We start from the raw sequence: 143,009 nt of genomic DNA, 5'->3' as shown, positions 1-143,009 counted from the left end.
CTTGCACAACCTTAGACTTCAGGGAGCAGCCAGGAGGCTCAGGGCCCGTCAGGTTGTGGGTGGCAGAGTAGGCACCAGACCGGAGAAAGGCCCGGCAGTAGTAGATCGGCGGGGGATTTCGCCAAAGGCTGGCAGGACCCCGCGGGTCTTGGTCTTTTTACGAGGAACCAGCGGGGAGGCACCCAATAACTTGCTGAAGGAACTGGATTTCTTCAAGCCGCGGGTCAGTTCCTGGAACATGGGGTCCTCGGTGAGGACGCCTAGAAACGCGCTGGTGGTGGAACTGAGGATGGTGGCGGCCACCTGGACCGGGCGCCGGGCCGCAAAGCTGCCGCTGGCCCCGCCGGTGGCCTCGGCCTCGGGGCTGCGCAGGCCGGGGTCGCCGAGGAGGAGGCGCAGCGCGTACGAGGCGCCGGGCGGCAGGTACTGGTAGGCTCGGCGGCCGCTGTGGTCGCGCACGCGCACCTGCGCGCCCAGGTGCTTCACCAGCAGCACGGCCGCCTCCTCGTGGCCGTGCTGCGCCGCCAGGTGCAGCGGCGTGTAGCCGCCGTGGGAGCGCGCGTTCACGTCCACGCGCGCGCCGCCGCGCCGCGCCACCTCCACCAGCTGCAGCGCCATCTCGCGGTCGCCGCTCTTGGCGGCCCAGTGCAGGGCGGTGAAGCCGGAGATGAAGTCGCGCTTGGCCGCCAGGCCGCTGTCGCGCAGCAGCAGCCCGTGCAGCTGGTGGGACCAGCGGCCGCCGGCCACGCGCACCAGCCACTCGTGCTCGGCCGGCTCCAGGGGCACGGCGGCCGGCGGCGGCGCGGCGGGCGCGTCGTCCGCGTCGGGACTCAGCAGCCGCGGGCCGGCGCGCGACGGGCGCCTCAAATGCGGGGAGCGGCCGGGGCCGAGCCCCAGGCCCAGCCCCAGCCCCGGCTCCTCTACAGATAGCCGCCGGAGCAGCAGCGGGGAGGCGCGCGGGCTCGGCTCCTCCGACATCTGCCGGCGCAGGCCCTGCTCCTCGGCCCGGATGCGCGTTGTCGCGGGGCCGGGCACGCAGCGCACCGGCAGCATGCAGGGTTTCGGGGGCGGCGGCGCGCGGGCGGGCGCGGGGGGCGGCTTCCTGGAGGTCCCAGCTCCGGGTTCTGGGGCCTGCGGGTTCACGTCAGACGAGGTCGCCTCCGACGCTGCCCGCCGAGACGGTGGGGCCGCGTCCGCAGACTCTCCGGGGCACGGCTGGGCTAGGTGCGAGGGTCCCCCAGACTGCAGCGCCGGCCCCGACAGCTCTGCAGTTGGCTGGTCACGCTGGGAGGCAGCGGGCCCGGGGGTGTCCATTGGCTCTGTGGGCGAGGCGAGACCCCCAGGCCCAGACCGCGGCGGCGAGGCCAAGGCTGGAGCCTCCCCGGCAGCGTTGGCTCCAGGGGGGTCGGAGGTAACCTTCGACGGCGAGGTGGGTTCCTCCAGGCAGCTGGGGTCGCCCGGGGGCTGAGGCTGGGGCCCCGCGCCCTCCCAGGGCCACAACTTCTTCTTCAGCACCACGAACTTGACGCCGTCGAGCTCCTGCACCACCGCCACGGCATTGACGAACTGCTTGAAGCGGTCCTTGCGGGCGGCGCGACCGCGCGGGTCGCCGGCCTCCAGCAGCGGCTTGAAGCGGCTCTTAAGCTCGGAGCTGCGCACCTGGCCCCCGTGCTCCAGCAGGAAGCCCAGCACCGCCGCCTGGCTCACCCCGGCGGCCGCAGCAGCGGCGGCGGCGGCCAGCGCCATGGCTCGGCCGCCGGGACAGGTGGCACGCCCGCCTTCCGCCCAGACTAACCTGATCGCTCGCACCCGGCAGCAGCGGGCGTGGCCCCCAGGCTGGACCTCGATCACCCCGCGCCGCCCGAGCGTCTGGGCGAGAAAGGCGCCGGGGGCCGCGGCGCGCGGCCACCGCCGGGCCCCCAGGCTCCGGGGTAGGTTTCTGCCGTTCTCCTCTATCCAATGGGCGCCGGGCTCCATCCCCCGCACGCGGTGCTCGCCTTACAGGTGACAGATGCCACCAGCGCCGCGGACGGGGTGGGGGAGCGGAAATTCTCCATAGCGCTCCCCCCGCACCAGCCCGGGAATGGGAATTAAAGGCGCTGCGCCACGCTCCAGCTCCGCTCCCGGTTGCTAGGTGGGTGTGTTCCCCAGGGATGCCGCGGTCGCGGTCGGCTGCAGCAGAGGATTTTTATTTCTGTAAGAAATATTGAACCACCATGAAATACCGGGCGATTATTTTTTAAAGCAGTCATTTATTTAAAGGCCATCCGCACACACCTTTCCAAATGCGGGTTGCGTTTCCTGTAAGAAAAAAGGACTGCAAGCGATTTGCAGTAAAGACAATTCGGTGTGCATGGCAATGTATTAATTAGAGGCTTAGAAGAGACATATTTAAGAAGCAAATTTCTTATGATAAAATGATCATTTTTTGAAAAACATGGGGAATGTGGATCATCTAAGAAAGCAAATGGGGGGAAATCACCTGAAATTAGCATTAATATTTTAAAATATTTTCCTCTCCTCCCAACCCATGTACATGTATATGCTTGAAGGGGAAGCAGGATGGGAACCGTGTCACGCTTAAGGTTTAATTGCTGGAGAGAGAGAGCTCAGAGGGTTGGGTCCAGGTTATAAATTTAATCCCCAGCACTTCATGGTCTCCAGAGAACCTGGGGGAGAACCCCTGGATCCAGAGAGCTACAACTAGCCTGGAGCAGAAGGTGTGGCCCAAGAACCAAAAGGAAGTGGGCAGAAGGGTTTTTTTTACTCACAAATATTTGTTGAGTACCTAGTACCTAGATTGTGGTAGGGAGTTTTCTTCCCGAGATACATTAATTGGCAAAACAATTAAAAGGAAAGGATCCTGACCTAGTAGCTCTCATATGTTGTCCCCCACAGAACAGAAGTGGCATGGTGAGGGACTGGAGAGATAATCTAGGGGAAGAGATTGCCTGGCCCCTAGTTGACCTGAGCTTGATCCCTGGCATAACATACGGGTCCCTGAGTCCTTCCAGGAGTGATCCTTGGGCACAGAACCTTGAGTAGGCCTTGCCAGATGTGACCACAAAACAATAACAACAGGAATAACTTGGTGAATCTAAAAATTGTATGAAATGTAAAATTAGTGGAGTTGGGAATGTGACCCAGTGGTCAAACACTTGCCTTGCATATGTGAACCCCTGGGTCCTATCACTGGCAGAGAGGGGAAAAACAAAGCTAGATAACATGTCGGAAATCAAACAAGGTGAAACAGGATGGGACAGGGTGCAATTTAGAAGCCTGTGGTCAGGGTTAGACTCATTTCCAAGGTCACAACTGAGCAAGGACTTGAAGACATCTAAGGTTGTGGGTTATTTTGCTATGAGAGAAAAGCTTTTTCAGCTGAGGGAACCACCAGAGCAAAGGTGGGATCAGTTTCTTATTACAGATATAGAGCCAGAGACAGTACAATTAATAAGAGAGCCAGACACTGGAATCAAAATTCCTCACTTTGATTCTTTTGATCTACTATGGAATCCTTGCTTGGCCTCTGGGTGTCTCAGTTTTCTTATCTGTAAAAAGGGATGCTAGTAGCAATGCTCACCCTGTCAGGTGGTTGTGATGATTAAGTGAGAAAATAAGCACAAATAAGAATGATGATTGGCCCACAGTAAGCAAATTATTGGGATAGACACTACCATTATTATAACACATTGAAAAAGATGCTAGCAAAATGCAAAGATCCCTTTTTACCTGGTTTCATTCCCCAGTGACAATTTCTATGGCTAGTTCTGTTTCCAGAAGACATAATTTAACCTCCACCATCCTCTTCACCTTATATGATGCTGGAATTATTTCACCTTATGATACAACCTTTGTTTAAAAAAAAATAAGTGATTTGAGGCCTGGAGAAATGGCATATGAGTTAAGGCATTTGTCTTGCATGCAGTCAACCCTGATTTGGTCCCTGACACTGCATATGATTCCCAAAGCACTGCTAGGAATGACCCTTGAGCACAAAGCCAGGAGTATCCCTTGAGTACTGCCAGGTGTGATCAAACATTCCCACCATCAATGTAATTATGTGATTTAGGGGCCAGGGCTGTGGCTCAGTGCTAGATTGTGTATTTAGTGAGAGGCACTAGGTACAACTCCCAATACCATACACACAAGAACTAGTTTTAGTAACATCAAGTAAACCGAGTTTTATTTTCTTCCTGATTATTGACAATGAGATACATCATAGGACACTTCTACCCATTTTCCACAATCACCACACCATATTTGATGGGGTTCAGACAGGCAAAAAATCATAGACGGAAATATATATTTATATGCCTTTTGGAGAGCCCGACAAGCTACTGAGAGTATCTCGTCTGCACAGCAGAGCCTGGCAAGCTACCTGTGCTGTACTCAATATGCCAAAAACAGTAACAATGACGGGTCTCATTCCCCTGACCCTTAAAGAGCCTCCAATACAGCAGCATTGGGAAAGACAAGCAAGAGAGGCTGCTAAAATCTCAGGGCTAGGACGAATGGAGATGTTGCTGGCGCCAACTCGAGTAAATTGATGAACAACGGGATGACAATGATACAGTCATTGACAGTATATATTATATTAGTACCGACTATTATTTTCAATTTATATAATTTCATTTGGGCTGGAGCACAGCGGGTAGGGCGTTTGCCTTCCACGTGACTGACCAGGCCAACCCAAGTTCGATTCCTCTGCCCTTCTTGGAGAGCCCAGCAAGCTACCAAGAGTATCTCACCCTCATGGCAAAGCCTGGCAAGCTACCCGTGATGTATTTGATATGCAAAACACAGTAACAACAAGTCTCACAATGTTACTGGGCCCGCTTGAGCAAATCAATGAACAATGGGAGGACAGTGTCAGTGACAGTGATATTTTCATTTGGGGGACATACTCAACAGTGCTCAAGGGCTCTTCCTGGCTCTGTGCCTAGTCAGGAGTGACCCCTGGTGGTACCCAGCAGGCCATTTAGGGTACTGGTATTGAACCAGGGTTGCTGCCACATGACTGGGTGCAACACAAGTGTCTTGCCTCCTGTACTATCTCTTCAGCCGTGCTTATAGCACTTAATGCTTATTCATTAAAATTTGTCCATGTCTTAATTCCTTGGGATAGAATCCTACAAGTAAAATTATTAGGTTCCCTTTGTTGTTGTGATGCTCAGAGATCACACATGCTGGTCATGGTGTTCACACACTTGACCGAGCTGCCTGATGGCGCTTGCAGACTTTTACTTTTGGATCCTGCCTGATCATGTCCACGGAGCAGTCCCAGCAGTGCTGAGGGGACCAGGTGCTACCAGGAATTGAACCCTGGCCACCCCCATGCTTGAGCTCTCTCCCCAGCCCTTTGGATCCTTCTTTAAGCTGTAGTGCTTGCACATGTGTTCAAGGGAATCACACTCATCTAGCTGTGGTGATCACACCTCCTCCTGTTTGTAGTGCCTTCTGCGGGTCACTGGGCTCAATACAGGCTCATTGGGGTCGCATGCTTTAGATGTGGCCCTCACACAGACCTGGCTGTGTGCTGGAGCCTGCAGGCTCTCCCGGAACTGGGGTTCCAGGCAGCAGGGCTGGGACTGGCTTGGCACACGTGAGCATGGGGAGCCATGCTTGCAAGAAGCCTTTAGCCCCTGAGCTGTCCCCAAGCCCTTCAAAGGGAATTAATTATTTTTAAGATTATTAAAAGTCTTAAATTGCTTATTGCTTTATTACTATACTGTTTTCCATAAATTAACCCCATGAGAATACTCTGTACTTTGCCTCATTAGCATTGAATAGTACCTATTTTTTGTACCATACCTGGTGGTGCTCAGGACTTACTCCTGACTCTGTGCTCAGGGATCACTTCTGGGAGGGTTTGGGGGACCATATGGAGTGCTGGCGATTGAACTGGGTCAGTCCCTATGTGGGGCAAGCACCCTACCTCCTGTACTATCTCTCTCTGACTCAAGCAGTATCTTAATTTGTCAATTTGAAATGGCAATATATATATACTCTAATTTCCATTATCCTACAAATATATATATATATATATACATTGATAATATTGACATATACATGGTAAATATTTTCCTTATTTGTCCTTTAGTGTGGGTTCAAAAAGTGTGGGACATGTGACACATGTATTCGGTGGTCAAGAACCGCCCCCGCAGGCCTGCCAAACAGCACCAGACTAACGAAGGACCAGGGAACTGGGAACAGAGGAACAGGGCCACAGGCTGGTTTCAGTGACCGTTTATTTCATTCTCATCCTCATCCTTACAGCTTTGTTTTTCCTACTTCTCTCTTACAGCATACTTATTTCTCCCTTCTCCTTCCTTACAGCTTCATTATACAGAAATCATGAAGGGTGGGGGTACACATAGGTGGGGTTGGACATTATCATAACAATACACAGATGTAAAGCCCCTCCTTCAAGGGAAGTTCTAGGATATTAACTCAAGGACAAAATCCCACCTGAGGGCTCAGCACTCTAGATTACTAGGAGATGCACTCAAGAGTCTCATCTAGGGTGTATTACTTCTCCTTTCCTTAGGTAGTAATCCATTTAAATGAGCATAGTAAATTTATGCTTTAAAAGTAGCACTGTAGGGACCAGAGCGATAATAAAAAATAAAAGTAGCACTGTAACACTGTCCTCCCACTGTTCATCGATTTGCTCAAGTGGGCACCAGTAACATCTCTATCCTGGGACTTGTTACTGTTTTTGGCATATGGAATATGCCACGGGGCTCTTGCCGGGCTCTGCCATGAGGGCAGATACTCTCGGTAGCTTGCCAGGTTCTCCAAGAGGGACGGAGGACTTTAAAAGAATTTTTACTAGTATTTCTAGTCATTTTGTATGAACACAGTAAGAGATACATTAAGCTTAAAGAGTGGCTCTTCCTGGAGACATCTTGCTATATATTCCATACTATTCCTGATCAGTTACTTCTTTTTGGGTTATGACAGAGTTTGTTCTATGATTGTGCTTTTAACATATACTTCTTTATTTTATTTTATTTTATTTTATTTTGCTTTTTGGGTCACACCTGGTGATGTACAGGAGTTACTCCTGGCTTTGCACTCATGAGTTACTTCTGGCAGTTCTCAGGGGCCCTTATGGGATGCTGGGAATCGAACCCAGGTCGACCGTGTGCAAGGCAAACGCCCTACCCACTATGCTATCTCTCCAGCCCTAACATATACTTCTTATGGTGTTTAGCTTGTCCCTTTCTGATGCCAGGGGAGCTTACAACTTGCCCTAGTCCCTCCTTGTCCTTCACTGGGACCCTTCTTTTGGGTGTGTTAGGAAGTAAGGGCAACTTAAGTCATGTCAATATGATAGATGCCCAGGGGTTAATATTATGGGAGTCAATTAACTCCCATGTCACAAAAGCATAGCATCAACTGTCTTCCTGTGTCTATATAAAAAGAACATTAAACGATGCAAAGGACATAAAGGAAAGAGAAAAGCAATATAGGATTAAGTGTGCCTGATGGAATTGGGTGTGCCTCAGGAGTAGATGGGAGTAACTCAATAAACCTAAGTTCCCTGCGGGAGGAGCAAGGGCAAACCAATGTTATCCAACACTTAATACTTTGTTCTGATGATGCTTTCATTTCCAAAAACTTATATTTGAGGGTGTTTGTTTTGTTTGTTTGTAGTTGTGGTAGTGCCAGGGACTGAACTCGGGAAATCGCATACAGTGAGGACTGTTCCCTGCTCCTGAGCCACTTCCCTAGCTGATAATTATTTTTTTTTTTTTGGCTACTTCTGGCAGTGCTCAGAGACCACAGCTGGCAGTTCTCGGTGCTCATTGCTCAGGGAGACCATATGAAGCTCCAGGATTCTCTTGCATGCAAGGCAAGTCAGTACCTTAACCTGTGTGCTCTCTGGCCCCTCTTTCTAAACACTGTGTAAACACTGTGATCTTTTAGCTTGTCAGAGCTGGGGACAGAGAAGTTGCCCAAAGGGATAGAGTGATTTCTGAGCAAGGCCTGACTTCAGTCCACAGCACTGGGACCCTCAGCACTGCCAGCCCAAGCAGCTCCACATTACTGGGTCTGAGCCCCGCATTGGCAGAAGACCCACACCACTGGCCCCACATAGCTGAGTGACCTGGCTGTCCTCCAAGGAGAAGCCCTAGAAAGAAAATTAAACTCAAGACCAGAAATTTTATCTTCTATTTGTGTATATCTGGAGGTGGGGAATGACAGGGATCAAACCCAGGGCCTCATATATGAGAAACATCTGCTCTAGGAAGAGCTACGCCCCTAGCTCCACATCTTTTATTTGAAGGAGACCTTTTAGGATCAACTGAGCATATATTATTCAGCAATCTATCTTGGACTTGGAATAATCTTTGTTTTTGAGTATACAAGGATACTGTGATCAGCTATTGTTCAGTATCACCCTTCTTTGAAGTAGTTCAGATCCCACCTGGTCAAGGTCTATGGCAACTGAGGGGCTGGGGTGCTGGGAGTGCATCCTCTGTGCAGCTCCTGGAACTTATTTCAGGGACCATCGATGAGCCTGGGATGTAGGCACCGAGCTGGGGTGCCAGAGATTAGACACAGCCTACCCTGGAGAATCACTGCTTGGCAGAGGCAAGGAAAACACGATGAATTATGTTCCATATCCAACTGACATCAGTGCTCATGAATTTCTGGGAGTGGGCAGATTCTCCCCCCATCCTCCAAGACTTTATGTAAGAGAAGGGAAGCAAGGAAAAGGAATGCAGGGAAGCTCCCAGATCAAGGGAGGGGTCTCTGAAAGGGTTGCTGCTTCTCAGGTAGGCAGATTCTCAGGGCACTGTGGTGGCTTTGGGCCTGAGAGGGGAGCCGCAGGGCTGGGCAGGTGGCCTGGGAAGGAGAAATGCAGGCAAACAGTGCACTGGGTGTTCCTGATGGAGCTGTGTGTCAGACACACACAGATAACGCTGTACGCTAATCTGGGGTCATGGGTGGAGGACCTTAAGTGTTAGTTTGGACTTTATCCTGTTTGTAGTAGAGTGCCTTTGAAAGATTGCTTTGTTTCATTTTAAAAAACTAGTTTTTGAAGTAAAGAAACAAATGAGAAAATGAATCAGCAACAACAAAAGTAGCACTTCAGGTTAGGAAGATAGCATGAGTGGTAGAGCTCTGATGTATGCACAAGGCCTGAGTTTGATCACTGGGACCTCACAACCCTGGTCGCTGCTGGGCGTGGCCCTGGTGGCTCCAGAATTCACTGAGCAGTCAGGCCCCCACCTCTGGGTTCTGTAACATGGGAAGTGGTTCCCCTATCCCAGGACCACTGAAAATACCCCTCTTAAATATAGTTTTAAGGGAGATAGTACCGGGCTTGTCTTGCACATGGCCAAACCTGACTTGATTCTTGGCACTGCATATGGTTCCTTGAGCGCAGAGAGAGCCAGGAATAGTTTCTGAGTACCATGGGTGTGGCACTCAAACCAAATAAATATTCATATATATAATATTTATTATATATATACACACATATGCATACACTCACATATAAATTTTTTATATTTTTTTCCCTTTATTTTATTTTATTTTTTTTAAAGTTGTAGATTTACAATTTTTTGTGCTTTGGTTTCAATTATACAATGATCAGATACCCATCCCTCCACCAGTGCCCATTTTCCACCACCATGGATAATATCCCTCCCACCCCCATCCCCCCATCCCCCCTGTCTCTGTGGCAGGGCAATCCCCTGTGTTCTCTCTCTCCTTTTGGGTGTTGTGGTCTGCAAAAGAGGCATTGACACTCACATATAAATTTAAGGGCAGAATGATCACACAGGGCTTAAGGCACTTGCCTTGCATGCAGTCAACCCTTGTTTGATGCCCAGTACCACCCAGCACCACCTCTGGGAGTGATCCCTGAGCACAGAGCTAAGAGTAACCCTGAGGCATGCTGGGGATGACCCAACTCTCCACAATATTTAAAGTATTGTTAATTATTTATTGATTATGAATTTAATAATGATGTTTTCCAAATTCAACTGTTTCCAAATGTAAAAAATCAGAAGATTCACTATTTGAGAGGCATTCTTCCTATCGCATGGTAAATTGTCTGTCTGCCTGTCTGTCTCTCTCTCTCTCTAAGTTTTTGAACCATACCTGGCGATAATCAGGGCTTACTCTTGGTTCTGTGCTCAGGCATTACTCCTGGAAGTGCTTGGGGGACCCTATGCGGTGCCAGGGATCGAACTTGGGTCAGTCACTTGCAAGGCAAGCACTCCAGATGCTGCACTATAGTTCTGACCTCTCTGTGAGTTTTTCTGTTCTGCATTGGTAGGTACATGCATAATCATAGCTGCAGGTTTACCCAGATGGGCTCAGCTTACACTGCCCATGATCCACTGTGCTATGTGCCTGCTGGCTGGAGTGTGGCCAATGGGTGCGGGGAGCTCCTGGGGGTGATGCCATGATCATTGAACCTGGGTGGTAGGGACAGATGGACATGATGAATACCAGGCATGGTTCAGAGCAGGGTTATAACATGCCACCTGTTTTCATTTAAATGTTCATTATTTTGGGATCATACCCAGCAGTACTCAGGAGACCATTGCGGTGCTAGGGATGAACATAAACCAAGGCCTTAAGCCCTATAGGATCTCTAAGGCCCCTTTAAAATTTTTTATAGGGGGCCACACCCAGTGTAACTGGGGGACCTGAGGCCCCTTCTGGAAATGCTCAGCTCAGTGATGTACTTCATACAGTTTGGGACCTGGGGCCAGTGACACAGGACTGCTTGGACCAGCAGTTCTCACTGACCACCAGGACCACCCAGGTGCTGGGGATCGGATTCGGGGCCTCACCTGTGTATGTATTATATTCCTAACCCCTATTTTAATTGTTTTGATTTTTGGCCTACACCTAGTAGTATTCAGGCTTACTCCTGGCTCTGTGCTCAGGAGTCACTCCTTGAAGTGTTGGGGGACAGTGGCAGGGATCAAAGCTGGGTCAGCCACGTGCAAGGCAGGCAGCTTACCTGCTGTACTCTTATTTTTTGTCTATTTTGGAGCCACACCCAGCAGTGCTCAGGGCTTACTCCTAGCTCTGTACTCAGGAAACATTCCTGGTGGTGCTTAGGGGACCATGAGCAGTGCCAAGGATTGAACTGGACTTGGGTGCATGCAAGTCAAGTGCTTTAACCTGTGTTCTATCTCTGGCCCCTCATGATCACGATCACAATCATCCTGTTGTTCGTCGATTGCCTCGAGCAGGCACCAGTAATGTCTCCTTCGTCCTAGCCCTGAGATTTTAAAGTGCCATATTCAAGACCCTTTCAGGGTTAGGAGAATGAGACCCATCATTGTCACTGGTATTTGGCATATTGGGTATGCCACGGGGAGTTTGCCAGATTCTGCCGTGTGGGCAGGTTACATTTGGTAGCCTGCCAGGTTGTCCAAAGTAAGAATGAGATAAGATGTCGCACGGCCGCAAGTGCCGGTACCTCTGCCTCTACCTCCAGAACAGCCACAACCATGCTGAGACCACTCTCCACATGCATGAAGGTACCGGCAGAGGAACAAAGGCATGCGGGTCCTGGGACTGAGATCTCCAAGCCTGCTCGGATCGGGGTTGAGCATCCTTCACCCAGATCCTCCATCTTCCAGTAGGCAGAGGTCATACCCACCAACACACACACACACACACACACACACACACACACACGCTGTGTAATCCCATCAACGGCCAAGACTCAAGAGACTATAAAACCCAGCTCCTGGAAGAGAACAGCGCAGTCTCCTGCCCCTGCGCCTGCTGTCTTCACCGGGGCCCCTTGGAGGGAGGCGGGTTGAGTTTCCCTCCCTGCCTCGAGCAGAGCTCCAGCAGCCGAAGACCTCTGGCCCCTCAGTTTTGTTTATTTTTCAGCTTTTCAGGTCACACCCAGAGATGCTCAGGGATTACTCCTGGCTCTGCACTCAGGAATCACTCCTGGCAGTGCTTGGAGGACCATATGGGATGCCCCAGGGATCAAACCTGGGTTGGCCACTGCCCTACCCACTGTACTATCACTCCGGCCCCTGTGGCCCCCTCAGTTTTAAAATAGCGTTCCTTTTGTTGCAATTTTCATTTCAATAGCTGCTTTTTATATTTTATTTTATTATCTTAGCCTAGGGCTGGAGCGATAGCAAGGGTTGGAGTGATAGCACAGTGGATAAGGTGTTTGCCTTGCATGCAGCCAACATGGCCAACTCAGGTTGGATTCCTCCACCCCTCTTGGAGAGCCCTGCAAGTTACCAAGAGTATCTTGCATGCATGGTAAAACCTGGCAAGCTCCCCATGACATATTCAATATGCCAAAAACAGTAACAACAAGTCTCACAATTTGTTGTGAGATGTTACTGGTGCCCACTTGAGCAAATAGATGAACAATAGGAGGACAGTGCTACAGTGCTATCTTAGCCTATTTAGGTAAAATCACCAGATTCCTTGAAATATTATTTCCATTATTTCATAGGCACTGGAGCCATAATCAACTCCTAAATTTGTTATTACCCAATCTCTCTCCAAAGGAAGGAGGAAGAAGAAAAAGATCCCTTTTTGTTTTGTTTTGGGGTCACACCCAACAGTGCTTGGGGCTTACTCCTGGCAGTGCTTGGGGGACCAGGGTTCAAATCTTCTTCAGCCACATGCAAGGCAAACGCCCACCCACTGTGCTATAGCTAGGGCTCCAGATTCCTTTGTTAAAGATCACTATTGATTATTATGTGGTTTGAACTCATTCTGTCTGTGATTGCTAATGGGAAGCAAGGGATTAAATGCTGATTGAAAATAAATGGTTGGTACAGCAAAATTAACTGACAGTACTTAACAGGCTTCAGACCCAGACTATACAAAGCATCTGACCCATGGTTAATCATTGGCTTGGCCCAAATGCAACCCCTAGGCTATCTAATTCCAAAGCTTATTCTCATTTGCTTTGCAAAATGACATCACTTAATTACTTAAAAATCAATGCTCTGATTGTTTAATAAAGTAGGGCACAACTCAAGGAACAATCTAACTGTACTTTATGTTATACATTATATTTGTGTTTTGGTGCATGCTCTAACATTTTAAGTGATTATAGTTCAAGTAAACATTGAAGACTGCCAGTTACATCCAGTTCCCCAGACTGCTTTTAAGTCTTGGTGCCCTACTGCTAGGGAAAGTATGGAATCAATTCTTCCAGTGACCCAGCAGTTTGCACATAAACAATAGGAAGATCAAATATAAAATGTGTATTTATAGCAAGGGTCGACTTCTTTAATGTGACCTCAACGTAGCAGAAAACCACAAGAAGGCGTTGTGTTCCCATCTCAGTATATTATATTAAGAGCAAGGGAGGGTGGAAGGTGTTTTGTATATTTCAAAGCCACATTTAAAGAAATATAAAATTTTAAACCCTCCACGCCTATATTAGACTATACGTTGTGTCATATTGCTTGACTTATCGCAGCCCACACTGCCCTCTGAAGCACATGCCTGGACCCCACAGTGCCAGCCTGGCTCTGGATGTGTATGGGCCTCTTTCCTGTCTGGGCTCATGGTTGGTGTTAGGCATTAGGCTGGGTTCACAGCTCTCCCTCCTCTGCCCCCTGGTGTTTCACCCAGGCATTGTCAGCCTCGGGAAAGAAGAAGGGTATTTGGAACTCCAGGAGGAGCTTGAGGGGAATGGGCTCCCCTGAGTGGCCCTAAAAGGACTCTGTCCAGAGATAAAGTGTTTGTATCACAACTACCTAAAAAATGTGTTTTGTTTTTAACTGAGAGAATCAAGAGAAGCTTCTTTTGGGGGAGCCTCTGACTTGTACAGCCTAGCTCTCTCCCAAGACTTTCATTATTTCTGAATCTTAATGACAAATGTAAGATCTTTTGCCTTTGTTGTAAACTGCATTTTTGTTTATGGGATTCATTGTTCAGGCCACTCAGCTGAGACTTTAGGCTATTGCTTGATTGCTATCTAGGGACCCAGTAAGCCTGGTCCACAGAGACTTGGAGAGCTGCATCCTGCTAGATGAGTCGTGAGTAATTGTTGCCCTTTGCTATCTTTAGTTTTCCCTTCTTGGCCTGTTTCAATCATATGGATGAGGCTTGTCTGTATGTGGTTGAGGCTCCAGGGCTGCACATAATAGCGCTCGGGGGAGCCACATGGTTCCAGGAATTGGACTCAGGGTTGTGAGTATGCCAGGCCTGTGCTTCAGCCTCTTGGGTTCTCCTTTACCCCTCATAGGTGAGTTTTGATGGAAAAGATTTGTTTTCTGGGGCAGGAGTGATAGTAGAGTGGATAGAGCATATCCAGGTTCAATCCCTGGCACATTTTGTTCCCCAACCCCACCAGGAATGATTCCTAAACTCAGAGTCAGAAATAAGCCCTGAGACTGCTGGGTGTGCTCCCCGCCTTAAAAAAAAACAACAAAAAACAAACACTATTTTTTTTGTTTTATTCCAGGGGGATATTTGGGGGCTTCATATCCCTTTGACCTGTAGTTTGAGAGACCTGCAAAATTCTATTTTAACTATTTTCTTATGTGTAAAGTGGACTCCCAACTTGAGTTTTGTGGCCTACTCAGCAGCTCAGAGGCCAGACTGCCAATCCATTATGGTTATCCATGGACACCAACATGTAGATAAATGACATTGTTTGGAAATGTAAGACTTACCACCAACATCTGGCTTTCAAGATGGACACAAGGAAGACTAGAAAGATGGTTCAAGCAGTAGAGTGCATACATAGCATGTGAGGTTGTGGATTTGATTGTAACACCCTACAGGTCCCCATGGGCTGGAGCGATAGCACAGTGGTAGGGCATTTGCCTTGCACGCAGCCAACATGGCCGACCCGAGTTCGGTTCCTCTGCCCCTCTCGGAGAGCCCGGCAAGCTACTGAGAGTATCTCGCCCTCACAGCAGAGCTTGGCAAGCTCCTCATGTTGTATTCGATATGCCAAACACAGTAACAACAAAGTCTCCAATGGAGACGTTACTAGGCCTGCTCGAGCAAATCGAACCGATGAACAACGGGAGGACAGTGACAGGTCCCCAGGCACCATATACATATATATACACGTATATGTACATATACATATATATACACACACATGCTTACACATATAGACATATATATGTATCATATCTCTATATATAAACCGAGGGCTATCTCGCAGGGCTAATCACACACTTGGTATTTGAAAGTTCTGGTTTCACTCCCCATTACAATATGACCCCCTGAGCATCACTGGAAATGACTCCTGAGCATTACCAGGTATGACCCCAACTACCCACCTCCAACAACACAACAAAAGACAGGCTAAGAAACTCAACTCTCGGGGCTGGAGTGATAGCACAGCAGGTACGGCGTTTGCCTTGCACGCGGCCGACCAGGGTTCAATTCCCAGCATCCCATATGGTCCCCTGAGCACCGCCAGGAGTAACTCCTGAGTGCAGTGCCAGGAGTAACCCCTTGCATCGCCAGGTGTGACCCCCCCACCAAAAAAAGAAAAAAAAAACTCAACTCTCCCCTAAACTTTCGTTGTGCCTGTATACTTTGTTTAACTTGCTCCCTAGGTAGCAACTTGGGACAAGATCAGAAGAATTAGGGGTTGGAGCAATAGCACAGTGGGTCGGGTGTTTGGAAATGTAAGACCTACCACCATGCACGCGGCCAACCCGGGTTCGATTCCCAGCATCCCATATGGTCCCCTGAGCACTTCCAGGGATAATTCCTGAGTACAGAGCCAGGAGTAACCCCTGTACATCACCGGGTGTGACCCAAAAAGCAAAAAAAAAAAAATTGGAAGAATCCTCAGGCATCAACTTACAATTTACGCATCTTATTGTTCATGGGTTCTAAGAGCTCTTTGGCAATCTTGAAAACAAAACAATTTGATGGAGATTACCATAAAATCTGAAAAGCAGGGTCAGAGAAAGTATTCAAAGGGCTAGAGTGCACACTTTGCAGGTAGGATCTGGGAACACCATCACTGCAGAATCCCCCAAGGAGTGACATGGAGTGACCTCTGAGTAGCAATGGGTGTGGCTCCCAAACCAAATTGAACCAAAACCCTTTGAAAGTTATGTGTGGAGGGAATGTCTGGCTCTTGGTTTCACTCTGGAGGGAATATCTTGGTTTGAGTTGGGCTGAGGTTTGTGCCATTGAGGGAGCATGGCATGAGATGGGAGGTGAGCCAAAGGGCAGAATCCAGGTTCTCGGACCCGCGTGCTTGCTGTTTTAAGACCACCAGCTAAGTAAGGATCAAGCAGTTTTATTAACAGTCCTCAGGGCAATCATTTGTGACAATGAACGAAGAGCCAGATGAAGATAAATTCCACCTCTGAGACTGTGTGGTCAGAGGAAAGAGTCATTAGCAAGACTGGTTTGCTCATCTGCGTTCCAATCAGAATGGGCAGCACTGAAAGAAGGCAAAGGTAGGAAAGACCTCTTTAGCCCCCTTAGTCCCAAGGTGACCAAAGTTTCCAGGAGGCAGCTGCCATTTCTTCATCAGTAGGGATAACGTGAACTGTTCCATAAATAATGATCATGGGGCAAAGACCTCACGTGTCACATAATGGTAATTTTCGTTCTTTTTCAGTATGGGGCCCAAGGGCATCTCCTACACTAACCCTGAGCACTTACTCAATAATGTTGAATGTCTAAATTCTCAGTACTCAATACAATGATAAAGTTGTCAGTCATAGTGAAGTTCATACTTCTGATTTATAGTCCTGATTGTTCCTTCTCAAAATGGGGTCAGCAGTCACTGCTTACGTGCTTGATGGTCAAGTTCAACAGATGACTGTGGTCTTAAGGTCCCCTAAGGTCAGGAGGTAAGAGAAGAGGTCATGGAGATTGGGCTGGAGCTATAACATAGCAGGTAAGAAGCGTGCACTGCATGAGGCTGACCAAATCTCCAGTATCCCATATGGTCCCCAGAAATGATCCCTGAGCACAAAGCCAGGAGTAAGCCTGAGGACCACTGGGTGTGGACCCCCAAACAAACAAACAAAAAGTTGTGGGGAGTCGTGGAGAGGGTTGCTGTCCTGAACCTAAACTTTGGTGATCTCCTCAGATATTGATCAAAGGGACACAAATGTAACATAGTCACACAGATATCTATGTGGGGCAGGATTTCAGCTCCAAAAAGAATGAGTGGTTGTAGTCAAAGCAAAGAACCAAAATACAGAGCATGTGGCAAGAGGGAAGGTTCCACTTCCTCACCTGGTCTCTAAAACCCTCAACCCTCCCCCACCTCCCCCCCCCCCACACCTTCTTGTGTTTTTGTGCCACACCTAGTAATGCTCAGAGCTTCCTCCTGTCTCTGTGCTCAGGGAACACTCCTGGCAGGCTTCGGGGACCACCTATGGGAACCCCAGCATAGAGCGAGGGATCAAGCCAGGGTCTGCATCATGAAAGGTGAATGCCTTACCTGTTACCATCCTTCTCTTTATTTTCTGGTTTTGGGTGGCTGCACCAGTGACTAGGTGGCGCCAGGAAGCAGGTTGGGAGCTTCTGCAGGCCAGATGTGGGCTGCATACCCCCTCCCCCCTGCAGTGACTTCCCCCTGCTGTGCCTGCCGGAGGCTGAGGCAGGGCTCTGAGCGCTGAGCACATGTTCCTTCCTCTCCTCTTCCTTCTCCACTCTCCCTTCTTTAGCAGTGAGGCTAGAATTTCCTGAGCAAAAGAATCCTTTCTTTTTTTACTGGAAAATTTTGGCCAACTGTCACACTGTTTTACTGTCCTCAGAGCTCCACATAGTGGGCCTCAGAGGCTTTCCAGGAGCTGGACAATAAGCCCACAGTCTGTGCAGAGCCTTCTGTGTGACTGTGACCGCAGAGACCAAACAATGATGCTAATGTCGTGGTGGCCCAGGCGCTGTCCCCCACCCCCTGCTGCTCCTTCATGGCAGTTTTTCACTATTCAGTCTAAATTTTTTAAGAACATTGTTTATGTCTCCATTAAGAGAAGTTGTTTGGGCCTCAAAAGTTAACCAATTCTATGCCTTATTTATTATTTTCCCTGCAAACTTGTAAGTGGATTGAATGATGAAACTGCCCCTCTACCCCTGGGGGTCCCCAAAATTGTAAATGTGTCCTTATTTGGAAGGAAGGGTCTTTACATATGTATTAAGTTAAGGGTCAAGATAAAAACATCCTGAATTATCTGGTGGCTGACCTGAGTTCGATCCCTGGCATCCCATATGGTCCCCCAAGCTCACTAGGAGTGATCTCTGAGCCCAGAGCCAGGAGTAAAGCCCTGAGCACAGCAAAAAATAAAGTGAAACAAATAAACAAACAAACAAACAAAACTAAATCCAATGATGAGTGTCCTCAGAGGCAGAAGGGGGACAGAGATGTGGACTCATGCTGGGTTCCATCCCCAGAACCAGAAGAAAAGAAAGAAACAAAAGAGCAAAGACCCAGGAGAGAAAGCTTGTGAGGACAGAGGGGGTTTGCTGCGCTTGTGTTGATCAGAGCAGAAATTCCCCAGGAGGCTCAAGCCCTCAAATGAAGTTGCTTCCTCTTGTGAGGTCCTTCATATGGTAAAACCACAGCCTACAGAGCCATTAATAAGAGTCCATTAATAAGAGTCTCCCTAATGGGCTCAGGGGGCAACCTTGTTCCAACCCACATCCTCTCACTGCCTGTCTCTCAAATTCACCTGCAGTGTGACACCGTGTCAGATGGTGACAGTGGATGAGCAGAAGAGGTCATTTCCTATTTGTGCTGTCGGCCGTCGCCATGAAGAGGAGAGAGGTGTTTCTCAGATCTGGAATGGGAAGCAAGGCCTGGTGGGGAGCACCATGCTCAGCACCGGACAGAGAGCCCTGAGGAAGGAGCACTTCCCTTAGAGAGCACCTCTGAGAAGACAGGCCCCAATAGGAAGGCTTGCAGGCTGAGATCGGAAGAGAGGAAAGGCGCCCCAGGCAGTTCGAAGAGACAGGCGTGAAGGTAGGGGTGAAGGCGGGAGGTGCAGAGACCAAGGCGTGACTCACCTCTCATGACTCAGATGTGGTCACACCAAACCAGCTACCTGCTCCTCAAGGCCTCCTCCACTAGGGTTCCTTGGTTCATAAAGGTCCCCTCCCCAGGGGCTCCTGATGGCGGCAGGGCCCTCCTAGGCCTGGCCTGGCTCTGACAGGTCTCTGTGCCCCGGTTTTCCCTCCACAGAACCTCCTGTGACTGGTCATGGTCCTGGTTTCCCTGGGGTTTCTTCCATTTCTCCTGACTTTTCTTGATGGATCCATGTTGAATGGCATAGTAAAGAAACTGTATCGTAAATAAAGGCTTCCATGGTTCTCTTCCCTTTTGCTGTCCTATGGCCAAGCTCTTTCTGTCTTTCCTCAGGTGTGTTCTGGAACCTCCTAACACACCCTTACACCATCCTTTCTACCTTCAGTGTGGAGGATGTGTGTAGCCCCAGTCAGATGGGCATACAGGCACCGTGCCCCCCTTTGGCCCTCTGCCTCAGGCCGTGGAGTGACGCTTATAGGCCATTTAACCAGAGTGAAATCTCCCAGAAATTTTCTCCCTTGACTCTGAAAGGCAAGGCCAATTTTACAGAGGGAATGTTCACTCCATAGCCACGAAAACCTGCCTCTGGCTATGGAGTGAAGGTTCCCTCTGTGTGGGCTTAGCATGGAGCTGCCTTCTCCATCTGCTTCTTTGTTCTTCTGGGAACGTTGTTGCCTTTTCCTTAGGTGGTGTATGTGCAGGCTGGGGTGGACAAACTGCACACTGGCAGTGCTCAGGGGCTAGTCCCAGCTCTGTGCTGGGACAGAGAGCTCCCCAGCGGTGCTCAGGGAACTGTTCTGTGCCGGGGCTTGAACCCAGGACTCCCACGTGCAGAGGCTCAAGCTCAGTCTTCTGAGCCATCTCTCTCTCCGCCCCCCCCTTCACCTCTTCTTTTCACACGTTTTCCCAGGCCACCATGTACTGTATGTTGCCAGGCCTCTTCTGCCTGAGTCCCTCCCCAGCCCTCACCTCCTGCTGGCCTGGGTTTCTAGTCACTGCCTGGTACCCTGCTCTCCCTCACTTCCCTTCACTCCTTCCCTCACTGGACACACTGTTTCTGAATTTGAGAACAGTGTCTTTCTCTTGGTAAAGGCTGAAATAAACTAGCCAACTACTTCCTAAGATAAGATGCACAGAGAGTAACTTTTTAAACTCCTTTTTTGTTACAGAAAACTTCAAAATAAAAAAAAAAGGAAAGAATATTATGATAAACCCTGAAACGCACATTAACCAACTCCAGTATTTATCCTCATAATCAATCTTATTTTAGGTATGTTCCTAGCCATTTTTAATCCCCAGAGTTTTCTTAAGCAAATTCCAGATGGCACCTATAAATATTTATATGTGTGTCTCCAAAAAGGTGAAAGATCTTTTGTTTTTCACCTATTTTTTTTCATTTTGTTGAGCTTTTTAGGTCACGCCGATGGTACTCAGGGGTTACTCTTGACTCTGAACTCAGGAATTACTCCTGGCTGCCTTGGGGGACCATATGGGATAGGATGCCGGGGATTAGAACCTGGGTCAGCTGCATGCAAGGAAAAAACAGCCCTATCCAGTGCACTCTGGCCCCAGAAATTCATTTTTGTTTTGTTTTGTTTTTTAAAGGAGGCTGCTCCCAGCTACAATCTGGGGGTAATGTGAATGCTGAGGATAGAGCGCAGGACCTTGGATATGTCAGGCATGTGCTCTACCACGTAAGTTACATCCCAGGCCCCAAAGGGTCTTTTAAAATACACAATTCCTGTCAGGGAGCTAACTCAAAGAGTTAGAGTGTCTGCTTTGCATGCGGGAGCCATGGGTTCTATCCTCTGCAGTACAGGGGTCCCTGAGCACTACTGGAAATTGTCTGCAAGCATAGAGCAGGGAGTAGGCTCAGACATTGCTGAGTGTGATCCCCAAACCTTAAACTAACAGCTGAACAAAAAAAACAAAAGCCCTTCATAATTACTATTCATTATATTCCTAAAAATTAATGATTATGACTTAGTATCATCAAATAGCCAATCAGTATTCAGATTTTCCTGTTTGTATAGGTGTTTGTTGGAATTAGATCTCACTGAAGTTGTTTTAAGTGTCTGAGTCTCTTTTAATTTAATTTATTTTTTTGTTTTGGGGCCACAGTTGGCAGTGCTCAAGTTTTATTCCTAGATCTGTGCTCAGAGATCACTCCTGGCGGTACTCAGGGGACTGTATGAGGTGCCAGGAATTGAATTGAGGAATTGAGGTGCCCCTGTTGGCTATGTGCAAGACTTACCTGCTGTACTATCTTTCTCACCCTGTGAGTTCCTCTTGACTTTTACATTTTTTAATATTTTGTCTTTTTTGGGGGACACCTGGCAGTGCTCAGGGCTTAACTCAGGGATCACTCCTGGAAATGTTTGAGGGCTGAGATGGAGTACCAGGGTCAAAACCTGATTGGCTGGAGCCCCACCAGCAATTCTCAGCCAACAAGCAGATGGTTCAATGTAAGGGCTTGGGGATGCGATGTTGCTTGTGCTCTTTAGTGCTGGGAATACCCAAGTCACCCCAGAGGCTTTGGGAATCTCCAAAGCCATACTCAGTGGTGCTCTGGGGGCCTCCAGAACTTCTCCCAATGATGCACCTGGGACCATATGGTGTCAGTTATTGAACCCAGGTCGGGTACATGCTAGGTATGAGCCCTAACCACTCTAATATCTCCTGCTCTGGGCCCTACTTTGTTAAGTGTTTGTAGGTCACTTGGGAGGTAGCTATAAATGAGGATATGGAGCATCAGGAAGACATGTGGGCTGGAGCTGTGGGAGTCGGAGCTTCCAGATGGTGGGCAACAGCAGCAGGTTGGGAGCGTTTCCAGGAGAAGGAATGTGTGAGAACTTTGCAATCAGTGCTAAAGGGGCAGGAGAAGCAGTTAGGTAGATGGGGACCCGGACAATGTAGATTAAAGAGAATACTCTGACGCCAGCACAAAGGCATGAAGACCAGAAACAGCAGCAGCCAGCATCTCCTGTTAGGAGAAACTCCAGCAGGAACAAGAGGTGGTGATAAGAGTAGGGATGACCTGCAGCACTGTTCACAATAGCCAGGATCTAGAAACAAACAGTGCCCAAGAACAAATGACTGGCTAAAGAAACTTTGGTACATCTACACAATGGAACATTATGCAGCTGTTAGGAAAGATGAAGTCATGAAATTTGCTTACAAGTGGATGGACATGGAGAGTATCATGCTGAGTGACATGAGAAGGAGAGGGACAGACAGAATGACTGCACTTATTTGTGGAATATAAAATAATATGAGATAAGGATAGTAGAGACAAGGGTCAGGAAGATTGCTCCATGGTTGGAAGCCTGCCTCATGAGTTGGGGGAGAAGGCAGCTGGGATAAAGAAGGGATCATTAAGTCAATGACGGTTGGAAGGATCAATAGGAATGGGAGATGTGTGCTGAAAGTTGATAAAGGACCAAACGTGATGGTCTCTCAGCATTTGTATTACAAACCATAATGCCCCAAAGTAGAGGGATAGTGTGAGGGAAATTGTCTGCCATAGAGACGGGGAGTGGTGGGATGGGGGTGGGGAGGATACTGGAGACATTGGTGATGGAAAATGTGCACTGGTGGAGGGATGGGTGTTTGATCATTGTATGACTGAAACTCAAACATGAAAGCTTTGTAACTGTATGTCAGGGTGATTCAATTATTAAAAAAAAAAAAGAATAGGAATGATCCTCGATGGATGCATCTGATGCTAGTGTACGTGCATTGAAAGTACAGACGATCATTTTTGTCTTCCTTCGTTGTGGCAGCCTAGGTCGACCTTGAGATTTTGTCGGCCTCTCCTTTCTCATCCTTCTCAGTGCTGCCATGTCGGTGAAGCCTTCAGGGTCAGGTGAATGAGACCAGTTGTAGTTACTGGTTTTGGCATATCGAATACACAACGGATAGCTTGCCAGGCTCTTCCGTGCGGGCGGGATACTCTCGGTAGCTTGCCAGTCTTTCCGAGAGGGATAGAGGCTTTTGGGGCGACCTCTAATCCCCTTGTAGGTGTTACCATATTTGAACCCTATCAAATACGGTACGACAATTCTGGAAGATGGGTATTTAGTGTCTTATGATGTGTCGTGCGGCCGCTTTGCGGCCGCACAGGTCCAGAAAACATCCTAAAGTGTGGCAACGGCTGGGTAGTGGAAGTAGTGTCCTGATGGTACAAGCGCGAATGATCAAGTACGACATCATTGGTCTGACCGAGACAAGAAAGCACGAATCTCACCATGCCGTTTTCAACACTGGAGAAGAACTGTTCCTGGGAACATGTGATAAAAGAGGTGTTGGAGGTGTCGGTGTCCTTGTCAACACAAACTTGGCCAAGAGCATTGATTCATTCGAATGCCTAACAACCCAAATCAGACGTTTACATTTGAATAGATGTGGCTCACTGCCTGCAGTTTCTATCTTCGTTGTCTACGCACCAACATCTCATTATGATGAAAGAGAAATCGAGAAGTTCTACATGGAGCTAGAGAAGTTCTATAAAGAAGACCACACCTTCTACAAGATCATTGTGGGTGATTTTAATGCCAAGATAGGACCGAGAAGATCAGCTGAAAAACTTCACATCGGGACCCATGGCCTAGAATGGAACGAACAGGGTGAGAGACTATCTGAGTTCATCATGTCGACCAAGACCATTCATGGTAACTCACAGTTCCAGAAGGCAGAATCTAAACGATGGACATGGGAGTCTCCCGGTGGACGATTCCACAATGAAATAGACCACATCATATTCAATCGACGGTTTTGCCTGACCGATGTCGCTGTTGTCCCAAAATTTCGAACGGGATCGGACCACCGTCTCCTTCGTGCAAAATTCTACTTCACAGAGCGGGGAGAAAGGGCTGCAAAGTTCAAAAAGAGAACTCCCAGAATGACCACCAACTGGGAACTCTTTGGTACTATTGCGGCAACATGGGAAGATGCCATTGTTGACAACATTGACGAGGAATACGATCGACTGGTTCAGCACCTCCATGAATGTGCGAGGAACGCCAAGAGAGAGATAGCCACAAAAAATCGCCTATCTTCGAAAACTCTTGAGCTAATTCGCCAGCGTGGTTTGGCGCATGCCTCAGGCAACCGCAAGCTAACGTCCGAGCTCGCAAAGCAGTGCAGAGATGCGATCAAGGAAGACCTCAAAGAGAGAAGAGCAGAAGTACTGGTAGATGCGGCAGAAGCCGGGAAAAGTATTCGTAAGGCCCGCCTGTCCTTCACCAACTACAAGACCAAGATGACTGCCCTCCGACGTCCTGATGGATCCATCACATCCTCCAGAATGGCAATGGAGAAGATTATCCATGACTTCTACTCAAATCTTTTTGATAGCCATGTCCACTTGCCGACATACCAAATTCCACAGGATGGATATGTCGTTCCCAATGTTCTCCCTTCCGAAATCCGACACGCCATTTCGTCGGTAAAGAAACAAACAGTACCCCGCCCAGACAAGGTCAGACCTGAACACCTGAAGAACCTGCCATCAGTACTCATCAATACACTGGCTCGGCTCTTCACTCGCTACCTGTCTGAATGCAAGGTTCTGTCCCAATGGAAAACCAGCAGGACCGTACTACTGTTCAAGAAGGGAGACATCCATGACATTGGCAACTATTGCCCGATCTGCCTATTGTCTGTCATCTACAAGTTGTTCACTCGAGTCATCCTAAATAGGATTGGCAGAACACTAGATGAAGGACAACCATGCGAGCAAGCAGGGTTCCGCAAAGGATTCAGCACCATCAACCATATCCACACGATAACCAAGCTCATTGAGGTTTCTCGGGAGTTCAAGATGCCACTCTGTTTAACGTTCATTGATTTAAAGAAGGCCTTTGATTCTGTTGAGACGGAAGCGGTCATTGAAGCCTTAGCCAATCAGGGCATTTAAGCCCAATACATCAGGATCCTCCGTGAGCTGTATTGCGGATTCACTACCAGGATCTCACCATTCTACAAAGAAGTGATCGTTGATGTCAAGAGAGGGGTGCGGCAGGGTGATACCATTTCACCGAAACTCTTCAGTGCCACCCTCGAGAACATCATGCGACGACTGGAATGGAAAGGAATGGGAGTGAAGATAGATGGTCGGCAACTACACCACCTCCGCTTTGCTGATGACATTGTTTTAATAACACCAAACATCAGCCAAGCGGCACAAATGCTGGCCGACTTTGACCATGAGTGTGGAAAGGTAGGACTACAGCTGAATCTTACGAAGACAATGTTTATGAGAAACAGCCTCGTTCCTGACGCCCCATTCGCTCTCAACGGAACGACCATCTCCGAATGCAACAGCTATGTGTACCTAGGTCGAGAGGTCAACATGACAAATGACCTGGCACCCGAGCTGCGCAGGAGGAAGAGAGCGGCTTGGAACGCCTTCAAGAACGTCGAAGAAATAGCTAAGAGGATGAAGAACCTCTGGCTCTGGGCACATCTCTTTGATTCCACTGTTCTTCCTGCATTAACATATGCCTCAGAGACCTGGGCCCTACACAAACAAGATGAGAACGCTATTCAGGTCTCCCAAAGAAGAATAGAAAGAGCTATGCTTGGAATATCACGTTTCACTCAAATGAGAGAAAGAATCCGAAGTTCTGACATCCGTCGACGATCAAGAATCAGGGACGCTGTCTCATTTGCCAAGGTGTCGAAAATCAGATGGGCTGGTCACGTAAAGAGATTTAAAGGCGACCGCTGGACTAGAGCTGTTACCGACTGGATTCCACGGGATGTCAAAAGACTGCGTGGTCGCCCACCTACCAGATGGTCAGACTTCTTCCTCAAGATCATGAACGATCGGTTTGAGGCCCTTCATGTTCCCGGAGCGAACAGATGCCATTGGGCTACACTAGCACGCGACAGGGACAAATGGAGACATTACTGGCGCCCGCTCAAGCAAATCGACGACTAACGGGAAGTTAAGTGATTAAGTGATTAAGTGAAGGAATGATCACCCAGTGTTCTAAGTTCTTCCCCTAGACAATGCCTTATCTCCATAGGAATCCCTAATGGGGACAGTGTGGGAAAAACAACCTATGAAACTAATTTTGTAGAGCTAAGAATCCTATATTTCCTATCCTGAGATTCCCACATCTCAATTCTCAGCTCTATGTCCCTGGAGAAACCCACCTTATCTCCAAAATGAGTTCCCTTTTCTCTGTCCCCATATTCTTTGTTAAAAATGTTATATTTCACTTATCTCCTCTTGAAATCTCTCTCTCTCTCTCTCTCTCTCTCTCTCTGTTTTTGGGCCACATCCAGTGATGCTTAGGTCTTACTTCTGACTCTGCCCTCAGGAATTACTCCTATTTACCTCAGGGCACTAAACGGGGTGCCAGGGATCAAACCTGGGTCAGGTGTGTGCAAAGCAAGTACCCTGCCTGCTGTACTATCCCTCTGGTCCCTCTTCATGAAATTCTTTCTGAAACCTGGGCAGAGGCTAAAACTGATTTTCCCTTTTTCTGCAAAGAACAATCTTTTGCTTTTCTATGTGGCCACAGCTCCCCAAGAATTCAGGTGGTAGGAATCGGTTTCCATGCCTTGTAGGTCATGTGAACCTAAGTGATTTCACAGCTGCCAGTGAAGCTCATGGAAGACCAGCATCCACACCAGGAGAGTGCTCATGTCAGACTTTACCAGCACCAGTCTCCAGTCCCCCTAGGCACCTTCCCAGGAGAGCAACAGAGGGCTAGGCAGGAGGGAGGTAGCATGCGCAAGGCTATGAATACTCCCTCACTCCCCACTTCGCCCACATCACCTGCAACATTTGTTCAGAGAGACAGAAGACAGCCAAGAAAAGAAAAGGAGGAAAGGACAAAAATAAGAATCTGGGGCAATGGGGGCTGGAGAGATAGTGCAGTGGGCAGGGCATTTGCCTGGTGTAGACCCCGGTCAGCCCTGAGCTCTGCTGGGTGTGATACAAACAAATAAACAGAAGAACCTAGGGAAATGGCCAGAGTGTGGCATGAATGAAGAAAGTATATGAAGGAATAGGGAATGCAGATGAAGGGGAGTCGTTTATCCCGACAAAGAGCAAAACCTACACGTGATGATTCCCAAACAAACCCAGCAACTATTTACTGAGGACCTACTCAGGACCAGGCAGGGTCCAGACAGGACTAAGGAGAGAAGGCTTGGTAGGCCTCAAGGGATAGGAAAGGAGCCGGTCCCTCTTGTCCCCCGCCACCCCCCGCTGCCACCTCAGCCCCCCTCACCCTGATGGGACTCTGAGATGATGCCCACCAACTGCTTTTAGCTACTGCTTAAGGTCCTTAACCACTGTGATCCAGAGACACACAAAAAATCTCAGAACTAAGCAGCTCGCTGCAGAGATCTCTCCAGATCCTAATTATTAAAATTTTAGAATTTCAGGGGCTGGAGCAACAGCACAGTGGGTAGGGCGTTTGCCTTGCACATGGCCGACCCAGGTTCAATTCCCAGCATCCCATATGGTCCCCCAAACACCGCCAGGAGTAATTTCTGAGTGCATAAACCAGGAGTAACTCCTGTGCATCGCTGGGTATGACCCAAAAAGCAAAAAAATAAAAAATTTTTTTTTAGAATTTCAGGAAAGCATAGCAGCTCCTTTTCTTTCTTTCTTTCTTTCTTTCTTTCTTTCTTTCTTTCTTTCTTTCTTTTTGGGTCAACACCCAGTGATGCTCAGGGGTTACTGCTGGCTCTGCACTCAAGAATTACTCCTGGCAGTGCTTTCTGGGGATCAAACCCAGGTCCACTGTGTGCAAAGCAAACACCCTACCCGCTGTATTATTACACTGGCCCCACATGGCCACACAACATCATATGCTATTCATAACAAACAAACAAACACTGTCCTCCCATTGTTGTTCATCAATTTTGTTCGAGCAGGCCCAGTAACATCTCCATTTTGAGACTTCTTGTTACTGTGTTTGGCATATCGAATATGTCACGGGTAGCTTGTTGGGCTTTGCCATGCAGGCTATTCGTAACAAGCAATACAAAATAAATTGTCTAGCATTGCTTTTTCGGCAGGTTTGAGTGGGGGTGGGAAAGTTCCAAATAATAATGGTGGGACTGGTATTGAAATATTGAACGTAATCAAAGTAGAGAGTATTGTGGAAATTGTCTACCACACAGGCAGGGGAAGGGTTGGGATGGGGAGGATGATACTGGGGACTTTGGTGGTGAAAAATGTGCACTGGTGAAGGGGTGGGTGTTTGATCATAGTATAACCAGAACTCAAACATGAAAACTTTGTAACTGTATCTCACGGTGACTCAATTAAAAATGAAAGAAAGAAAGAAAGAAAGAAAGAAAGAAAGAAAGAAAAATTTGAGGCATTAGCCAAGTAGGATGGCAGGAGGAGTGGGGTTAGGGAGTGGAGGTGGACTTTAGATCTGTTAGAGGGGAGAAATAACCAAATCTCTAAAGGGGATGTCTGGGGAAGAGTTGGATTGAGCAGCAGGAGCATGTTAGGAGGACGCCTGAGCTTCTGGTTTCGGGAGCTGGATGCTGGCCCTGCCTGCACAGTTGTCACAGCACAGCTGGCCGGGCTCCCTTGCACTTTTCTGCTTGTCCACTCTTCTGGAAGGGTAAGAACCACAGCTATTTATCCCCAAGGCGCTGCCACCCAGTGGGCTAGCAGTAAATGTTTGTTGACCGCATGAATGGATTTTCTTTGTGAAAAATGAGGTCAAGACATCCGCTGAGTGTGAAAGGGGGTGGGTCAGCAGAGTGACTATTAGCTGCAGAGTGATTAATATTTGGCAAGTGATCAATGTTTGGAGGTTGGGATGGGATGAGGACTTAGAACCAGCACAAAATCCAAGTTCTGGATCCTTTCTGGGACAGAGCAATTTGGGATTGCAGCTTAATGCTGCTGAGTGTTATTTATTTCTCAGCTGTCTGGGAGGTCGGGGGAGCATGGAACCATCCAGAGGAATCGCTGTCGGCCTGCAGAGCTTCTGACACATTTTCTCTCCTGCCACTGCAGGATGCTCAGGACCATGCTGAGGCAGCAGATGGGCTTTTTGTACCGTGGGCTGACCTGTCGTCATTCTCTCCATGGGGGCCCCGGAGAGTTCATGTAGCTCCCCAAGGCCCTGGCTGCATTCCTAGAGAGGGTTTGTGCCTGTATGTGTCTGAATCTGCTGCTGGCCCAAGAAAAAGAGTATGAAGCCTTAGGCCAGTGCCCTCCCCAAGGAAGCCTTCTCTGCCGTCTTTGCATCTTGCTCTGGATCCCCCGACCCACTTCCTGGACCATCAGGAGTCCCTTAGGAAATGTGGATTGGGCTGCCAATATGTCAGGCACCTGCGGGTGGAGTTGTCTCCCCATCCCTGCCCTGTCTACATCAGGTCACCTGAGTCCTCAAGCAGGGTTGCTGGCTGAGGAGAGTTAGAACCAGGCATCGCCAGGGAGTAGGAACAGGGAATCACCAGGGAGTAGGAGCTAGGCATCAGCAGGGAGTAGGAACCAGGCATCAGGGAGTAGTAACCAGGCATCACCAGGGAGTAGGAAGCAGGCATCACTAGGAGGTAGGAACCAGGCACCACCAGGAGTTAGGTATTGCCAAGGACTAGAAACAGGGCATCACCAGAGAGTAGAAGCTAGGCATCGCCATGGAGTAGGAGCCAGGCATTGTCAGGGTAGAACCAGGCATTGCCAGGACACCTGGTTAGCCAGGACACAGTCTTCTGGGAGCAGCTGAAAAGCAGACTGTTTGTCATCAAGCAACTCAGGGGATGTGACAGAAGGGGACATAGGGGAGGTAGTCAGGCTAGGGGCAGGCTGCTGGCATAGTTAGGGGCTGGCGCTTAATAACATTTCTGTGTCTGTTTATTTATTTATGGGGGTCCTGCTCAGTAGTGCTCAGGGCACTGAAGGATCACTCATGGCAGTGCTCCGGCGACCATATGAGGTGCTGGGGATGGAACTCCGGTTGGCTGTGTGTAAGGCAAACACACTACCCACTGTTCTGTCTCTCCAACTCTTCTTACTTTATTTATTATTAACTTATTTTGGGGTCTTGGGCCATACCCTGTGGTACTCAGGGGCCACTCCTGGCTTGGTGATTGGGAATTGCTCCTGGTTGTGCTCAAGGGGCCACATACGGTTCTGGGGGTTGAGCCCAGGTCTCCTGTTTGCAAAGCATGTGCTCTAGCCTCTCAAGGGTATGTGCGAGTGCGTGTGTGTGTGCGTGTGTGTGTGTGTGCATGCGCATACAAGCTCGTGACCTGGAAGTGCTCAGAGACTACTAGTCTGTGCTAGTGGGACCATACACACAACTGGCATGGAACCAGGGTTGACCATGTGCAAGGCGAATGTCTCACCCCTGTACTATCTCACTAGCCTCCCAAAATTGCTTTTATTGAGGATATAGATTCTTAAAGGCGGTCAAGGTTGGCTGCCTCTAGTGAATGAGTGAATGAATGAATGAACTAATGAATTCCTCCTGCCCTTCCCTTCCCTTTATCTTTATTGCAGTGTCCAGGAGTCACAGACTTGGCTGCGGTGCTCACTGGTGGTGCTGGGGATCTCAATAGCCCTGCCCCAGAATTGTCCTCAGTGATATGGGACAGTGTTGGGGAGCAAGGCAGGAGTTCTACCAGGGAGACGACTCCCTGGGCCCTATTAAGTCATTGTCATCATGTCTGCTGTCCTGTGGGATCTGAACTCTGTCAGCAGTCACACCTTATTCTCTTCATGTCTCTTGTGCAGAGCAAGCGCTGAGGAAACCTTAGTTGGGAGAGTGAGTGAAAGACCTCAGCATTGGGACATCCCAGAACCTTTGTAATCACCGGGATAACCTTGGACCAGCAGGGTTCTGAGAAATGAGCTGGCCTTTGTCCAAAAGAGACTTCACATGCTGGAGCACATTCTAAAGGCTCCGCATATGTGGGTTATCAGAAAAAAGGGGCTCTTTAATCTCAAATGCACTCAGCATGGCTCACTGGAATCAGAAGAGCAGAAAGTGTGTCCCTATCACTCTCCTCAGCCATCTCCCCTTCTTTCAGGGCTTTGTGAGTTCAGAAGGTGCCCGCATAGCATGAGGGGACAAGTTGATTTTCAGGTGGGATGTTACCTGGACAGGAGGATGGAGGTCATGAGCAGGAGTCACAGACCGACTTCCTGGCTTATGCAGCCCACTTAAGGTTTACATGAGAAACAAGGAGAAGATCTAGTGGAGGTGAGCTCACCTAGTGCCAGGTGTGTGGGAGGGAGAGAGTCGAATTCTGCATCCCACAGAGAAACATCTGTTCTCGTACTCCCCAGCTGTCTCCCTCCTCTCCCCCCACTCCCTTTTATTGTATTTTTGGATTTTTTTTTTTTTTGCTACACCCAATGGTACGCAAGGGTTACTCCTGCTCTGCACTCAGGAATTACTCCTGGAAGTGCTCAGGGGACCATATGGAATGCCAAGGATTGGACCCAGGTTGGCTGTATGCAAGGCAAGCTCCCTACCCGCTGTACTATCATTCCAGTCTCATGTATGGTGACTGAGAGTCCACAGACATGCCAGGAGCCAGTGCCATCAGGCACACCCGGCTGCCAGCCTGGAACCTGACAGCCACGCAAACAGCTGGGGATGAGCCCAAGGGGACTGGTTTGGGATTAACTGCTGTTGGACTAGAGTTGGCATTCGTCTTACCTTTCAAGCTGCTTTTTCCATCGCCTTTTAGCTCTAAGGAGCACACGCCTTGTGTGTTCTTGTATCCTTTCAACCTCCATATGTTTCATGTATTCTGTCTGGCACATCGTGCAAGTTACCAGTTTACTCCCTCTGCTTAACTCATCTTAGGAATTTTGCCTGGTTTTTGTCTTTCTTGCTTTCTACAGAAGATTAGAATGTTCCCAGTAATAGAGCTAATAACATCACATTAGTCGCAGTCCACTTTTGGTGGTCTCCCTACTCCTTTGTGATCATATGACTAATTTTTGATCAGTGAGACCCTCAGGAAGGATTTAGGGGGAGCAGCTGGGAAAGATTTTCTTTCTTGACAAAAGAAGCAGTGTAAGGAAGAAGTGCTGCACTGAAACAGTGGCAAGTGCATCAGAGAGTCACCGAATTTTTGGCTGAATGAGTGGATTGATGGGCCCAGCCCGACACCCCCGACTCTGATCTCAGGCTCTGTCCTCTGCTCAAGCTTCACTCCTGAGTCCAGGGTCAGGAAAGTGATAGCTGAATGGTGAAATCAAATATTGTGATGACAGGTTAATAATATTATTAACTAGTAGCTAACATTCACTGAAAGCTCACCCCATGGAAGGGACAGTTCTCAAGCAGTTCCTAGGAGTCCCCATAGTCAGATCAGATGGAAGTGATTATTGTTATCATTTTTTTTCGCTCAAGGAAACCGAGGCTCAGAATGTAAGGTTATTTGCCTGTGGTTTTTCAGCTGCCAAATGGTGGCTCTGGAATTTGAGTTCAGAAATCTTGCATTTGGAATGCATAGACTTATTCTTTCATTTTTAATTTCTTTTGTGTGCTGGGCATCAAACCAGGGTTTCATACTGTAAGGCATGTGCTTACTACTGAGCAATAGCCCAGTCCCAGAGTGCATGCACACAAACACAGGGGCATTTGCAGGAGTTTTCTGATGTGACAAATTATCACATTTGGGGTCAGCTGGATAGTATGGCAGGTAGAGTGCTTGCCTTGCACATGTCCAATCTGTGTTCAGTCCCATGCATCTCATATGGTTCAGTCCCATCTCATCCCATATGGTCCTCCGAGCACCACGAGGAGTAATTCCTGAGTGCAGAGTCAGAAATAAACTCTGAGTATCACTGGTGTGGCCCCAAAACAAAACAAAACAAATAAGTTACCACATATGTTGTGTCTTTAAACAATGCAGATTTGTTTTCTTAAAATTCTGGAGATCAAAGCCCAGCACTTTAGGGAGAGTCTTTCTGGGTCGACCCTAAGGTATTGGCTCACTTGCAGTAGAATATATTTTGTGCCTTTCAGGGTTTTGGGAGCTGCCTGGGTTCCTGGTCTTGTGGCTGCAGTATCCACTGTTGTCTCCTCTCTGACACTCCTGCCCTTTTCTCAGGACCCTTGTGCTTGCATTGGGTCCCTCCAGATAAGCAGGGTAATTCTCCACCTCAAAACTCCCACCCTCCTACCCGTGATCCCACCCTCCCTCCCTCCACCTGTTTCTCCCTCCCTTCCTCTCCTTCCTACTCTCCCTCTCCTCTCCTTCCCACTCTCCCTCTCCTCTCCCCCCCCCCCCACTCTCTCTCTTTTTTTTGTTTTGGGGCCATACCTAGCTGTGCTCAGGGTTTACTCCTAGCTCTGCTCTCAGGGATCACTTCTGATGGGGGCTCAGGAGAACCTTAGGGGTTTCTGGGGATTGAACCCAGGCAGGCTACATGCAGAGCATGTGCCTTAAACCCAGTCCTATCTCTCCAGCCCCTCTACCTCAAAACTCTTAGTTGAAGCACATTTGCAATGTCCCTTTTTGGGTGTGAAGTAATGTATTTGCAGGTTCAGGGATTAGGAGAGTGTTATGGGATGACTTCCTCACTGCCTCTCTCCACAGCACACACCAGATTCTGCTGCAAGTTCGCCAAAGACTGCAGCCTCGCAGAATTTCACCCACTTTCCTAGAATCATCTGGCTTCTCCTCATCCTGGGGCCCTGGAAGGCGAAGTACCATTAATAAACTGGGAGTAGAGCTACTTTTGGTCTTTTTTCTGTAGGTTTTTTTCCAGAGGCTTCTATATATTGCCCAGCCCTCTAGGTCAAACTTTGTTACTCAGTGTACCTACCCCATATTGTGTGTGTGTGTGTGTGTATGTGTGTGTGTATGTTCTCTTTATCGATATGCCAGATTTTATTTTAATAAAATTTTTCAGGGTGGGGGAGGGGTACACCTGGCTATGCTCAGGGCTTAGTCCTATCTCTGCTCTGGGATCATTCCTGGATCCGGGATCATTCACATGGGATTTCTGGGGATTAAATAAGGGTTGGCTTCCTGCGAGGCAAGCACCCTACCTACTGTACTATCTCTCCAGCCCATTGCTGCTTTACTTTTGTTTCTACTCTTGGTCCAACTTTGAGTTATCTCTCAGTTCCCTCGAATCTTCTTTCCCATGCTCCCTGCCACACTCTGGGCCCAGGTAGAACCCCGCCTCTCAGCTCTCCTGCCTCAGACATGGGGCTTCTCAGCTCCTGCAACAGCCTTTCGCAGACCCAGTCTGCCTTTCTGGATAAATTCCCACCAGAAATGTGGCTTTCAGACTTATTTTTAGCTGCAGAAGAGCCCTTTGTTGAAATGAAAGCCCAATATATAAAGCAGATGGAATGGAACTATTTGGGGGAGTGAGTGGAACCCCATGGCGAGGTGGGGGGTGAGGGGGTTCATCCTTGGGGTGAAGTTGGACCCAACTCTTTGCTCCACAGACGTCTCCCACTGCAGGTCTTGCCCAGCTTCTCCTGGGAACCACCTCCTTCGCTTGTGGCTCCTTTAATGTCTTGGCCGGCATGAAGCATTCTTTCTCTCTCCACTTCCCCCAAGCTCTTTGAAGGACACTTTCCCCCCAGAAAAAAAAACAAACCATTTAAACTTCCTCCTCTCCCAGACCTTGCAGTGGAGGCTCTGTGTAGGGTGTTCTGCCAGCCGCAACCAGCAGCGTGGGCCTGGCTGCGGGCACAGAGACCCCTCACCACTGTTCTCTCCACGTCTGTTGATGGTGCTGCTGTGGGTACCCACAGATGACTTTCACCAGAGAATTCTTTTGGGGCACAGCTACGTTGCAGGAGCAGCCCTGGGCTGGTCCTTGGGCCAAATGACTTGGAGACCCTAGAACAGCCTCCACCCTGTCTGTGGTCCTCTAGGCCAGGCTTGCTCTGGGGTTTCTTGCCCAGTGCACAGCCCTGGACATGGAAGTTAGCCCAGGCGTCCCTGGAGGCTTGGGGACTGCGGGTGTCTCTGTGACCTGTTTAGGGAAGGCTCTCTGGACCTCCGACTGACACACGAAGTTGATCATTCCAGGCCTCTGCCTGTGTGAGTCCTGTTCTTTTCTCATCCTAAACCCAGACTCCCATCCTCATCTTGTGTTCATCACTGTTTGTGCTATTCTTCCTAAAGAGAGCTGCTTTCCAGACCTAGTCTGGGATTCATCTTCATGTTCCTAAGAAACGGGAATGCCTCAGTGGGAACTCTGGCCTCAGGGTTCACTCAGACCCAAGACCTCTGAGCTTGAACCTCCCGAGAACAAAGGCTGAGGCAATCAGGGCTGGCATGTGGCTCCCCTGCTGTTTGCAAGGCATGTGAGGTCCAGGGCTTCATGCCTGACACATGCTCACGGCAGTGACTCTTATCCTCGGGCATTATGAGGGTTTCCTAGTCCTGTGCGTCTCGGGGACCTTGCCACATGCCCTGGTGGGGTGCAGGAAGACTCAGGTTTCCACATGCTTCCTGTTCCCATCTGCATGTCCCTCTGTGGTCCTGATAGGGCGTGCACTGGGAGCCCTGTGACTCTCTGCTGGCCCCCCTGCCTCCAGGCTACCAGACCCCTACATTTGCCTAGTTCCTAATGGGACTCAGAACCAGGCTCCTTCTCCAAGGTCTGTGACACCCCCAACCCCAACAATTTCCCCCTCAGACCAGGATTCCTCCTCAAAGCTTCAACTTGGCAGGATTATCTTTTGACTGTACTTCCTCAAAGTGACTTTTGGGGACTCTGCCTCCTTGGCAGAGACATCAGGGAGTAAGGGATGTTTATGAGATCCAAGCTGAGGACCCAGTAGTCCTTGGACCTGCGTTGCTTTTGCATCATGTCACAGCTGTCAATACAAGTCTGATATGGAAGTCATAGTTGTGTGTGTGTGTGTGTGTGTGTGTGTGTGTGTGTGTGCACGCGCGCGCGTGCGCATGCAGTGGAGTGGGTGGGGGGAGGTGCAGGCCAGTGGTACAGGACATATCCCAAATATGTGAGGCGCAGAGTCCAATCCCTGGAACACTGTGGAGGCCACTTCTAGACAATGGATCAAATATCCCTTCTAGAATTATTCTTTCTCAGTTCCTAACAAACTAAAAGTAAGTCAGTAAAGTCACCAGGGAGACTGACTGTTGGTGGCTTCAGGTCCAGCCTCGAGAGAAAGACACAGTCTTTGGGGTGGTGAGGACTAGCTGACACATCTCTGCCCGCTGCTCTGTCCTTGATGCCCAGAAACCAACAAAATCCCCAACATTCTCCCTTGTGTTCCTGAATCTGAAAGGAAACAGAAGTGAGTCATGCCCTTATGTTCTTCCTCTTCTGAGTGAGCAATATTAAAAAGTGGGCTGGGGTGCCTGAAGCAATAGCACAGCAGATAAAGTATTAGCCTTGCATGTAGGCAAATGGGTTCTCTCCCCAGCACCGCTTATGGCCCCCTGAATCCCTCCAGGAATGATCATTGAACACTGAGCGAGGGCTAACCTCTGAGCCATACTGCTGGATATGGCCCCAAACAAAAAGTGGGCCGGGGGCTAAGGAGACAGGGTTAAGGTGTAGTCCTTGAATGTGCTCAACCCCAAGCCAATTCCCAGTACTACATGGCCCCCCAAACATTGCTGGGTATAACCCTGGAAACCCCCAATTTCTGCTGGAGTGGTCCTGATGGTCTTTGGCACCGCAGAACCCAAGAATCTTTGGGCCCTTACATTGAATGACTGGTTTGAATGCCTGAGCACTGCTGAGCATCTGAGTACTGCTTGGAGGCTCAAAATAATAATAATAATAATAAAAAATACAAAAGAAGAAAATGTTCTGGGTGAAAACAAGAAGCAGGCAGCCTGAAACACGGAGCTGAGTCAGCAATGGAATTAAGACTCCAGAGCAACAGTCCAGCTTGCGAAACTGATTCACAGTGTGAGTTATCCCCCACCCGCTTCCTTGGAGAAGGTGTGGAGTGTCCTCTCCAGGACCTGTCAGATGACTTGCGGCTTATGCAAGACTGAGCAGAACCTCAGGATGAGAGCCGGCACAGGCATTTCAGCCTGGGCTGCTTTCTGCTTTGGAGTTTGCTTCCCCTCCTTCACGGGATCACAAGGTGTAGATAATTCAAATCCCCCCACTCCACTTAGCTCAGAGGGAAAAACACAGTCTCACACAGTGGGGAGGTAGATGTCAGCCCCTCTCCTGCCAACACGCTCCACAGCAGAAAGGTCTAGACAGAGCTATAAATGGAAGAAATGGATGCTGGGGGTAAAGCCATAGTATAGCAGGTAGGGAGTCTGTTTTGCACAAACTGATCCAGGTATGATCCTCGGCAACCCATATGGTTCCCTGAGTACTGCCAGGAGTGACTCCTGAGTACAGAGCCCGGAATAACCCCTGAACACTGCTGGGTGTGCTTCCCAAATCAGAAAAGAAACTAAAAGTAGAATTAATTGATATTTGGCGTGGAGGTGGAGGGGCTCCCCAGTGGTGCTCAGGAGACCAAGAGTCCTTTACTGATGTTCAGCCCGTGGTTCAATTTGGGGTCCTGAGAGTGCGGTGTGCCTTGGGCCCCATGGTACTGGGGATTATGTGGGCTTCCTCAGCGGTGGTGGGAGTTCTTCAGGGCTGCACCCAGAGGGGCTCTGGGAGTCGTGGGACTGAATAGAGAGTGCCACATTCAAGACATGACCTGTAATTCCTTTGCTTTCTCTCTAGTACCTAAAGATATATATTTGGTTTGGGGACACAGCCAGTGGTGCTCAGGCTTACTCCTGGCTCTGTGCTGAGGGATCACTTCTGGTGGGGCTCAGGGGACCAAATGGGGTGCCAGGTGCAAGGCAAGTGGCCTACCCGCTGTACTATCACTCCAGTCCCCAAAGATAATTTCTTATGTTTAAAGCAAGAAACTAAGTCTTTATCTTGAGAAACATTAAGGTTCCAGAAATATTGGCTCAGAGTGTTTAATATTAATATATGTCTTAGTTAAATTATAAAACATTAAAAGAAAGAATGAAGGGCTACTTTTTTAGGCATACAGTCAGGAAAAAAGTCACTTATAAGGGGAAAATTCAAACTGGCCTCATATTTCTGCCCAGGAAAAGAAGGAGCCAAACCACATGCTATGGTTAAGAAGGAGAAATCCAAGAGTGTTGGAGCTCGCCAAGAAATGGTTCTGCTGTAAAGGAGCTGAGGGTCTTAAACATCCAAAACCCTTCTTGGGAAAACAGCTCAAAGATGAAATCCAGTCCATTAAGAGATGACTTGAAATAAAGAACTTGTTAGTGGGGAAGCCTGGGTAAAAGTGAGGAGTCTCTAATTGACTTAACTCTAGAATGCACACCAACTATGCAATTATGTTTTAATGTGACAGAAAGTGATTATCATAAACCTGAATAGTATAACAATAAAATCGGCAACAAGACTTAGAAGACAAAGGAGATCATGAAAAGATACAAAGAATCAGGGCCCTGAGACTGGATATTATAGGGGCTGACCCAAATCAATCCCCAGCACCACATCTGGTCCCCTGAGCACCTCCAGGAGTGACCCTGAATGGACAGCCCAGAATAGCTCCTGAGTACCACCCAGCATGTACTCCAACGCCCCTCCTCTGAGAATCATGAGCACACTTACACATTATACATATAAACACACAGGTATAATTAAAATTTGTAATTAAAAATTATTGAGGGGTTGAAGAAATAGAACAGCAGGAAGAGCGCTCGCCTTGTATGTGACCAGCCCGGATTCAGTCCCTTGCATCCCAGATGATTCCCTAAGCACTGCCAGGGGTGATTCTGCACACAGAGCCAGGAGTACCCCTGAGCATCACCAGAAGTCGCTCTAAGCCCTAAATAATAATAATAGTAATAGTAATAGTAATATAAAGGGGTTGGGAATGTGGTTCAAGTGGTAGAGCATATGCCTAAAATGTATGTGGCCCCAAGTTTGAATCCTGGCACTGTAAGTTTCCCTGAACACCACCAGTTATAGCTTGGGTAGCCACTGAGCATCTCTGAGTGTGGCCACTAGTGAAAAATAAAAAAATAATTCACGTGAAAAATCTAACATCTTTTTTGGGGGTAGGAGACACTGCACAGGGTCTACTCCTGGCTCTGAGCTCAGGCTGGTGCTCGGGGAACCATATGTGGTCACAGGGATGGAACTAGGAAGGATGGCATGTAAGGCAATCAAGCTCCTTAACACCCTGTACTCTCTTTGGCCCCTGAGGTCTTTTCTTTTCTTTTCTTTTCTTTTCTTTTCTTTTCTTTTCTTTTCTTTTCTTTTGGGCTATGGCCAGTATGCTCAGGGTTACTTCTGTCTCTCTCCTCAGATATCATTCCTGGTGGGCTTGGGGACCATATGGAGTGCTGGGGATTGAACCTGGGTCAGCCGCGTGTAAGGCCAAAGCCCTACCTGCTGCACTATCACTCCAGCTTCCGAAGGTCTTTTTAAACAAATTTATTTGGTTTGGGGTCCACGCCCGACCATGCTCAAGGCTTGCTCCTAGCTCTGTACTCAGGGATCACTCCTTGCAGAGCTTGGGGATCATATTGGGGTGCCAGGGATCAAACCTGGGATGTCTGCTTGCAAGACAAGTGCTCTACCTGCTGTACTATCGCTCTGGCCCCTCACTTAGTGTTTTTCACAGGGCTTTTCTTTTGTTTGTTTGGGGGCCCCACTCTGCAGTACTTAGGGGTTGCTCTTGGTGGGCTGAGATAGGGAACTCCAGCATTCCAGCTGTCTGAATCATCTCCCAACCCCGAAGTTTTGTCTAACCTCAGAGCTATCTTTTAGGAAGTAATATGGCTTGTGGTCAAGAAACATTATTTGCAGTTCAATCCTTCCTTCAGTTTCACTTCAACTTCAACTTCTTTTAGATTCAGGTAATATTAAGTCAGGTAATTAAAAAATTAAATAGCATTTGTAGGGCTGTAGCTTCACTGACCTAGCATTTGCGAAATTCTAAAGCATCTGTAATATGATCCAGTTCTTACAAAATGTCTTTATATTTCCTCCATCTGTAAATATGCATAGAAAGTTTTCTAGGACCAATAAATGGCTCAACGGGATTGCCAGAGGTCCCAGTTTCAATCCCTGGCACCACACAATCCCCTGAGTACTACTGGTAATAACTCATGAGTACTGAGCCAGGAGCAGTTCCTGGTACTGTTAGGTGTGACTTCTCTCCCAAGAAAAGGAAAGAGGCAAACCAGAGCAATAGTACAGCAGATGCGGCACTTGCTTTGCATGTTGACCCGGGTTGGATCCCCAGCATCTCCTATGATTCCCTGAGCCTATCACGAGGATGCTTGAGCATAAAGTCAGGAGTAAGCCCTGAGCACTGCTGGGTGTGGCTCTCTCCCACCTCCTGCACACACACAAAGGAGGGACTGAAGAGTTAGCACAAAGGGTGAAGTGTTTGCCTCGCATGCATCCAAACCTGGTTTTGTCCCCAGCACTGCTAATGGTTCCCTGAGTACCACCAGGAGTGATCCTTGAGTGCAGAGCCATAAGTGAAACCTGAGCACTATCAGCTGTGGCCCAAAACCAGAGACAGAGAGAGAGAGAGAAGGGGAGGAGAGGGGAGGGGAGGAGAGGAGAGGAGAAGGGAGGGGAGGGGAGGGGAGGGGAGGGGAGGGGAGGGGAGGGGAGGGGAGGAGAGGAGAGGAGAGGAGAGGAGAGGGAAGGAAAGAAAGAGATTGGAAGAAATCCTTCTCTAATGATGCAATATAATGGTCTTTTAATTAAAAAATTATTTTTAGTAGAACAAGTTTTTCAGGCATGGTATCAGAAAATGATATGTAGAAACAAAGTTGGAGGCCTGAGAGACAGTACAGTGGGTAAGCTGCTTGTTTTGCACACATTTGAGCTAGGTTCTGTCGCCAGCACCCCATATGGTCCTTTGAGCCCCTCCAGGATTGATCCCTGAGCTTAGAGACAGGAGTAAGCCCTGAGTACCTCCAACAATGCTCCTCTACCCCCCATAAAGAGAACCAATTTGGTAGGCATTGCTGCTTTCTCCTAACACCTTCCTCTTCAATGTTAACATTTTATGAAAGTTTCAGGCGCAAGTCTGATGGTTGGAACAAAGACCTGCTTCCCAGCTCTGGCCAATAGCCTGAAAGCAGCTGTGCCATGTGGCAGCTTCTGGAATCATTCAAGAGTGTTTACTCATTTTCTCTTTATCACTTTCATTCCCTACCATGGCCTGGAATGCACATTTCACCATGACCATGAGATCAAGGTCTTTCAAAAGCCAAGTGACAGAGTGGCATATATAGAGTGTCACATCACCTAGCCTGCCTTTCTGGACAATGGGAGGAGAAAAGAAACACTGTAGAAGCAAACGCTCGCTCAGAAACGAAGTCTGAGATACTACATCAGTGCAGAAAGAGGAAACACACACACACACACACACACACACACACACACACACACACACACAGAGTTCCATACAGGGCCTCTGGGCTTGTGATATGCTAGATGCATTCTGGGGCCTTCAGGCTCAGGGAACTCCTCTCAGTTTACCGGACCACACAGGCCTTCCCCCGCACTGCACAGAACTGGAAGCTGGTTGCCCTCGGCTCATGCTGGAAGGTCTGCCTCTTATTTCCTTAGGGTTTTTAACCATAAAATTTAGATTTGTTTTTACTAGAGTTACAGGGCTACATCTAGGGGTGCTCAGAGACCGTGTGCTGGCAGAGACTGACCCCAGCCTGTGCGTGCCAGGGACGCGCTCCAGCACTTTGAACCACCTCCCCATCAAACCTTTCCACAAAGACATGCTTTCCAATCTCAAATTCATTAAAAAATTCTGCTTCTTATGAAGTTTTTATACTATTTTGGTCACATTTGCCTCATCCATGATGTGTGTGTGTGTGTGAGAGAGAGAGAGAGAGAGAGAGAGAGAGAAAGAAAGAGAGAGAGAGACAGAAGAGACAGAGACAGAAAAACAGAGGGAGAGATAAAGAGAGACAGAGAGGGGGGGGAGAGAGAGAGAGAGAGAGAGACTCAGAAGAGCACTCAAATGCTCCATCAGATAACACCTCGCCTCTTGTGAAAAATGATGGTGCTGTCGCCCAGGGTCCTCCTGGGTAACTCTGACTCCTTCTATCCTTCTGAGCAGCATCTGTGTGAAGGGTGGGTCTGCCCTGAACCTCTGCCAGGATGAGGTCAGTGGAGGAGCAGAGGCAGAGCTTCTTATTCCTAAAGGGACTGTGTAAAGATAGAAGGAAAGAAGGGGTTCTCCGGAAGTTTAGGTCTGGGTTTTATATGCAGTCAGGAAAGGAACTCCCTTTCCCACTGCTGGCCCCCACCCCCAAGGCCCACAGCCTGCGCAGAAAGGTTAGTTTCTGCGCCCACGTGGGGTAGTGAGATTAGCAGTGAGCCACGGTGCACGGGGATCTTGGGTCCAATTTGCAGAGAGCCCAGACTGTATGAAAGCCCCAAGCCCCGGAGTCAGGCTGGGTGCAAATCCCAAACGATCTGATGCTCGGGCCGTCGCGGAGCTCAGCTTTTTGTTGTGGTAGCAGCCGAGGATCCCGGGCCGAAGCGCGCATCCTGAGCGCGCGTTGCGCAAGGAGCCAAAAGCTGGTCTGGCGCCGGTGAAGGCCGCCCGGCCCGACGCGCGGGTCCCGCCCCGGGTGCCGCCCTGGCTCCCGCCGGAGCATCAGGTGGGGCCCTGCGTACCCGCACACGGCTGAGCGGCCTCCCCGGGCCGGATCTGCCGCTCGCCCAGCCGGCACTCGGGTCGGGGGTCCCGTCGCCCTTCGCCGGCTTGGAACCGGGTGCAGGCGGCCGGATCGGGCTGGGACACGCTCCGGGGCGCGCGCGGCTCCCCTCTCTCTCCTGGCCAGAGAAGGAGCTTCCCGGGGCACGGCCTCCCCCAGGGCCACGCGGCAGTCCGGGCGGCCCCCGCCCGGGTCTCCCCCCCAACCCCACCCCCACGCCGCCCCCCCCGATGCGCGGACTACAAATCCCGGCAAGCCCCGCCGCCGGCACCTCCCCGCCGCGCCCGCCGAGCCCCCCGGCCGTCCCAGCGGCGGGGCTGGGGCTGCGCGCGTGGCCGGGCCGGGCGGGGAGGCCGGTCCCGCGGGCGGGGGCGGCTCCCGGTTCTCCCGCCGCCGCGGCCCAGGGGAGTTTCCAGGAAGTGGCCATATTGGATCCATTCAGCCGCAGCCGCCCGGGCGCAGCGCGCCCCGCAGCCCGCGCGGACCTCGCCATGGCGGCCACCGAGCTGGAGCGCCTCCCGGTAAGGGCCCCGCGGGGCAGCGGCGCGCGCGCGGGGGCGCCAGCCGCGCTGTCACCCCCCGGTCCCGGGGCGCCGCGCGTCGGGCCGGCGCGCCTTGGCGGGGTCGTCGGGAGCGCCGGGGCGCGGGCGAGGCGCACCCGGCTGGCGGGCAGGAGCGGGATAAACAGCTGCCCGCCTCCGGCCAGGTGCGAGCACCGAGCGGGGCGCGGGCTGGGGAGCCGGCGCCCTCCGGACCCCCGGACCCCCATCGCCCCCGGTCCTCGCTTTCTGCGCGGCCCGAGCGACTCCGCGCCGCGCAGGTGCTGTTGGATGGGCACCGCCGGGGAGGATGGATCCCCAGAGTCCGAGGAGTGCCCGCTGCGAGCTCGGGACGCTTGCAGACCCGCGTCTCCGAGACCCCCGGAGTCCGTTCTCCCGACCCCCGCCGCCTCCCCTTCCTCTCCCGTGCACTCCGCCGCCCCCACTCCTCCCCGCAGCTCCGGAGCCCCGGCCCCGGGGGGTCGGCTCGGAGGCTGCCATTCCCGGGGAACTGGAGCGATTCCAGACTCAGCCCCGCCGCGTGTTTGTCTGGGCCCCGGTCCGGCGCTGCCTTCTGCGGGGCCAACGTCTAGGGTGGTCCCTGCAGGGGTCGCTCTGGGCCCGAGCCAGCCAATAGGCAACTTCCTAAATGTTTTTCTAATTCACCCGGAGGAGGGGGAGGCCTTTTGGGGATAGAGTCTGCATGTCCCCTGGTGTCGCCGCTTGGTTCTGGGTGTGTCTGGGAGGCTGGGCTGTGACAGTGAAGGAAACTGTGTCTTCTGGCCAGCCAGAGAGGCCCTGGTCGGCGCGGGGAGGGTCCCCCGCCCCCGTTGGGGGGAGGAAAGGGGGGACGCCGAATTTGTGACCGGCAGGGAATCGGTTCTGGGACTAAATAAAGGAGCGGGGGTACTTATGTAATCAATGCTATAAATACCGCCATCTGAATTTATGCATGTAAATTTACCCTCTTTAAACTGAAAATACATTTTTGGGTCTACTTTGGAAATCACTGCATCACTGAAACAAGCGTTCTCGGTTTCATAATTTTTGGACTGGTGTGTCTGATTCCAGTTGAGGAGGGGGCTGTGAGTCAGTTAAGTTAAGCATAGAGGGAGCAGATTACCAGGCTGGGGCCCGCAGAAGCTTCCTCTTAATGCCTCTGGAAGTTGGCATTAACTGTGCGTGAATGCCCAAGCCTTACCAACCCAGCTGCCCAGCTGATGGCCAGGAGGCCTGTGCACGCTTGACATCCTTGTGTACATGCCTCATACATTTTCTGTGTCCTGTTAACTGAAAAGTTGTGTTTGGGTCTTGTCTGTCTGGGCCAGAGGTTGCACGGTCTGTTGGTCCTGCAGGGCCTCTGCCCACTGTGGCATGTAGAGTAACCAGAATCCTCTGCCTCCTTTGAATCCTCCACTCTGACTGGTTGGCCATGTGACCTTGGGCAAGTTTTTTAACCCTTCACAGTGCTGCCCAGTGTGTGTTACAGGAGAAAAATCCCCCCTTAGAGTGTTCTTAGAAGGGTTCGGTGAGAGAAGGCAGATGAGGTGCGTGGAGCAGTGTGTCACGTGGTAAGGACACAGGACACCTGTGTCCAGGTGGATGTGACAGCTGGCTGTCTGTCCAGGAAGGCAGCAGAGAGCATGTCTGTTCCTGGACGGGACGCTCTCCCCACGGGCTCCATCTCTGCCTGGCCCCAGGGCGATTGTTTTCCAGACTGAGCTGACAGTCTGCTTGGCAAGACCCTGCCCTCACATTCCCTGGCTTGTCTCAGACTTGCTTTGAGGATTTGGGTGGAATTTCCCCTGTGATAGGCGAGGCAGAGAGGGACCAGAGAGGGACCTGATGCAGGTGTAGGTGTGGAGCCAGTTTAGGACCTTGGTTACGTGGTTGCCATCCAGGTTAAGCTGGCTGCCTGGCTCCCACGCCCACCACACCCTTTGTGCTCTGGGCCATCAGCCTCCTGGGAGGACTCACCCTGGGTTGAATTTGGGTGGGAACCTTGGGTGGAGCTTGGCCTGAATTTAGGAGTCTGCACTCCATTCTCCTCTCCGGGCTTGTCATCCTGGGAAAATCATTTCTTCTTTAATCTCACATGAAATGGACACAACCCATGCTGTTGCTCTTCAAAGGGCTGGTGGAAGGTTAATAGCAGCCTAGGACATGTGTGGAGATAAGCACATAGGTACCGTGTCTGATCGGGCTGCACTTTGGAGTTAAGTGGGGGCTGTGAGTCTGTGATGGGCTACAGCTACCACAGGTCCATGCCACCCCTCCAGCACACTGTGACCAGACTTGCCTTGGGGGGAGGGGGTGTAGAACAGGGAACTGACCAGCCTGGAGCTTCTAGGAGCATCCAGCATTCTTTGAGGTCATTGTGTGCTGTGTTTCTGTTCTCCACATAGCATGAAGCTGACACCAGGGGCCCTACAGCCTTTGCCCCCAGCTAGGCACAGCTCCACACACCCTGAGCGATGTGCATGGGACTCCCTCTGGGGGGCTCACATACCCCTTATCCTGCCCTTACCAGATCCTGGACTCTGGGGCTCACCTCTTCCTCCTACTGGGCTCCATCTCCTGTCAGAATCCCAGGGTCAGGGCTGTAGGCCAGGGGAGCCCCCAGCAGCCGGGACGGCGGGGCTCTGCGGGGGAGGAAAGGCACGTGCAGCATGGCAACCTCATGCCTGGCATGCCTCCCAGCCAGTCTGTCCCCCCCCCCCCGCCCCCCATTCCTGCTTTATACCCAGCACCATCTGTCACTTCCGTTGTCACCCCTGTAATCTTGACACTTCCCCAAGAAGCAGGCTCTCCAGCTAGGCGCCTGTATCTCCCCGATCAGAAGCTGGTGGCTGGGGATGTGGGAGGGAGTTATCTCACCCGGGCACTCTGTCACAGAGACAATGGCCAGTCACCTCTTCTCTGAGCTGATCCACGAGAAGTGAGAGCTGGGCAAGGACAGCTGGGAGCCCCCCGGTGCTGGCCCCTGCTGAGGTCTGGCCCTTCCTCCTCCTGCCATGCCATGGGGCTGGGCTTGGATAGCCCAGGGGAGCCCGGTGTGTGTGGGGGGATGCAGAGAAGAGGGTGGGAAGGCTTGGGTGGTCCCAGGGTGCATGGGATAGAGGACTGATGGGGGCACAGCAAGTGTGCTGTGTTGGGGAGACGGCTCATGATGCCAGTGAGATGGGAAAGTATTCATGGGGTTGGGGGCCAGGGCAAGACCCTGGGCGCTTTGTACCCATCACCTTGTTGGAGCCCATCACTTAACTATTGCATAAGAGGCATACTCTGGTCATTGGCAAGCATGGACCCAAGACCCCACCACAGCACCCAAATTCCCCTGCATGCTGGGCCTTCGGATGGCCTGGGTCGGGGAGTACTACATGAGCCTCTGGGGCTCAGGTCCAAGCAGCTGCAGGATGGCCACATGAGGCCAGTGAAGGTGCTGCTTTGGGGTATCCCCCGAAGCTTCCTCAGCCCGCCATCATCTGCATGGCCCCAAAGGGGCACACTGTGTGAGTGAGCTGATGTGGAGCTGGGTGTGGCAAGTGTGCAGGTGGCGGTTGACACCTGATCATCCTTTTTGGCAGACCAACGCGTGTCCACTGGCTCTCTAGCGCTGGGAAGAGGCAGTGGAGCACAGGATAGGGGAGCAGCCTGGGGGCTCTTGGAACTAATCAAGTATTTTTCTTTCTCCAAACACATGTCTGCCTGGTAGTTCTTGGTCTCTATCCTGGGGGCCACTTTAAAGGGCAGAACAGGAAGGAGAGAAAAGGGGTCCATTTCAGATCATAAGTGCTTGCTATTCTGAGGTCTCACTAGTTATTCCATATAAAGACTACTACACCTTAATCTCTCTGTACCATTTCTCTGGCCCCCTTTGCTTGTTTGTTTTTTCAGGGTGGGGACACACCCAACAGTGCTTAGGGATCAAAGAGTGGAGGCAGGTGTTTGTGTTGGGGGGGTGGAGAATCTAACCCAAGTTCCTGCATCAAAAGTTTGTGTTCAGCTGGCTCGCCGGCCCCTTCTTTCAGATGTCTGCTTCGCCTTAGGAGAGAGGGACTTTGTGACTGGGATGATAGTACAGCAGTAGGGCACACTGCCAACCTGGGTTTGTTCCCCAGCACCCCGAGCCCCATGAGGTGTGACCCCTGAGTGTAGAGCCAGGAGTAACCCCTGAGAACCACCAGGTTGCAAACCCCCTCCTCCTGTACCCTGACGCACACCCCAGAAAAAGAGAGAGGGGCTTTGCATCCCCAGGTGCCCTGTTGTTCGGCACAGGTAGTCCTGCCGCCTGCTCCCCTCTGGCCCGGGGGAGCCGCTTTCCCAGCGCTGCCCTCCTGCACAAGTCTCGGTCATTTCCCGTCACCTCTGACCTGGATTTAGAGACTTGCTGTGGAATCCTGGGACCAGAGCCTGAGTCTTTCCTGGGAAAATTCCTAGGATTCCTCTCCAGCTCAAGGACAGTTACACTGTGACCATGGTTCTGGCCAGAGGCCCCTGGCTGGGTAAGACCCCGGCTGCTTGGAGTAGCTCAAGCCGGGGCTGTGGTGGGTGCCAGGAGCCTGGCGGGAGAAGGTACCAGTGATGCCAGCATTCCTGGGCTCCTTGCTCAGAGGCCGAATAGCCATTCCTCGCAGGGTGGGGGCTCTCCTGGGGAATGAGCTTCCTGTCTGCTGGTCAGGGCGCTGGGGCATGTGACCCCAGTGGGAAAAGGGTATCCAAGATCCCAGGCACCAGCGAGCTCTGGCAGGCCTAGGTCAGGGGACTGCGCTTTGTCTGAGATTAAGAAGCTGAGTGCTGCTGGTGGCTCATCACCTCATTCCCAGCCCAGCCAACCTGGTTTGAGAGGTGCTTTCAGGAGCCTTTATCCCCCCCACAGCTCTGGGGCACAGCCGGTTCTGACCCGCAATACTTCCCCGTTCTCTCTCAATACAAGTTGGTTAGTGTCCAGGCTGGAGACTGGTCTCTTCCCACATCCTACCTCTCTTCCTTGTAATGGTTCAGGGGTGGGTGGGGTACGGCTCCTGAAGGCTTGGACAGACCATTTTCCGGTCACGGAAAGGCCGTCCTAGTTATCCACTGGGCCGTATAACAAACATGTCATTCTCCACTTTGTTCTAGATGGTGACCAGCAGGGCATGAGGGACACAGCAGTGATTATTTTGATTGCTGCCTTTGATGTGCCCAAGAAATGATAACACAAAAGCCCAGGCGGTGGCACAGGAGCCAAAAGCTCATTAGTGACTAGCCGGGGATAATGGCCTTTCCCTTGTACGTGGGGTCTCAGAGTGGCCAGCACTCTGTCCAGGAGCTTGGGGGACACTTAGAGCCCTCTGAGTGGGTGACCCGGGGAGCTGGGTGTGTGGAAAGGGCCAGAAGCTTCTGGGTTCATCCCTTGCAAGGTCCGAGTGAAGTTGTCCAGCCCACGGGGTTCTGACAAGGAACAGCCTCTGTGAGGGCTCCCTCCCCATGAAAGGAGATGGTGTATGGTCCTCACTCACCCTCAGACCTGGGGCTCTTGAGTGCCAGGTCAGGGTCATGCCCCAATACCAGATATGGGACCCCAGGGACATTGGGTTGGACCCTCAGGGTAGTCTATTTTTTTTTTTTTTTTTTTGCTTTTTGGGTCGCACCTGACGATGCACAGGGGTTACTCCAAGCTCTGCACTCAGGAGTTACTCCCGGCGGTGCTCAGGGGACCATATGGGATGCTGGGACTTGAACCCGGGTCGACATGCAAGGCAAATGCCCTACCCGCTGTGCTATCTCTCCAGCCCCAAGTAGTCTCAATTTTTTATTAATAATTTTTAAAAATCAGCAGATTCTCTCTCTCTCTCTCTCTCTCTCTCTCTCTCTCTCTCTCTCTCTCTCTCTCGTCCAGGGTTGGGCTGGGGAGATAGGTCTGACAGCTAAAGCACATGCCTGATTCCAAGTTTTCCTGCCCGAGAATCTCTGGTGGCCCCCAGCACTGCTGGGCTTGGGCATTAACCTACTGGGTCTACATGACCAGGCTGAGACTTTGCCAAAAGTGACCTTCTGGGGAGTCCCGAGCACTGCCTGGGAGCCTTACTCCCAACCCCCATCCCCATCCCCACCCCCTCATCCCTCTCTTTCTAGAGTCTCTTGAAAAATGAAAGATTTGGCCATTGGTCAGGGCCATGCTGCTGCTGTGGGCTGAGCTGCAGGACTCTGGTTGCACCCGGTGCCCACCTCTCCTGGACCTCACGCTTGGTCGATCCTGTGGGTCTGGGTCCAGCAGTGGGAGCCCATGGCCGGAGGCAGGGTTTGCAGTGTCATTTACGATACAGTTCCCCGCAATCCCGCCTGAGGCCTCCGCTGTGCACCTGCCACCTGCGCTGAGCGAGGGGGAGCCGAGGGGCACGTGGTCAGCTCAGGAGCACCCGCAGCCTGGCTTGGGGCTGGCTTTGTTATCCCCGCTTCCCCCCTTCCCCGTACATGAACAGCCCGGCCTCTAGGACCACTTGAGTGGAGACTGAATTAGAGGGGCCCCCTGAGGTCAAGGACTTGATGTCTCCTCTTTTCCTTGGCAGCCGTCCCAGCTCCTGGCACAGGCCACCATGCCCAGGAGTATGTGCTCAGGGACAGACCGACGGATGGATGGCAGGCCGGCCTAAGAGGAGAGGCAGGGAAGGAGAGCAGTTTGGGGAAGTGCTGCTCTCGGTCCCTGCTGCTCTGAGCACCTGCCTTGCTGTGAGTGGGACTGGCAGGGGGCTGTGCTGCAGGCCATGTGAGCCGCGCCTCTGTTTGCACAGGGAGCTGCTCTGTGAGTGTGGCCGTCACCATGTGACAGCCACTCTTTCCTCTGGCTGCAAACCCCGAGACACTTGACTTCCCACGTGCTTTCCTTCCCTGTTCCCGGGCTCCCTGCTGCCTCCCTGCTTCCCTGCATTTAGAGTTTTGCGGTCAGAATGCAAAACTGGTGAAAAATGGCCTCTTGGAGCTGCAGAAGCAGCCAAGGGAGATGCTCGTGTCCATGTGGCCCTTGAGCAACCAGAGAGAAGCGAAGGAGAGTGACTGTGAAGGCTTAGCCTGGTCACTTTCCCGCGCCTGGACCTGTGATGCCATCTGCTGACTGTGCAGGACTGCTCAGGTCCACTCCCAGGGGTGGGCTGGGCTCACTCCCAGACTGCAGGGTGCTAGCCAGGTAGCCAGAGGGACCCCTGATAGATTGATTTAGGTTTTGAGGCTGCTCAGTGGTGCTCAGGTACTACGTGTTGTTACTGGGGATTGAACCAGGGTTTGTCACATGTGAGGCAGGCACCTTAATCCCTGTGCTGCCTCTCTGGTCTGAAACCTGAATTCCTTCTGAGTTGTGGTAGCTGAGACATTCTAGGGAGGCTTTGGAGACTGTTAACTCCTTGCAGACGGGGCCCCACACAGGCCTGAGGCCCCTGAGAGGGGCTCTTTGGAGCACTTGATGCACAGGTCATGGTGCCAAATTAGCATCAGGGGTTGACCAGAGGGAGAGTCACCCCTCAGTAGAGCAGACCAATCTGCTGAGACCTAGGGACATCCACATCAGGGCGGGGAGGGTGAGTATTCCAGTGTGTGAGTGTATGTGAGTGTACATGGATTATGCGAGTTACATATGAATGTGAGTGCATGTCTGAGTGTGGGTGAATGTGAATGTATGGATTTGATGTAGGTATGTATGTAAGTTCATGTAAGTGTTTGTGAGTGTGTGTGTGAGCTTGTGTGTATTCACACATGAGTGTATGACTGTGTGTGCTTGGGTGCATTCCAGCTGTGGAGATCAATACTGCCGTGGTCACTGAGATTCCTGCACGGGGACATGGGCTGCCTCTAGGCCTATGGGGCCTGGCATGGTGCCAGGAGAGCCCGGGCTGCCTCCAGTGATGATAACTTCCTGTGCTCCATGAGCTTCCCCAGAGAGCAGGAAGGCAGCAGGGCACGCTGAGTGCCCAGAGGTGGGCTTCTGTGAGACCGCTCAGGGGGCTCATACCCAGAGCCTGGAACGTGAGGCAGCAGAGACAGCTCAGGAGCAGCGCAGCCTCTGTCTGTGCCGTGTTCTGCTGCAGACGGCGCGCGCACATGCATGTAGGTGGTTTCCAGACGCAGCGACTGGCTGGGCTTTGGCGGCCGACTCCAGGATGCTGGATTGCATCCTGCTTGTGTCACTGTTGGAAGAGGAGGCTGAATAAACACTTAGCCTTCCCCACTAGCACGGAGTGCCTTAAATCTTGATTGTCAGTCTCGCCTGAAGAGAAAAACACCCTAGACTGACTGTTGTGTCCCTCATTTGATCCGCGCTGCCAGGAGCAGGTGGAGCAGCCAGACAATGAGGCTCTGTGTGAGGTGAGCAGGTGCCCCTGAGCGGCTGCGAGAGGCGCTCTTTGGGGTTGATGAATGGTGGTGTTGTCCCACAGGCTGGGCCCGGTGGGGGGTGGTTTATTCCCTCCCCCAGCCAGCAGTCAATGTCGGGCTGGTGGAAGAGTTGGAGAAGAGCAGGGCAGCCGAGTGAGGGCTCTGTGCTGAGCCTGAGCTGCCATGAGCCCTGGCCCAGAGCTGGGGGGGAGTTCAGAGGAGCAGTCAGGCATCACATGCTGGGTGGGAGCTGCAGGTGAGGAAGGGCCTGGAAAGGCAAGCGAGGGGGTGTGGACTACCCAGCACATTTTCTGCTCCATTTCCCACGTGAGCACGCTGCTTCTCAGGCCTCTCTGTGGGGCTCTGTCTGCAGCCCCTGGCTTGGGGGTGTTGGCCTCTCTCCGGGGAGTAGGGCCGAGGGAGAGGAGGTCGGCTGTAAGAGCAGAGGTTCTGTTGAGAGGGGCTCTTTGGAGCGGACAAGTCTGGGGCAGCCTCTGCGTTTGAGCGACAGTACAACTGCCCAGGGGGACAGCATGGGTTGAGAGGACTGGCTTACCCTCTTGCAACTCATGAATGCAGGGCTAGTGCCTGAGCTAGGGGTGTGGGGGTGTGAGAGAGAAGGTGAGTCAGAGGGCTCGGCCTGGGGTTCTGGTGCTCTTCAGGCTGAGGCTGCAGAGAGGCCAGCAAGAAGTACCTGCTGGGACTGGCAAATAACACAGTGGGGAGGACACTTGTATTTCCTGTGGCTGACCTGGGTTTAATCACCCGCACCCCTTATGGGCCCCTGTGCATGGCCAGGAGTGATTCCTGAGTGCGAAGCCAGGAGTAAGCCCTGAGCATTACTCGGTGTGGCCCCCAAACAAAAACAAACCAAAAAATTGAAATAGTTTTAAAAATGGAAAAGAGATGGTTTCTGCCTGAAGCTTTTGGACTTATCCCTTCAGAGCGGCTGACCCAGGAATGCTTTCCCCAGGGCAGCACTCAACTGTCTTCCATTCCCAGAGGAAGTGGAGATACCATCCCCACACTTTGGAGGGTGACCTTATCCCCTGAGGGGGTCTTGGGGGCTTCTCTTTAGAATCTGTGACCCTGCTCATCAGGGCTGGCTGCCTGCTTCAGAGCAGGGGCCCAGCCTCCATGTCCTCTGCTGGGATGCTCTGAGCATCCAGGATAGCTGGAGGGGGGGGGCACCTGGGAGTTCCAGGGGCCATCTGAGGAACAGGGCGTTCCCTAAGAAGACCCTGAGCTTGGCCTGATGGGAACCCCTCCCCATGAAGCACAAATGTAAGGGGGTCTGGCCAGACCTGCTTCTGCTGAATATAGAAGGAAAGTCTGGGTATTTGGGTAGGAGGCTACAGAAACAGACCCCCCCCCCCTCCAATCTTGATCTCTTAAAATTTTTAAGCTCCAGAGATCACTTGGAGCCCCTTCGGGCAGGCCAGGTGAGCCCTCTGGGGTAATAGCCAAGACTCCTGGGGGCCCTGAGCCGGAGGGAGAGGCGCCTCACCCGTCAGTGGTCCTGGCGCCTCACCCGTCGGTGGTCCTGGCCCTATGGAGCCCTGGGTGCAAGGGTGCATCCTCTGGATGCTGCCTCCAGATCTGCCCCTGTTCGCGACGTATGTCCTGAGCCATGCTGAGAATTCAGACCAGTGGCTCAGCATTCACCTCCCCCCGCCCAACCCCTCCCTGGAGAACTCACCACCTCATTCCCCTTCTCTCCTGGCAGAACGCGGAGCCGGAGCCACGGCCCCTCTCCCTGGGCGGCCATGTGGGCTTTGACAGCCTCCCCGACCAGCTTGTCAGCAAGGCGGTCACTCAGGGCTTCAGCTTCAACATCCTCTGTGTGGGTGAGTGTGGGGGTGCTGTGGGGAATGCCAGGGGGGTAGATGGAGGTTGGAGTGGTCAGGCTGCAGGACAGCTGCCCAGGCAGGGACTTTTTGGGAGAGTTGGGATGGGACTGGAGTTGGGGTCTCTGCCAAGGGTCAAGGATGGAAGGAAAATGGGATTAGGCAGGTGAAAGATCCTGTGAATGGTTTCTCTGATGTTTGGATTCATTTGAGTATTTAAACCCCCACTGGGGGAAAAAAATAAATCTACTGAAAAAAACTTGGAAAGAGAACATACATTTATACCTTGTGGCCACTGAGTTGGGCACTGTAGTTGTCGGGCACTGTAGTTGTGAGCCAAGGCTCCAGCAGGCACTGCACCTGCAGGGTGGTACCCTGAGGCTTAGGGGCCTCAGCGCCTGGGACTCCCATAGGCCCGAGTACTTTGCCAGCCCCTGTAGATGTGCCCAAACTCTGGCCTCTGGGAAGCGGGAAGCCATGTAGTGGGACACCCCTACATCCTGTCAGAATTCCCTGGAGGTGGGCTACCCAGCACAGGGCACTGGGGCCAGAGATTTTGGGAAGCTGCAGAGTCCAAGTGTGAGGGGACTGGGTCCCACAGAAGCCACTGGAGGCCAGTGTCCAGTGAGGTCTCTGCAGAAATCCGGCTTTCTCCTCTCCCTGAATTTTATACCCACGCAGAGCCTCAGGGGCCGAGCCAGCCTTTTGGCTTTATCTCTCCATCGCCTGCTCCCTGGCCTCACATGCAGGTGGAGTGGCTGTGCCCACCTTACCCACAGCCAGGACTACCTTGCTGCTTGCCCCTGTCACGTCCTCTCCTTACTCGCTGCCCACAGGGGAGACAGGCATCGGCAAGTCCACCCTGATGAACACGCTCTTCAACACCACCTTTGAGACCGAAGAGGCCAGTCACCACGAGGAGTGTGTGCGTCTGCGGCCCCAGACCTATGACCTCCAGGAGAGCAACGTGCACCTCAAGCTGACCATCGTGGACGCCGTGGGCTTCGGGGATCAGATCAACAAGGATGAGAGGCAAGAAACGGGATGGGTCCCAGTCCTACCCAGGGTGGCCACTGCAGGAGGCCAGGGGCAGCCAGGGGCGGCCTCTGGGGGAAGCGCCTGGGGTTCCTTTTCAGAGCGGGGCAGCTGCCTCCTGGGTGACGGAGTTTGTCTGTAGTTACAGGCCCATCGTCGACTACATTGATGCGCAGTTTGAAAACTACCTGCAGGAGGAGCTGAAGATCCGCCGCTCGCTCTTCGACTACCACGACACGAGGATCCATGTGTGCCTCTACTTCATCACCCCCACCGGCCACTCCCTAAAGTCCCTGGATCTGGTGACGATGAAGAAGCTCGACAGCAAGGTAGACTGGCCTCTTGAGCTGTGTCCTACAGCCCTCGCCAATGTGAGCCTGCTCCCGCCAGTGGCCACTGTCCCCTCGGGCTCCAGGATGGAGTCATGAGCTCAGCCTCTGGCCACTGCTTCTGACCATCTCCACTGCTTTTGCTGCTCTGGTGTTGTGGGCTCGCACCTGGGTGTGGCCTGGAGCCCCTCCCTTCATCCCTCCTGCCCTCCTTTCTCCCTCCCTCTCTCCCTTTCCTTCTTCCTCAGTCCTTTCCTTTCCTCCTTCCTTAGTCCCTTCCTTTCCTCCTTCCTCAGTCCCTCCCTCCCTCCTTTCTCCGTCCCTTCCTTTACTTCTTTCTCCCTCCCTCCATTCTCCCTCCCTCCCTCCCTCCCTTTCTTTCCTTCTTCCTCCCTCTCTCCCTTCCTTTCCTTCTTCCTCCCTCCCTCCCTTCCTTTCCATCTTCCCTCCCTCCTTCCTTCCCCTTCCCTCCCTCCCTCCTGCATGTTTCTGTACTCAGGGATGACTCCTGGCGAAGCTCAGTGGACCGTATGGGGTGCTGGGGATCCTGCCCAGCTTGGCCGCATGCAAGGCAAGCACCCTACCTGCTGGACTATCTACTGCCATACTTAGCCCCATCTTTCTTCCAGCCACATCATTTGCTTTTACTTCTGAAACTTTCTCCGGCTCTCCTGCCTAGAAGCATGTGTGGCCTGGATCCTCTTTCTTCCGGCTACATCGTTTGCTTTTTCTGATGTTTGGCAGCAACCAGTGAGGCTCAGGGGCTTCCCCAACTCTGTGCTCGGGGAGTCACTCCTGGGGTTCTTTGAGGCACCGTGCAGGGCTGGGAATCACTCCTAGGCCTCCGGCATGCAAAGCACGTGTTCCAGCCTCTTGAGTTGCCCTAAACCATTTTTCATTCTCACTTGCTGTCTCTTGCTCTTCCTTCCCTCCCCATCACTTCCCCCAGTTCTCTGTCTGCCCCTTCCCAGCATGCCCCTTCCCATCCGAGCTGAGCTTTGCTCCTGCATCCTAGTTCCTCTGCCCCCTTTGCTTCTTCTGTCCTTTCTTCCATGGTTCCCCCTTGGGTGCTCCTGCGCTCACTAGGGAGAGGGGTGTCCAGGCCAGAATTGGAATTTGCATGAGGTGTGGGTGTTGAGAAGGTGGTGAGCTGGGGTGAAAGGGTGTATATGGGGCCCCAAAGTCACCTGTCAGCTCCCATGTGGCTGTTCTGCCCAGATCAGGAGTTGATTTTTCACAGTGAAAATGGGACCACTCAGATCTGGGTGATTTTAAGGTCTTCCGGTGACTGCTGCTGGCAGCTCGTCTCACTGGCGGTGGGGCGCTCAGCCATTCCCTTCTCCTCCTCCATGACTTCTCTCAGGTTCAGTGTTATTAGAGCCATCAGGGTACCTTGGGTCAGAGCTGAGTATGCCCCAGGGGGACTAATTTGGGGACTGGAGCTGGGTTTGGGGGAGCGCAGGCCATAAGCACGACAACTGGTGCAGCCTGGGCTGGCTCTGCTTCTGCTCCCCTGCCCAGGGGCGTGTCCTGGCCAGGGCTGTGCCCTGCTGGGGGCTGCTGACCTGCTGCCCCGCTTCCCCGGTCTGCAGGTGAACATCATCCCCATCATTGCCAAGGCCGACACCATCTCCAAGAGTGAGCTCCACAAGTTCAAGATCAAGATCATGGGCGAGCTGGTTAGCAACGGCGTCCAGATCTACCAGTTCCCCACCGATGACGAGGCTGTGGCAGAGATCAATGCAGTCATGAATGTGAGCACAGGCTGGGCCGCTGGGCGTTGGGTCCCACCTGTGCTTCTCCGGACGGGTGGGCTTCTGGGCCCTGAACAGGGCCTGGGGAAGCAGGTGCTGGCCCCATCCTGGGGCATCCCCAGATTTACAATTCATAAACTGTGGGCTCAGGGCGGACACCTGCATCCTGTAGGAGCCTGGGGACTTGCTGTAAGCCAGGCCCACAGGTGCTTCTTGGGACGTATCTCATGGTCCCCAGGGGGCCCAGGAGCTGACAGCTCTTTCTCGGGCAGGCCTTCCTAAGCTTTTTCCACTTGCAAGTCTTGTTCACCTGAGGAATATTTTGCACAGGGTTTGCCTGGGGGGCGGGGGGGGTCACACCCAGTGGTGGTCATTCCTGGTGGGATTCGGGGAACTCTTATGTGGTATGGGGGATCTAACTGGGATCAGCGGCATACAGGGCAGTGCTTTACCAGATGTACTATCTCTCTGACCTTGCTTGAGAAAAAAAAATTATTTATTTATTTTTATTTTGTGCCACATTAGTCAGTTCTCAGGGCTAATTCCTGACTGCTCTCGGGGATCACTCCTGGTAAGCTCAGGGGACCATATCGGGTGCTGGGGATAGGTCCCTGGTTGGTCATATGCAAATCAAGTGCCTTCCTTGTTGTACTGTCTCTCTGGCCCTGGCTTGAGAAATTTTTACAGAACCCTGAGTGTGTAGGTAGATAATAGAGGTATATGGATTAAACTTATTACTGATAATCCATCATAAAGAAATTAATTTTAAAACATGTTCATGGCTGGAAAGACAGCACAGTCACTAAGGTGCTTGCCTTGTATGCATCTGACCCAGGTTCAATTTCCAGCCCCACCTACCGTCTTTTGAGCCCCGCCAGGTGTAAGCCCTGAGCACAGCCAGGTGTAGCCAAAAAACCCCTCCCCCCAAAAAATGTTCTTTAAATCTTCCCCATGAGGGATTGTGCCTGAATTATTATTGAAGATACCGGGCTCCGGATGGCAGGAAGGGGCTGTGGGCCTAGTGCTCTCCCTTGCTTAGAGGTTTCTGGATATTTCACTAGAAGCGAGTCAGAGCGTGAGCCCCTGGCCAGGCTCCGTTCAGTTGTGGATTCTCTCCCTGGACCCCAGGAGACCACGAGGGGCCCCTGTCCCTGCCTCTGTCACTCCTACTCACGTGTGATGGGCCCCTTTGCAGGCACACCTGCCCTTTGCTGTAGTGGGCAGCACCGAGGAGGTGAAGGTGGGCAACAAGCTGGTCCGAGCACGGCAGTACCCTTGGGGAGTGGTACAGGGTGAGTGTGGCAGCAGGGGAACCCCAGCTGTGTCCCCTGCCCAGTGCCCACACCCCCCTCTGTTGCCCACCCTCCCCCCACCTTCTATTGCCCGTGCCCTCCCCACCCTCTGTTGCCCCCCACCCCGACCCTCTGTTGGCCACCCCAAGCATTCTGGCCAGTGTCCCGAGCCCTGTCGTGCCCCTGCTCGCCTCATGCCCCCATGCCCCGCGCACTCTTGCTCCCAGTGGAGAACGAGAACCACTGCGACTTTGTGAAGCTGCGGGAGATGCTGATCCGCGTGAACATGGAGGACCTGCGGGAGCAGACCCACAGCCGCCACTACGAGCTCTACCGGCGCTGCAAGCTGGAGGAGATGGGCTTCCAGGACAGCGATGGCGACAGTCAGCCCTTCAGGTGACCGCCCACAGCCCCTGGCCCCGCCGAGCCCCCTCTGCTGCCCCCTCCCGCCTCAGCCCACCCTGACCTCTTTCATCGGCCCCTCTGCAGCCTACAGGAGACCTACGAGGCCAAGAGGAAGGAGTTCCTGAGTGAGCTGCAGCGGAAGGAGGAAGAGATGCGGCAGATGTTTGTCAACAAAGTGAAGGAGACCGAGCTGGAGTTGAAGGAGAAGGAGAGGGAGGTGAGCGCAGGGCCGGGGCGGTCAGCAGTCAGGCACCTTCCCTGCCCACGCCGAGCCGGGCCCCTCACCGTCCTCTCTTCCAGCTCCATGAGAAGTTTGAGCACCTGAAGCGGGTGCACCAGGAGGAGAAGCGCAAGGTGGAGGAGAAGCGCCGTGAGCTGGAGGAGGAGAGCAGCGCCTTTACCCGCAGGAAGGCCGCCGTGGAGGCCCTGCAGAGCCAGGCCCTGCACGCCACCTCGCAGCAGCCGCTGAGGAAGGACAAGGACCGGAAGAAGTAGGTGGTGGCCTCTGCCCCCTGCTGCGCTGTGCGCCCGCTGGCACCCACGCGGCCTCGCTCCCTGCAGCTCGGTCCCTTTGGTTCTCTCCCTCTCTCTCTCTCTCTCCCTCTCTCCCTCCCTCCCTCCCTCCCTCCCTCCCTCGCTCCAGATTGCTCACGCTGCCCTTGCTCACCTTCTCATTCGCTTTGCTTCTTCCTTCACTAGTGATTCTGTGCTCAGGGTCCACCCTTACTTCGGGCGCCTGCTTGTGCACAGGTGATCTCTCCCTCCTCTCTCTCTCTCTCTCTCTCCTCTTTTTCTCTCTCCCTCCTCTCTCCTTTCTCTCTTTCTCACCTCTCTCTCCTTCCTCTCTCTTCTCTTTCTCCCTCTCTCCTTTCTCTCCCTCTTTACTCTTTCTCTCCTCTCTCTCCCCCCTCCTCTCTTTCCTCTCTCTTCCTCTATCTCCTTCTTCTCTCTCCCTCTCTTTCTCTCCTCTCTCCCCCCTTTATTTTTCCCCTCCCCCCTCTTCCTCTCTCCTCTCTCTCTGTCTCTCTGTCTCTGTCTCTCTCTGTCTCTCTGTCTCTCTCTGTCTCTCTGTCTCTCTCTCTCTCTCTCTCTCTCCTCCCTCCCCCTATTCTCTTCTCTCTCCAAGCTGGGTTGTGTGTGTGTGTATGAAGCCTGGGTCTCACCCCGATGGCAGCGGATTTCCACACTCAGTCTCCTAGCTCCCATGATTAGCGCCAGGATGGCTGAGCCGCATTCCCATTCAGTTCCAGGGGGTGCAAGTGGACACCTGTCGTGCCTGGCAGCCAGTGACTAGAGCAGCTTGATGTGGACTGGTTTGAGATCACATGTTGACCCACGGGAGGGCAGCGACTCCATTGGAGGTTCTGGGGGCTGCTCTGGAGAGGGGCTTTCTCTCGCGCAGAGGTTAGGGCTGTTGCAGGACAGAGCAAGTGGGGATGGGGGAAGGAAGGGGTCCCACCCCACAGTGCAGGCAACCTTTGGCCAGGCGGGGGCGACGCTGAGTCACTTCTGTTTCCGCACTCTTGGCCGCAATCTCACTGGCTGGAGGGGGGCTCTCTCCCATTCCCACCCTGCTTCCTTCTGTGTGGGGACCTCATCCCTGCTCTCCGCCTTCAGCCTGTGCCAGGTGCTGCCTTCTCTTGCCAGTCTGCAGCTGCGCAGGTGTGCCTGACCAGGCTCTCTTTCTTGGGCATGGTGGAATCCCATTTCCTCTTTGGACTTTTGGGAAAGTGTGTGCCCAGAGCCGTCCTTGGTATCAGTGGGCCTGTGGCTCGGGCTGTACTGTGCGTAGCAGATGTCGCCCTGGATCCTGCTTCTGGCACTAACCCTCCCCCTCCTTGCTACCCCAATGTTGTTCTCCCTAATGTGCACACACCGTGCGTGTTTGCCGTTGGATTCTCTCTCCTGTGTCCCCCCCCACACACACCCCCGAGGCAGGCCGGGGCATGTGTCTCCCTGCAGACACAGCCCCCTGGACACACAAGCACAGACACAGCAGAGGAAAAGAAGCTCAAAGGAAAGGTCTGGGGGAGACAGAGGGGCCAGGGCCAGGCGCTGAGGAAGTCAAGTGTTATTCTTGAGGCCTGTCTTCTGCTTTGGGACGAACCCTGCTCTTCGTCCCCTCAGTCTCTCCCTGTCTGCCAGCCCCGCAGGTGCCTGCCTGTACCCGGGGAGGCCTCTGCTTTCCCCTCGGCTTGGCTCTGCATCCAGCCCTGTCCCTTGTCCAGCTCTGGGCTTGGTGAGCAAGTGTGAGGGCTGTGGTGGGGGCCTGCATGGGTTTCAAGTCGGGGCTCAGAGTTCTCTGTTCTGGGATTGTGACCCAGGTGAGGGCCCCGAAACCTCTCTGCATGCCCCCATACCCTTGGTAGCTGGTTAATGAAAAAGTGGGCACTTGTGCTAGGAGCACTCGGGTCACAGCTGAGCACAGGGGTGAGGCATCTGGAAGGGTTTGAGTGCAGCCCTGGGGAGCCAGGGGGAGTCACGGGCTTGGTACCCCCAGGGGCACAAGACTTTTCTGTTTGCTGGACGTACGGGAAAGTATCAGTCAGTTGTGCTGGCTCGGGGGAATTGGGTGGCCGGGCACACCCCTTCCTCCCTCCCCAGTCTGGGAAAGCGGGGAGTTATCTCTGCGTTTTGGAGGGTGGGGTATTGTTCTCGTGACCATTTACATTTGTGACTTTGGTTGTATTTTTTTTCTTTCTCAAATTTTAATCCGTTTCTGCAAAATTACTTTCCAATCAGATCTTGACCCCCTGCTCGGAACACCACACACTGAAGTGAATTCTCTGCTTTGCTCGTCACAAATGCCCAACTGACTGCCCTTTCCCCAGTGTCCGGCGCGCTGTCGTTTGCTTCTCTTTGGTTTGGTCGTCTGCGTATCTTTTAATGCATCTGTTTTTTTTTTTTGTTCTGTTTGTTTTATTTTTATTTTTCAGTTAACGCACGCACAGACTTACATGTCAAGAGCGGACTTTAGACTTTCATGTGTTAAGTTGCTTGAGTTCCACCTTGTGACCCTTCTCCCATAGCGTGGTGTGAGGACGGACGGGAGTCTGTGGGAGCTGGTACAGACTCCGTGTTTACAGCCTTGCTTTGGCCCCAAGCCCCTCAACTCCCCTGCTCCGGCCCAGGCTGCAAGCCTGGAACACCCCCTCTATGCAAACTCGTCAGAGTCCTGAATGCTGGAATCCCAGACTGATGAGATTTATTTTTTTCAGAGCCAGTGGCTGGTCTTCCATTTACAGTGTCACGATTCCCTGACGGAGCCACTCTGTGCCACTAGAGAAGGTGCCCGGCAGGCCGGTGAGGCACCCTCCCGAGGGAGGCCTGGACCCCTGGGACCATGCTGCACAACAGGCCCGATTCCTTGCCTGTTAAGTTTTCTAACCTAGAGCTTTATTGCAATAATACCTTTTTAAAACACTTCTAAAGTTTTTTTTTATTTTTGGCACAGTCAACACAAATAATAATCCTCTCCCTCCCATTATTTTCTTAAGTAACACAGATTCCCTGATTTTTTAAAAACTAAAAAGTGCTCTCAGCCTTTTTTTATGTATAAAGTCTCCCTCCTGTCGTCAGGGAGAGGTGATAATAAATGTCCTGTGGTGGCAATGTTTGGAGATTTCTTTCCCAGTGACCGTGGAGCGTCACCAAGACCACATGCAGTGCTTTTCCTGTGAATGTAAATGGAACAGCAGCCTCAGTGCCATTGTCTTCTCCCACGGTGCTGCCTTCACATGGACCGTGTGTGTGTGTGTGTGTGTGTGTGTGTGTGTGTGTAAGTGTGTAAAATATTTGACTCCATCCAACCAAGACTCTCCTCCCCAAACCAATCCTGCATGTTTTAAATGTAAAGAGGACTCAGCTGGAAAAAGGTTTTTTTTTTTTTTTTCTCACTTGAGGTCATTGTTTCTCCTTTTGTGGCCAAGTCACAGGGCCAAGAGATGAAGGTGTCATTAATGTATGTGGACAATTTAAGGAAAAACAAACAAACAAAACCCTGTTGGCCCAGCAGCTAACCCCTTTCTGCTGCATTCTTAAAGAGAACACTTTAAGAAAGGCCCAGGGATGTTGATTCTTCTGTGTTCCTGTTGGTTTGCAAGCCACTAGGGGTATCAGGGTTGAAAATGTGGCCTGGTAAAATGGGAGATGAGAAATGAAAAGACGAGGATTTCAAAAGCTCTGTGCTGGGCGCAGCCTCAAGAAGCTCCCAGCCCCATATCCCTGCTAGCTGGAGGTCTCAGGACGCTGGATTGGGAGTTTAGGGCCTATTCTGCGTATTCTTCACCTGTCCATTTCTCCCCTCCTCTCTGCCCAGATCTGACCAAGACCTGGCTTCCTCCTGCCTGTCTGAGATTTCTTCCATTCAGAAGGGGCCGGAGAGGTCAGTTGTGTATGTCCACTGAGGCACCGCCAGAAAAGAACAGTTTTGAGTCCAGAGGGGGTTCCGCGGCTGACAGAATAGGGTCCAAATGAACATTCTCCAGGTCTTACGCTATGACCAGGGGTGTGCCCAGGTTTTGAGGTACTCGAAGCCTGAACTATTTGAGAAGCTGTTGTTAAGGTAGAGAATGAATATAAAACTAGGCAAAGGATGCTGGAGGTGCCTGAAGATTAAGCTTCATCAGCTTCATAGTAAATCCCCCTCTGGGCAAGAGGGTAGCAGCCTGCTCCTGTGCAGTCTCCAGGAAGAGCAACCAGCCACCCTGTTAGGGCAGGCAGGGATGTGAATGGCTCATCTCTAGGAGATGTCCGCGTCTGACTTCTATGTCTGCCAGTGTCCAGAGCACGGCCTTTCAGAAGGCCTGTGCAGGTTGACTCCAGAGATGAGGCACAGGGACCAGCAGGTTTGCTGTCCTATAAGAAGTGAGGACCCCAGTCCCCGGGCCACCTGGGAAGACTGGCATGAGCAGATGCTGCCACCTGCCTGCCCACCATCACCTGGGCCTCCCCCTCCCCTGCACCCTCATCCCTAGCACCCCCTTCATGGTTGTGTTCTGAGGCCCCAGCTGCCCTGCAGGCAGTCTCAGTGTAACTCTTGTGTTTGGGATTCTGTCGTTGTTAACTGAGACCAAATCAGCCCTCAGTGCTCCAGGGAGCCTTGAATCAAGAGCTTCTCATGGAATGGGGGAACCCCCCGGCACCCCCCACCCCGTCACAGGGTCTGCTCCTCCCATTCCTTCCCTCACTTTGTCAGGATTGCCCGAGGGATCATGTTAGGCATCTCCTAGCGTGTTTTTCATTCATCATGTTGACTTTGGGTGGAATCACCATATAATTTATTATTCAAACTGAGGCATTTGAAGAGAACAGGGATGTTAATTATGCCAGATCAACAGGCGTCAGCCTGAAGTGTCTCAGGCAGACGGGGAGGCGTGGTCCCCCTGGCTTTGGGGATCTGAGTCTAGGTGCTTTGCAGCTGTGCAGACTGACTGCATGTACGTCTGTGTCTTTCTCCCTCCCTGTGATGTGGGGCTCATTACTGGCTGAGAGGCCCGAGGGAAATGTGACTCGCTAGTCTGTTATGTTATCATGCTTTTCTGAAACTGCTCCACGTGTTAATTCATTTACTTCATCGTTGACTGTTTTTGTTTTCTCTTCACTTTGTACTTTTTTTTCCATTAAATTTTGCATTTATTTTGAGTTTTTGTCGTGTTTTTTTTGCTCAATAGCTTTTCTGATTTAACAGGTTCCTTAGTATTAATTCACTATGACTGTGGTAAAATACAGCTTGTTTTTTTTTTCTGTGAACTTTGTGGGGTTAATCACCTTCTAATAGGAATCATTTTCAAAGAGAATCATTGCAGGGGCCGGGGGGGGGGGGGGGTCTGTGAAAGGCTCTTGAGTGGGTTTAGAATGGAGCAAAGAGCCCTGGTTAGAAGTTACAGCCTGGGAGCCTGTCTGAAACTGTGACTGGGCAGCTGGAAGGCAGCCCCTGCCCCAGAAGAGTTTCTATCTTATGGTGGTGACTTGACATGCAACAACTCACTTTTGAGTTCTTACTGTGCAGGTGTATTTAGAGTGCATTTTTCATAATTCTATGGCTGGATGCCTTTCTTTCCAATTCACAGGCAAAGCACAGAAAGGTTAGGTATATTTAGCCAAGTTCACACAGTTAATAGCTGGAGGAATTGGGATTTGGACATTGGTAGCCTTCACCCTTTATGCCAGAGCTGAGCTGCTCGCTGGCGACTCCCGTGGGTGAGGGAAGAGCCATGGAAATGTGGACTTTAAAGCATGTAGTCTGGCAGGGGGCTCTCGAACCTGGCATAGAGGAGAGCCAGGGATTGCTGTGGCGAGGAGACAAATATTTGAGAAAGAGCAGACTGATGGAAAGTGATGATAAGCTCATGGGACATACATAAGTTTAGGAGCTTTGTCTGTTTAGATGCTTTTTCTGTTGGGCACTAAACAGATACTAAAATGAGATGGACCAAGGTTGGGAGCTGACATCTAGACCTCCAGACTGGGAGGGAGGCTGGGATGTAGACATCTCATGAAGGGACAGCACAGCTACACCTGGGGGAAGGCAGGGAGCAGAAAGCAGCAGCATCAAGCTTTGAGGGACAAGGGAGAAGGGCCTTTTTAGAGGGAGTGTCACTGACCCTGCTCCAGCCACCTGGTAAAGATCCCTGATGCTCACCTGCCATGCACTTCCCCAGCCCATCTGCCTTTCCCTTTCCATAGCATCTGCCTCAGAACCTCTCCCACCTCCATCCTCTGCTGCCACAGAATGCCACTCATCACATTGGTACTGGGGACAAAAGGAAGATGGGTGTGTCCCTGTTTCTCCCACCACAGTGATCCCCAGTTTTTGTTCTGAATTCCTGGTTTCAGGAAAAAATGTTAGAGGATGGGATATAGAGTCAAAGCTTGAATAGCCTTAAAATGTTTTCCTAAAACTCACAAACAGTATTTTGGCGATGTGAGTATGAGTCCCACAAGAAGAGTTCTATTATTTACTGAGAGATGGAGCCACAAGGCTGTTCCTTTCGCCAATACTGGGACTCTCTGGTCTACCTTCTCTCCAGGAGTCAATGTTGAATTAGTTCCGTGTGCAGAGCTGCTAACTGGTTAAGAGGTACAGATTCCCAACAATCTCCAAGTCAGCGTCTCTAATGTTGAGTCCCCTGCAGTACCTGTTGACAGGAAGGCTGTGGTTTAGCATTGATGCTGTCCATGTCCTTGTTGGGCTAGAGCAGGCTTTCCCAACCTTGACCTTCCGCTGACTCCAGTCTGTGTACATCTACTGCGGGGTGTCAAGAACCGTCCCTCTGGTCTTCCGTGCATCATCGAACTTCATCCCAATAACCATCCCATGGGGGAAGAGGGGGATTAATTACGTGGGAACAATGTGCCCCGGAAAGATTGATTAGTTTACCCAGGGCTTCACAACCAGCATAGAATCAGAGAATTGGCCACCGCACAGGTGCTTTTCATGACTCCGGAGTGGACTGGGGTCGCCCCTTGATCAAATACACTGAGAACCACCGGTGCCAACCTGCCTGCACTCACTCCTCGCCCCCCTCCCCACCCCTGCCAGGTGCTCACACACAAAGACACCTTACAGGTGACAATGCCTGGGAGGCCATGGGGCCATGAGTGGAATGACAACTCGGGTCTGGGCGCTGGAGGGACACACACCCTGCCTGTGCCCTGACTCGGCCACCTAGGCGACTCCCAGTTGAGAAATGCTAGACAGTTAACAAAAGAATCCAGGAGGTGGTAATTAATATTTGTCTCCAGCAGATCTAAAGGCATGGTGCCCAATACATAGGAAGTAAAATTCAGACAGCATCAAAGGGAATGCAAATTTATGTATTTTTAAGAACATTTCAATGAGCAAGTGTGTTAAAAAACAAAAATGTTGACTCTACAGCCAGAGAGCTGTTCCTATGTAGCTGGGCCTTGAGCATTTTGCACCTAGTTGCAGGTCATCCTTCCTGTGGCTTAGTATATTTTCAGCAAACCCTTCAAAGTGGAAAGACTTTCACAGGCCATCTCTGATGGGTACCTTGGTCATTCACGGCCCCTGCACATAGCTCTGGCTTGCATCTCTGCCAGCTGATCCCGACTGCTCCGAGAATGGCTCCTCGGTGTCAGGCTTTGGAGCTGGCTTCTCCCTCACTGCATGCGAGGATCCCCTTTCCTGGCAGCACAGCGATTGGCACACAACTGGGCCCCCAGACCTGCTCCTCTCAACAAATAACTGCACCACTCCATCATCTGATAATACTACTCTTTAGCACACATATCCCACAAGTCAAACCAAACTACTTTGTGTGAGAATAACAATGAAAAAAGAGACTTAGAGCTAGATCAAGTTACTGTCCAGGAGAGAGGCACACTTTCTAATCCGGTCCTTGTGAAAAGAAGGCTTAGTCTCAGCCAAGTCAGGGTAAGTGAGCTGCCAGAGAGTATGCCCCCTAGTTGAGTGGTGAGCAGGGCTGGGGGCCCCTTAATGTGTGTGTGTGTGTGTGTGTGTGTGTGTGTGTGTGTGTGTAGTACCTGGCTACGAATATTGGAGAGACCTGGCCAGCTTGGGGGTGGGGAGGGTGACAAAGGCTGATCTGCTCCACATCTAGCTTCCTTCTTAGCCCTTCAGGGTCCAGTCCTAGCCCATGCTGGAGAAAGGGATCGAAACTGTGTAATAAGTGTTCAGTCCTCCCTCCCACCCCCTCAGGCACAAAGGAGAGAAGGAGTCAGGGCCCAGATGTGTCACTACTCCCACCTCTAGGACGCTCCCACCTCCACCCCTTTTTTCTTGCTAAGGACTTTTTCAGTTGCTCCTGCTGGTCTTTCCTTCCCTTTTTTAGTTGGGAAACTCATAAGGCCTTCACTTCACTGGGGTGTGAGGAAGGGTTGCCTGGAAGGGCATTGGGGCGCAGGCTGGCAGGGGCAACAGGAGGTGGTCTGCTACAAGGAGATCTGCAGACTTCTCAACAGCTGCTGTACGAGTTCCTTGCAGTGACCAAATTCTCCAATGCTGATCTATAATTAAAGCAGAGAGGGTAGCCTGGCAGCAAAACCATTTTATTTCCTAAGGTGGGGAGCAACTGAGCTCCGCAAATATTAGTCTGGAGTAACTGCATGAAGGTTCAACCCCGTAACTTAAAAGCACTAATCCCCATCTCAGAGACGTCATCTCTCCCCTCAGTAAACCGACCACTGTTCTAACTATGTATCACATCCTACCCTGTTCATCCTGAGGTTTCTGCACCCGTTGGCCTCCGCAGCCCCATACTCAGCTTCCCAAGTAGTAAAACGCTCCCATGCGGACCAGGGAAGGGCACACTGTCCCACACTCAAGTCCAGGGGGATGCTGAGTGTGGGAAGTCTTGCCTTTGTGCTGGGGTCTGGCAGACTCTGGAGCGGGGTAGCGAGTATCAGCTAAGGGGACAACGTTGATGTCTACCTGTGCTTTCTTTAGCAGATCAGATATAGGAGTACAGCAGTCGGGCATGAGCCTCTCCAACTCTAAGGTGATGATGACCAAGGCCAGTGTGGAACCCTTGAACTGCAGCAGCTGGTGGCCCGCCATGCAGTGCTGCAGCTGCCTGGTCAGGGACGCGACGTGGAGGGAAGGCTTCCTCTGAGGCAGCAGCTCTTTCACTTGGGGCCGGTCCAGGGCCACCAGGGCGTGGAACTGGGGATGGTGGTTTTTAATGTTAGAACAGAGCCCCCTACCCCCTACTTTTCATATATCCATGACCAAAAGTGCAAACAATTTCCATTTCCATCAGGGAAGCTCAGATGTTGCCCAGTCCTTTTCATTCCCATCTGTAGCACCTACCCTCCCAGGGGCTGGAGGCTCCAGGCCCCTTCGGCCACCAAGCTGGGCTTCAACCTTGGAGAAAGGTAAAACAGCCTGCTTGGTGCCACGGCCCTGACGGGCCTCAAGTACTTAGAGGACAATGTTTCTATTCTGAAAAGTGGAAGCTGTGAGGTAGAAGATTAAGGCAGCAGCAAAGTTACTTCGTATCTACCAGACTCAGATGAAGCTCTGTAGTTTGGCAACAGTGGCCAGTTTTCATAGTGAATCAGCCCTTCGTGATTTAATCTTCATGCTTCCTAACAGACCAAAACCCCATGACATTTCCCCATTGCATAATTTTGCCTTACTAACAGAATCATATCCTGAAGGATGACCATCATCCCCTAACTAAAGTACAGATTTATAGGGTATTTTTTAAGTGCCAGATCAATATGGTCTAAAGCCTCAATAAGGATTGTGTGTAGGTGAACAAAGACAGCTCAGTGAATGTGTGTAAAGTGTAGCGAAAGATGACAGCTTTTTATGTACAGTATTCATAGAATGGAAAGTTAAATATTTTTGCAGTGTGTATTTAAAAGAGAGATTCACCATAATAGTGCCGTCTAAAACCTCTGTAAAGTAGTTTCACTGTCCTTGGGGAATGGGTGTCTGGTGGGACTGTGCTGGGTTACAGATGCATTTGCCTTGCTGTGGTGCGTGTGTGACACCTGTGCCCGCCGTCCTGTGATGAACAGCTGTTCCAAAGGCACAGATGAGTCTGGGGGAGACTCTGCCAACTCCTCATACTCACCACGACCAAGAATTCCATCGGCGTCCCAGTATAGAGGTCCCAGTGCCGTGTGTCCAAAATAGCCAGCTCCATCCTCAGCAGTTCATTTGGGGTATAATTAGAGCCATAGTGCTTTATGAAGTCTTTTACGCGTGGAATTACCTGTAAAAAATAATAATAATAAAGAGGCCAAAGTCCTATATCATGCCATGGTAGCTTTTGTGTTCTTATCCATGGGGACTGGGCATCCACGACCCGAGTAGGGTTGGCTTCCAGTGGCCTGCCACAGATAATGCTTCTGAAAGAAAAGTCAAACCAGATCTATTTGTCTGTGTGGTCCATGGGTTGCTGTGACTCTGTGTAGTGAACGTCACGGGTTATTCTCTGCAAATGGGTTGTGATTCCTGACTGGCTCATGTCCAAAGCTGTTTGGGACGTGGGATGAAGCCGTTTGCCCTGCTTGACTGACGATCTCACCCCAGCAACTCAGGAGCCATGCACAGGCTGCAGGCCTGTTCCTGACCCTTATGGTACTTGTCATGAGGGAGCAAGAGAGGGAGCAAGCATGCAAGTGAGCCTCTTGCTTTCCTGGCTGCTCCAGACAGGCACACTGATAGAAACCTCCCATAGCTTCGCACAGCCACAGCTGCAAACACATTCCCTTCAACCTTGCAGTACTGCAGCTCAGTACTGGGAAAATTATCCTTTTCCAGGAAAGACTAGGAAGTCTCTGAATAAACATTCAAGTACCAAGTGCATTGTAGACCTGATATGACTTTAGATAAGCAAGGTACTATAATAACTTCCACAAGTACTTTTTTGGGGGAGGGGAGTCACTTGGGTCACTCCCGACTTGTTTCTTGGGGGCTGCTCCCAGAACTGCTCAGAGCTTTAGGCAGTGCTGGCCATAGGGCCCAGCCCACATGCAAAACACACAGTCCTTTGAGATTACTAACAAACTCCAGAAGGACTTTATTGGGTCATTTCCTTGATTTTTAATTGGACAGAAGCAATAAAATTACAGTCAGATAAATGAGGGTTAAAGGCCTTTTCTTTTGCTGCTTTTTCAGTTTGTTTGGATTCAGGCCACACTTAGTGGTGCTCAGTGTTTACTCCTGGCTTGTGCCCAAGAGACCATATGGGATGGCAGACATCAAACCCAGGTCATCCACGTGCAAAGCAAGTGTGCCTTACCACTCTACTGTCTCTGGCCCCTGGAGAAAAGCATTTTTATTATTATTTTGGTTTATTTTTGCTTTTTGGGTCACACCTGGCAATTCTCAGGCATTACTCCTGGCTCTGCGCTCAGGAATTACTCCTTGTGGTGCTCAGGGGACCCTATGGGATGCTGGGAATCGAACCCAGGTCAGCTGCGTGCAAGGCAAATGCCCTACCCGCTGTACTATAGCTCCAGCCCCAAAGCATTTTTATTAAAGGTTTAATACTAGAAAGATAATCAATGTTTTTTGTGCCCTGAGATGAGCTGAGGAAGAGTTTGTGGAGATGGAATGGTTCCCCAATCCCCAATGGAGCCCCCACATCACCCTCCTGCCACTTTCAGAAGAGACACCCTGAGGACCAGCTTCACTGGCAGCTAAGTCTTTAAGTCTTAGGAAGCCTCTTCTGTGGTCTCTCTGGGGGTGAAGCACTGGGCCGCATGGTTTTTGAGTCCCTTTTCCTCACTCAGCACCAGGTGCTTAAGTCATTGACACCGGTGCAGAGTTTTTGTTAAACCACATTCAAGTGTGGGCCCTGGTGGCATCTGTATCAACATGTTTTTATGGGCTCTGGTCCCCACCAGTGAGGCAATATGTTTCCCAGATGGCCAAACCTATGGGTTGGTCAGGTCAGGAGAATGCAGCTGCTTGGACGCCTCATTATGGGTCTCAGAGCCTGACAGGTCTAGGGAAGATTCAGTCACTCCTGGGAAGTTAATGACTTTCCCAAAGCATCCACCATTCCCAAGGGAACCAGTCTTTTAAGAAACAGGAGTGCCCCGATGTTACACCCCAGTACCTCAAAGGTGCCCCACAGTGGAATGCAGGGAGCTGTACCTCATCTTCTTCATAAAACTTGACTGCAAGTCTCAGGGAAGTGATCATGATACAGTGGAGCAGCCTCTCTTTTACCTGCAGTATGAGACAAACACATTGAATGCCAGCAACACACTTGTTTTTCAAAAAACAAGTTTTCAAAGGTAAAGGGTCTTGGACACGTGGGTGGGTGGGTGCAGTCGCTGTGTACATCAATACTATAAACTTAAATGCCATTATAACTCTATACCTAAACTACATTTTAAAAGTAAAAAAAAAAATCCACCCCGTTCCACCTCCCCTCCCCTGTATATGTATCTCAACAAGGAAGCTCATGGCATTTTCCACTGACCAAAGAAAATGCTGCTGGCTTCTCTCTTGGGGGCTGCTGGCAGCTCTCAGGGGATGTGTCCCATCCTGGCCTCTGGGCACACACCCTATCCCTGACACAGTTCCTCCCCTAACTGGGTCCTCTGCACCCCAAGTCCACACGGAGGGGAAGGCAGGTAGGAAAAGCAGCAGAGCCAAGAGAGGGAGGAGTGAGATGAGCCGGGGTTGAGGTCAGGGATGGCTGCCCTCTCCCGGGCACTGGGGCATAGAGGTCGGTTTTGTGCCTCTGCCGCAGTCCCTCCAAGGTGTGCCTACCTTGGCAGTAACCAGGAGGCACCAGGTTGTAAGTGGTCCCAGAGAATTCAAAGATGTTGTGAAGCTCCAGAAGCCTCAACACAACCTTCTGGAAAGCATCGCGTATTTCTTCCTGCGGGGGAGAGGGGGCACCCGCACAGGAAGTTGCTATGGCCTATGTCCCGTGCTAGAAGCCCCTGCCCAAGCTGAGCAGAGGGCCCTAGGGGGGGCCGCCCACCTTAACTGCAGTATATTCTATGCCTCTCTGCGCCTCAGCCCGCATCCCCACTCTAAGTCCTCAGCAGAAACCCCGGAGTCACACAGGCCCTCTTCCCAGCACCTACCAGGGAAGCCTTCCCGGGGCAGATGCCAGGACCTCGTGCGAGGACACACCAGGGGTGTCACGGGGCGGGCGGTGCGGCTCACCTGGGCGCATGTACAGCTGCTGTCCGTTCGTCTCCCGTGTACGCGCCAGGAGAGGGTACAGGTGCTCCCCGGATGGCTCCGCCGCGGGCCCCGGTACCTGGATGGTGCCGCCCCACCACAAGCGCGCCCCGAGGCCCTGCACCTGCGCTCATCCAGGTAGTGGTCGAGGTCGCTCAGCTTCAAAGCGAGGTGGGCTCAGAAGGGGACCCAGTGGGGGGCGCGTCTGCAGCCCCTCCCGTCATTCCGGGCCCCTCTCGGGACCTGCCCCAACTGTTCAGAGGCACAGAAACGAGCCGCAAGAGTGGCTGGGAAAGCCCCCCTGCGGGGCCGAGAGCACCGCAGAGGGAGGTTCAGGGTTGGGGGGGGGCTAGGGGGAGGAGGATGGAGATGGAGAGGGGAGGCAGAGGGCGCTGTGTATCCCACAGCGTCCAAGAACGTGCAGCTGCGGCCGCGGGGGGGGGGGGGGGGGGGGGGGGAGGTGGGAGGCGGAAGGTGGGCAAAAGGCAAACCCTCCCAAGTCAGGTGAGTAAATAAGGCCCCCACTTCCCCTCCTCCCACACCACCCAGCACTGCTCACCCACTCAGAGCCTCTCATGAACGCTTGGGACAGGCCAGAGGGCACCCTCGAGTCTTGACAAAGGGCCCCCTGTCCTACCTCACTTTGCGGATGGAGCATGATAAAAGAGGACAGAGCGCAGGGGTTCCAGTCCCTTATTTTAGCTTCTGCGCACACCAGAAGTTTGATTTTTTGCTTGTTTTGCTTTTTGGGCCACACCCAGCTGTGCTCAGGGGTTACTCCTGGCTCTGCACTCGGAAATGACTCCTGGCAGTGCTCAGGGGACCATATGGGATGCCGGAGATCTAACGTGCACTGCAAGCACCCTACCGAATGTACTATCGCCTCACCAGAGTTTTGGTTAATCGCCCCCCTTTTTGTTAGTTTGTCTGAGTTTTTGGATTACACCTGGAGGTACTCAGGGCTTACTTCTGGTTCTACACACAGGGATCAGTTCTAGCAAGGTTGAGGGACCATATGAGGTGCCCTGGCTAGAATCCTGGTTGGCCACGTGCAAGGCAAGCGTCCCCCCTGCTGCACTATCTATCCCCCCAGGCCTAACTAACCCTCTTTTTCTGGTTTTGGGGTCAACCCGGGGCTGCTCAGGAACTTTTTTAGGCTGGTAGCTCCCTGCGATGCTTAGAAGGCCTGTGGTAACCTTGGAAATCAGGCGCTCAGCCTTTCAGCCATCTCTTCAGCCTTAGTTACTTCTTTTTGGAGAGATAGTGCAGGAGTTTAGGCGCTTGCCTTGCACCTGGCTAACCTGGTTTCCATCTGGGCTTATAGTGTTAAAATCAAGATAGTGGTTACATTGGCGTGGAAGGTTGGGGAGACTGGGAATAGCGACTATAGAAAGTAACACAGAGCTTCTTGAGGGCTTGTAAGTATTATTGTAACTACACCTAAATACTAATTATACTGGTGTGCCCCATATGGTCCCCTGAGCACTTGTATGCATGATCACTGACTAGAGAGCCAGGAGTAAGCCCTGAGCACTGAAAGATGAGGCTCCCAAACCAAAAAAACAAAAGTTAAAAAGCACTGGTAGTTCCTTTCAAAGTAGCTCATTCATACATGTTTATTCATTCCGCACTTACTCAGTGAAGACCTACAGTGTGTTGGTACATTGAACAAATGTATAACACAGACTTCCAATGTGCATATACCTGACAAAACATCTGGTACATTTTGTGTACATTAAAAGACTCCTCAATAATGTTCTAAGTCACACTATTGTAATAGTTCCAAAGTGGATAAAAAGTGAATGTCCATCAACAACAGGAGGAGATGAATTGTGGTATAGTCACACAATAAAATTGTTTGCTGTGGAGATGTTACTGGGCCCGCTCAAGCAAAAATCAATGAACAATGGGAGGACAGTGACAGTGACAGTGACAGTAAGAAAAAGAATGAAGTATTGCTGTGTCCAATAAACTGGGACAATCTCACAAACAGATATTGAATACAGGAAGATATATCAAGTAAGATTACATATTTTGTGAATCCATTATATAAAAACAAGAACAATTATAATGTTAGAATCAACATAGTGGTTGCACTAGTGTGGAAGGTGGGGGAGACTGGGGATAGTGACTAGAAAGTAACACGGAGCATCTTGAAGGCTGGTAAGTATTATTGAACTACATCTAAATGCTAATTACACTGGTATGCTCACTTATGAAAATTGATCAAGATGTGCATTTATGATTTATGCATTTCTACTTGTATAAGATGTACACCATTAAAATGTAAAGTATTTATTAAATTTATATTAAATATGTGGAACTATAAAAAGGAGACAAAATAGAGAAAGGAATATAATATTTGAAGTGGTAAGACTGAGAATTCATACAAGTAATGTCAGTGCCAAATCATGTATCCGGGAAGTTCAGAGAACACCAAGCAGATTGAAAATCAAAAACTAGGGGGCTGGAGCAATAGCACAGCGGGTAGGATGTTTGCCTTGCACACGGCCAACCCGGGTTCAAATCCCAGCATCCCCACATGGTCCCCTGAGTACCTCCAGGAGTGATTCCTGAGCGCAGAGCCAGGAGTAACCCCTGAGCATTGCCAGGTGTGACCCAAAAAGAAAAAAAATCAAAAACTATACCTAGGCCTATAATATTCATGTAGAAAATCAAAGATAAAGAAAAAATGTTGAAGGGAGAGAGAGAGAGAGGGAGAGAGAGAGAGAGAGAGAGAGAGAGAGAGAGAGAGAGAGAGAATGGGAAGTAAGGTCCTTGCTTTCCATGTAACTGGCCTGCACCACATTTGATTCCCTGAACTCCACCAGGAGTACATCCAGGTCTGGCCTCAAAACAAAACAAAAAATCGTGCTTTTTTTTGTTTTTTGCCTTGGAGATAGTAATCAAACCCAGGGCCTCACAGTCTCTGCCTTTGAGTCACAAATACTGGATTTTTAAATGGAGATGGGGCTCAGATGTGGGAACAGACATTCTGAAGAAGGTGGAGAAGCTGGATGGATTTATAAAGGAAGGTTTTCCTCTTCCCCCGTTTTTTATCTGGACATTCTCACCATCCCTATATGTGATCTGGAAAATATTACTAATGACCTTGTCCTCAGTTTCTTTACTAAACTTTTAGTGTAAAATAGTTGTTTTTATTTTCTATTAAAATGATTCATTACTTCAAACATTTAAATTAAATTAAGAAAAAATACTTAGAACAGTACCCTGGCACTAAGTAAAATGCTTCAAATTTACTTTTTAGTACTGGGGATGGAACCAAGATCCTTACACGTGAAAGGCAAGTGCTCTAGTGCTGAGCACCATTTCAGGCCACTATAATCAGTAAGGGTAAGGTAAGGTAAAGGCCCTCCCATTGATCGTCGATTTGCTTGAGCGGGCCCAGTAACGTCTCCATTGGAGACTTTGTTGTTACTGTGTCTGGCATATCGAATACTCTCGGTAGCTTGCCGGGCTCTCCGAGAGGGGCGGAGGAATCGAACTCGGGTCGGCCATGTTGGCCGCGTGTAAGGCGAATGCCCTACCCGCTGTGCTATCGCTCCAGCCCTTAAACTAATTAATTTAACAAAAAATTAAATTAATTTTTTCTTTGTTTTTTGGGCCAAGTCCAGCTGTGCTCAGGGATTACTCCTGGTCTTGCTATTGGAACCATACATGGTGTCAGGGATTGAACCAGTGTCAACTGCCTGCAAGGCAAGTGCTTTTCTCATTGTGTTATCTCTCAGACCCGTTATAGTTATTTTTATTAGCTCCTACTTCCAGTGTTTGCCCTTGCATGCTAACACAGAAGCATGAATCAAGGAAGAGGCCAGATGGGCTGGTGCTGGATGAGTGAGAGGAAAGAATAAAATATGAAGTGTGGTGACTCTCACACTGTCATGTTGGAAATCACTGTAAGGTTTTAAAGGAGAACACAAGGTTTTAAGGGAAAACACAATATCATTGGTGGAAAGCAAGAGGCATTTTGGTGGTGGTATGGTGTCTAGCTCTATATCAGAACCACAAATGTTAATTCTATTGTAAGCATGTTACCAAAACCACAATTACAGCCACAACATTTTAATGTCCCACAAAAAATTTAATGTCTATTGATCTAGACATGGTAGCTCTCTATTGATATAAAGGAATGTTTGTATCAATAATAAATATGCAGGAATAAATATCCATATATATATATATATAATCCAGAGACTATAAAACCAAGCTCCTGGAAGAGAAAAAAGCAGAGTCTCCTACCCCTGTGTCTGACTGTCCTCACCAGGGCCTGACAGCTGAAGACCTCCAGGACCCAGCCAAAGCCATGCTGAGACCACTCTCCACATGCTTGGATGAATCTCACGCATGAAGGAACCAGCAGAGAACCCAGGTGTGCGGAACCCGGGGCTGAGATCTCCAAGCCTGCTCGGTTCGGGACTAGGCCTTCCAGTAGCTAGACAGTTATACCTACCAACTGCCATGTAATCCCATCAACGACCAGGATCCAGAGACTATAACACCAACCTCCCGGAAGCTTATTATTCTCTAGTTCTCACTCTCAGAGAACCCAGCAGGCTACTGAAAGCATCATACCAGCACATATGCCTGAATGGGAACACCTGTAAAGTTTATTTGTGTTTTCAGGCTACCGAGAATATCCCACCCACACGGCAGAGCCTGGCAAGCTATCCATGGTGTATTCGATATGCCAAATCCAGTAAATACAATGGGTCTCATTCCCCTGACCCTGAATATGGCAGCGTTGAGAAGGATGTGGAAGGAGAGGCTGATAAAATCTCAAGGCCGAACTAGGCTGCCAAAACGAAGAAAGACAAAAACTGACTGTCTGTACTTTCAATGCACGTATGCTGGCATCTGAGGTATCATCCATCTAGGACCTGATGGTACAAGCGCAAAAGATCAAGTATGACATCATTGGTTTGATGGAGATGAGAAGGCATCAATCACATCACGCCGTTTTCGACACTGGAGAAGAACTGTTCCTTAGAACATGTGAAAAAAGAGGTGTCGGTGGTGTCGGTGTTCTTGTCAACACAAACTTTGAGCTTTGATTCATTCAACAGACTAACAACCCCAATCAGACAATTACACTTGAATAGATGTGGCTCACTGCCGGCAGTTTCTATCTTTGTTGTCTACGCACCAATATCCAATTATGATGAAGGAGAAATTGAGAAGTTCTACATGGAGCTGGAGAAGTTCTATAAAGAATACCACACCTTCTGCAAGATCATTGTCAGTGATTTTAATGCCAAGATAGGACCGAGAAGATCAGCTGAAGAACTCCACATCAGGACCCATGGCCTGGAATGGAACAAACAGGGTGACAGACTGTCTGAGTTCATCATGTCGACCAAGACCATCCATGGTAACTCACAGTTCCAGAAGGCCGAATCTAAACGTTAAACATGGGAGTCTCCCAGTGGACGGTTCCACAACAAAATAGACCACATCATATTCAATCGACGGTTTTGCCTGACTGATGTTGCTGTTATCCCAAAATTCCAAACAGGATTGGACCACTGTCTCCTTCGTGCAAAATTCTACTTCACAGAGTGGAGAGAAAGGAATGCAAAGTTTAAGAAGAGACTCACAGAATGACCACCAACTGGGAGCTCTTTGGCTCTGTTGCGGCAACATGGAAAGATGCTGTCATTGACAACATTGATGAGGAATACGATCGATGTATTCGATCGTATACAATCGATGTATACAATCGATGTATACGATCGGTGGTTCAGCACCTCCATGTTTGTGCGAGGAATGCCAAGAGAGAAATAGCCACACACACAAAAAAATGCCTGTCTTCGAAAACTCTTGAGTTTATTTGCCAACGTGGCTTGGCGCATGCTTCAGGCAACTGCAAATGAATGTCTGAGCTCGCAAAGTAGTGCAGAGAAGCAATCAAGGAAAACCTCAAAGAGAGAAGAGCAACAGTGCTGGTAGATGCGGCAGAAGCCGGAAAAAGCATTCGTAACGCCCGCCTGTCCTTCACCAACTACAAGACCAAGATGACTGCCCTCCGACGTCCTGATGGATCTATCACATCTTCCAGAAGGGCAATGGAGAAGATTATTCATGACTTCTACTCAAATCTCTTTAATAGCCACGTCCACCTCCCTACGTACCAAATTCCACAGGATGGATATGTCGTTCCCAACATTCTCCCTTCCGAAATCCGACATGCCATCTAGTCGGTAAAGAAACAAAGAGCACCTGGCCCAGACAAGGTCAGACCCGAACACCTGAAGAACCTACAGTCAGTACTCATCAATACACTGGCTCGGCTCTTCACATGCTACCTGTCTGAATGCAAGGTTCCATCCCAATGGAAAATCAGCAGGACTATACTACTATACAAGAAGGGAGGCATCCACGACATTGGCAACTATCGCCCAATCTGCCTATTGTCTGTCATCTACAAGCTGTTCACTCGAGTCATCCTTAATAGGATTGGCAGAACAGTAGATGAAGGACAACGATGCGAGCAAACCGGGTTCCAAAAAGGGTTCAGCACCATCAACCATATCCACACCATAACCAAGCTCATTGAGGTTACTCGGGAGTTCAAGATGCCGCTTTGTCTAATGTTCACTGATTTAAAGAAGTCCTTTGATTCTGTTGAGACTGAAGTGGTCATCGAAGCCCTAGCCAATCAGGGCGTTCAAACTCAATACATCAGGATCCTTCGTGAGCTGTATTATGGATTCACTACTAGGATCTCACCATTCTGCAAAGAACCGGTCATCAATGTCAAGAGAGGGGTTCGGCAGGGTGATACTATTTCACCGAAACTCTTCAGTGCCACCCTTGAGAACATCATGCAATGACTGGAATGGGAAGGAATGGGAATGAAGATATATGGTCGGCAACTACACCACCTCCGCTTTGCTGATGAGATTGTTCTAATAACACCAAACATTATCCAAGCGGCACAAATGCTGGCCGACTTCGACCATGAGTGTGGAAAGGTTCGACTACAGCTGAATCTTACAAAGATAATGTTTATGAGAAACAACCTCGTTCCTGACGCTCCATTCACTCTCAATGGAACGACCATCTCCTAATGCAACAGCTATGTATACCTAGGTCGAGAAGTCAACATGATGAATGACCTGGCACCTGAGTTGCGCAGGAGGAAGAGAGCAGTTTGGAACGCCTTCAAGAGCGTCGAAGAAATAACTAAGAGGACGAAGAACCTCCGGCTTTGGGCACATCTCTTCAATTCCACTGTTCTTCCTGCATTAACATACGCCTCAGAGATCTGGGCCCTATGAAAACAGAATGAGAACGCTATTTGGGTCTCTCAAAGAGAATCAAAAGAGGTTCATGCTTCAATCATGCTTCAATCAAAGAAGAGAAAGAATCCAGAGTTCCAACCTCCGTCAATGATTGAGAACCAGGGACACTGTCTCGTTTGCCAAGGCATCGAAAATCAGATGGGCTGGACACGTAAAGAGATTTAGAGACGACTGCTGGACTAGAGCCATTACCAACTGGTTTCCATGGGACGTCAAAAGACTGCGTGGCCACCCACCTACAAGATGGTCAAACTTCTTCGTCAAGACCCTGAATGATCGGTTTGAGGCTCTTTGTGTTCCTAGAACGACCAGTTGCCACTGGGCTATGCTAGCATGCAACAGGGATGAATGGAGACGTTACTGGCGCCCGCTCGAGCAAATCGATGAGTAACGGGATATAAAGTGATCAAGTGATGATTTTGCATATTAAACATAAATGTGAAAATATTAAAAAACTAAAAAATAGGGCCAGACTGATAGTATAGTGGATAGGACGTTTGCCTTGCACATGTTGATCTGGGTTCCATCTCTGTACCTCATATGGTCCCCCAAGCCTGCCAGGAGTGATCCCTGAGGGCAGAGCCATGAGTAAGCCCTGAGCCTAGCAGGATGTGCTTCTTCCCCAATACCCACCCCAAGACAATATCAAATTCATGTTTTAATACGATTTTTTTCTGGTTCGCATGTTAAAAATAGCCACATGGACAAGATGCTGCAAGGACACGAGTTCTGAGCTCTTGTAACAAGGTAAAAGGTGATTCTGGTTTGACTTTGAAGATAGACAACAAACTCCATTGGCAGATTAGGCACACCAGAGCAATACATGCAATTCAGCTTATATTTACTGCCATTTGGGACTTCATCATCCATCGAGGGGCCCCCAAACCCTCTCAGCCCTCTTTAATGGGGTTGGGGACTAGTGGGGGCCGGGACTGAGAGTTCAATTTTGTACAACAGCACTCGGGAATGCTTCAGACACACTTAACTGGAGTGGTACTGAGAGCAAAGGTTCAAACAGAAAAGAGGACACATCAATCTTCCACAAATACTTATTGAAAAAACCATCTTCTGCCAGGTTCTATTTTAGGTCCCTTCGCAGACACTAGAGATCCTTGGGAGAATAAGGGCACATCTCCTGACGACCTTGGCGCTGTATCGTTTGGGAAGTCTTTCGCTTTGCAGAGGCCACTGGCATTGTGCTTTCTAACCCTTGGAGCACAGCAAGCAGCGTAGAAGGGCTTTGTGATCTAAGGGCGCCCTCTCCCCGGAATCATAACCCCCGGGCAGTGCGGGCGGGAGACTCGGGGCTGGGTGGGGGGGAGGGGATGTACGACTGCGCAGGCGCGGCTCGGCCCGGCGTCCTAGGAGACCGACTCAGCGCACGCGTGATTCGACGGGGCGAGGAAGCCCGGGCCGGGCGCTAGGGCGGGGCGAGCTCGGAAGGCGCCTGCGCACCGCGCGCTCTCGCCCGAGGAACCGCAGTGTTGAGAGCGCCCAGGCGGGGTGTGGGTGCCTCTCGGGCCAGGCTCTCCCGCCACCCCGGCGTCGTTGGACTGCACCCAGGGCGGGGACGTGCGCCGGGCACGGGAGGGAGCCAAGATGCCGGTGAGGAGAGGCGCTCAGCCTTCAGGGTGGCCGCTTCATCTCAGCGGCCTGGCTGGGGGCGCGGCCGTTGCCATGGAGGCGCGGGCGCGGGGATGGGGCCGGACTGGGCCCGGCCGAGCGGGCCGGTGCGGGTGAGGCGCCTGGGCGGCTGCGGCCCGTGACGGTGCCGAGGGGCCCGGGCCCGGCCGCCCGCGTCCTTGCTGCAGCCCGCCAGGCCTGCGTTGCCCGACATAAAGGCGCTGTGCGGGAGGATGCGCTCCGCCTCGCAGCCCTGCCCACTGGGTGGGACGGCGGGGAGCAGCGCCGAGGGGCGGCTGCCGACGCTCCGCACCCCGCGGCGGGGGATGTCCGCGCCGCCTGGCTCAGCCCCGAAGGCGGCCGAGTCGGGCGCGGGCGGGGTGTGCGTGTCCCTCCGGCGCCCGAGCCCGAGCTGTCATTTCGCTCGTGGCCCCGTGGCCTCCCGTGCAGTGTCACCCGTAAGGTGTCTTTGTGTGTGAGCGCCTGGCGGGGATTAGGGGGCGGGGAGTGGGTGCGGGCAGGTTGGCACCGGTGGTTCTCAGCGTATTTGATCAGGGGGCGACCCCAGTCTGCTCTGGGGTCATGAAAAGCACCGGTGCGGCGGCCGAGTCTTTGCTGGTTGCGAGGCCCCGGGTAAACTAATCGATTTTTCTGGGGGCAGATCGTTCCCACGTAATTAACCCTCCCCCCCCCCCCATGGGGCGGTTATTGGGTCTGAAGTTAGATGATGCACGGGAGACCAGAGGGACAGTTCTTGACACCCAGCAGTAGATGTACACCATTTGGACCTTCTTGCATTCGGGCTGTTTGTTAATTTATTCAGCAAACGGTGGATGCCAACAACACGTTAGGCCCAGGAGACCTCATCAGCTTCAGCCTGGCGCGTGTGGGGAAGGAGAACCTTGCCTTTCCAGGCAGAGGAAAGCTGCCCCAGTTTAGAGACAAGACACTTGACTGTAATGCAAGAGATAGAATGGGTGGCGTGAAACGGATAGAAATAGATTGTCATGAATAGGCTGTAAAGGAATGCCAGCTTGCTGATGTCACTTCATCTGTCTTTAGAGGATCTGAAGTGTGTATGTGTATATGTGAAATTTTCAATTGAGAACTTTAGCTAATGGGGCTGGAGAGAATAGTACAGGGGATAAGGTACTTACCTTGTATGCAGTCAACCCATGCATGCAGTCCTTTCCTTGCATATTGTCCTCTGAGCAGGTCTAGGAGTAGTCCGTGAGCACAGAGCCAGGAGTATGCCCTGAGCACCTCCTGATGTGGTCCATAAGTAAAGTCAAAAGATTTTTAAATATGAGGGGCCCAGAGTAATAGTACAGTGGGTAGGCCCAGTTTTGATCTTTGGCATCCCTGACAACCATCAGGAATAAGTGCAGTGCCAGGAGTAAACCCTGAGAACCGTGGGGTATGACCCCCAAATAAAAGCAAACAAAAGAAAAGATTTTGAATACCACCAGGTAAGCAAAAGACATTTGTGGGCTGAATTCAGTCCTTTTACTGTTTGCAGCCTCAGGTTTTGACCATCAGACATTGATCCAATAAGAAGCAAACAGGAATTGTGAAACTGGTTTTTGGAGAGATGAGGGTGCTCTGGGGCTATGTAGAAGGGTTTGACCCATTCATGGAAATCTTCCCAAATAAGGTGGCTATTGGGAAGAGACCTGCAGGATATCTGAAGAGAGTAATGTTGTAGGCATGAAGAAATAGCTGATGCGGTGAGAAGTTGCTTGTTGACTCAGAAAGGCACAGAAGAAAGCCAATGCGGCTGTGGCTGAGAGTGCCAGGCAGGGAAAGTGGTGAAGGAAGGCTGGAGTTGAAAGGACCAGTGGTCTTACAGACCACTTTAAGGATTTTGATTTTTGTCTTGCCATTTGTGGCAAGCCAAGCCACTGAAGAGTTTTAAGTAGGGGAGGAGGTCATTAGACTTTTTTTGAATCTGACTGCCTGGGGACAGCCTGGGGAACTTATTTAGATGCAGGCATACATTAAGGATTCTCTGATAACCCTGGGGTGGAAAATGGAGATGAAGAGAACACCATTCTATTGATACATAATTTGTTCCTTGGATAATTTGACCATGGATTCCGTTTTTCTCTAGTGTTTAGAAGAGTCTCTGAAACAGTAGAAATTTAACAAATATCTACTCAAATATTGAACTTTATTTCAATAATTAGTTTTTTTGTGTGTGAGGGAATTGAAGCTATGGCTTCATAATACTAAACTATATTCCTGACCTGGGTTATATTTTAATATATATTCTTAATTTAAAATATTTCAGTTATAGAAAACCCTACAAATACATATATTTGAAAAGTTAGTTATTTTTTGCATTTTTAAAAAAATATTGTGGGTTTTCTGTCTTGTCTTCCATAGAGATGATTAAGATTATATATGAATATATCATATAATAAAAGCATTTGACTAATGTGTTAGAGAAAATAAAAATAGTCTTAGGAGAACAAGGTCTCTACTACTCTAATCTTAAAGTTTTTGTTTGTTTGATTTTGGGTCATACCATCAGTACTCAGATCTTACTCCAGGCTCTACTCAGGGATCATTCCTGGTGGGCTTCTGGGGGACCATATGTGATGCTGTTCAGCTGTGTTGCAGGGCAAGTGCCTTACTTGCTGCATTGTTTCTCTGGCCTGGCCTGATCAGAGTACTTCTTTTTTTTTTTTTTTTTTTTTTACAGTGCTAGGAATTAAACCCAGGGCCTCCTGTAAGCAAGGCAGTTACTCCACTGCTGAATGATTCCCCTGACTCATAGATATTAGATTTTGCATAGTTTTTTCTCCCCTGCGCCATCCTTGCAATTTGGGGAAAACTCAGTGCTGAGGATCAAACGTAGGTCTACCCACATGGAAAGCATAAACTCCAGCCCTCTGAACCATCTCCCAGGGTCACTTGACCAAAGATGTTAACTATTAACATTTGTTTTCCCATTTAAGTTGGAAACTCAGAGGAGATTAGGGATTTTGTGCCAAAAGTCTTGATATACCTGATTTGTATTTTGTTAAAATAGCGTTAAATGTAAATTGGGCTTTCTTTCCCCATTTATATTATATTTTTATTTATTTACGGCATTGGGGATTGAACCTAGGACCTCTTACCTGCAAAACATGTGCTCTACCATTGGATAACTGGCCATTTTTGTATTGTAAAATATTATCTTCCTTTTTATTATTTTATTATTTTGGTTTTGGGGCCACACCTGGTGTTTTTCAGGGGTAACTCCTGGCTGTGCATTAGGCAAACTCCCTCCCTCTGTACCATCTTTCCAGTTCCTGTCTTCTTTTTTAATATATTTAATTTTTTTCTGTATATCTATAAGATTTTTAGCACAGCAGTAGGGCGTTCGCCTTACAAGCGGCCAACATGGCCGACCCGAGTTCGATTCCTCCGCCCCTCTCGGAGAGCCTGGCAAGTTACTGAGAGTATTCGATATACCAGACACAGTACAACAAAGTCTCCAATGGAGACGTTACTGGGCCCGCTCAAGCAAATCGACGATCAACGGGAGGGCCTTTATTATTATTATTTATTAATTGCTTCTAATAACTATGGGATGCTTAATATGTGCAAGTAGCTGATATGGTAAAATAATTTTTTCCAAATTTTAAATTAAATTTGTTGGAAGTAGGAGACTCATATAAATATTTTCTTCATCAGATCAATAAATCAGAGAAGCCAGAAAGCTGTGATAATGTGAAGGTGGTTGTTAGATGCCGGCCCCTGAATGAGAGAGAGAAATCAATGTGCTACAGACAGGCTGTCAGTGTGGATGAAATGAGGGGAACTATCACTGTCCATAAGACTGACTCTTCCAACGAACCTCCAAAGACATTTACTTTTGATACTGTTTTTGGACCGGAGAGTAAACAACTTGATGTTTATAACTTAACTGCAAGACCCATTATTGATTCTGTTCTTGAAGGCTACAATGGTGAGTATTTTATATAATTTATTTAAAATACTTTTCAAGATATTATTAAAACTCCATACATCCACTCGTCGTAATTGCTTAGTTTGATGAGTTATGGTAGTCAACCCAGTTTTATCATGCCAGTGTGATCCTTTATGTTCCATCCCCAGGTTACCTACCATTCATTTATCTGCTTTCTGTCTATAGTTTTGCCTTTTCTCAAAATTGCACATAAATCAAAAGAACACATAAATCAGCTAAATCTATCTTATTTTGTTTTACCCAGTTTTTAATTTTTGAAGCTTCTATGTTGTATCTGTCAGCAGTTTATCCTTTTTATTGCTGAGTTGTATTCCATTTGTTTGAATGTACTTTCTGGCATTATTTGATGAACTATAGATTGTTTCAGTTTTTTTGCTGTTATAATTTATGCTACTTTTAACACTTGTATAGACATGTTTTAAAGTTTCTCTTGGACTGGTACCAGTAGTAAAATTACTAGATCAGATAGTTTCTTTTAGAGGAGCTATCAAATTCCAAAGTGGTATTATAGTACTGCTTTTTTTTACCCCCACCAGCATGGCATGAGAATTTCAGTTTCTTCATATTCTTGCCCCTCTCGGAGAGCCCGGCAAGCTACCGAGAGTATCTCACCCGCACGGCAAAGCCTGGCAAGCTCCCCCTGGCGTATTCGATATGCCAAACACAGTAACAACAAAGTCTCACAATGGAGACGTTACTGGGCCTGCTCAAGAAAATCAATGAACAACAGGAGGACAGTGACAGTGACATTTTCTTGCCAACATTTAGATTATCAGTGTTCTTAATTACAGCCATTCTAGAGAAGTTGTATTGACATCTCATTGTTTTGTCACTTGTTTTTCTCTAATGACTGAAAATACTAAATGTATTAAACATTTGTAACTTTAGTAGGATAACTCTTAAATATTTTATGCGTTTTTAAATATGCTGTCTTCATGTACTTTGTATTTACTTATTGATCAGGTAAATAATTTTAAAACATTTTCTCCAGTATGTGGCTTGTCTTTATTTTCTTAATTACTCAGGAATTACTCCTGGTGGTTCTTAGGGACATATGGGATGCCGTGGATTGAACCTGGGTCAGCTGCATGTAAGGCATATGCCCTACCCACTATACTAACACTCCGGCCCCAAGTTATATTCTCTTTTTTATTTACTTTTTTATTTTTGCTTTATTTTATTTTTTTGCTTTTTGGGTCACACCCGGCAATTCACAGGGGTTACTCCTGGCTCTGCGCTCAGGAATTACCCCTGGCGGTGCTCAGGGGACCATATGGAATGCTGGGAAACGAACCTGGGTCTTCCGCGTGCAAGGCAAATGCCCTACCCACTGTGCTATTGTTCCAGCCCCTATATTCTCTTTTTAAAAAATTTTTTTAAAGTTATTTTGATTTACCTAGATCCTTTGCATTTTATTATGAATTTTAGGATCACCTTGTTAAATTCCATACATTATATATGTATATATATTTATATACACACATATACATACATACATACATATGTATATTGTATATATATCTGTCCATTTTTTGGCTAGGGATTTGCTGATTTTTTTTTTTTTTTGGTGGGAAGAGGATGTAGGCTATTCTTGACAGTATTTAGGGGCTTCTTCTGACTCTACTTAGAGTCATATGGTTCCACTTTTGGAAGTTCTTAGAGAACCATATGTTGTCACACAGATTGAACTGGTGTCAGCCGCATGCAGAGCAATGGACTTAACCCATGTTCTATCTCTGTCTCTTGAATAATTTTGACAATATGAAGTCTTTCAACTAGTAACCACGTTATCTAGCTCTATGTCTTGTTTACTTTCACATATCAGTATTTTGAAGTTGGTTTTTTTTTTTTTTTTTACTTTCTGGTCACACCCGGCGATGCACAGGGGTTACTTCTGGTTCATGCACTAAGGTATTACTCTTGGCAGTGCTTAGGGGACCATATGGGATGCTGGGAATTGAAACCGGGTTGGCCAAGTGCAAAGCAAATGCTCTACCCACTGTGCTATCACTCCAGTCCCAGTATTTTGAAGTTTTTGATATAGAGATTTTATACTTTTTTTTTGTGTGTGGGGGGGGCATATTAGCTGGCAGTGCTCAGGGATAACTCTTTGTTCTGCACCCAGGAATTACTTCTGGTGGTGGTCAGGGGACAATATGAGATGCTGGAAATTGAATCCAGGTTGGCCATGTGCAAGCCAAGAACCTACCCATGGTGTTACTATCTCTCTAGCCCTAGTTTTGTACTTCTTTTGGATAAATTTATTACTATTTTGCTATTGTGAATAGAACTGCTTTTATAATTCCATTTTTTGAACTGTAAATTGTTACCATAAAAATTCAATTAAGATATTTTTAATGAGAAAATTCAAATGTATTATTTTAACCATTTTATAGTATGCACCTTTTGATGTTGTTGTTTGGGGGGCCTCAGCTAGCGGTACCCAGGGCTTACTGCTGGCTCTGTGCTCAGGGCTCATTCCTGGCGCTTCTCGGGAGACCATATGGGCTGCTAGGAATTGAACCCAGGCTGACCACATGCAAGGCAAGTTGCCTTACCTGCTGTACTATCTCTCTGGCACCTATGTAAGTTGTTTTTAATATGTTCATTAGTGTTATAAAACTATCACCATTTTCCATTTGCAGAACATTCCATCATTCAAAGAGAAACTCATGAGTCTGGAGAGATAGTACAGTGGGTAAGATGTTCTTGCTTGCCTTGCATGCGGCTGACCTGGGTTCAATCCCCAGCATCCCATGTGGTCTCCCAAGCCATGCCAGGAGTGATGTCTGAGTATAGTCAGGAGTAAGCCTTAGGTACCACCAGGTGTGCTGCACACCACCCTCTCTTCCCATCCAAATGAAAACAGGCAGCGCATGTAAACTTTACTCCCAATTCTGCTCCCTCTTACCCTGGCAACATATTTTCTTGTATTTGGATTTGCTTTTTTGAAACTTTGCTATAAACAGAAAGTTATAGAGTGGGAAAGTTACAATTATACAAACTTGGATGATATATCCTACTCCACACTTAGAAGATACCTAGTAGCCTATTGGGACTACTGTGTATCTGTTATTAAGAACATGACTACCGTATTTTGCTTATCCATTCATCAATTGATGAACATTTGGACCCACTCTCACCTCTGCCCCACTTTTATAAATAATGTTGCTGTGAACATTTTTGTACAAGTTTTTATGTGGATGTATGTCTTCAGTTCACTTGACCGATTTTTGTATACATATGTACATGTATTTATATATACACATATAGTCAAAAGATTAGTTGCCAGACTTCTCCACAGTGGCTGCATGATTTTTACATTCTCATTAACAATGTATGAGGTTTCTAACTCACATCTTTGCCAAAACTTACCAACCTTTTTGATTATGGTCTTCCTTCTGGTGTCTCATTGTGCTTTGTAGATTTACCTTGAATCCTGTAACACTGCATATTATTCTTAGTAGACTTTTGGTTATTGTTAATTTCCTAGAACTTTCTGTGTCCCAGAGGTTGCCAAATGTAATACCATTTCTGTATTTTGCCTTTTTGTTAATTGTACTGTGATTTTTTTTTTCTTTTTTGCTTTTTGGGTCACACCTGGCAGTGCTCAGGGTTCACTCCTGACTCTGTGCTCAGGGGGACCATATGGGTGCCAGGATCATGAACCCTGGTCAGCTACGTGCAAGGCAAATGCCCTACACACTGAACTATCTCTCTGGCCCCTATGATATCTTTAAAATTATTTATTTATTTTAATTTTTTTGGGCCACACTTGACAGTGCTCTTGATTTACTCATGGCTCTGCACTCAGGAATCACTCCTGGAGGTGCTTGGGGGACCATATGGGCTGCTGGGAATTGAATCCAGGTTGGCACATGCAAGGCAAGTTCCCTGCCCGCTGTACTATCTCTCAAGATCCTCATTTTAATTTTGGTTTTATTCTTTTGGTCAATCCCAGTAGTGCTTGGGTACCATATGCGGTGCTGGGGATCAAGCTAGGGTCTGTTGCCTATTCAAGACTGGTGCCTTGGGACTGGAGTGATAACACAGCAGATAGGGTGTTTGCCTTGCACGTGGCTGACCTGGGTTCTATTCCCAGCATCCCATATATTCCCCTGAGCACCGCCAGGAGTAATTCCTTAGTGCATGAGCCAGAAGTAACCCCTGAGCATCACCAGGTGTGACCCAAAAAAGCAAAAAAAATTAAAAAAGAGAGAAAGACTGGTTCCTTACCCCTTGTACTGTCTCTGACCCTGCATTGTAATTTTTTTTCCCCCCCTGGTCACACTAAGCATTGCTCAGGGGTTACTCCTGGCTCTGCACTCAGGAATTACTCCTGGTGGTGCTTAGGGGACCATATGGGATGCTGGGAATTGAACCCGGGTCGGTTGCATGCAAGGCAAACGCCCTCCCCACTGTACTATTGCTCCAGCCTCTGCATTGTAATTTCTTAATTTTATTTTCTGATTTATTTATTTATTTTTGGCTAGAACTCTAGTACAATGTTGACTAGAGATGGGAGAGTGAACATTTTGTTTTGTTTCTGATCTCAGGGAGAGAACATTTACTCTTTTACCAATAAGTATGATATCTTTAGATATTTCATAGACATCTTTTATAAGTTGAGGAAGTTCCCATGTGTTTGCTGAAAAATTTTATTTTTGAACTGTATATTGGATTTTGTCAAGTGCAGTTTTAATGGTCTCCACCCCTTTTCTCCCTATGGTGATGACTAGGGGTTGCACACTTAGTTTGCTTGTTTTCAGTGTGTCTCATAGTACACACTGGAGAGATAGCACAGCAGGCAGGGGACCTGTGTGCTGGGTGTCACAAATGGCAGTGCTGCTGGATTGGCATGTGTGGTGCTGGGAACTAAGCTTAGTAGTAGAGTGCAAGCCAGAACTCTACTACTGAGCTACATCCCCCACACTGGTTTTTCTTTTCTAAAATTTTATTAGTGTGATTTCTTTTATTTTTTTTCTTTTTGGGTCTCACCCGGCATTGCACAGGGGTTACTCCTGGCTCATGCACTCAGGAATTACTCCTGGCGGTGCTCAGGGGACCATATGGGATTCTGGGAATCGAACCCCGGGTCGGCCGCATGCAAGGCAAACACCCTGCCCGCTGTGCTATTGCTGCAGCCCCGAGTATGATTTCTTATATTGAAGGTTTTTAAATGTGAAGCCAACCTCTACATAGTCATGGTGTATTACCCTTTGATATATTATTGTTAAGGTTTTATTAAAATTTTTTACATTGTTTAGGATTTCTCATAAAGATAAATTCTCATCTATATGAGAAATGGGAGTATGTAGTTTTCTTGTAATAGCTTTTTCTGTTTTTGTTTCAGGAAAATGCTAGTTTTATAGAATGCCTTAAAGATAATTCCTTTTTATTTTAAAAATTAATTGAATTTTTTTCTTTTGTTAATTGAACCACTGTGAGATACATAGTTCCAAAGTTGTTCATGATTGAGTTTCAGTTATATAATGTTCAGCATCCATCCCTTCATCAGTGTACAGTTCCTGCCACCAGTGTCTCCAGTTTCCCTCCTGGTCCCTGCCACAACCTGCCACCATGGCAGACACCTCTCTCTCTCTCTCTCTCTCTCTCTCTCTCTCTCTCTCTCCCCCCCCCTCTCTCTTTCTCTCCCTCTCATCCTCTCCCTCTCCCCCTCTCTGTCTTTTCCTCTTCCTCTACCTCTATCTCCCTCTCCCTCCCTTTTAGGCACTGTGGTTTGCAATACTGCTACTGAAAACATATCTTGCATATCACTTTACCTTTTAGCACTCAGTTCTTGTCTGGAGTGATCATTTCCAACTATTATTGTCATAGTAGTCCCTTCTCTGTCTTAACACCACTCTTCCCCCTCCACCTTTGTGGCAAGCTTCCTATCATGAACCAGTCCTCCTGGTCCTTGTTTCCACTGTCTTTAGGTGTGTTTTTTTATATCGAATATACAACGGATAGCTTGCCAGGTTCTTCCGTGCGGGCGGAATACTCTCGGTAGCTTGCCAGTCTTTCTGAGAGGGATAGAGGCTTTTGGGGCGACCTCTAATCACCCTTGTAGGTGTTACCATATTTGAACCCTATCAAATATGGTACGACAATTCTAATATGGTACGACAATTCTGACAATTTAAGTGTTTTTTTAATATCCTGCAAATGAGTGTGGTCATTCTGTCTGTCCCTCTCTCTGTGGCTCATTTCACACTGAATGAAATGAGTTCATGTATAACCAAATTTCATGACTTAATTTTTCCTAATGACTGCATAGAATTCCATATTTCTTCCTTTTTAATTATTTGGAAATTTTAATCTAGAATTAGTGTGTATTGCCCCTAAATATTTGGTAAATTTATCTTTCCGTGAAGCCAATGGAGCCTGGATTTGTGTATGGAGGTTTTTAACTATAGATTCAACTTCTTAAATAAGACTGTTAGGTTATTATTTTCTTTTGGTGGGGTAGAGCATACCCCCCAATTCCCTAGCTGTCCCTGTCTCTTCTCAGGATTGCTCCCAGTGGTGCTTGGGGACCATATGGCGCAGAGTAAGGGCCCTTCTGCCTGCACTCAGCCCATTGAGCTATCTCTTTAGTCCCCAAGTTATCTAATTTTTATTGAGTAAGTTTGAGTATTTTGTCTTTTATGGAATGTCATTATTTTGGGGAGGCATTAACCTCTCAAGTGGTGTTCAGGGTTCTCAGAGACCCCTTGTGTTTTTTTTGGGGGGGGGCGGACGGGTGTGGGGGTAGGATACATCTGGTGGTGTTCAGGGCTTACTCCTGGCTCAGCATTCAAAGATCACTTTGGCAAGGGTGATCTTCTGACCATATGGGGTGCTGGGGGGTCAAAACCCAGTCAACCCAGTGCAAGGCAAATGCCTTATATACTGTACTATCTCTTCAGCCCTCATGGTGAACCTTATTTTTTTCTTTTCAGTTTTGGGTTGCACCCGGCAGTGCTCAGGGGTTACTCATGACCCTAAGGTAAAGGTAAAGGTAAAGGCCCTCCCGTTGATCGTCGATTTGCTCGAGCGGGCCCAGTAACGTCTCCATTGGAGACTTTGTTGTTACTGTGTTTGGCATATCGAATATTCTCGGTAGCTTGCCGGGCTCTCTGAGAGGGGTGGAGGAATCGAACTCGGGTCGGCCATGTTGGCCACGTGTAAGGCGAATGCCCTACCCGCTTATTTTCCTAAATGAAGCCTGTAGGGCCCAGGGTCATATGCTCTGCCTCACAGGGTCATGTGCTTTGTATGTGTCAAGACCCGGATTCAATTCTCAACACCCCCTGAATTACATGCAGTCTAAAATTTTCTGATACTTTTAGCTCCTTGGATGCAATAAAAATTGCATGTATCTTATTGGCAACAATGTTATATTACCCTCAAAAATAAAATTCTCCCTTCTCTTCCCTTTGTGGTTGCTGCAATGGCCAAGGGGCACACACCTGACTCTGGTGTAACCTGAGATACTCTGTGGCACCAGGAGTCCAGAGAGCAGAGCTGCTGGTACTGTGCTTGATGCATGTGGGTAGCACCAGGGATCTAACTTGTGTCCTCATGTTTGCAAGGCAAGTGTCTTTTTGCCATTGAACCATCATCCCCAGGCCCTCCTCCCCCTCCTAAGTTACATTCTCAGTGACAGAGCTCAAAACATTTAATGAGTTTTTAAAAGCTTGAAACTTTTTATTTCCATGTATAAAAATATTTTATTATTACTTTCCACAAAAAGTCTGAAAATGATTAGCCATTTGAAGTTTACTGAGTAGAGTGATGATATATCATAGGCTTTTAAAATTTAAAGCTCCGTATGCCCCCCAAATAAATTCATGATCTTCTTTTTAAATGTATTTGCCTTTTACACATGGCATAACTAGATGCCCCTTGTTGAAATCAGAATTTGAAATCCTTTGATTAATTTCTTTACCTTCTCCCCTTACAGCTTGTTATTGCACAGGTTTTATTGGTTTTTTTCACCTAAATATCCTCTGAAATCCTTCTGCCTTTCTCATTCATTCTCTCTTATTGTCAGTACCATTTGTCTCTTGGCTGATCACTCAGACTTCTGGATTCTTTATATCTCCTCTCCTATTTCTTTGGATTTGTGATGTCCTTGGTGACTATAATCTAACTCTTTTTTTTTTTTTTTTGCTTTTTGGGTCATACCCAGCAATGCTCAGGGGTTACTCCTGGCTTTGCACTTAGGAATTACTCCTGGCAGTGCTTGGGGGACCATATGGGATGCCAGGGATCAAACCTGGGTCGGCCGCGTGCAAGGCAAATGCCCTACCTGCTGTGCTATTGCTCCGGCCCCCTATAATCTAACTCCTTTGAATGAAAAATCATTTTATGACTTTTCTTATCAGGACAACTCTGAAAGCCTTAACCTGATCTTGATGTCAGTGTGATCAGGCCCCTGCCATTTTCTCTAGATCTGTATGCATTTGCTTGCCTTTTCCATCAATGATTCCTTCCATTTGAGTTTGAATGCCCTGATTGACTAGGGCTTCAATGACCGCTTCCGTCTCAACAGAATCAAAGGCCTTCTTTAAATCAATGAACGTTAGACAGAGCGGCATCTTGAACTCCCGAGAAACCTCAATGAGCTTGGTTATGGTGTGGATATGGTCGATGGTGCTGAATCCTTTGCGGAACCCAGCTTGCTTGCATGGTTGTCCTTCATCTAGTGTTCTGCCAATCCTATTCAGGATGACTCGAGTGAACAACTTGTAGATGACAGACAATAGGCAGATCAGGTGATAGTTGCCAATATCGTGGATGTCTCCCTTCTTGTACAGTAGTACAGTCCTGCTGGTTTTCCATTGGGACAGAACCTTGTATTCAGACAGGTAGCATGTGAAGAGCCGAGCCAGTGTATTGATGAGTACTGACGGCAGGTTCTTCAGGTGTTCAGGTCTGACCTTGTCTGGGCCGGGTGCTGTTTGTTTCTTTACTGAGGAAATGGCGTGTCGGATTTCGGAAGGGAGAACATTGGGAACGACATATCCATCCTGGGGAATTTGGTATGTGGGCAGGTGGACATGGCTATCGAAGAAATCTGAGTAGAAGTCATGGATAATAATAAATGAATGATACCATTTCACCGAAACTCTTCAGTGCCACCCTAGAGAACATCATGCGATGACTGGAATGGGAAGGAATGGGAGTGAAGATAGATGGTTGGCAACTACACCACCTCCGCTTTGCTGATGACATTGTTTTAATAACACCAAACATTAGCCAAGTGGCACAAATGCTGGCCGACTTCAACCGTGAGTGTGGAAAGGTCGGACTACAGCTGAATCTTACGAAGACAATGTTTATGAGAAACAGCCTCGAATCCAACAGTTATGTGTACCTAGGTCGAGAAGTCAACATGACAAATGACCTGGCACCTGAGCTGCGCAGGAGAAAGAGAGCGGCTTGGAATGCCTTCAAGAGCGTCGAAGAAATAGCTAAGAGAACGAAGAATATCTGGCTCCGGGCACATCTCTTAGATTCCACTGTTCTTCCTGCACTAACATACACCTCAGAGACCTGGGCCCTACGCAAACAGGATGAGAACGCTATTCAGGTCTCCCAAAGAAGAATTGAAAGAGCTATGCCTGGAATATCACGTTTCACTCAAATGAGAGAAAGAATCCGGAGTTCCGACATCCGTCGACGATCAAGAATCAGGGACGCTGTCTCGTTTGCCAAGGCGTCAAAAATCAGATGGGCTGGTCACGTATTGAGATTTAGAGATGACCGCTGAACTAGAGGAATCGAACTCGGGTTGTCCATGTTGGCTGTGTTGACTGTGTGCAAGGCAAACGCCCTACCGCTGTGCTACTGCTCGCGATAGCATAGCGGTAGGGCGTTTGCCTTGCACGCAGCCAACAACCCGAGTTCGATTCCTCCATCCCTCTCAGAGAGCCCGGCAAGCTACCGAGAGTATCTCGCCCGCACAGCAGAGCCTGGCAAGCTCCCCGTGACGTATTCGATATACCAAACACAGTAACAAAAAAGTCTCCAATGGAGACGTTACTGGGCCCGCTCGAGCAAATCAACGGGAGGGCTGAACTAGAGCCGTTACCAACTGGATTCCATGGGATGTCAAAAGACCGCGTGGCCGCCCACCTACCAGATGGTCAGACTTCTTCATTAAGATCATGAACAATCGGTTTGAGGCTCTTCGTGTTCCTAGAGTGAACAGACGCCATTGAGCTACACTAGCACGCAACAGGGACAAATGGAGACATGACTGGCGCCTGCTCGAGCAAATCGACAATTAACGGGAAGTCAAGTGATCAAGTGATTCCTTCATCAGTTCTTCTGTTTTGATATCCTTTATTCCTATGTAAAACTCTATTTCTCATTCCTGATTCTCACCCTTCTTATTATTCGATAGATACTCTTCCTAACATGACATATACCACATACATGAGGTTAAGGTTGTATTTAATTTTTCACTATTGGTGCCTAGCACAATGTCACACTTGAGTGAGTGTTATTTTTTGTTCAATGGATGATTTTATTTAGAGAGTTTGAGTTATATGTGTAATTACCTATAATTGTCACATTAAAAAGTATATTTCTGGGGCTGGAATGATAGTACAGTGGGTAGGGTATTTCCTTGCACATGCCAACCTGGGCTCAATCCCCAGCATTCCATATCATCCCCTGAATCCCATCAGGAGTAATCCCTGAGCACTGAGGAGTGATCCCCAGGCTCTCCTCCAGCACCTCCTTGGAAGGCCTCTCTCTCCCAGTAACCATCGCCTGCTCCCTACCCTCACCCCAACACATACTCAACAAAACAAGGTTTTGGGCAAGAGAGATAGTTCAATAGAGCACATGCCTAACATGAGTGACGACTTGAGTTTGACCACCTACACCTCATGTCTCCCTCAGCATGGCCTTTGTAGTCCCTGAAACACTGTGCCTGCACTGCCAGGCTGTTGCCTTGCTGAGAGTGGTTCCCAGACACCCCAAGCACTGTTAAAAGCATCTCTATAAAAAAATAAAGATCACATTCCAGGATTAGGAAGAAAAAAAATACCCACCACTTAATGTAAACTCTCTGCTAGCCATTAGGATGATTTCTTGAAGTAAATTATTTGACTTGGTTTTTATCATGTAAGGTAAAGGTAAAGGTAAAGGCCCTCCCGTTGATCGTCGATTTGCTCGAGCGGGCCCAGTAACGTCTCCATTGGAGACTTTGTTGTTACTGTGTCTGGCATATCAAATACTCTCGGTAGCTTGCCGGGCTCTCCGAGAGGGGCAGAGGAATCGAACTCGGGTCAGCCATGTTGGCCACTTGTTAGGCGAACGCCCTACCCGCTGTGCTATCGCTCCAACCCTTGATTATTCCTATCCTCGGTCAGTCATTGGGTGAACCTGACCTCATTCCAATAGACTGAAAGTGGCAGATAGGAAGATCCAAACAGATATTTTCACTCAGGACCTGTTTTCTTTTGTTTCCTCTTTTTTCTTTTTCTTTTTCTCACCCTTCTTATTATTTGATAGATACTCTTCCTAACATGACATATACCACATACATGAGGTTAAGGTTGTATTTAATTTTTCACTATTGGTGCCTAGCCTTTTTTTTTTTTTTTTTGCTGTAATTGTCCTTTACAAGTAGGGTTTTTTCCCTTTGGTGGTGGTGGGGGTCATACCCAGCAGTGCTTGGGATTATATCTGTCTTAGTGTCTGGGGGATTGGGCAATGCTAAGAATGAACCTGGAACTCCTTTATGGAAAGCGTATACTCCAGTCTTTTGAGCAATTGTCTTGGCTCCAGTATTAAGTAATTAGTATATAAATATCTTATAGTTAGAAACTAATTATAATGTAAGATTTTTAATTTGTGGTTTGGGGTATATTTTATTACTAGGAGATGCAGGGCACTTTTATTTATGAGCTACTTCAAGCAGCATTTGGGGGACTGAGAATTGAAACTGCATGCAAAGCCTGCATAGCTGTCCTTTGAGCCAGTCCCCTGACTAGGAGTACTTTTATTAACATGACTATTTCCCAGACTACTTATTTAACAGAGCTTCATTCTGTGGCACAGAATTGTAATATTTGCAGTTGTTGATAATAAAGGTAAAATTTTGTACTAGAATACTTGTCAACCCAGGAAAGAAGTTATATTATAGGGTCCAAGATTACATTTCAGATAGCATTGTTCTATAGCATTAGATCTAAAGTTGATTGATTTTCTTTATCATTTTCAGGGACTATTTTTGCATATGGACAAACTGGAACAGGCAAAACTTTCACAATGGAAGGTGTTCGAGCTGTTCCTGAACTTAGAGGAATCATTCCAAATTCATTTGCTCATATATTTGGTCACATTGCAAAAGCAGAGGGTGATACAAGGTAAAAGAATTTTGATATTCTTGCTGGCGCGGATGTGGCGAGAAAGGGACACTCCTTCACTGCTGGTGGGAATGCCGACTAGTTCAGCCCTTTTGGAAAACAGTATGGACGTTTCTCAAAAAATTAGAAATTGAGCTCCTATTTGACCCAGCAATACCACTCCTGGGAATATATCCCCGAGAGGCAAAAATGTATAGTTGAAGTGATATCTGCACTTGTTTGTTCATTGCAGCACTCTTTACAGTAGCCAGAAACTGGAAGAAACCTGAGTGCCCAAGAACAGATGACTGGTTAAAGAAACTTTGGTACATCTACACAATGGAGTACTATGTAGCTCTTAGAAAAGATGAAGTCATGAAATTTACATACAAGTGGTACAATATGGAAAGTATCATGCTAAGTGAAATGAGTCAGAAAGAGAGGGATAGACATAGAAAGATTGCATTCATCTGGGGGATATAAAGTAACAAAATATGAGATTAATACCCAAGAATAGCTGAGATCAACACCAGGAGGATTACTCCATAGCTTAGAGGCCAGCCGGGTATTCTAGGGGAAAGGGCAGTACAGATAGAGAAGGGAGCACCAAATGGAGGGTGTTTGGAGGATCCTCCCAGGTGGGGAGATGCATGTTGAAAGTAGACTATGGACTGAACATGTTTGCCACTCAATGCCTCTTTTGCTGACCACAACACCCAAAAAGAGAGAGAGAACAAAAGGGAAAGCCCTGCCACAGTGGCAGGGGGGGATGGGGGGATGGGGGGAGGGATATTATCCATGGTGGTAGAAAATGGGCACTGGTGGAGGGATGGGTATTTGATCATGGTATGACCGAAACCCAAGCACAAAAATTTGTAAATCTACAACTGTACCTCATGGTGTTTCACTAATAAAAAATAAAAAAAAAAGAATTTTGATATTCTTAATATCGAGAAGGACAAATTTAGGAAAGGCTTATAAATACAAAGTTTATATACACAGTTAAATTGATCTTATTTAGGGGCCAGAGCAATAGTACAGTGTGAAGGAAGTTTGCCTTGTTTGCAGCTGACTCGAGTTTGATACCTGGCATCCCATATGGTCTCCTGAGCCCATGAGGAGTGATTTCTGAGCACAGAACTAGGAGTAAGTCCTAAGCATAGTTGGGTGTGACCCCCCAAACCAAACAACAACAACAAAACCAGATTGATCATAGAAATAGTTTTACTGTTGCTCAAGAACAGATGACTGGATAAAGAAGCTATGGTACATATACACAGTGGAATACTATGTAGCCATTAGAAAAGATGAAGTCATGAAATTTGCTGATACATTGGATGGAAATGGAGAGTATCATACTGAGTGAAATGAGAGGGACAGATACAGAATATTGGCACTTATTTGTGGCATATGAACAATCATAGTAGGAGAATAATGCCCAGAGACAATAGAAACAAAAAACAGGACAACTGGTCCTTAGTAAGCTTGCCATACTGGAGGGTGGGGGGGGGGGCACTCTGACAATGATAGGGGCAAGTGGTCACTCTGGATGAGAACTGGGTGCCAAAAGGAGGTAAAGGGATATGTTCCCTCTCAATAACGGTGTTGCAAACCACAGTGTCTTAAAGGAAAAAAGAAAAAAGGAAAAAGTGGGTGCTATAGAGACAGGCTGGAGGGTTGGGAGGGATTCATGGGAAATTGGTAGAGAGAGCCATTGATTCTTGAACATTGTATACCTGAAACTCATCATGAATAACTTTGTAATTTTGTAACTCATGATTCAATAAATAAGTTTAAAAAAGAAAAAAAATTTACTTTTACATTTTAAAAATGATATTTTGTTTATAGATTTTTGGTTAGAGTGTCTTATTTGGAAATATATAATGAAGAAGTTCGTGATCTTTTGGGCAAGGATCAGACACAGAGATTGGAGGTAAGGTTAATTGAGTTTGGAGTGTTTTTCAAGTAATACATTGTTTATTATATTCATATTAATTCTATGTAACTTTTTTAAAAAGTTATAAAATGTTTAGCAAGTTAATTTTTACTTTTCTGTGGCCAGGAAATATGATCATATGGTTCAAAAATAAAAATATTCTGAACACTTTTGCTTGATGTCTTGTTCTGTCCCCATCTGCCCCACCCTAAGATAAATACTTTCTATATCCTTTCAGTTTTCCTTCATGTAAATACAAATCCCTTACGGCAGAGCTTGGCGAGCTGCCTGTGGCGAATTTGATATGCCAAAAACAGTAATAACAAGTAAATTTTACTTCAGACGTAGAAACTATACTTTCATCTACACTTAAATTCTTTTTATTAGGACACTGTGATTTATGAAATTGTTCATAATAAAGTTGTTTTAGGCATGCAATGTTCCAATACCAGTCCCATCACCAATGTCCTCTTGTACTAATTTTTGTTGTTGTTGTTTTTGGGCCACACCTGGTGTTGCTTAGGGGTTACTCCTGGCTCTGTGCACAGGCATCACTTTTGGTTGGGAACCATATGTGATACTGGGCTTCATATCTTGGCCAGCTTTAGTGTGTGGCAAGGCAAACATTCTACCTGTTGTACTATCTCTTCCGCTTCTAATCTGAGCTTTTAAAATTATTTTTTGTTGAACTAGTTATAAATCCACGTGCAGTTCTAAGAAATAATTTAGAGATCACCCTTTACACAGATGTATCCTATTTTTCCTTATCCTAGTTTTTCCCGATGGCAAAATTTATCAAGTAGTATAGTATTGCAGCCAGGTTATTGTTATGGATACAATTCACAGGTTTTATTCAGTTGTTACATTTTTCTTATATTCATTTGTGTTCTGTACTTTTTTCTTTGGGGGTGGGGGTTTGGGCAGTACCTGGCCATACTCAGGGCTTAAGCCTGGTTCTGTGCTCAGGGATCATTCCTGGCAGGCTTGGGGAACCATGTGGTGCTAGGTATCAAACTGGGGTCAGCCATGTGCCAGGAAAGCATCTTAACCCCCTGATGTTATCTCTCCAAATAACATTAAAAAATTGTGTGTAGCTTAGTATATCCACTACCACAGTCAGGGTACTAGATTATTGCCGTTGCATGGATGCTTCATATTGGCCACATCCATTTCTCTCCAGTCCACTTTCTCCATCCCTAACCTTGATAGTCACCTACCTGGCTTCTGTTTCTAAAAATTTATATTTTCTAAAGTGTTAGAGAGGGGCTGGAGCGATAGCACAACTGGTAGGGCATTTGCCTAGCACGCGCCAAACCGGGTTCAATTCCCAGCATCCCATATGGTTCCCCGAGCATCACCAGGAGTAATTCCTGAGTGAATGAGCCAGGAGTAACGCCTGTGCATTGCTGGGTGTGACAAAAAAATAAAGTATTAGAGAAATATAACCGTAATCTTTTGCGATTGCCCCCCACTCCCTCTTTTGGTGGGCAGGGAGTGGGGATTTGGATTGTACCAGCAGTGCTCAGAGACTGTTCCTGGCTCTGTGCTTAAGAACAACTTGGGCATTGTTCAGGGGACATATGTGATGTTGGGGATTCGAATCAGCCTCAGCAGCTGCAGGTGAGGCAAGTGCCTTTACCTTCTGTACTATCTCTCTGGTTTCTGGAGATTGACGTTTATTAGATATAACACTGTGGAAATCCACTTAAGTTGTTACATTACTCATTCATGCCATCTTAAGTAGTATTGTATGGTATTAATGTCAATCTGGAGTCTCCATTCCTCATGGTAACGGAGCATGACATCCAGAGCTGGCAAGGAAGCACAGCAGGCACCCCTTTGCTAATTGGCAATGTGTTGGGAGGTCTGCAAATATCTTTTCTCTTTACGGGTATGGTTTGCTTGCTCGTGATTAGATGTGAACTGGTAGGTTCAGGTCCAGTGGTAGTCATAAGCAATCTTGTTGAATGACTCTGAACTATAGATAGCACAGCTCTTTGCTAGGGAAGGAGAGTTTGCCTTGTGCTGTTAGGGTCTATTACAATGAAGAGTGAGGTCCAATATGGGGTCTGTGGCTCTTCAAATTACTTTTATGATAAAGACTAATAACTGCTTAATATTATTTTTGCATAGTTCTTGAGCTAAATATCTCACTTCCCATTTCCTGCCCTTTCCAGCTACCCTAGTTTTTATTGTTTTGTTTGTTTAATTTTTAATTTTTGTTTCTGTGCCACACCTGGCAATACTCAGGGGTTACTCATGGCTTTGCATTCAGGGATCATTCTGGGTGGTGCTTGGGAGACCATCTGGGATGCCAGATATTGAATGCAGGTCAGCTTTATGAAAGGCAAGTTCTCTGCTTGCTGTACTGTCTCTCCAGCCCCACTGATCTCTTCTGTATTCTTAAAATTTTCTCTTTTTCTTTTATGGCATTATCACAATCAGAATAATTTTTTGCGTTATTCATCTATATGTCCTTCCTGTCAGTTGTCACCTCATGAGCCTAGAGTGAGTGTCTACCTAATTTATCACCCTATCCTTATCAGTGGGGACATAAAACATGTTTAATGAAAACTGGAAAACTGTATATTTGTATAACATCTTTTCTTTCTTTTATTTTTTAGGTTAAAGAAAGACCTGATGTAGGAGTTTATATCAAAGATTTATCAGCTTACGTGGTAAATAATGCTGATGATATGGATAGAATTATGACACTAGGCCACAAAAATCGTAAGTGTAGTAATTGGGATATAATATCTCTGTTTAATAAACTTATGTAGAGAAAGTATTATGAATGAAAGATATCACATATTCCTTTCCATGTTGACCAAATTCTGTTTATTAGTAATAATAAGGGCTTTGAAATTTTCATATGACTATCTTTGATTAGCTATAATAATATTGGTAACTTTATTGGGTTCTTACTCTCTCATAAATGCTTTGTAACTCTAATATCTTTTAATCCTCACAGTGGACTAGAGTGTTATTAACTTCTTATTCATGTGTGAGAAAACTGCAGCTTAGCTTAACTTTTCCAGGGTTATATACTCCTCAATAAGGAGTAGAGTGTTTGGACTTAGACCATTGTAAGCATTAACGAAGAGTGTGTTTTCATATACCTAATGGCCGTTTCAATGCATGTACGCTGGCATCGGATGCATCCATTGAGGACCTGATGGTGCAAGATGAAAGATCAAGTACGACATCATTGGTTTGACTAAGACAAGAAGGCATCAACCACATTACGCCATTTTCGGCACTGGAGAACTGTTCCTTGGAATATGCGACAAAAGAGGCTTCGGTGGTGTCGGTGTCCTTGTCAACACGAACTTGGCCATGAGCATTGGTTCATTCGAATGCCTAATAGCCCTAATTGGACAATTATGCTTGAATAGATGTGGCTCACTGCTGGCAAATTCTATCTTCATTTCTATGCACCAACATCCAATTATGATGAAGAAGAAATTGAGAAGCTCTACATAGAGCTGATCATTCTACAAGATCATTGTCAGTGATTTTAATGCCAAGATAGGGCAGAGAAGATAAGCTGAAGAACTCCACAGAAGGACTTATGGCCTAGAATGGAACAAACAGGTTGAGAGACTGTCTGAGTTCATCATGTCAACGAAGACCATCCATGGTAACTCACAATTCCAGAAGGCCGAATCTAAATGTTGGACATGGGAGTCTCCCAGTGGACAGTTCCACAACAAAATTGACCATATCATATTCAATCAACGGTTTTGCCTGACTGATGTTGCTATTGTCCCAAAATTCCAAACGGGATCAGACCATTGTCTCTATTGTGCAAAATTCTACTTCACAGAGCAGGCAGAAAGGGCTGTAAAATTTAAGAAGAGAACTCTCAGAACAACCACCAACTGGGAGCTTTTTGGCACTTTTGCGGCAACATGGGATGATGCCATCATTGACAACATTGACGAAGAATACGATCGACAGGTTCAGCACCTCCATGATTGTGCGCGAAACGCCAAGGGAGAGAAAGCCACAAAAAGATGCCTATCTTCAAAAACTCTTGAGCTCATTTGCCACCGTGGCTGGGTGCAAGCCTCAGGCAATCACAAACTAACATCTGAGTTCGCAAAGCAGTGCAGAGAAGCAATAAAGGAAGACCTCAGAGAAGAGCAGGAGAGCTGGCCATTGTGGCAGAAGCTGGGAAAAGCATTCGCAATGCCTGCCTCTCCTTTGCCAACTACAAGACCAAGATGACTGCCCTCTGATGTCCTGATGGAGCTATCACATCTTCCAGAAGGGCAGTGGAGAAGGTTATCCACGACTTATACTCAAATCTCTTCGATAGCCACGTCCACCTGCCCACATACCAGATTCCGCAAGATGGATATGTCATTCCCAATGTTCTGCCTTCTGAAATCCGGCACAACATTTCGTTGGTAAAGACATGAACAGCACCTGACCCAGACAAGGTCAGACCTGAACACCTGAAGAACCTGCCTTCAGGACTCATCAATATACTGGCTTGGCTCTTCATACGCTACCTGTCTGAACTCAAGGTTCCATCCCAATAGAAAACCAGTAGGACTGTTCTACTATACAAGAAGGGAGACATTGACAACATTGGCAATTATTGCCCGATCGGCCTGTTGTCTGTCGTCTATAAGCTGTTCACTTGAGTCATCCTGAAAAGGATTGGCAGAACACTAGATGAAGGACAACCATGCAAGCAAGCCAGGTTCCAGAAAGGATTCAGCACGAATCTACCATATCCACACGGTAACCAACGTCATTGAGGTTTCTCGGGAGTTCAAGATGCCGCTCTGTCTCACATTCATTGATTTAAAGAGGGCCTTTGATTCTGTTGAGACTGAAGTGGTCATCGAAGCCCTACCCAAACAGGGAGTTCAAACTCAGTACATCAGGATCCTCTGTAAGCTGTATTACGGATTCACTACCATGATCTCACCATTCTACAAGGAAGTGATCATCCATGTCAAGAAAGGGGTTCAGCAGGGTGATACTATTTCACTGAAACTCTTCAGTGCCACCTTCAAGAACGTCCTGCGGCGACTGGAATGGGAAGGAATGGGAGTGAAGATAGACAGTCGGCAACTACACTACCTCTGCTTCGCTGATGACATTGTTCTAATAACACCAAACATTAGCCGAGCGGCACAAATGCTGGCCGACTTCGACCGGGAGTGTGGAAAGGTTGGACTACAGCTGAATCTCATGAAGACAATGTTTATGAGAAACGGACTCGTTCCTGGCATTCCATTCACTCTCAATGGAACGACCATCTCCGAATGCAACAGTTATGTGTACCTAGGTCAAGAAGTCAACATGATGAATGACCTGGCACCTGAGTTGCGCAGGAGGAAGAGAGCAGATTGGAATACCTTCAAGAGCGTCAAAGAAATAGCTAAGAGGATGAAGAACCTCCAGCTCTAGGCACATCTCTTCAATTCCACTGTTCTTCGTGCATTAACATACGCCTCAGAGACCTAGGTGGGACCTGTGAAAACAGGATGAGAACGCTACTCGGGTCTCCTAAAGAAGAATGGAAAGAGCTATGCTTGGAGTATTATGCTTTACTCAAATGAGAGAAAGAATCCAGAGTTGTGACCTCCGTCGATGATCAAGAATCAGGGACACTGTCTTGTTTGCCAAGGCATTGAAAATCAGATTTGCTGGACACGTAATGCAATTTGGAGACGACTGCTATAGACGTCAAAAGATTGTGTGACCGCCCACCTACGAGATGGTCAGACTTCTTCGTCAAGACCCTGAATGATCAGTTTGAGGCTCTTGTGTTCCTGGAATGAGCAGACGCCATTGAGCTACACTTATCACGCGACAGGGATGAATGGAGATGTTATTGGTGCCCGCTCCAGTACATCAATGAGTAACAGGATGTCAAGTGATCAAGTGATCAGTGGCCATTTGTATGTCTTCTTTGAGAAAGTGGGCAGCTTTTCTCCTTACTGTTTAATGAGGTTATTTTTGTGTTAGGTGTTTTAGTACTAAAGTTTAAGTTTTACATTTGAACTTAAATATTAAGTTTGAAGTGTTAAGTTTTTTGGTCCTATTAAGACTGTCATAATAGGAAAATGAACAAAAAGTATATATGTGAATATATTATTCACAAAAGAACTATACACTACAACAAGCATTTAAAAGGATCCTCAAATTCATCATAATAAGGCAGATGAATCTTAAAACAACAGTGGCGCATAATTTTACTTATTGCTTTGGGTGAAAAGATATCTAGGATAGTGAGTCCCTGAAGAAGTGGGAATATATAGTACTACAACTTTTTGTGTGTGTGTATGAAGCAAGATATTATTTTGTTTCTTGTTTGGGGGCCACATCCAGCAGTGCTCTGGTTTTATTTCTGGCACTGTCTTCAGAGTTCAGTCTTGGCGTTACTCACAGGACCATATGGGATGCCAAATATCGAACCTGGGTTGGCTATATGCAAGGCAAATGCCTTACCTGATATACTATATCTCTCCAGCCTCCAAGCAAGAAATTTTTAATTGAAACTTAAATTTCAAAAGATGTGAGTGGAGAGAAAGAGAGAAGTGTATGTTTAAGAGAGAACACAGGGCCTGGAGTGAGAATGGTGAAGGGTGCTTATTTTGCATGCTGCTGACCCAGATTCAGCACACCATGTGGTGCTTCGAGCAATCACGAGTTATTCCTGAGTGCAGAGTAGTCAAGAGTAACCCCTGAGCATCACCCAGTGTGGCCCCAAAACAAAAACAAACAAAAAGAAGAACAGAGGCTTCTCCAGAGTTGAAAAAGGTAAGAAAAGAAACATAGAGACAAACAAGCAAAATCTATGTTCAGGGGAGAATGCAGGTTTGAAAAGCAAGCCACTACAACTTTTTGAAGAGAAGTGTAATGAAATTCATTGAAAGTTCCTTTAAAATGCATTCTTTTTGATCCAGTGGTCCTAATTAAGCATTATATATTCTAGAATAATAATTTTAGGTATAAACAAGAAGGACTTACTGTAATATAATAGCAACATTAATTATAATGCGAATTATATATATAAAAAGTCAAAAATTATTAAACAATATATTTTGGTATTTGTTCTGAGCAGTATATTTTGATATTTGTGTGTATATGTGTCTTGTATAAAGTGAAAAATGAGAGAACTTTTAATAATGGTTAATAACTTAATAATTTGGGGAAATCAAAGAATTAAGATTGGGGAGGGTGATGTAGAAAATATTTGTTAGATTTCAATTTTTGAATTTTTATGTGAAATATGTTTGTGTACTACATACTTAATTAAGCAGTTTATTATTTTAAAATTAATTTATCATTGGTTTCCATTATTAAGTAACTTTTATGAGTTCAGCGTCTCCCTTCTGTGTATATTCTTCACTACCACTAGCGTCCTCAAGCTATTGCTGTTAGGAAATTGATTTTTTTCCCTGCTCTTTTTGTCCCAGTTCCCCACACATCTTGTAACCATCTTTTTTTTCACAGGGCCTAGGAATTTTTAAAAAATTAAGCAAAATTGACAGTGGAGGCTTTTGGGCTATTCTTCATGTTGCTCAGGACTTATTCCTGACTGTGCTCTGGGGCCACTTCTGGTGGTGCCCCAATACCTTATGTGGCGCTGTGGACCAAACTGGGGTTAGCTCCATGCAAGGCAAAAATCTTTGTCTCTGTGGCCATTGGACAGTCAGGCTTGAACCCACAGTGACGAAACTTGTTGAGCCTCATGGGATGGGGGTGGAGCCGGTCCTGTCCTCCCTGTCCTAACAAGACCCCAAGTCATCGCCCACGAATGGTCTCTCTGGCTCCTGATCAAGCTGCTTAACGGCCATGATCCCAGAGACTCAGAAACAAATCTCGAAACCCAGTGGCTTTTGGAAGAAATGCGTCTGGACCATGCAGTAGGTTACTGTCGCCGGGCCACCCCAGGAGGGAAAGGGTGTTGTCCTGCTTAACCCTGGTGGCTCAGTGGCCATCATCCTCCAGAGGCCATTGGACAGTCAGGTTTGGGCCCGCAGTGACGAGACATTTTGGGCCTCATGGTGATGTCGGTGGGCCCCACGGGTGACTTATGTGAAGTGGGGAGGAGAAAGACAGCCACTTTCTCCCCACCCGCCTCTGCCACCCGGAACCCTGGGTAGGCTAGGGCCGGTAAAGTCTGCAGTGAGCACCTGCTCGGCACGGGCCTGAGCCCTGCCAGCCCCACGAGGTGGCCGTCAAGCCACACCTGAAGTCCGCTTGATCTTCTCGGCACGGGAGTTAATCCCCGCCACCCGATTGCTCGGGGAGCCACGGACTCAAGCTGGGGCGAGAATTTGCTCTTTGCAGGAAAGGAGAGACCAGTCCCAAGCCTTACCCGAGGTTTCTGGGGTTCTTGTCTCGCTCGCAGAAAAGAATTTCAGGAGTAGACGAGCAGTGAAGTAACAGGTTTTATTTGGAGGCTTTTGGAAAGGGAGAGAAAGGGATAAGCAGAGAGAGAGAGAGAGAGAGAGAGAGAGAGAGAGAGAGAGAGAGAGAGTAACACGTCCAGAGGGAACGCGGGCTTCTCCGAGGGTGGAGAGAGCGCCAAGTGGGCTCTCGAGCTGGTTCTTATAGATCCTTCTGACTCAGAATGTTCTGGAATCTCCTTGGGGCTGAGTCGCTGGAGTCAACCGGATTGAAAGGGGGTTCGAGAATCATCTGACTTGGAATGTCCTGGGATCTCCTTGGGGCTGGGTCGCTGGAGTCAACCGGATAGGAAGCGGGTTCGAGAGTCATCTGACTTGGAATGTCCTGGGATCTCCTTGGGGCTGGGTCGCTGGAGTCAACCGGATAGAAAGCGGGTTCTCGGAAAGGAGGAATTTCATGGGGAGGAGGCCCATATCTTCAGGGTCTGGGGATGGTCTTATCAAGTCCTTATTCTCTGTCTCCACAGGGTGGGTTGGTCCTAGAATTCTTCTATGAGACTTTGTTTCATTGCAGAGAGCCTTTCCCTATCTACCTGCCTACATCAAATCCCCCCTAGAGATTCCACCACCTTAAATCTTTAAGGGAGAATGGCAGAAGGTCCATCTTCTGGAGCTGCTTCATGCTGACAATGGGACGCTGGCCCTGCCTACACAAGGGGTGAAATCTCATACTACCTCAGCTTTTAGTGGCCCTCAGCAATGAATTGGTTGGGTTCCTGAAGTTATCTGAAAGAAAAAATCAGTTCGATTAGACTGAGGGATATCACTTTGAAATGGTTAGACCCTGGGAGGAGTAGAAGGTCCTTTCTGACCCAGTAAGGACAGAGTTGTTTGCTGTCTTAAAAAACAAGCGTTAAAGCAACAGAAACCAAAGCGACATAATGCCATACCCATATGTATCATTAAAATAATGGAAAGGAATAACTCTACCCGCAGGTTTGGTTGAAAGAAAAATGACTTCCTGTGTCCAGATATTTCTACTGGACACAGAAACACCAAGCCATTCTCTGGCTTTCTCAGTACAGATAGGAAAAGCTTCTGCCCATACACTGAAGCTCTCAATGAGAACCAACAGGTATTTATAGCTTGAACGTATGAGCATTTGATCATCTGCATAAGGTCAAGCTGCTGATCCTCCTCTAAGTTCCTTGATGCTGAACAGGTGTTAGGAGAGGAGGCTCAGGATTTCCTCTAGGTTCATTAATGGCACAGAAAGCACAGTTCTGAATTACTTCTACCTTACTTGCTATTCAGTTCCTTTCCATGGAAGATGGTTTTCACTGGTGTTAAAGCATAACCCTTTAATAATATTCCATTGCATAGGTCCAGGAGTTAGTAACTTTCCTTGTTGGGTAAATCCATCAACTTCCTTTTGGAAACCTCCAATGTCCATGGTTCCTCTTCTGCAGAGCATTCTGGCTTAGAGGAAATATTCTCTGGTGTTAATCCCATGATGCAACAAAAATTAAGAGCTGTTAATATCCTTGTTCTCTCCAAACGACTCACAGAAAATTTTGTTCACAGAAAATGAGATGCAATACAAAAAGTGTAGAAAGAAAATTCACAGTACTTTAGACTAGATATTAATCCATTCTAATTTAACCAGTTTAGATGCTCTTTCTTGACACTTTGGCCAATTCACAGACTGGGGGAAAGCAATTCTGCACTTTGAGATGAGCTTCACCCTAGTAAAGCTCTGATGGAACTAGTGACAGCATGCATAACATTGAGTTCCTTTATAGATTAGGCTGTTTTCCTACAGTCAGTAAACCAAGTTTTATCTAAATTTCCCAAAAGAGGAAGGACCTTTTAGATCAAGATTAAATACATTTATTCAATCACCTCTGTAGAATTAGAATCTGGTTCTTACAAAAAACTAGTTGCAGAAACATGGTTTTCTCTCCACCTTCATTTTAAAACTTTGCAAGATAGTTTAACAAACCTGGCTTGTTCTTTTGCATAAACACAGTAAGATTAGAGAACTCTCCATTTGGGATACCCCATTATTTACTGAGTCCTGGGGATCGACTAAAGACAGGAGACAAACCAAAAGTGGCATTAATCTTATCTGGCACGTCAGGGTTACCCAGGCCTGGCCATAAGATGTCCCACGACGAACTGGATGGCCTCGAGCCTTTGGGCCTCATTTTCCACAGAGATGTCCTGGCAGAAAGGAATCCATCCCATCCCTTCTTCAGGGCTGGGAGAAATCCTGGTTTCCAGGTTTTTCCTTGACGCTGAGAGTAGGCCCAGACTGAGTTAGTCATTACAGAGTCCTGGATTCCTCATTCTCCATAGCAGTGATGATTTCCACTCTTTCCTCGAGCCAGCCTGCCTCTAGGGTCGCCCTGAGGTTTGTAGGGTACTTGAAAACAGTACCTGTTAAATTCCTGCTCCTGTCATTTAGACAGATCCCCTGACTGTTCCCTGAAAGAGGGCTTTGGGGTCCCATAGTTGGTTTTTCCTGTCTGCATAAGGGATAGACCCTATTACAGAGAGGAAAGACTTATCTGGATTTATGCAAACCAACATAGTGCCATGAAACATCAAAAAACATACTGAAGGTACAAAAGAAGAGAAAAGCAAGCATTTCACTTTACTCACAGAGATGTAATACACCTGTTTGCTGTGGGTCCTAGTCAGAGAAGCTAAAATCTGTAGAGATAAAGCATACCGTTTAACATGTGTTTTCAATCCCATGTCAAAACCCTTGATTTCCTGCAACTTTTGAAAAATTCAATTATCTTAAGAGCACTGTAACAGGAGTCTGGATAATCCGTCCAGTATCTTTCTGACTTGAGACACACGTCTATATTCCCAAGAGTCATCCCACAAGTTTAAACTCTTATTTTACTGAATTTAGCACAACATGATCTCCCAAGTTTGGACACTAGTTACCAATCATCTCATTTAACATGACAAAAATACTCTGCAGTACCTTTTCAAAAGCATTACATCAGTTCTATAGATATTTTAAAAGGCTTTAGAGATGCTCACAACTAAAGTTCTTACAACATATATTCATTGGGCAAAAGTTCACTTTACATTAGAAATTAACCAAGAGACATTTTTAGAATTCTGATTTCTAGGAAAACACAAATGCAAAAAGATTAAACACTCAGATTACCATAGAACAGAAAGCATTTTACACTTGTGTACAAAGTTCTGTGAAGGTCAGGACTAGGTTGATACCTGGAGACAAAGCTTGGCATGAAATAAAGTTATCATAATAATAGCATGCATTTTCACATACAGGACAAGCTGATTAACAATAGTTATCTCATACTTTCACCAAGGTGCAATGCTATGGCTTCAGACTATCAAGATGACATCTGAGATCACTCATAATTCTTTGCTAGGTACCTTTAGAAATTTTAGTTACCAAAAGTCTCAGAGATCAAATAAAAACCACTGGTAGGATAAGTTTTGCAGCTAATTTTATAATTCTAGAAACTCATATTTTAAAATAAACATGAACCTGTTTTATGTACCACATTATTTCAACTCACAAGATTTTCTAGGTCAAATATTCTAATCCAATGCAGATACAAATATGTACATTGATATAACAGCATAAAACCTTTGAACTGCCAATTAATATAAAACATGGTAAACCCTCTTTGGCTTAATTTCAATAGTTCTTGTCCCTGAGTTATTTCAATCATAAGCTTTCTACACCAGATACTTTTACCAATTCCACAAGAATACAAACATGTTTTTAGACACAGAAAAAGCCCTTTAGTTTTTACCAAACTTTGATATTAGCATAGAAAAAGCACTTGGACTGTCAATGTTTATGGTAACATAAGAAAACTATTAATTAATATGAGGAAACTTTATTTTAGTGGCTTATGTACCTCTGTTGTTCGTAAGCTAAATTCCTCATTACAATTGGCTGAGGCTTGTAAGATAAAACCTTGCATTCTCTGAACTTTATTTCACTTTAGTTTCAGACTCTAGTTCCACAGCTCTTCTAGATAGTACAGATTCTTAAGTTCAAAAGGATTTCAGCTGTTACTAATCATTAATGTTCTTCTAATAAGAAATCTAGATTGAGAATTCTGCTTTCTCTGTAGGCTCAACCTTCTGATAAGAAATCTTCGTTTAAACCTTGTCTAACAAGTTCCAAAAACAACTGCATTCCTTCAATCACTGAGTTGCATATCACTGACTTCTCAAGAATTTCTACTTCTGATTTCAACCTGGTACCAGCACTCGAGTGTTCCACACAGACAGACAGACAGACAATGAACTGACTAAAGACCACCACACATACATGTACACACATCCGCAGCTGATCGATTGATCTGACCCTTCAAAAATGGTAGGGAGAAAACTGATGGACTGACAAAGGAAGGAGCAGTCCACAGGGCAAAGAAGCCCTGTCGGCCCCCGTTTCCGAGCTTGACCAGAGAGTCTCCTGTTTGTTAAAAATATTGGTCAAGAAAGCGCTTTTGTTGATATCAGCGGGCAAGATAAACTATGACGAAGCAGTTGAAACCTAAGGTTGTCAGATGTTACCATATTTTGATCAAGGCTAGTTCTGAGGCAGGGAACTGGTATCTTCTTATCAGACATGGGGATAGTTTGCATTAGTGACATACTTCTTTGTTTCTGATATCAAACAATTAATCACATGATCTTGCATTTTTCCTGCCTCCTCTGCTTTGATGATCCTATTCCTTTTGTTACCTGCAAAGATCTGACTGCAAAATGATCTGGTCATGCAAACTGCCATTCACTGGCCATCTTTCCCCAAGTTCTAGCTTATACTCAGGCCACGTGGTATTACAGAGGTCAACAAGACGTTTCTAATTTAAGCTATCTAGCTTCAGGCTCCTCCAGTGTTTTAACAAGCAACCCAAAGGAGAATGTTTAGGTACTGATGTAGAATTTCCCATATCTCCTAAGTGTCAGCAATAACCTATGAAAGGGAGGGAAAAGAAAAATCTAGGGTAGAATAATTCCTTAGCAAGCTCTCCTCCTAATAGTTTCTAGTGTTGTGGTTCTAGAGACTGCGCGGACATGACCACAACTGCATGCCGGCCCGTGGTGTTGTGGTTCTAGACAGAGGGCGCGGACACGACCACAACTGCATGCCGGCCCGTGGTGTTGTGGTTCTAGACAGAGGGCGCGGACAGGACCACAACTGCATGCCGGCCCATCAGAAAAATCTCTCTTTAAAGGACGTCTCCTTTAGAGATTTCTGAGTTACCCCAGGCGTCCCTTGGGGCCTGCCTCCCGAGCGTCCACACGACCATGGCTTACACGTGTGGAGCCATACCTAGAGTGCCATGGGTTTCCAAGAAGCCTATTAAGGGGAGAAGAGAAAAGTTCTGCCTCTCTTAGCTTGCCACATATTCCAATGCTCCCTGCTGACTCTTTCTTCCACAAACTTCTTGCCTGTCTTTTTACCTCTTTTTTTTCTCTGCTTCACTTTGCCTAGGGCTAAACCTGCTGACTGCCTCCATTAGCATTTGAATTGACCTCTAGATGATTCTGCTTGGGAAAAGGGATTTCTACCTAGAAATTGATCTGCCTCAGTTTTCCCAGGTTCTTCTCACTAGTGGGCTTTCCTATCAGGGTGCTCATACACACACACATTCACACAGAGGTTATCACATTCCTCCCCCTTTCCCCCTAGAGATTTCCAAGGGAGCATACCTCCACAGCAGATTTTCCACAGATTACCTCCTTCCTCGTGGATTTCTTCACTGCTCTGTCCCTTCGTGGTCGCCATCTGATGTCGGTGGGCCCCACGGGTGACTTATGTGAAGTGGGGAGGAGAAAGACAGCCACTTTCTCCCCACCCGCCTCTGCCACCCGGAACCCTGGGTAGGCTAGGGCCGGTAAAGTCTGCAGTGAGCACCTGCTCGGCACGGGCCTGAGCCCTGCCAGCCCCACGAGGTGGCCGTCAAGCCACACCTGAAGTCCGCTTGATCTTCTCGGCACGGGAGTTAATCCCCGCCACCCGATTGCTCGGGGAGCCACGGACTCAAGCTGGGGCGAGAATTTGCTCTTTGCAGGAAAGGAGAGACCAGTCCCAAGCCTTACCCGAGGTTTCTGGGGTTCTTGTCTCGCTCGCAGAAAAGAATTTCAGGAGTAGACGAGCAGTGAAGTAACAGGTTTTATTTGGAGGCTTTTGGAAAGGGAGAGAAAGGGATAAGCAGAGAGAGAGAGAGAGAGAGAGAGAGAGAGAGAGAGAGAGAGAGAGAGTAACACGTCCAGAGGGAACGCGGGCTTCTCCGAGGGTGGAGAGAGCGCCAAGTGGGCTCTCGAGCTGGTTCTTATAGATCCTTCTGACTCAGAATGTTCTGGAATCTCCTTGGGGCTGAGTCGCTGGAGTCAACCGGATTGAAAGGGGGTTCGAGAATCATCTGACTTGGAATGTCCTGGGATCTCCTTGGGGCTGGGTCGCTGGAGTCAACCGGATAGGAAGCGGGTTCGAGAGTCATCTGACTTGGAATGTCCTGGGATCTCCTTGGGGCTGGGTCGCTGGAGTCAACCGGATAGAAAGCGGGTTCTCGGAAAGGAGGAATTTCATGGGGAGGAGGCCCATATCTTCAGGGTCTGGGGATGGTCTTATCAAGTCCTTATTCTCTGTCTCCACAGGGTGGGTTGGTCCTAGAATTCTTCTATGAGACTTTGTTTCATTGCAGAGAGCCTTTCCCTATCTACCTGCCTACATCAATGGGATGGGGGTGGCACTGTCTTCAGAGATCAACTGTCCTCCCCACCCCAATGAGACCCCAAGTCATTGCCCACGAACGGCCTTTCTGGCTCCTGATCAAGCTGCTTAACGGCCATGATCCCAGAGACTCAGGAGCAAATCTCGGAACCCAGCAGGTTTTGGCAGAAATCCCTCCAGATTTAAGTGTTAAAATTTCAGAATTTCAAAATCGTGTGGCCACTATTGCAGTCACGCAACATCATATGTTATTCATAACCAGCAATAGAAAACAGATTGTCTACTGTTGCCTTTTCGGCAGATCTGAGTGTTGGGGTAAAATCTCAAATAATAATGGTGGGTCTGGTGTCAAAGTGTTGAATGTGATCAGAGTAGGGAGAGAGTAATGTGGAAATCATCTGCCCCACAGATAGGGGGAGGGTGTGTGATGGGGGTATACTGGGGTTGTTGGGGGTGGAGAATGGGCACTGGTGCAGGTGCAGGTGTTTCATTGTATGACCGAGACTTAGACCAAGAAGCTTTGTAACTGCTCTCACGGTGATTCAATAAATAAAATTATAAAAAATAAAAAAATAAAAAATATCTTTGCCTCTGTGCTATCTCCCCAGCCCCTAAATAATATTTTTAATGTAAAATTTCATTTATAATAATGACCAAAATCTCCCATTAACTGCCTGAGAATTAAGAAACTTGGAATATTAAATTTTTTCGGTAACATGCTAAATATCTTATGAAAATAAGGGAGTTGCCAGAACGGAATAAAGTACTCAATATAATTAAAGAATTAAATATTTCATCTTTAGCCAAAAAGAAAAGTTTCAATATAGAGATAAAACTTCATCATGTTGAAATTTAGTGAAGTAACTATCAAGAGCAAAACAGGGGCCCTAGAGACTGGGGAAATGGCACAGCAGGCTACTGGGTATAGTTTGCAGAGGCCCAGGAGAGCCCTTTGTTTGATCCCTGTGCTGCAGAGTCTCAAGTTTCCCTCACCCTGGGCTTCACCAAGTCCGACTTCCTCCCTCGAAGTGAAGCATGGGTATGGGGAAAATAAAGCAGTGAGAGTTACTTTAAATGAAAACTTGGTTTCAGGGTTGTAACTCAGCACATGTTTACGTGTATCAGACCCTGTGTTTGGTCTCCAGCACCACAGTGACAGCATTTTTCTTTGGTTTTTGGGCCACACCCTGTGAGGCTCTTTTTAAAAAAAAAAAAATATATATATATATATATTTTTTTTTTTTTTAAATTTTATTGAATCGCTGTGAGATAGTTACAAGCTTTCATGTTTGGGTTACAGTCACACAATGATCAAGCATGCATCCCTCCAGTGCACATTCCCCACCACCAATATCCCCGGTATAGCCCCCCTTTTTCACCCTCCCCCTGCCTCCATGGCAGTTTTTAGCTCTGCACTCAGAGCTACTCTTGGCAGTGCTCAGGGAACTCTATGAGATACAGGGAATCAGACCTGCTGCACGCAAAAAGAGTGTCCTATCTTCTGTAATCTCTCCAACCTTATAAAGACATTATGTTTAAGGTGAAAATTTATAAAAATATAATTTGGGTACATATTTTGTAAAGCTTTTCACACTATGGAAGTGGTTAATTTTACACTTGAGAACATAAGTCTCCTGTGAGCATTGTTGGTGCAAGCCTAGTGGCCTGAACACCACCTGTCAGGGCACCTGTGCAGGCAGGTGGCCCCTACTTACTCCTCTGGAATAGCTCCTATTAGAAAAAAAGTCATCTCATAAGAAAATCTAGAACCTATCAAAATGAAAATTCAAAATCAGAACCTATACATTATGGGTATCGTTGTGAATCAGGAAGAGAATTTTTTTTTCCTTTCAACCATAAGTCATTTAAAAAGTGGTCATTTTGAAGAATAATCCAAACACATGGTTATAAAATTCAAAGGTAGCAAGGCATGCATTGAACAAGTCTCTCTTACCCTTCATTGTGAATCATTCAGCACTTGTGACTGGCAGTAACCTTTTTATTAGTGTCTCATGTTAGTGGCAGTCTGTGTGTTTATATAGTGTCTCACAGTATTCTTCTTAATTTGCTTAGTATTTTCTTGAAGATCATTTTACATTAGCACACACTATATACAGGCATTTAAAATAATTTTATAGCATTTCCTTGTATCTAGCATCATTTTTTCACCCAGTCTCTGTATTTCCTCTTGCTAGGGATGATAGCCTGATTTTTCAGGTGTCCCAAGAGGCAGAGCTGACAGGACTACCTTGGTGCTTGTAGCACTGTGATTTCCATTCAGGCCTTTACTGAACTTGAAGCCACTGAGCCATCCTCCAGATCCCTACCCAGTCTATTATTAATGATGGACATTGTTGGGTTATTTTTAGTCTTGCTATTAGTAACACTGCAGTTAATATTCATATATACACAAGTATACCTGTCATATATATTTGTTTTTTTATTTTCTTTTTGGGTCATACCCAATGATGCTCAGGGCTTACTCCTAGCTCTGCACTCAGGAACTGCTCCTGGTGGGACTCTGGGGACCATATAGGATGCCAAGGATTGAACCCGGGTTGGCTGCATGCAAGGCAAATGCCCTACCCACTGTACTATCGCTTCAGCCCCATCTCTCATATATATATATTTACAACATACTTTTTTTTTAATCCTCTTGACAAACAAAAATTAAAATTCTCCCTCTTTTTTTTGGGGGTGGCCACACCTGGCAGTGCTCATGTATTACTCCTGGCTCTGCACTCAGGAATCTCTACTGATGGACTCGGGGGACCATATGTACACTGGGGATTGAATTCAGGTTGACTGCATGCCTTGCCTGCTGTACTATCTCTCCAGAGCCAGATTTTTCCAAAATATTTTGACAGCATTAAAATTATAAATGTGTATTTTGTTTTCTTTTCAGTGTCAGTAGGATGGAGCAGGGAGTTTACTGGATTGCTGCAAGGTGTTCTCTCCTAGGGATTATAAAGTTAGGTCACTTTTCAGAATGTCTGTTGCATGGCTTTATTTTTATAACTAGAAATTTGAAAAAAATCACAGTCATGTGTAACATGTTTTACTATGAAAACAATATTAAAATACTTAATTATTTTAAATTATGTTTTCTCCCATTCCAAATTGAAAAATGCTACTATAATACGATCTAAATAAATCATATAGTATGAATGAATAAATCATATAGTATGATTTAATAGTTAAATAGCTATAAAATGATTCTTATGCTTTTGGCCTTATGCTTTTGATTCCAATTGGGAAATAATATTTGAGGGAAATTAAATAGGAAAAAAGCTATTTGCTTACAACTGCTCATATTAATGTTCCAAGTGAGACCTATTTGGAAATGGGGAAAAAAATCTCAGATATTTCTCAGCAAAGGAATAAAAAAATCAATTTCAGTTTAATTTCAGATTTTTACTTGGAAATATATATATAGAAATAATGTTAAGTGGAAAAATAAGTTAATATGGAAGCATCATTAATACTAGAAGTGTAGCACTGCTAATTAGATAATTGAGTAGAGTCAGATTTAATGGATTTTAATATTTTTGGAAATATCCATAAATCCATAATGTTATTTTAAAGAGACTAGGGCCAGCAGTATTGCTCAGTAGTATAGTATGTGTAAAGTCCGAAGTTCAATGTATAGAATTACGAAAGAAAAAAAAGTATACACTTATATACATATACATGTATATTATATACAAGAATAGAAAATTAAGTACGGACTGAAATATTCTTTTTATTTTTTACTAATTTTTCATTTACCTTTTAATGAGTAATTGGTTGTTGTAAAAAACTCTCTTCTGCTCGCTTGGGCTTTGCAAACCTCCAACCGCAGGCCTGTGTAAGCCCCTCACTCGCTCGGGGATTACACGTGAAAGGATGTTCGAGGGCCCTTGGGGCGGCTCTTTTTCCGCTCTCTTTCGGTGCTCTCGAGCTGCTTATTCACCCGAGATGGCTGTTGCTTAGGACGGACAAAGGAGGAACGAGGGCCAGTATGGTTGCTGATTAGTCATTTATTCAATCTCTTGTCTCTCCCAGCTCTGTCCAACCCCCTCTCTGTGTATCTCTCTTTAACTGCACAATTCTTTCTTCTCGCTGTATCGGTCTCCTCTATCTCTCTGCGCTGTCTCCGCAACTGTCTCTTTTTCAGTCCCCTCTCCTTCAACTGATCCATCGATCCATTTCTCTAATCAACCATCAATCAACCATCAATCCATTTCTCCAACCATCAATACATCCAACCTTCAATCCATCCCTTTCTCCCCGCAGCCACTCTTTTTTATCCTCTCACCACACCTCCCCAACCACGCCTCCCCACAGGAAGTGTGATCAAAAGCGTTTTTCCAGACTTCCTGATCACCTGCAGCCCACGAGGGCATAACAGCCCTTAAGATGTATTTGTCCTCTCCTTAGGCCTGCAACTTAATTAACATATTTAATTCTCCTTTATAATATTTACCATTCTGTATGGACACAGTAATAGACACTTTTAGGCTTGTATGATGACTTTCCTGGAGACATCTTACCACAGACTCAGACTACAGTGCTCAAGTCGGATCAATCATCCCTAAACCCAGCAGGGTCCAAATCTAGTTATTACTTTTTGGATCATGACAGAATTTGTCCATGACCAAGCTCTTAACTTAGAGTTAAGCATTAGGGCACTTCGGCCAGGCCCATTTCAATGCCAGGGTAGCTCATAGCTCACTGCTTGCCCTGGGTCCATCCAGTCCCTCGTTGGGACCCTGCTTTTGGGGATCTAGGAAGTAAGAGCAACTGAGGCTTAAGTCGAGAGAGCAGATGTCCAGGAGGCTTATTATCTGGAGTCAATTAATTCCCAAGCCACAGGCTTGTCTTTTTAACTGTCTTCCTGTATCCATACAAAAAGCAGTTGCTCCGAAATCACTAACCGTGCAAAGGACATTAAGGAGAAGAAAAAGACAATATTTACAAGTCAGAGTATGATCAGGAGACAAAGGTAATTGACAGGTTGGGGCAATCAACAAACACAAGCTCCCAGCAGCCAGGGAGGAAGGGCAAACCAATGTTATCCTACAGGTTATCTGACTTTTAGAGTAGTCATATGCCAATAAAGGATATTCTTTAATTATTTAAATTATGAAATCATGCTTGCATAGAAAAACACTTCATGAATATATAGTAGGAATATAATTTTGTCCTTAGAGTGTTTTAAAACTACTTGGGTATGGGCGGCCAGAGAGATAGTACAGCAGGTAAGACGTTTGCCTTGCAAGCCTCTCACCCAGGTTTAATCCCTGGCACCCCATATGTTCCCCGAGCATTGCCAGGTATATTGCTTCTTTAATGTGAGAAATGTAAGTTTTTTGGCTGTCATTTACGAACTTATATTTTAGACATGCTCTGGCTATTTTTGCTGTGGTGAAATTAAGTATTTTGTATATTAATTCGTTATTTATATTCAGATATATTTTAAAAGTTTTATTCAAATATTTTATTATTTTAAAGGTATTCACTGTTACCATACTTAATTTTTCCCCCTTTATTGAAGGTTCTGTTGGTGCAACTAATATGAATGAACATAGTTCTCGCTCCCATGCCATCTTTACGATTACTATAGAATGCAGTGAGAAAGGTGTTGATGGTAACATGCATGTCAGGATGGGGAAGCTCCATCTTGTAGATCTTGCTGTAAGTAACAATACTACTTAATAATGTGTGACTATTTTATGTATGAACAGGAATCAAGTGAGGAGGTATGATTTCCGTGTGATTTTAAGTTATTTCTAGTGATTATGTTTAACTTATTATTTATCGTAAAATATTTCTTTTCTTGTTGTTGTTGTTGTTTTTGGGTCACACTTGGCAGTGCTCAAGACTTACTCCTGGCTCTGCACCCAGGAATTATTTTTGGTGGGATTGGGAGTACAGCACCTACCCACTAGACTATAGTTCTGCCTCTTCATTGTGAAATATTTGTAACCTATACAAAAAGTAGGTAGCGTATAATGATCTCCCATGTACTCCACACCCAACTTAAGCAGAACTTGTGTGAGTCCTGCTTTTTTCTCTACCCTTAGTCAATTCTCTTCCTCTGTTTGATTTTTTTTAACTTTGAGAAGATTATGCTCTATTTAAAGATTTACTTTTATTTTTATCTTTATATTACTAGGGTTCAGAAAGACAAGCAAAAACTGGAGCTACTGGACAGCGCCTAAAAGAAGCTACAAAAATCAATCTTTCACTTTCTACCCTTGGTAATGTAATTTCTGCCTTGGTTGATGGAAAAAGCACTCATGTGCCTTATCGTAATTCTAAATTGACCCGTCTTCTTCAGGATTCCTTAGGAGGAAATTCAAAAACCATGATGGTAAGATTTAATTAGTAGTATAGCTATCATCAGGCAAATTTAACATTATTCTTTGGGTTGATAATTGATATGCTTTACATTATTTGGTGGGGGGACCTCCCAGGAGGTGCTCAGGAGACCCAGGAGTCCCCTGCTGTTATTAATGGCCAGCTGGGTGGAAGATCAATGTGAGGGCCAGAGGACGCTCTGCTGTTCAGGCCCTTGGTGCCAGGGATCACCGAGGCCACAACAGGACACCCAAGGCATGTGCCTTAACCACTCTAACTCCCCAGCCCCGGATATGCAGTACATTTGCAGAAAAGAAAAAAAAAACCACCCCCCCCCCCCCCGCCCCTGCCACCCCCATAGCTATTATTGTACCTTTTTAAAACTTTGTAGTTCTTTTCTCTCTCTCTTTTTTTTTTGGTTGTTTTTGTGGGGGAGGGGTGGTGTACTCAGAGCATACCCCCAGTTCTTTACCTGGAGGTTACTCCTGGTGGTTCCAGGAATTGAACTTGGGTTGGCTGCATGAAATACAAACACCATTCCCTATTCTCTCTCTTCAGCCCCTTTTTAAAAATACATCATATGAGCTAGTCTATAAAGGTGTCTGTAAATCCATGTGGCTGATGCTCTCTTTCTCACAAAGACCAGAATATAAATGGACTTCAAAAATTCTCTTTTGGAGAAAATAAAATGATTACCAAGGTCTCAGACAATGACTTTAGTCACATCATTATGAGCTATAACAATTACAACAATTATACAAATTACCACAAATTGACTTATTGACCTAAGATTTGATAATTCAGCTTGCCTTTGTATTGTAACAAACAATATGAAGTACATTTGATTGTGCTTGCAGGGATTGGAGTTGTGGGTGGGAAATTTGAGACATCAGTGAAGGGAAGGGCACCCTGCCCTGCTGGTGGAATATTTAGTGTCTGGAACAACTGTACTATTGTGAGCAATTTGGTAAATTATAGTGCTATAATAAAAATTAAAAAATAATTCTTTATGGGGGCTGGGGGGATAGAACAAAGGGCTGGCATGGCCCTACTGGTGCCCAGCACTGTTAGGCCCAGGTAGTACCACATCAACTGATCAGAATGCTCAACCATTAGGCCTTGTCTTCTGGCTAAGTAATGCTGAAGCAGTCCTCCAGTGAGAAATTCTTTTTGATATATTAGTGATTTTAACTGGTGTCAAGTAAAGTTTTGTTTTCTAATTTAACAGTGTGCCAATATTGGGCCAGCAGACTACAATTATGATGAAACTATCAGTACATTACGGTACGCCAACCGTGCTAAGAATATTAAAAATAAAGCTAGAATTAATGAAGATCCGAAGGACGCTTTGCTTCGTCAGTTTCAGAAAGAAATAGAAGAACTGAAAAAAAAACTTGAGGAAGGTAACTTAATCTTAAAATATTAATCTCTAAGTTGTTTAACCAGTGTTCTAATAAAAAAAACTCCACCTATTGGGCCAGAGAGCTTGTACAGGAGTTAAGTCCTTTGCCTTGCACCCTTGTTTGATCCTCCGGCCCTCATACGGTTCACCACTTACTGCCAGGAATGACCCCTCGGCACCACTGAATGTGGCCCCCAGACCAAAGCCAAAAAAATCGAAAGTATCAAAAATTCTTTGAGGGGTTAGAGAGATGGTACAATGGGTAATGTGCTGCCGTGTACATAGCTGACCCGGGTTTGATCCCCAGCACCAGATATGGTCCCCTGGGTACCGCCAGGAGTGATTCTTGAGCACAGAGCCAGTGGTAAGCTCTGAGCACAGCCAGGTGTGGTGCAAAACTGAGGAAAGCAAACAAACAAAAACCTCTTTGAGTCTCTATTATTGATACTTAAAAACATATTTCTCCAGGGTACCTAATTTATCAAGGTACCTAATTTTTCATTTTAAGTTCAAGTAAGAGAATACTTTTGCTGTATATGACTTGAAATAATTTAAAGTATCCCCTCAGCCTTTATGATTTTTTAATAGATTTCTTAGGAATAGTTATAAAGAGATGATTTTTTTTATAAGAACAAGGTTTTGTGTTTTTTTTTTAATTAGGGAATCACCATGAGGTAAGTTACATAGTTACAAACTTTTGTGCTTGTGTTTCAGTCATACAATGATCGAGTACCCATCCCTCCAGCCAGTGCCCGTTTTCCACCAGCAGTGATCTCAGTATTCCTCCCATCACCACCACCACCCCATCTCCCCCCTCCCCACCCTGCCACTCTGGCAGGGCAATCCCTTATATCCTCTTTCATTTTAGGTGTTGTAGTTTGCAGTGAAGGCATTGAGTGGCCATTGTGTTTGATCTATAGTCTACATTCGGCACACATCTCTCAACCCAAGTGGACAATAAGTTTTGATGTTTATGTATTTAGGTTCTTACATAGAGCTGTCTCTTGCATACCAAGTAAGCAGAGACCTTACAGTGGCCTCTTTTCAGTCTGTGGAGAAACAGATTAGATCATATGAAATTCAAATATGTCACTATCAAATATTTTGAGAAGCAGCTGGTTCAGTAGACTTGAGTACAGCATTGAGAAAAAGCATTGATTGAGCTACCTGTTAGATAATAAAATTTGGCATTTTAAATGTGACCACTAGGTGGTATATTTATATTCATTCAGAAAAAATTAAAATTTCTTAGATAAGTTGTTAACTGTGTCTGGCATATCGAATACTCTCGGTAGCTTGCTGGGCTCTCCGAGAGGGGCGGAGGAATCGAACTCGGGTCGGCCATGTTGGCCGCTTTTTTTTTTTTTTTATAGTTTATTTCTTTATTGAATCACTGTGGGAAAAGTTACAGAGCTTTCGGGTTTAGGTCTCAGTCATGTAAGTATCAAACACTTTTCCCTTTACCAATACTTATTTTTAACCATGAACCCCAATAGAACCCCACCTCCCACCCCTACCAATTCCTGTGAGGCAGATGAGTTCTAGTTAATACTCTATATACTTTGACTAGATACATTGTTTCGATAGAAGATGCACAATTATTGTTAAGAGTTTACGACCCCCCCCCCCCCAATCAGATATGCTGAAACAGTGTTGTGAAATGATTTGCTTTCTACAGCTTGGTTTAAGAATAAAATGATGTCACGCGACCACTATCGCAGCCGCGCGGTTTTGGATTTCTGCTGTTTCACTTATTAACCCTGAAGTATTTCTATTAAAAGTTAGATAGTTAAGAGATTGGTTTCTGTGCTCTGGAGTCGTGGCCGTGCCGGAGAGCCGCTCGTGGGGGGCAGCTGGTGACCTCGGTCGGGCGTGAAGGACGGCCCAGAACGCCCCCCTTCCCATGAGGCCCCTGCTGCCCCCTGCCCCCGGCTCAAACCTGCTGTCCACAAGGCTCCCGTGCGGCCGCCATCTTTCTTTCCCATGTTGGCCGCTTTTAAGGCGAACACCTTACCGCTGCTTGTACCTATTTTTCTGGGCTGGAGCGATAGCACAGCGGGTAGGGCGTCTGCCTTACAAGCGGCCAACATGGCCGACCCGAGTTCGATTCCTCCGCCCCTCTCGGAGAGCCCGGCAAGCTACCGAGAGTATTTGATATGCCAGACACAGTAACAGTAACAACAGTAACAACAAAGTCTCCAATGGAGACTTTATTTAAAATTTTTAAAAAATTGGCAGCTATATATAAAAAAAGTTGCCACTGAAATCATTTTAAGTGCACAGTTATTAAATATACTTCCATTGTTCATCACAAACCATCCATCTGTAGAACTTATTCTTTTTTGGGGGAGGATTGGGACTACACTAATGCCTAGGGGTTTTTCCTAGCAGTGCTCAGGGACCATACAGAGCCAGGGATCAAACCTGCTGCATGCAAGGCAATTGTCTTAACCCCTGTATTAGCTGTCTGGCTTCTCTAGAACTTTTTCTTTAACTGTTTTTTTTATTTTATTTATTTTTGCTTTTTGGGTACACCCAGCGGTGCTCAAGGGTTACTCCTGGCTCTGCACTCAGGAATTAATACTGGTGATGCTCAGGGGACCATATGTGCCAGGGATTGATCCCAAGTTGGTCATGTGCAAGGCAAACCCCTGTTCCAGCCTCTCTCTAGAACTTTTAAAATCATCCCAAAATGAAACTTTATACTCATTAAGTACTAAATCTCTATAGATAGAAACTAGAGTAATGGTCACCAGGGGCTGAGGAAGAGAGAGGTCTCTTAGCTCCTAGTAGTCATTAGCCTGTGTACTAACTCTCTGGCCTCTGTAATATTTTTTGTATTGCTTTGGGAACACACTTAGTGGTGCTCAGGTGTTTTTCGTGGCTCTACACTTAGGAATCACTCCTGAGCATTTTCTTTATGCATTCATCCATAATGGGCACTTAGGTTGGTCATTGTAAATAATGATACAATGTACTTAGGGATGAGTATATATTTTGAATTAGTTTCTCTCTCTCTCTCTCTCTCTCTCTCTCTCTCTCTCTTTCTCTCTCTCTCTCTCCCCCCCTCCCTCCCCCCCTCCCCTCCCCTTCCTCTCTCCTTCCCTGTTATTGGACTACCCTAATTCAGTTCTAAGGTTTCCTCTATTGCTACTTGAAGGCCATGCAGGTCTGGGAATTCAAGTACAGGGCTCTAGGATGCAAAGCACTGGCTCCAGCCCTTTGCACTATCTCCCCAGCCCTTCTTCTTCTTTTTTTTTTTTTAAATGGCTATACCTGGTGGTGTTGCAAGCAGGGTGGGAGGACTATGGAGGGTCAGAGATATCTGCTGTGAATTGAATTCAGGGCCTTGTACATACTAGACTGTGCTCTGCTACTTGAACTATCTTCCTGTCTTGCATTTTTCTTTTCATTTACTAACCAGAAGTGAATTACTGTCTCATAAAGTAATTCTTTTCTTTCTTTCTTTCTTTCTTTCTTTCTTTCTTTCTTTCTTTCTTTTTTGTGCTACTGGAGTTTGAATTCAGTGCCTCATGTGTGCAAAATATGCTCTTGATCATTATTTACTTTAAATTGCTCAAATTAAGATTCATTAAAAACAAAATCAAAGTGAAAAAAATAAAACACATGTTGAATGAAAATCTTAAAGGGGAAACTAAAGAGAAAATGCTCCCTACATGACGACTTTTGTAGAGTGAAATAATAATTCTAGTCTGTAATTTTTTATGTACTTAGAACTATAACTTAAACTAATAACTTTTCTAATGGCTCAGAATTTAACTTCTGTTTAGGAACTATAAAAATGAAGTTTCTGGAGCTGGGAATGCAGTGTAAAGTAGTAGAGCATGTGCCTTGTTTGTGTGGGGCCTGAGCTCCTTCCCAGCACGCTGCCCTTCCTCCATAAATATCACCTTATGTGGCCGGATATCCTGTTGTGCCTGAGTGTCACCTGGTATGACCCTGGCCCCTGAGCACAGCCAGGTGTAGTGCCTGAACAACTAATGAAACATGATATCTGTGTATATCATTTCTGAGTTTAGCATATCTAATATAGAAATTAGATATGAGTAAAAATATTAAAATAAATTGCTGCTGTTGTTGCTTAATGTAGTATCAACTTACTATGAGAAGATTAATATAGGCATTTTCTAAATAGCCAACGATCTAGTTCAGAATAAAAATTATTGTCTTGAATTCCTGCTTAAGGGGAAGAAATATCAGGCTCTGATATCAGTGGTTCAGAGGAAGATGATGAGGAAGAAGGTGAGGTTGGAGAAGATGGCGAGAAAAGGAAAAAAAGACGGGGTAAGTTTTTTTGTTCCAGAAATTAACAGGGACTGCTACCTAATGATGTTTTTAACATTCCTAATGCCATTGAATGTGTTCCTTTTATTTTGCAGTTTTCAGTTATGGTAATAATATGAATAGAAGTAATGTGCCAATATATGGTTAATTTCTCATTGTATTTTTCTTATTTACTGGCCTACTATATGTAACTGAATAGAATGTCATGTGTTCTGTTTTTTAAAATTTAGAATTGTAAAAAGGTATGCTAGTTGGCACACCATTAAAAATGTCAAGTAACATTTTCATTTTATATAGTTTTTCTTTGTGTTTGAAGCCAAAGTATTTTTTGGAAATCAGTAATACAAATTTTTCTCAAGTATACTTAAGTTTTAAAAGTAACTGACTTGGGGCCAGAGAGTACAGTGGGTAAGATGTACCCCATATAGTCCTCCAAGCACAGCCAGGAGTAAGCCTGGGGCACCACTGGGTCTGACCCCAAAAATGAACAGGTCAGTGACTTTTTAAGTAGAAAAGTTGTTCAAGAATATATATATTTTAGCTTTTTTTTTTGTTTCCTCCCTGTTTTGGGGCAATTGTTGCCAAATGTAAGTTATGACTATATCAGGATAAGGAAACATAACATGCAGGAGAGAGACATATTATAATGGCCTGTATTTCAAACCTTTTATTGATGTCAGAACTCTCTTCCATTAACATAAATCATTGTTTTCAAGCTAATTTATAGTTTGCTTATTTTAGTAAAATGATCTTGCAGCAAGTAAGATCATCACTTATCAGGTGTCCCAAATTATAAAGCTCTAAAGGTTCTGTAACATCAGGATCAGAGTTGGCAAGTACAGTATGCTGAACAAATCCAGCCTATCACCTGGTTTTGCAAATTACATTTTCTTTAGTAGCCATGCCTGTTTATTCACATGTGGTTTATGGCTTTCACATGAGACTGCATCACTGAAGCATTGATTTTCTGTCTCTGCATAGAAAATGTTTGCTGATTCCTACTTAGAGTACTGGTTTTATGTCTGGAGTGTTTGTTCATAGCATATACTATTCGAAGCAGATAATAAATTTTTTAAAAAATAACACTTAAGGGATCGGAGCAATAGTACATTGGGAAGGGCACTTGCCTTATGTGCTGTCAACCTGGGTTCAATCCCTGCACCATGTATGGTTTCTGAGTCCTGCCTGGAGTGATCCATGAACACAGAGCCAGGAATAAGTCCTGAGCACTGTTGGATGTGGCCCCAAACAAAACACAATAAATTTAAATAGAAAAATACCGTTGCTTGGTATTTGAAAATATTAAAATATTAAAATATTACTTCTAGACTTAGAAATTAAAACACATTTCAGTGAGCCTTTCAAGGTTTTGCCATGAAACCTTAAACATGGATTCATGTCTGCTAGGTGGATGTTGATAATTGATAGCACAATGGGTAGGGTGTTTGCCTTGCATGAGGCCGACCCGGGTTCAAATCCTCCATCCCTCTTAGAGAACCTGGCAAGCTACCGAGAGTATCCTGCCTGCACAGCAGAGCCTGGCAAGCTCACTGGGGTGTATTCAATATGCCAAAAACAGTAACAACAAGTCTCACAATGAAGATGTTACTGGTGCCCGTTTGAGCAAATCGATGAACAATGGGAGGACAGTGCTATAGTGCTACAGGTTGATGTTTTAGGGGGAAAAGAATGGAATTGGAGACAAATTAATTTGTTTAATGAGTGGTGATTAATCATCCCTATAATTTTAATCTTGCATGATTTAAATTTTAAAATTCAGTTCCTTTAATCTATCAACCAGTTTATCAACCTAAACACAGTTTAAATAAATGTATCACCAAATGATGATTTTCTTCCTTGTTATTTTAACTCTCATGTTTTTTAGGTAGTGAGATTTATGAATGTTCAAAGAAATAGATGATAATTCCCCTCTATGGCTTTGTAGAGTACAGTGTGTGTAAACTACCAAGACTGATTTTAGAGGGAAGCAAATTTTTAATACAAAGTTTAATTCTTCTTTAAATTCTTTTTTCTGGGACTGAATTTTTCTCTGTGTATGTGTTTATTTACTTGTCTCCTCTCTCTTTGGATCCGTTGGGCTCGTTTCTTTGTCTTCCAGGCAGTAGCAGCAGCAGTAGTTCAGACTCTACATGTTCTGTCATAGAGAAACCTCTGGATAAGTTCTTGCCTAGTGAGTGGTAGCTCTTAAATTCTCTAACAGAGCTTTGGCTTTTCCATAATCCATGGGCTTCATTTGAGAATTGCTGCACTGCTCCCTCTCATTACTTAAAGAATACTTGTTTAACTTCTAAGCAGAGCAAAGCATGTGATAATTTCTACCACCCCCTTCATTGCTTCCAGTTAACCATAATTATTAAAACATGTGCTAAGTTTTTGTTGGAGAAAATGGAAGAGAGATTCATGCTTTTGCAGTTGAGATAATGAAAAGAGCAAGTAAGCTGTATAAAAGATAAAATCTTCTGACTTCTTTGTTACAGGATAAAATTTTAATCTCTATCAGTGTTAGGAACATGTAATAACCAATCCTGAATTTCTAAAAGTATGTTATATTTTTAAGTGCACTGCTATCCATTATAACATGTCTTAAAATATAAAGATTTTACATTTTGGTGTCTTATTCTTAGGCATAACTTAAGATTGAAAAATCGCAAATAAAGACAGAAGTAGAGTTTGAAGTCAGTAAAGATAAAGTATTTAATATGAAGTTGTACTTGTCCCTAGCTCTAATTTTCCTAATTTATTTTAGAAACTTTGTAAGAGTATGATTAGAGAATTCAGATACACAGGAAGCATTTATACAGGATGGGTCTAATAATTAAGTTTTAAGTATTAGTAATTTTGTTTTATTTTGTTTTGAGGCTAACCTGGAGGTGGTCAGGCTACTTCTGGCTTGGTGGTCAGGGTGCTCAGGGCTTGGTTCCTTGTAGTGAAGGATCTGTGGGTGCTGGGGCTTGAACTCACGGCTCTAAAATACCAAATATGAGCTCCAGCCCTTCGAGTTCTCTCCCCACCCCAAAGTATTATTTATTTCCAGAAGAAAGATATTGACGCCCTGTTGTACTAACTTGCAGCGTACTAACTTTTAAAGCATTACCTATAGATAGAACCTTTCCAAAACTAATGACAAACATAAATGGCTGGAGAAGAGCACTCAGTAGACAGAATGCATGTATTTCATGCAGAAGGTGCTTCCCCCCCTTTTTATAATCTCCCCAACACCAAGCCATAAATAGCCAGGGTGTGGCCCCCAAACAAAATAAAGCCCCAAACCTCCCAAAGCTATTGGTTATTATTCTTAAGCTTTTAGCTTTTTAGAGAAAGAATTCCAAGCTTAGTAGGGAATTTTCTCTACTGTTATTCATTAAATTTTATCAAAACATTGATTATTTTAGAAAACATAATTGATTAGTTTAGAAAACATATTAGAGGTATTATAAACTGAAATATTAGAAAATATCTGTTAGCAGGAGGAAAAATTAAAATTTCTATTTTAACACTTTCCTTAAATCTTAGAGTAATTACATATTAGAAGTATATTGTGAAATTACTTGTCAAGTCAAGCAATTTTAGTTATTATTTGCATACCTGAGACAGACATTAAGTTCTTTTGTTGTGACATGGGTGTGTTGGTTAGGTGGAGAGAAGATGAATCAGCATGTGGTTGTTATGCATAACTTGTATGTATCTTTCTTATTAAACATATGAATGGTATGTTTTTAAACATTCTTTGCTTGTATCAGCAATTGATCATTTACTTCAATAGAATCATAAATCTTAACAGTCCACCAATAAATTGAATGCAATGTTTTCTTGTGCAGGTGTACTTCACTTTATGCGATGTATATTTTTTCTTGGGAAGTGCTTATAAATAAATCTCGGAGATAAAATGTAATGGGGGAGGTTTATACTTAAAAATAATTCTTAATTAAATCTTTTGTTACTCAAATAGTGCTTGCAAATTGCTATAATTTATCTACTTTGTTGATTGAGAAATTTGTGTTTTACTTTCTTAAAGGGGGGCACACCTGTAACGGATCTTTAGAACATTGAATTGGGAAAATTTTAAACGGACAATTTAAATTTTACTATTTTTAACGTGCTAATTAAAAAATTGGCTTACTTTTGTTTTGCTCTTTTATTCCCCCCGTTATTAGCAGGTTCCCAATTCTATGTCTCTTGGTGGTATAGACATGTGGTACCGAACTGTTAATAATTGTAGGACTTTGGGCATCAGTGTGAACTCTAGAGGCTTATTTAAATTGTAATCTTAGACTAAATTAATCTTATTTTCCTTGCTTCACTTAGATCTGTTTTTGTTAAGTATGCTTTTTTAAAATATAAAATAGCTCTATTTCAATTTCAATGATTTCTATACTTGAAATGAATGCTTTTATACATTTTTTGTTTTACAAAAGAAATAATGCTTTTTTTTTCTTCTCATCTCTGTGCATATGCTTCCTGTCTACGATTTGCTTACTACTTCTTATTGAAAGATCAAGCAGGTTGGTGTGATTGATTTGCACTCCACGTGGTTCAGTTATTTAAACTGTAAACAACTTTATTATTTAACTACATTACATTTTTAATTTTAAAAATATTTTTATAAGGTAAGTATCTGTCTTTTATATTAAACAAATATTTCACCTTTCACTCGAACAACAAAAACAAAAAAAGCCCTCCATTTTTCTAAATTCTTAAAGCTCCATTAAACCAAATACTGAAAATACCATTATGATTTAAGCATTTTTTTCCTTCCCTTTAAAAATTCTTACTTATACTTTTGAGCACTCATTTAACAAAAATAAAATTAATTCAGCTAACACTTCCATGAAATTTTTTTACCTGGCTAAAATTAGTCTTCACAGTTTTGGTTAGAGCACATGGCAAAGGGCAATGAAAAATATACCTTGTTTAACTTAATTAAATTCTTTATGACTAACATTTTTATTATATTAACTTGAAATTTTCTACTGAGTTCTATCATGTAATATTAGGATTTTTGTTTATTTGGTTTGATTAAGATTTTTAAAAATATATATAAAAACTTATGTAGGGACCAGAGTGATAGTACAGCAATCAGGGCACTTGCCTTGCACATGGCCGACCCTGTTTTGATCCCCAGCATCCCATATGATTCGCCCAAACACCGCCTGGAGTAATTCTTAAGTGCAGAGCTGGGAGTAACCCCTGAGCATCACCAGGTGTGGTCCAAAAAAAAATTTAATGTGAAAATGACATAGTGATGTCACATTTTTAAATGCCTCATTAAGGGAGTTAGCACACATTTTGCTTAAAGTATTTGAAAATAATATAATTTATTGAGTAATTCTGGCTGTAAGAATGTTACAGACTTTGAAACTCAACCTAGCTATATTGTATGATCATCTTTAGTTCAGGATTTTTAAAAATATATATATTAAAGATTAGAAGAGAACTATAGAAGCCTAGAAAATTAGAGCTTCTATGTTTTTTTAAAATATATACATATATTTTGAAGAATAGAAGAGAACCATGGAAGTAAAAAAGATTAGCATACATATATTAATCTATACTACTAGTATTCATGGGCTGGAGCGATAGCACAGCAGGAGGGCGTTTGTCTTGCAAACGGCCCACACAGCCAACCTGAGTTCGATTCCTCCGCCCCTCTTGGAGAGCCCGGCAAGCTACCGAGAGTATCTTGCCTGCACGGCAGAGCCTGGCAAGGTACCTGTGACGTATTTGATATGCCAAAACACAGTAACAACAAGTTATCACGATGGAGACGTTACTGGGCCTGCTCGAGCAAATTGATGACCAATGGAAGGACAGTGCTACAGTGCTACTAGTATTCATATCTTCACACTTTTTGGTCTTATTTGCCCTTTTTTTTTTTTTTAAGTGTTTTTAGTTCTGAAGTGGAAAGGAACTTACATATACTTTTTGTGACGCCAGGAATTAAACCCAGGACTCACACATATAATGCATGCATTTTACTACTGAGTCATATCAACTGGCCTAAGTAAAAGAAAAATATTTTTATTTCGTGTGCCTAACTTTATAGCTGAACTTATTCTACCCCACCTCAGACCTAAGAGTTTTAACAATGACAAATTCCAGAAATTTACTGAAATTAGATTTTTAATTAATTTTTAATAGCATCATTCAGAACATCCAATAGAATATCTGATACATACAGTTATGCCAGAGAGGCTAACAGAATCAGTCCAAAACCCTGACTTTTGGAATGCAATGAATCACACCACACCAGAGCATGAAATTAGATCAATGCTTTAATTTACTCTTTTATTTAGCTTATTTGTTTTGTGGTTTAAGCTTGCTTTGGACTTTCATTTTTGTAGAAATGAAGGGTAATGTATTTTAAATGCTGTTTTTAATATTATTTTATCAGAAGAAAAAATTTGTGAATTATTCTTTGTCTCATGGTACTTGAAAGAATTTATTTTGATATATGTCTCTGTCATCATCATTTTTCAGTTCTCTTGTTATCAGGAGGGGTTAACTTTTGGGTAGGATAATTAACAGTTTATACTATCCTGTATCCTTTGGGAAGGAAGTTAATTAAGATGACAGAAAAAATTCAGGAGAACATCAGAACAGTTCTACCAAAAGTTTGATCATTTTTCTGAAGGAAAGTATATTTCAAAGTTGTATTATGAAAAGTGTATTATCTTTTATTCTGTTTCTTATCAGTTTAATAAGCTATTTTAATTTTTTATTTTTTCAAATTTTCAAATTAAGTCAACTGTTTTTGGGAAAACCTATTTTATGTATATAAAGCAGTATTTTAGACATTATAGTGAAAAATGAATTTGAAGTTATATTTACAGCTTTATTATTTGGTAGAAATTCTACCTATGTTTGATATTGACATATTTAATTTGACTTAGAATGCTGAGTTTTGTAATAGTTATTGTAGTTCATTCAGGATAGGTTATATCCATGACAGCTCAGCAAATATGAAATGCCTAATTGCTATGTAAATATTATATAATTAATTTAAAAAGTATTAAATGTTTTCACTTGGAAGTATATTTTCAAATACTTTCAGATAAAAAATTTTTGTTAAAGTTAATTAAAAATTTTAGTAAAACTCTAAAAAATATATTAAAAACTATGTGATATTTTATCTGCATTTTCCCCCTGTAGTTCAAAAACTCGAACTCAGGGCTTCACATACCTTCCACTGAGCCACAACACCCACCCTATCTGAATTTTGTGACAAAATTGTCCTTCATTCACTTTAATAAATTGTGGGTGATATTTTGAGAAGCCGCTTGATGTTATACCTAGGTATTAGAAGAAAAGTAAACAATTCTGTTGCTTTTTTGAACATATTTATTATTTGAAAACACATATATTTAGATTATTACTTTTAAATTTCTGGGGATCACACCTAGGGCCTCGTATATGAGAGGCAGGTGCTCTGCCACTGAGCTGCGTCCCAACCCCTCTGCTTTTTTATTTGGCGTTCTTGTTGCTCTTCCTTTTTCCTGCTCATCTGTTTTGCTTATTTCTATTGCTTATTTTTGTTTTTGTGTTACATTGGCAACTGAATGATAGTTTTAATTTATCAGTTTGTTAAAAATTTCTTTAGGGATAGTTGATAGAAATACATTATGTACCTTCTTACAGTCTTGATATTTTTATTTTGTATTATTAAGGATTATATCTCAGATATTAAAGATGATTTATATAAGAATAAAACATTGAGTCTAGAGTGATTGTTGTAATTATTAAATGGCTCTAATAGGTAAAAAGAAAGTTTCCCCAGATAAGATGGTTGAAATGCAAGCAAAAATCGATGAGGAGAGAAAAGCACTTGAAACAAAGCTTGATATGGAAGAAGAAGAAAGGAATAAGGCTAGAGCTGAATTAGAGAAACGGGAAAAAGATCTTCTTAAGGCCCAGTGAGTATTACTAAGTAGAGATGGATTTGAAACTAAAATTTCTAGTCTATTTCATAGCATGCATAAGTAAGAATATTGAACAGTAAGTAAAAGCTTTTTTGTCTCCAGTGCAGCTAATTTGAGATAGAAGGTATGTTTCTAGATTTTTTTTTCTGAAAAACACGTTTTGATTATTTCCTCTCTCTGAGAAGAAAAAAGTATTAGCAAATTAAAATTAAAGAATGAATAATTTATGCTTCACAGTGGTTTTATTTGATGAAGTTTTTATAATTCTTTTTAGAAATTTTACTTTCAGGGGCTGGAGCAATAGTACAGTAGGTACAGCATTTGCCTTGAACTCAGCCAAGATGGGTTTGATCCCTAGTATTGCGTATAGTCTCTTGAGCACCACCAGAAGTAATTTCTGAGTGCAGAGCCAGGAGTAACCTCTGAGTATAGCTGGGTGTAACCCCAAAAGCAATAAATAAATTTTATTTCTAGATTGTTAATTTTTGGAATAGCAGTTGATATATATATAATATATGTATATATGTATGTATAGATAGATATAGTTTTGGGCCTCTCCTGGCTCAGTGCTCAGGGATCACTCCTGGCAAAATGGGGTGCTGGGGATGGAACCTGGGTTGGCTGCAGACAAGGCACATACCCCACCTACTGTACTATCTCTCCAGCTCCTAGAGTGTTTTCATTTAATTAACAGACAAGAACATCAGACTTTGCTAGAGAAGTTATCTGCATTGGAGAAGAAGGTGATTGTTGGTGGTGTAGATTTACTGGCAAAAGCTGAGGAACAAGAAAAACTTCTGGAAGAATCTAATATGGAACTGGAAGAAAGGAGGAAAAGAGCAGAGCAGCTTCGCAAAGAACTTGAAGAAAAAGAGGTAATGTAAACTTTTGCTTTTTGTTGGCACCTTGCTAAAGACATTTTATTTTTTGTAGCAAGAAGCTAAGTATCAATAATCTTAGTGAAACTTTAGAAATATTCATTGATTGCTATTATCTAAACTACATTAAATACATATATACATATATGTATTAATATATATTTATATATATGTATATGTGTGTGTATATATATAAGATATATATATCTCCAATCTCTGATGACCTGCTCTTGACCAAAAGCCTTAGTAATAATATAATAATACAAACAAATAAACTCACTTATTTTGCATATGTATAATATACTGGAGTAAGCCAAGGGGAGAATATTCTTAAGAAAATCCTGAGTGAGTATCATAAAGGTCTTCATCTTTATCTTCATGGTAAGGAGGATGAGGAGATAGAAGAAGGGAAAATCTATCTATAAATTAATCTGATCACTTCAAAACCTGTATGTTCAAGAGTACTTTGTAAAGGGTAGCTGCTGCACATTTATAATGATTATAATATATATAATTTAATAAAATTATTCTGAAGTTTATATATTTTTGACATAGCAAGAACGCTTGGATATTGAAGAAAAATATACCAGTTTGCAAGAGGAAGCACAAGGAAAGACCAAGAAATTAAAGAAAGTTTGGACTATGCTGATGGCTGCAAAATCAGAGGTTGGTCTCTTAGAATCTGCTTGTTAATGTGATTTTGAATTTTGCGGGGGCAGGTGCTCCCAGCAGTACTTGGGAGCAGAGGTCAGAGACTCATTAAGTGTTGGATATGGAATTCAAATTCTCAGGTAAGGCATGTGCTCTACCACTTGAGCCATTCTTTCTTTTTTTAATATTTTTTTGTTTACATAGCATTGAGTCTTAGAGGAATCATAATGTGTGTTTATAATTTTGTCTTTTGGGGCCACACCCAGCAGTGCTCATGGCTTCCTCCTGGCTCTGCACTCAGGGATGACTCTCGGTGGGGCTCAGGGTACCATATGGGGTGAAGAGGAATGAACCCAGGTCAGCTGGTTCATTCCTCTGACCTGCCATAGTACTGCTATGTGTTTATAATTTTTTTTTCTTTTTAGGTCATACCTGGCAATGCACAGGGGTTACTCCTGGCTCATACACTCAGGAATTACTCCTGGCGGTGCTCAGGGGACCATATGGGATGTTGGGAATTGAATCCGGGTCGGTCGCATGAAGGCAAACACTCTACCCGCTGTGTTATTGCTCCAGCCCCTATGTGTTTATAGTTTTAAAGAAATTTTATATGCAATTAAACATTAGTTGTTGAGACGTGAAAAATGGCTAACTAGACTGAAGTGTACGCTTTGCATGCAGGAGGCCTGGGTTTGATCCCTGGCACTGTGTGTAATCCCCAAATCAAAGAAATTTTAGCCACTCCAGCAAATTAATTATTTTTGGCCTTAACTCATATGGAATAAAGAATGTTATTCTCTTCATTTTTGTTTTTTGTTTTTGGCCACATCTGGTATTGCTCAGGGGCTGCTCCTGGCTCTCTGCTCAGGGGCAACAACTGGCAGTGCTGGGGGACCATACATAGTGCTGAGATTCAGCTCTTGTTGCAGCCACATGCAAGGCAAGTATCTTAACCTCACACCAACTCTCTGGTCCTCTTTATTGTTTTGTTGTTAAATCTATTGTTTTAGTTGTTAGCCCTATTTATTGTTTTGTTGTTAGATTTCAAACCATTTTTTATACCAGTTACCAATGGCATATGGAACTTTTTGTATTTAAAAATGTTTTGTCGGGGCTGGAGCAATAGTGCAGTGGGTAGGGCATTTGCCTTGCATGCTGCTGACCTGGGTTTGATCTCCGCATCCCTTATGGTTCCCTGAGTGCCATCAGGGGTAACTCCTGAGTGCAGAGCCAGGAGTAACCTGTGCATCTCCGGGTGTGCCCCAAAAAACAAAGAAAAAAAAAACAGTTGTCTTGCTAAAGACAAAAAATTTCCTTGTTTTTCTGGTAGATGGCTGATCTTCAGCAAGAACATCAGAGAGAAATTGAAGGGTTATTGGAAAATATCCGACAACTTAGTCGGGAACTTCGACTTCAGATGCTTATTATTGATAACTTTATACCCCAGGACTATCAGGTAAGAAGATGGCTTCTAAGTAAGAAGTGACTTAGAGGTGAGGTCAACAGATAGGGATTAAGAAATAAGAAAATACAATTTCTTTTCTGGTGTTTGAGCCCTACCTGTTTGAGTCAGGGGCTACTCCTGACTGTGCTCAGGAGTGACCTCTGGTGGTGCTCAAGGACCATACGCGGCTACGCAAGGAGGCATTTTACCTCTCCCCTCCTGTACTGTCTCCAGACCAGGAAGGAGAATTTCTAGTTTAATTGATATTTAATATCTCTCTTTTAGTTATGACTATAACATTTTATTGAACTAATGCCATTAGATTTCACTTTAGTTCTTAATTTTCTTTCTTTTTTTTTCCCTTCTTTTTTTTTTTGGGTGTGTGTTTATGGGGTTTGAGCTACACCTGCTATGCTCAGGACTTAATCCTGGGTCACTGCTTTGGGAGCCACATGCTGTGGTGGATTTTCAGACCAGGATAAGGCAAGCGCCTTACCATACTAACTCTCTGTCCTCTATTCTTACTTGTTCTTAACACATGGTTTTTAAGTATATAAATAAGAGAGTATCAGCCCTTTAAAGAAACCAGGATTTATGTAACTGCAGTCATTATCAAAAAGTAGGTTCTATTCATCCAGTTTTTTTATCCTGTTATTATCCTAACAGAACAGAACTCTTGTGCTTTTTCTTTCTTTCTACATATGCTAATTCTTTTTGTGTTAAAATATATATATAAAACATTAGATGCCAGAGAGAGTGTACAGTGGGTGGGAAGTTTGTTTTGCATGCGTCTGGGTTCAATCTCTGGCATCCTATATGGTCCCCTGAGCACAACCAGGAGGGATTCAGGAGTAATACCTGAGCATCACCAGATGTGACCTAAAACCAAGCAAATATGTCCAACATAAAATTATCCATTTTAACTATTATCAAATTAATACTTAATAATTAACATTAGTATATTCATGATACATATGCCACAAATACTGTCCTTTTTTTTTTAACTTTAACATTTTATTTAAAATTTTTTTTATTTCGTCAGTCACTGAAATTACAAAGTTATTCATGATTGATTGGGTTTTAGGCATACAATTTTTCAACACTGATCGCTTTACCAGTGTCCGTTTTTTTCCACCAACGCCCCCCACCCAGTTGTCTCCCTCCCAGTAGACTGCTTCTATGAGAGGCGCTTTTTTTCCTTTTTTAATTTTAGAAGTTTTGCACTGTGGTTTACAATGCTGTCGCAGATAGTGCTCCATACATAACACTTGACCACCTTTCAGCACCGCCTCCTGCCGATTGAATGCTACTTCCCGCCACCACAGATGCTGTCTCCTCCCTGTCCTATCCTCCAGATCCCTCAAGTGGCCTCCTCTTCACTTTTTCTATCTAACCCAAGGCTCCTATCATGTTCTTCATCCCCTGACATTTATGTATAGTTTATTTACATCTATATATTCCTGAAAATTATATATTTTAAAGTTTATAAAGGGAATATATCAAGAAGTAAAAGTGTTTTAAAACAACTTTTTTTGTTAATATTTAACAAAAGTATGAATAGTATTTTAAATATAGTACATATTAAAAGTAGACTACCTTTGACTTTTTTAAAAGGAAATGATTGAAAACTATGTCCATTGGAATGAAGACATAGGAGAATGGCAGCTAGTGAGTATTGCTTTCATTCTTTTATGAAATACTTGAGAGATACTTCCTATAGTAAGGTGGATAATGTTTTCCTAGTTAACTATAGCACAAAGAATATTTGGTTGTAAATGGTTTAGGTTGGGGCTCCATAGTGCTGAATGATCTCTGGGTCCTGTTCTGTTGAGCATGTTGTATGAGTGTAATATCATATCTATGACAATTTGTCTTATTAATAATAATTATTACTAATTAAAACAAATCTCCCCCATCTTTTTTTCTCTTGCTTTTTAGAAATGTGTTGCCTATACAGGAAATAATATGCGGAAACAAACTCCAGTTTCTGATAAAAAAGAGAAAGATGTAAGAATACTTTTTTTAAAAAATTAGTTTCTTTATGGGAAAATAGGTCACTAAATTTTATTATGTCAGTGAAGTCTGCTGAAAAGTGAACTAATCGTCTGGGAATAAAGACTCTAGAATGGGGTGCTGATTAGGACAGTTCTGATGACCTTCATTCATGAGAGGAAGTCTGTCATTTATGCCACAAGAGTGCCATGGAGGTGATGATCGTAATACTCTTCTCACCGCTTCTCTGGCTAGAGATTCTAATGTGTCTTTTCTTTTCAGAGCTAGTCTACTTAAAAATCAACAAAAAATAGTTGCGTCTTTAAGGAAGGTAGCAGTAGTTTTTCATCTAAGTAAATTTTAAGGCATGGGACTTACTCATCAATCTTTGATGAATGCATTTCAGGAAAATGACATTAATAAATCATCTTTAAACACTTATTTGGCCTTTGACTGTCCCTCAAGTTTACTGAGTATTTTAGATCACCCCTAAATCTAGTTTAGATAATGTCTTATAAGAGTGTTGTTTCCTTTCCTTAGCCCTTTGAAGTGGACCTTTCTCATGTATATCTCGCCTATACTGAAGAGAGTCTGCGACAGTCTTTGATGAAATTGGAACGGCCACGGACTTCAAAGGGGAAGGCAAGGCCCAAGACAGGGAGAAGGTGAGTACTGTCTTTGAGTCCCATAAAAGAAAGTCTTGGAGGTATTCTAATCAGATACTTACAAAGAAACTTTCATTAGCATTATATGCATTTTGGCATGAATTTAAGATGAATCCTTATGTAGTTTCAATTTAAGTAAATAAACTGGCTAAAAATGTGAATGTCTTCTAGGGACTAGAGAGATAGTATAGTCTGTGAACTAACATTAGATGAACCATACCATAATACCTGTGTGCCAGAGTTAGCTTTCTATATTATGAAATCCCTAAGAAAACAATAGATGGTCTTAAGCATAGGGAAATATTAACAATAAGGGACTTCCTGATATTATACTATATGATTGTGTTTATTGTCATGTTCCTATTTAGAAATGAATAACTCATTGTGCCAAGTAAAATTGTGATAAGTGTGACACCTTAATAGAGTATTTCTGTTCCTCCTCATGCATGCCTTTGTGAGATGGTGCCTCAGATTAACTTGTATCTCTGCCTTTCACTGAATAAATCTACAGCTTTAGCACCTCTCTCATCTGGGAAAGAGATAATTAAGTAGTTTAGGTCTGGCAAGCATGAAGTCCACATTGTCCCTTGCAGTTTTTGGAGACGTGTTTCCACTCAGTACTCAACACTCTAGGTAGGGTACCATGAGCTAGCACCTGCTCAGAATGACTTTCCCTTAGGCTGAAAAAGCTTGAACTGATCTCAAACATGTTAAACTTTGGTCTGCTTCTATACTGTGACTTCCCTGTATCATCTACTACAAATGTTTGAGTTTTTGTCTTTTAAGAAAGCATTCATGGTTTTCTTTTTCTCTTTTCTAAACAGAAAGCGTTCTGCAAAGCCTGAAACTGTAATTGACTCTTTACTCCAGTAAATGTTACAGACTTAAAGTTACAATAAAAATGAGTGATATTCTCATGCCTGGACAAAAATCTTTCATTAAAACACTGATGACTTTTGTGTAATTTCAAGTAATGGAAACTGTAAATCATGGAATAATACTGGAAATGATAATTCGCCTAATAACTTTTAGTCTATATAAAGTTAACCTGACATATTAAATTGGTACAACTGATACTCATTCAAATTATTATATTACTCTTCTGCTTATACTGTGCAGGGAAGTTGCAGGAGCAGCTCATACTATAGAGTTGCAGTTGAAATGTATACATAAATCTGTTACTAGTTTACCCAACTACTGTATATTCAGATAACTGGAATTTCAAAATAGAAAAAAAGGTGGATTTTTTGCACGCAACGTAGCATATCTAATTGTCTTTTGTTGTACTGTTAAATATGAATGTATGAACTGCATATTTGAGAATAATTCAACCCTAACAACCCACCTGGTCTGTTTAAATAAGTTAAATTTTTAACATTCATTGTAATTGAAGTATGAGATGTCTGATCTTATTAATCTACTGTAGGAAATTTTATGGTCAGTTTTGGGATGTATTCATGTTTGAAAAACAGTTTAAGACTATGTTTCATCTGGACCTCTCGACCTTTTTTCCACTTTGAGTTCAAGACAAGTATATATTTTTTATTCTGGTTTCATGTTCCTTTGAGACAGTGAATTGTTCCTAAATATAAAGGCGCTATAGTTACAGAAAATTGTCACTGATATCTGCATGTATTTGTATTGTTTTTTCAAACTCACTTTGAGATGTGACAAGTAAATGCTTTCTTGTGTTTGAATTCTAAATTTTGATGGAAATTGCTCTGTATCCAATAGGGAGTGATTTCCATTATCCAAAAAGTGAAACGAAGCAAGAAAAATAGCTTTTAATCACTTGTCTTTAAAACACTTTGGTTTTTATTTTATTTATAAAAAGACTTCTACCTAAATTTCTTGTGTTACAAATTGTTGGGTCATATTACTCAAAAAATAAAAATTAGGGCCAGAGAGGTAGCACAGTGGGTAGGGCCCTTGCCTTGCATGTGGCCCACCCTGATTCAATTCCTGGCACCACATAGCCCTGCCAGGAAGGATCCTTGATCTCAGAGCCAGGAATAAACCTTGGTCACTGCTGGGTGTGACCCCAAATAATAATAATTTTTTTATTTTATAGTAATTAAGTTGTAATAGATAAAATTGTTTTGTTTGACTGCTTACTGAAATTTTTTTAGAGTTACTTCCTCCTATACCTATTAAGATGTTTCCAATTAGCCTTGAATACATTGGCTACAAACTTTTAGACTTTATAGGTTAGTATTTATTAAAGTATTATTTTTAATACATTTGGTTATATATTGGTTTATAGTTATAAAGCTGTGTATAGAGTGAGGTGAGTGAAGATGGTATATTTGTGAAACAGTGGTGAAAATGTGTCCATAAAGTTAAAGTACATTCCAAATTTGTGTACTAAATATCCTGTGTTTGGTGACTATTTTCTAGGAATTAAGAATTTATTCAGTTGGCATCATTTTCTTTGTAGTATATAAGGAAGTTAGAAGTTTATTACTTTATTCTGTGGGGCATTGTTTAGGTACTGTGAAAACTTGAATTTATCTTATAAAAGCTTTGTATGAGCTGAATATCTTGGCAATTAAAGAAGCACACTTAACTCTGTTAGTAATTAATATAGAGAAAATTTAATTTTGCTAGTAGAAAAGATGGATACTTTATGAAAGTGCTTGTTTCTAGCCTTGAACAATCCAGTTACTAGGAAAGGAATAATTTTTTGCATTACCTTTAAGACAGAAATATTAAACCTATGCTAGATTTTTTTCTAATAACAGAAAGAAATCTATAACAAGTCAAAACATTGAGACATTTTTAAAGCAGTCTTCTTTTTTAAAAGCATTTTTGTTATAATTGCTTATACCAGATCTGCATTAAATATTCATCATATTGAATACCAAAATTAAATATTTGAACCAGGCCTGAGTAACCATATAACACTGATTTTACTGCTATTCACTTAGCTCCAGTCATAGCAGTGCTATGGTTTTTTCACATCTATTATGTATTTGTCTACAAATGAAATATTTTGTAACTTCAGTGTTAATTTCATGAAAGGATATAGAAAAAAATTGGTCATTATTTGAAATAGGTAGATTTAAAATGAGTGTCACACATAAAAATATTTATATATGTTATTAAAGGGATATTTTCTTTTCTTTTAATTAAAAATATTTATTTATTAAAAGAACCTTGGTAGAAGGTTAATTGTGGTATATTCTTTAATACCCT

The 143,009-nt window shown here is 46.0% G+C and overlaps 4 protein-coding genes across 8 annotated transcripts in view; 2 read left to right on the top strand and 2 right to left on the bottom strand.

Annotated features, from left to right (window-relative positions):
- Window positions 1-2,248, bottom strand: part of SOWAHA (sosondowah ankyrin repeat domain family member A) — a 3,129-nt gene extending 881 nt beyond the window's left edge. Inside the window, exon 1 of the mRNA XM_056124271.1 lies at window positions 1-2,248. This exon is cut by the window's left edge and continues 881 nt beyond it. Within this exon, the coding sequence (XP_055980246.1) occupies window positions 49-1,977 (1,929 nt within the window). The 5' untranslated portion in view covers window positions 1,978-2,248 and the 3' untranslated portion in view covers window positions 1-48.
- A 40,640-nt stretch (window positions 2,249-42,888) lies between these two features.
- Window positions 42,889-61,840, top strand: SEPTIN8 (septin 8). 4 transcript variants are annotated; one of them, XM_056124274.1, is made up of 10 exons: window positions 42,889-43,194; window positions 53,285-53,405; window positions 54,242-54,437; window positions 54,589-54,769; window positions 56,362-56,523; window positions 57,719-57,815; window positions 58,043-58,211; window positions 58,305-58,437; window positions 58,521-58,711; window positions 61,439-61,840. In XM_056124274.1, exons 1-10 carry the CDS (start codon window positions 42,904-42,906, stop codon window positions 61,479-61,481), a joined length of 1,584 nt encoding a protein of 527 aa, XP_055980249.1. In that variant the 5' UTR covers window positions 42,889-42,903; the 3' UTR covers window positions 61,482-61,840. The 4 variants fall into 4 exon arrangements, with proteins under 4 accessions (XP_055980249.1, XP_055980248.1, XP_055980251.1 ...); XM_056124273.1 differs by having other exon boundaries at window positions 54,583-54,769; XM_056124276.1 differs by lacking the exon at window positions 61,439-61,840 and adding an exon at window positions 61,157-61,346 and having other exon boundaries at window positions 54,583-54,769.
- Window positions 61,841-67,136: 5,296 nt separating this feature from the next.
- Window positions 67,137-71,704, bottom strand: CCNI2 (cyclin I family member 2). The gene is made up of 6 exons (XM_056124762.1): window positions 71,660-71,704; window positions 71,465-71,554; window positions 70,819-70,932; window positions 68,782-68,926; window positions 67,636-67,910; window positions 67,137-67,211 (listed from the first exon to the last, which is right to left on the bottom strand). The coding sequence occupies exons 1-6, from the start codon at window positions 71,702-71,704 to the stop codon at window positions 67,137-67,139; spliced, it is 744 nt and encodes a 247-aa protein (XP_055980737.1).
- An 8,924-nt stretch (window positions 71,705-80,628) lies between these two features.
- KIF3A (kinesin family member 3A) lies at window positions 80,629-141,752 on the top strand. Of its 2 annotated transcripts, XM_056124269.1 has the most exons (18): window positions 80,629-80,792; window positions 84,492-84,765; window positions 97,013-97,157; window positions 98,985-99,069; window positions 101,697-101,802; window positions 119,735-119,874; window positions 120,356-120,553; window positions 121,769-121,943; window positions 126,149-126,247; window positions 128,367-128,438; window positions 134,022-134,178; window positions 134,879-135,059; window positions 135,618-135,728; window positions 137,044-137,169; window positions 138,772-138,825; window positions 139,096-139,164; window positions 139,690-139,814; window positions 140,639-141,752. In XM_056124269.1, the coding sequence occupies exons 1-18, from the start codon at window positions 80,787-80,789 to the stop codon at window positions 140,685-140,687; spliced, it is 2,172 nt and encodes a 723-aa protein (XP_055980244.1). In that variant the 5' UTR covers window positions 80,629-80,786; the 3' UTR covers window positions 140,688-141,752. The 2 variants fall into 2 exon arrangements, with proteins under 2 accessions (XP_055980244.1, XP_055980245.1); XM_056124270.1 differs by lacking the exon at window positions 128,367-128,438 and having other exon boundaries at window positions 80,632-80,792; window positions 140,639-141,751.
- Window positions 141,753-143,009: the final 1,257 nt, after the last annotated feature.

The sequence above is a fragment of the Sorex fumeus genome, unplaced genomic scaffold (genome assembly GCF_029834395.1).
Source record: "Sorex fumeus unplaced genomic scaffold, SorFum_2.1 ptg000051l, whole genome shotgun sequence".
Classification (NCBI taxonomy): Eukaryota; Metazoa; Chordata; class Mammalia; order Eulipotyphla; family Soricidae; genus Sorex; species Sorex fumeus.
Note: the sequence above shows the minus strand (reverse complement) of the source record. Positions and strands in the feature narration are given on the sequence as shown.

Excerpts from the sequence above, each read along its gene's own strand:
- SEPTIN8 (XM_056124273.1), top strand. The coding sequence starts at position 42,904 with ATGCGCGGACTACAAATCCCGGCAAGCCCCGCCGCCGGCACCTCCCCG. Across the intron at positions 54,438-54,582 it reads CAGATCAACAAGGATGAGAG|TTACAGGCCCATCGTCGACT; the intron begins GCAAGAAACGGG and ends GTTTGTCTGTAG. Across the intron at positions 58,212-58,304 it reads GGCGACAGTCAGCCCTTCAG|CCTACAGGAGACCTACGAGG; the intron begins GTGACCGCCCAC and ends GCCCCTCTGCAG.
- CCNI2 (XM_056124762.1), bottom strand. The coding sequence starts at position 71,704 with ATGCGGGCTGAGGCGCAGAGAGGCATAGAATATACTGCAGTTAAG. Across the intron at positions 70,933-71,464 it reads CTGGGACCACTTACAACCTG|TGTGTTGCTGGCATTCAATG; the intron begins GTGCCTCCTGGT and ends TTGAAAAACAAG. Across the intron at positions 67,212-67,635 it reads ATCTGCTAAAGAAAGCACAG|ATCAGCATTGGAGAATTTGG; the intron begins GTAGACATCAAC and ends CTTTAATTATAG.
- KIF3A (XM_056124269.1), top strand. Across the intron at positions 101,803-119,734 it reads GACACTAGGCCACAAAAATC|GTTCTGTTGGTGCAACTAAT; the intron begins GTAAGTGTAGTA and ends CCTTTATTGAAG. Across the intron at positions 119,875-120,355 it reads TCCATCTTGTAGATCTTGCT|GGTTCAGAAAGACAAGCAAA; the intron begins GTAAGTAACAAT and ends TTATATTACTAG.